Source organism: Stegodyphus dumicola, chromosome 2, assembly GCF_044657685.1.
Source record: "Stegodyphus dumicola isolate Sdum_Otavi_A_Nest chromosome 2, ASM4465768v1".
Lineage (NCBI taxonomy): Eukaryota > Metazoa > Arthropoda > Arachnida > Araneae > Eresidae > Stegodyphus > Stegodyphus dumicola.
The window spans coordinates 259,135,552-259,279,730 of record NC_140769.1 but is presented as its reverse complement, the minus strand read 5'-3'; the positions used below and the strand labels follow the sequence as shown (position 1 = coordinate 259,279,730).

Sequence of the window (144,179 nt, the reverse complement as noted above, 5' to 3'; positions counted from 1 at the left end):
TTCGGATCCCACGAACATGCTGGCTGAATGGGTATTTTCGTGGTTTAGCCCATGTGTAATGTGTATACCAGCCAGTTTCCCTTAGAAAGTCCTCCACTAAGGCAGAGACCCCTCGAGACTTTGCCATAATCAAATAAACCAAACCTAAGTCCATATACTTTTTTAAATTATGTTCAGAAATGTGCTACTAAATTATTAATTTTTGTGATTTCATAAAGTTTTATTTTTTTGAGCTGCAGCTTGTAAATTATCACCATGTATTGTTTTATGCCATGACAATATGTTATGTATATATGCATTATCACGATCTCTAATTTTTCAGCTGGGATCAAATAATAAATTTAGTTCATCAGAAAAGATGTTTTGGAATTGAACATCGCAATAGTCCTAAAGTTCTACAAACATATTTGGTAAGAATTCTTCTGCTCTTTTTATTTCAGTTTTATTCTAGATATGATTGCATGTCATAGGAAACCTAAGTATTCTGATTTCCTGCATTTTAGGAAGATTCTCATTTGGCTAAATATGTTTGGAAAACTTGTATTCAGCAGCACTGTTTTTATACAAAAAATGAAGGTCTTGTAAGGTATATATTATTTTGCCCTTTTTTGATTTATTTGATGATGTAATAAGTTTATGCAGTAGTGTAAGATTTGCATGGTCATTATTTATTCTGTGTATATACAGGTGGTGTTTACACTTTAAAATGATTTTCAGGGCTGTTTATTAATGTTTAAAATGTAAAGAATACTTTTTTAAATGTTCAATCTGATAGCCATTTTCTTTTGGTCTATAAGTAAGAATTGTGATTTGCATGATAGAATGGTTTTTCATTAAATTTTCAGGGTCTTGATTTCTATTCTTCTTCCACTACTTTTCAGAGTTCATCAATCATAGTGAGTTTGCACTTTGAACGAGCTCTTTTGAAAAAAGCAAAGTAGTCCTTAGGTGAAATGTCAGGGAACTTCGTAGAAATAGATAAGGTGAAAAGGTGCACATGCAGTCTTTCAAGGAATATAGTGTTACTTTTCAAAACATGACTTGTTGCTTTGTCTTGATGAAGTTTCACTCTTTGAAAATCATTGGAATAAAGAAATTGAATTTCTTCTCTAAATGTCAGATGTAAAACTTTCTTTTGATAGTATATTGAGTTGATTATAGCATTTTTTCCACTCTTCTGTTTCTAATTTTCCACTGTAAGAGAATTGTATAATAATCATAACCCCTTACTGAAACTTACTTTGCATTGACACAGTGAGATTTGTTTATTTTTTCTCTTTGTTTTTGATAATAAATAGACCTGTTTTTGTCGCAGTCATTCATGTAAACCTGTGTTTCATCAAGAGTCACAGTATATTTTCATTTATCTGTAGCTAAATGGTTTTCATACAGGATTCTTCAAATGGTTATGCATTGAGCCAGATGCCTTGGCAAAAAAAACATTGTTTTTTTAACTTTTTTAAGTTGTAAATATTGGTGTATTATTTTATTTATTGTTGCTGTAGATATATATAAAGACTTCACAATTGATTTCTACGTCGATGGATTTTCTCTTGTTGCCAGTGATTTAACTTTAGAAACAGCACATACCTTTTCCACGTATTCTTCTTTCCATGTAGAAGTAATGACTGTAAGTTTTTCCTTTTGCGATTAATAATGTTGCTTATGCTGAACTTCAGAATCTTAATACCATGCACTTCAAAACAGGAATAGGAATATTTCTCTTCGGAAAGCACAAGAACGTATCCTTCTATCCACAGCTTTTTTACATGCAAAATTTTGAAAGAAGAATAAATTTAAAAGTAGGAGACGATATTTCTCATTTCAACCAGGAGTTTTTATTCCAAAAACATTTTCTTTCTTTTAATTCTTTTCAAAATTGTTATAAAAATAAACACCCTCTGTTTATATATATGTGTGTGTTGTGTGAAGTTGTAGGGGGTATAATTCTGCTTCAAGTTCTCATCCAGATATTTTCATGTAACAATATATATCCCAAAAACAGTGTTATATACATATGTGTGTGTATATGATCGAAGCAAATATATTGTTTTGTTTTTCTTCTCTTCTGACACCAGTTGTTACGTTATTTTCTTCCTTCACGTTCGAACGGGGTTCGTGTGCATTTAGAGTGAATGACACCAACACTACTTGATGAAGTATCGAAACACACTTTATTGGCCAGTATTGTCAGGACAGCTCCAAAACACATTTACAGTTGTCAATGAACTACTACAAACACGCTGACACGATCAGCGACACAGCCTCCAGGCTGTCACGGTGAAGACAGTTTCACTGCAAAGCACCAGAGTACAGCTCCCAACTCTGCTCGGTTGTTCTCGAAACTTCACGTACTCTTGAGACTCTCCACGCCACAATTCACAATGCACTCGACGTCACACAGAGCACAGCTCCTGACTCTTCGGTTTAGTTGAATCCGGAGCTCAACATGCTCTCTCGACGATGCACTAACCGCAATACACTAAGAGACTCTTCGATGCACTTGACCAACTCGGCACTAGACTTCGAGACACTTGCTCAATGACTGACTGTCAGCTCGCTAGACGAGGCACCAACTAACTGACTGCAGACCAGCAGGATTTATATAGTTTTCGGCTTGTGTTCGAGAACATTCTGGGTTATACACCAAGAGACTCCGCCGTTGCATTCAACAACAGCGAGTGCCGACTACACAGTCGGCACTCGCTGCCAACTCTATCGACTCCGCAGGATTGACTCGCTAGATGAGACTCGCTAGATGATTGTTGTCAACTCGATACTAACTATCTCGCACCTTACGCGAGGCACACTCTCGTAATTCCAGACGAGGGACTTTGACTTGCCCTCTCGACGATTCACTCTCTCTGACTACGAACCAGAAGGGTTTATATAGCTTTCAGCTTGTGTTCAAGAACATTCTGGGCTAAACCGGTAAGAATTCGTTCCAGAAAGTTCTCCATCCATCCATGGGATATCGCCAAATGGGCAACCCTGCCTTCCCTTGCCATTTTATGGCAACCTTAAAACTGCTTTGCAGGGAAGCCATCGTACTGCACCTGTACATTTCGTATATTACAATATTTGGATAATTGTTAGGTAAAAATGTTTCTTTTAAATTGTTGAAAGCAAAAAAAAAAAAAAAAAAAAATCTTCCATACCCTGTAATTGCTCAAGTTTTTAACTCAAATTTTCAATATTTTTTTATAAATATTTTGAAAATTTTTTTTCTTTATATAATATTCATATGTTAGCATTAATCTTTGTCAGGGAAATCAAACAGTTTATTTGAATACTTCAGAAAATGTAGTTCAACGTGATTTGGTTATTCTAGTTATCATACAGATATGTGTTTTTCTTTTGAAAAAAAATTTGCATAAATGTACCCATTTATTAAAAAAATTTGTGGGACCCCATTATTATTGTGCAAATATGACATACGTGTTATTATATGTTATTATACACATTATTATACATGTGAGTGAAATTGCCAATTTTTCATTTGTACTGTAATATACTATTGCAGTTTTAGGTCAACAACTTTAATTTCTAATTTTAAGACATAGAACAATATGAAAATTTTAATTATACACATTATTATACATGTCCATAATATTATACATGTCCCATACCCATCTTTCCCCATACCCATCTTTACCCCATACCCATCTTTCAGGAAGTAGTTACTTCATTAAAAAAAATCAAAAAGGAAGTATTTTAACTTTATAATTTAGTATTGTGTAATTGATGCATTTGCTATAATTTATATTCATATAATCCAACTGCTAAACCCACTTTTTATATTAGTTGTTAATCGTTTTATGAATTGTATTTTGTCTAAGTATGAGGTTTAACGAATTCTTTCTCAGCTTCATCGTGTTTTTGAAAAATCAGTATAATTGGAGTATTTTTTCCTCTAAATTAATTTTACTATGAAAAAATATTTCTAATAACGTGTTTTGCTTTCTGTAAAGCAGGTTTTCTTAAACTGTGGGTCGTGACCCCCAAAGGGGTCACGGGATCTGCAGCAGGGGGTCGCCAAAAATTTTAGCAGTTTTGATATTTCTTTAACTTATTACAATAATTTTACAATTACTAAATATTTTTACACAGTTTACCTGAAAATAGATAAAGATAAGGCAATAAAGAAAGAAAACAAAAACGTTTCGACGCATTCTTTTTATAATATAAACTTTCATTTTCCGTGCTTTGCACGTGACGCTGTCATTTCGTCTGTTACTTATTTAAAATTTTCATATTGTTCTATGTCTTAAAATTAGAAATTAAAGTTGTTGACCTAAAACTGCAATAGTATATTACAGTACAAATGAAAAATTGGCAATTTCACTCACATGTATAATAATGTGTATAATAACATATAATAACACGTATGTCGTATTTGCACAATAATAATGGGGTCCCACAAATTTTTTTAAATATTATGGAGTCCTGGGGATCACAAAAAAATGTCAGTGATAAAAACGGGTTGCGAGTGAGAAAAGTTTTAAGAAACCCAGCTCTAAAGTAAAATGCAAAGCATGCTTCTTGTGCTTATATTAAGCAATGGAAATATTTCTTGTCTAAATATAACCATTTCATGTTTCAACTGAAATTAAACAATAAAAGTAGTTTTATTTTAGTGAAATTAAGTATAAATGTTTCATACTCTTAAAAAAAATTGCTACTTTTATCCCATTTGGCGGTACAGAAATACAAGTTTATGTCAGCTTTCAGGTATTAAAGTGTGATCTGAAGGATCAAATTGCAAGTTTCTTTTCTTCCTTCTCTTTTGGCTTTGACTTTTAAGAAAAGGTGAGGTAATTAGTCATTAAAATCATGGAATAGACAATATTCCTCTCTGTACCATATTTTTATCTTTTTTATGTCTTTCTTTTCTTTTTCATATTTTAATCCAAGGTGTAATATCATTTTACATATTGGGAAAATATATCTGATTCCTTATCAGGAAAATTTTGTTCAAATTTTGAGATCTCATTATGTTGCAGTTTTTTTAACTGTTATGTTGGAACATTTTATATAATATAAATATGTAAATAATAAATATATTCCAGTAAATTTGCTAAAATTAATTTTAAATATGTGTTTACAGTTCATCTTCAGAGCAGCAGTTTGATACAAGGCAGCCAAATATGTAAGAATGACTATATCATTTTTATATCAGATCTTTTATAAAAATTTGAAAACCATTTGGGTAAATGTTGGCAGTAATGTATGTTGTTTAATTTTCAGTTTAAGTTCTGCTGCTTCTGTAAGCTCCAAGCCTAGTGGAAATAATAAAGTGAGTAATTTATTTATACTGGTGGTTTAAAATAAATTTAAAAAAAAAAAAAAAAAAAAAAAACTTTTCAAACTTTGCATTTATTTACACAAATTACTATTTACTGTTTGTATATAATTTAAAAAAAAGAATGAAATTAAAGTGAAATTTAAATGGCACATTATTTTGCTTTAGTTTTTGCCAGTGGTTTTAAAAATCATTCATAAATCAGCATAAAATTACTGCTTGAAAATATCAGGAATAGAAGACATTGCTCTGCATCTATCTTTTAATATATTAGTAATATTTTGCCAGGTGTAAAGGTGTACCAATATACACACACTTAGAAGGTTCTTAAAGTCAGTGTTGAATATTGTATGATCCTCCCTGTCCTAAAAAAGGATATTTAGAATCAATAGAATTCTTTCAAGCCAATGCCTGCTTTTAAGTATAGCATTACTGCTTCAGATATTATGTGTTGGAAACTTCACATTCTTTGTACATTTTTTCAAATACCACTTCTAAAACTGTACTATTTGATTCTGGATTATCTGTACTGAGAACATGAGTTAATCTTGGAATGTAACTTTTCTTATGAGTGTGTTTCAAAATGCAGCGAGTTCACAATTTTAAATTTCCTATCTCAAAACTTGCTTGCTTTTCTTCAATTCTTATGATAAATTTCCATCAACTTTTCTTGCTGTGTGAAGCACACTAATGTGTGCGATCTTCCAAAACATTCTAAACAGTTATCTGTACTGAGAACATGAGTTAATCTTGGAATGTAACTTTTCTTATGACAGTGTTTCAAAATGCAGCGAGTTCACAATTTTAAATTTCCTATCTCAAAACTTGCTTGCTTTTCTTCAATTCTTATGATAAATTTCCATCAACTTTTCTTGCTGTGTGAGGCACACTAATGTGTGCGATCTTCCAAAACATTATAAACAGTTCCGTCTACTTTAGACTTATCTTTACTTCAAATATATTAAGTTGGATGGGCCAATCTGCTTGAAAGTTTCTCCTAAACTGTCTTTGCACTTAAATTGCATTTTGAAACTGGCAGGTGCACTTAAGCATAGATTTCCTTTGCGCAAGCCTTAGTCTAACACTATCATTTGTTTCGAATTGGCTAAACCTAAAAAGGATGAAAATTAAGATGTTTTGCAGCTAATAAAATGTATATGCATTTTTAGACAGCCTGTATATGCATTTTTAGACAGCCTGTATATGCTCATTAAATAGAGGTTGCAAATAGTAAGATTTAGATATACTTTTAAACAATCATAACTTTGTATAAATTATAAATATTTTTTTAATAATGGTGTTTAAATTTTTCACATTTGCCATTTTAACATATTTGTAAACAAAATGGTGAAGGAAGCGTAATATTTTGAGTAATGAATTTTTAAGACATTTTTAAGCTGCAATTATGACATTTTCTTGATTTATACAACATTTAGTATACTTTGCACTTCTTTATTTATCAGTCATCTTAAGTCACTGCTGTTAAAAGATAAATTTCGATTTTGTAACTACCAACAAATAGTAACATAATGGCTAAAACCATTTAATAATGTTATCTGATGTATGATTTCTGATAGAATTGGCTCATTGTATGTCAGTTTTCATGGTTTTTCTCGTATGTGATATAAAAATAATTCAGTTAGAAGAAATAGTCTTTGCTGCCCAGATAACTTTCCATTGCTTTGTTGTAATTAGCAGAGCCAAACATGTTCTAATCATTTTACTGTAGTGAATGTAAAAATATAAAAATTGTTATCTGGAAAAATAGAGATGTGAACTATGCAGTTTTCAGTAATTATTAAAAATAGGTTTTCATGCAAGAGGAGTTAAACAAATGCAAATTTTTATCAAATCCAAACATGTAATTCTGGTAGATTTTACATAAATGTCTGTTAAATAGGAGGGGAGAAGTGTCTAGAAGAAAAATTATTACAAAATATAAATTTAATTATTTAGATGTTAAAGATGAAGTGTCTTATTGAATTTTCTGCAAGTGGTGTTTTGTTTAGTAGAACACATAATTAAATTTTGAGATTTATTTTATGTACTTCATATAAAATACAGCAAGTTAAAATTGATAGGTTTCATTACTTTTATAGTGAATAGTGTTTATTGTATTGTCATTTATATTTTAATTACGTATGATTCTTTTTGCCCACTTCCAGCAGAATGAACAAACTAACAGTAGGCCACAGGTTCCAATGCAAGAAAGCCAGGAATCATTAGGTATAATTCTTTTATTTTTCTTAATGTTATTCATCTAAGGCATAAATTTGGGAACAGATTTCTGCTGCATCAGTGCAAAACTTTATGGAGCAACTTTCTCTGATTTTATTTAAAATACAAGAAATAAGCAATTTATTGTAATGAAAAATAATAACAAAAACATAAAACATTTACTTTAAACACCAACTGCTAAGAAGTAAGTAAGAAAAAGCTTATTTCAATTAAGGGACCATAATCTCAATAATTTTAATCATGTTGCTATGCAAATACTCTTTTTTGCTGTGATAGGTAGAAATATTGAATGACTTATTCAAATTACAGCTTCATTTTTATGTTTTTGGGGAGTACAAGGTGCATTAGTACACAAAATTTCTGTTTCGTGAAAAAATGATGTGGCATTTTTGCCATTTCTAAGCAAATTCCATGTTTCCATCGTAATCAAGCATATTAGAATTCTGGAAAAATACTCAAGCCTCAGCTGTAAGAAGTTCAATGCAGAGACTGATGGGAAATTGTAATATCAGTGATGATAACTAAAACAGTGTTTGATGATTTATCATGTGTATTTAACAAAATACCTTCCCCATTCCCTTTTTAAATATTTCTAACTATATTTTTAGAATAAAAAGAATTAATTAAATCCTCTATATTTAGCGTTATGTTTTTAAGCAATATAGAAAATTAATATAACAATTTTTCATAAAATTAAATATATAAATGTTGAAGAAATGTGAAAGTAACTGATTACCTATCATAATGGTTTCCATTTTAAGGAAATGTGAAATATTTTATTGAACTTAATGATTGAAAGCTTTATAAAAAAGTAATTTGTTTGCACACTTGTTAATTTATCCGTATTAGTTCAGTTTTCCTTTATATGTGTACATAAGTATCTATATATTTGTATTAAAAAGTCGGGGGAGAGAATGAAAAACATAAATACTATATATATTCTGTAGTTTCATGAAGCATAAAATATTCTAAGAAATTCTTCTAATAAAAAAAAAATGGAACTACTCTGATATGCGCCCTCAAGTCGCCAAATTTCTCTCCAAACGTTTTTGGCAAGAAACTCCACGCTGCCATATTACTATCTAAATTTTTTGTCTACGTTTTTTTGAACACACAATTTAAGCTAAAAATACGAAACAAAAACGAAAAATTTAGATAGCAAAAACGTAAAGTTTCTAACCAAAAATATTTGACAAGAATCCATGTACACAGCGATATGTTTTAACTTAAAAAAACATCTACGAATGGCACAATCTAGGCAACGAACGAATCTACGAACTACTCACACCTGGCTTTAATAAATTAACATAACAACAATAAATTTCAAAGAATACCATGTACACATTCTATTTCAACTTTAAAAAAAATCTACGAATTGCACTAATCAACTAAATAAACTAATATAACTAAAATAAATTTCAAACAATTAAAATGACAGAAATTCGTACTAAAAAAACAATGAACATAACAATTCTACAAAATAAGAACAAGAATAAAATAAAATGCACTTACCATAAATTAATGCTTTTTTGAACAGCAGAAATGCCAACTTCGTTACGCCACGTAATCACTATTGTATTTATGTGACAGCCAGGCACACTACCCAGAAAAATCATATTATGGTTCACAAATAAATAAAATCGCAAATCCCGACTTCTATCATGCACAGCCACTAAAAATAATCTCCCAGACCCTCTTTCCACACCTCCAAATACCCACTGCCCCTCAACAGGATGGCCACAATGATATTTTCCTTTTGCCGAATTTCAATTCAGCAACTTCAACCATTTTATCTTTCCCCCTATCTTCGCGAACCAACGAGCTCCAGCGAAAGATTTTTCAACGTCAACAGGGTTGCCATACAACACGCAATCGCGCAAAAAACCAGCACATATCGCCCCATTTGGTGAAATTAGGGCGTATATCAGAGTTGTACCAAAAAAATTTATATAAGTTTTATTTATGAAAGTTTATTGACAAAAGTTATTTGTGTTTATAATCTTATAATGCCTTATTCATTTGTGAAAAAATTTTAATTTCATTGTAAAAGGTTTCTGTTTGATGACATTGAAGTTGCATGTAAGATATATATACTATTTCTGAGGTATAAAGGCCTTAATTATGCCACATAATAAATAAGTTATTGGTTGCACTCGGAATTCTATGTGGAAAAATGAGGTACAGATAATGGTAGTATTATTGGTATCAAATGCATGCAAAGCAGAGCAATTAGGATTTTTGATGTTACTAATATCTTTGTAGAGTCTTTCCTCATTAGGGCTGTCATGACTTGTCATGTTACATTATGCTATCAGGTTGTTATTCCAGAGGGTTTTTGATACCTTTTGTTAAATTTGGCTTGCCAATATATCAAGTGCCCACATATTGCAGACACTATACATTTACAAACATTCATGCTTTCTCCAGAATTCAAAACCACACCCAAAGCTATAACAACCAGCATGGCTAGCCACTATACAGGTTGTGACAGTAGATCTAATATTTTCTCCAGATAAAGATATGCTGAAAATCTGTGACGGTTTTAAGTGCTGTTAACTTATCAAGTTGTGATTCTGTTGAACAGAATTTTTTATTACCATTTAATGTGAATGGTCAAAACTAACTATTCTTCAAAAGTAAAAAGAAAGTCTATTTTAACTAATATTATATTGTGTAATTTCTTTTATTCTTCTTTCAGATGGTCTAGGTATTTATCATACAGATAGTGGATGTAGTGAAATTATGCCATCATCAAATACTTACAGCCAAATATTGGAAGAAAATCGCAAAGCTGACAGAGCCTCTCCTTCAGTTACATCTTCTCAATCTAATAATGTTTCATCCCATACATCGAGTAGTACATGCCTATCAACTGTCACAAATTCTTTACAGCCTGCTTATTCTCAGCCACTGCCACAGGCTTGCAATGCAGCTTGTAATGACACGTCACAGTTGCGGCGAGTGTCACTATCAGATGTTTCAGTTCACCAGCACAGCCATATAAGCCTCCAAGAAACTAAAAGTCTTTTAGAATCAAAACCAATATGTTCAGTTTTACCTATGTATCGCCAGGCACCAGATTATGATACTGCAGTAAAGCTTAAATATGGAATTCAAAGGTATGTATTTTAAACGATTTTGAAGTGCATAATTTTGTAGTAAAAGAAGTACGGTAGTTAAATAATAAAAATTGGTAATGATTAAATTTGCTTAGATAATAAAGTACGGACTATGAACTAAAAATTTTCAAAAAATTAAATGTAATGTTTTTCATATTAAAGAGTCTGTTACAAACTCTTTCCAGTTTTGAGAGCCATTACAGTATGCCACTAGAGTATTTATAATCCAGCTAGGCAAATATTGCCATTCTAAGATATGTAAGATCTTTAGTTTATTTCAATTTCTAAAATACCTGCCAAATAGCTAATTTTAAATCAATTACCATTTGACGTCGGTGAACCAGATTTTTAAAATTTAACTGTAACTTCCCAGCAAACTGTTTTGTAAAAGCAATAAATCTAATTCTTATTACTTCATGCCATTGTTTTATGACAGTATATCTAATTTACATATTTTTTAAGCATTTACACCATTATTGCAATAACTAAAAATTTTAATGCCTTGTGTTACATATCTAGATACAGGTTAATCATTTGTTTTCATTTTGCATAATTTCTCATATGCATGAATATATGTTGTTATTTAACATATTCTCTGCTCACAAATATGTTTCATTTTTGTAGTTGCAGCACAAGTGACATGTCATCTAGTCATTCAGTTCAGCCTCGCATCATTTCAAGTGGAAGTCAGGTTGATGTCTCTCATCTTTATACAGAACAAAATATCACACCTGTTCAGTCGTACAGTCAGTATAAACACTATGCTGATTTATCTCATTTGGACATAAATGAACTTAGTAAAAATATAAATGTGGCTGATTCTAATGTTTTAATCAGGTATGTAAATGTATGTTTATTAAAAATAGTTTTTGTCTGCATACTTTCATTGATAAATACGTAGCGTATTCGGAAACTAAGTACCATTTCATTCTAGCGCCGTTGCAGCGCTGTGGTAGGCGTCCCGCGCATGCGCACTAGTCTTTCTTGTTCACTGACTTTCAATTGTCGCCATTTTGGTTGCTCTATGTTGTGTTTTCAGTTTGCTGTGCACATTCAAAATGTTTAAGGCAATTAGTTCTCCCGCTGACTGTGAGGTTCGTGCTGTGATTAAATTTTTGAACGCGAGGAATGTTAAACCGGCTGAAATTCATCGTCAAGTGACAGAAGTTTATGGTGAATACGCGATAAGTGATGGAATGGTGAGAAAGTGGGTAAGAATGTTTAATGCAGGTCGAACAAATATCCACGCCGAAGCTCGGAGTGGTCGGCCTTCTGTTGTCACCGATGATTTGGTAAGGAAAATTGATGAAGCAATTCATGAGAACAGACGCTTCACAATGACAACTCTTTCAGAGGCATTTCCACAAATTTCACGTACTGTTTTGTTCGAAATTGTGTCTGACCGCTTGAATTATCGCAAACTGTATTCCCAATGGGTTCCAAAAATGCTCACTGATGTTCACAAAACAAAGCGACTTGGTAGTGGCCTGACATTTCTCACGCGGTACAGTGATGAGGGAGAAAACTTTTTAAACCAAATTGTGACAGGTGATGAAACTTGGGTGTGTCATTTCACATCAGAATCGAAACAACAATCGATGGAGTGAAGACGCACTCATTCTCCGAAAAAACAAAAGTTCAAAGTGACAATGTCATCACAAAAAATCATGTGCACTGTCTTCTGGGATAGGAAAGGCGTTTTGCTTACTGAATTACTTCCCAGAGGTGAAACCATTAATGTGGCACAATATTGTGAGACTTTAACAAAACTAAGGCGTGCCATTCAAAACAAGCGAAGAGGAATGCTCAGTAAAGGAATTGTGTTGCTCCATGACAATGCTCGGCCCTATACTGCTGGTGTCACTCAATCGTTAATTCGACAGTTTCATTGGGAGCAGTTCAATCACCCGCCATACAGCCTGGACATGGCGCCGTCCGACTATCACTTGTTCCTGCACATAAAGCGTGAGCTTGATGGGAAGCGCTTTGGATCTGACGATGACACGAAAAATGCTGTGGAGTCATGGTTATCGAAACTGGCGGGAAGTTTCTTTGACGATGGTATACAAAAACTGGTCACCCGCTATGACAAGGGTTTGATCATTGGCGGAAACTATGTTGAAAAATAGTTAAGACATGTATTTTCATGTAAAAATAAAATTGGATTCGAAAAAATTGTTTAACTATTTTTCTTTTTTTTTTTCAAAATGGTACTTAGTTTCCGAATACGCCTCGTATGTTTTGTTATGCAAAAGCATATTTTTGATTAATTAGTATACATACCAGACATACCTCCAGATATTGCATATTTGGTTCCTGCTGTCCTTCTGAGTGAGTAAGACTGTTGACAGTAGTAGTTTGACTGAGTTCTGCATTGGACATTTTCATTGTTTTCTGTATGTATAATGTGAAAGCGAGCCAGTTTCCCTTTGAAAGTAGCCCACAAAGACATCTCTTCTATTAAGCAGATATCCCTGACATGTTTTGCTCAAAACAAATAAACTTTAAAAAAATGATGTGCTTTCCTTAATAAAGTAAATGTTCTGGTAAAGTAAATCGCATATTTTGTTTTCTAATGTATGTAAAGTTGTTTTTACACTATACGTAATAAGGTCGAAAAAAGGCAAGTTTTATTTTGCTTTTTTATCATTTTTGCATTTGCTTGAATAGGACGTTTTCATTTCTTTTTAGAACTTCGCATTTAAAAACCCAGCTTACCATATGATTAGGTTTTTTGCTTTATTTTCAGCCTTAGTGTTCAATCTGTTTTTCCTGGGGTTAATCACATTCAGCTTTAAATCTTAAAATTATTAAAGTTAGATTTAATAATTTTTATAAAATTTTTTTATTTATTTACTTAGAAATGCCAAAATGTGAGCATTTGCATTATTTAAAAATTTTTGTATCTGGAAAATATATGTCTGCAGCTAATAGATGTGAAAGTAAAAGCTGGGTAAAGACTTTTATGAACGTGGTATATTACAATTATATGAAATTTATGAAATCATTGTTATTGTAAGGAAAAATTCATCAAATTGGATACTTTTGGTAATGGAGAATTTTAAATACTAGTCTTTTTTTAAAAAAAATAACATGGTGTTAGTCACTGAATACCTTAGAGTGATCCTACAACTGTCTGTTCACCTTATATTAATATATAATAGAACCTTGATCTACCATTCTTACAGATTAGTTTGCCACATGCATCACTTTTTTTTACCCTAAAGGAATATCCATATGAATAACATAATGTATTCTCGTGTTCATTTTCTCCCAGCTATCATTTGACCACATTCATCCATTGTAAGCCCACCAGCGGCCAAGTGGTAAAGTCGCTGAATACTGGTAGTTTAGTGTGAAGTTCAAATCTTGTCAATGGGCTGGCTGCACAGGCGTTATCTTTGTTTTCCCCATGTGTAACGTGTATAAGAGTCAGTTTCCCTTTAAAAAGTCCTTCACAAAGACATCCCTTCCCTTAGGTAGATAGCCCTCAAGACTTTGCAAACCAGACCAAGTCAAATGCCAAGAGCAGCATTTCATACACGGGTAATTATGCAGAAAAAATTTGAAGCAAAGTACATATTTGCCTTACTGTCTGTCTGGAGTTTTAAATATGACAGCACAATAATGCTTCACATGTGGTCTTCAGTTCTTGGCGGTATTAGTATCATTTCCAAATCTTCTTTTATTGATAATTGCAATAAATTTATTCCTGCTAGTTTTCTGAGGTTTTAGTTTTCAGTTTAGATTTACAATGAATATGAAGAAAATTGAAGAGCATCATTTTCAAGGGATATTTTGTTGTAGATTGCAATCAGTTTATCCATGTTAGTTTTTGGTTTATATCTACAGCAATGATGAGGAAAAATGAAAAAAATAAAAAGGGATATAAATGAAATATGGGAATGAAAGATAAAAAGGATCAAAAACTAATTCTGAACTTTACTAAGACTTAATTGTTTTTTTATGTACCAAGTAGAAAAGATGTGGTTAAGACATCTGAAAAAAACTCATGCTCTCATTTAAGGCAAAGTTCAACTGTATGTGCAGGATTTATTGAAAAGATTTTTTTAAACTGTAATATATTCATATTAAAAATTTGAAAAGTTATTCATTTATAATATATTATGTATTTGAACAGTATAGTAATGTATAATACTTTTGCAGTGTAATCATTTTATTGCATTCACTAGTTTCTTCTGTTATCTTGCTGAAGGGGAAAAAAGACAGGTTAAAGTTAATAATGTAATAATAGTGAAAAAGTGTTACATTAATTACCAGAATGTTATGCAAAGTAATTGAATGTTGTTTGGTTTGATGCTGAATTGCTGCAGAACTTTTTATTTGTAAGGGAGAAAAACTTAATAAAATGAGGTTTACCTGCATACTTTTAGGATATGTATTATAAATTGATTCATATTGGCAGGTGTTATGTTTTAACTTTGTAATTTTTTTTAAAAAAAAAATTATTAATCAAGTAAAAGTTTTAAAAGGTATTGCCCATTTTCTCAAAACTCTTCCTAATTTAAAAATGGAACAAGTGAAGTATAAACTTAAAAAAAAAAAAACATTATAAAATATTAATATATGCTATTAGCATCCCCAACAGCACTGCACATCGCTGCAACATTGCAAACGTGTCGCAGTAACATTGTAGGAATGGCTTAATGTCCACTTTTTGCGAAGTCACATTATGACATAGTTATCAAGTCACACTGTGACATGGATGCATAGTCGCGCTGCAACGTTGTTGTGAAATTACACTATGATATTGTTGTGAGGTCACACTGTGACATTCATGTAACTACTCATTTTGTCTTTAATATAAAGCCATAGAGTGACATGAATACAGCATAATAAAGTACCATGAATATAATGTCACTAAAGATGTAAATGGATGTCATGCAACACTGGATTACTTTTTAAATTTTTAGAGTGATGAACTCCTATTTTAGAGAGCAGGTAACTACAACAATGTTTTAATGATACAGTAAGGTAAACTTTTCAGGGTATTAAAATACTTCCATAATATTCAAAATTTTTAAATAATTGAAAATATTGTATATAATCATTTGAAATTTTCTCATCTTACTGAGGTTGTATCTCACCCTATTAAAGTTACATAACTGTAAACTAAAGTGTACAGAAAATGCAGAACGTATTACAATATATATGATGCAAAAGTGATCATATGGTCATTTTCTAACTGTAATACATTGCTAAATACTTTTGAGTATAAGCTGTCCAGAAACTACATAATTTTGTTTTCATTCTTTAGAATTTAATATTTAAAGACAGTTAATTTTTTTTCCCAAAAATTTTTAATTGTATTAAAAATATGAATTCTTATTACAGTCAAAAGTCGTTAATTCGGACACCCATAATTCGGAATGATCTATAATCCGGACCTCAAAACTAAAAACTTTCTGCGTATGCGCCGCGTTGACACATGCGCATAGGCTTTTGCGCGTGCGCGTAAGACCTTTTACGACTGCGCATATGAGTGTGCGCAAGTGCAGAATACGTTTTCGCGTGCACGTTTTATGTATAATGGACGTATAAGCTAAAATTATCTAATTATCTATTTCAGTTAATGTTGATGATTGCGTTGTTCCTTAATTTTCGAATTGGATCCGGCTTATTATTTTTTGCAGACTGTAAGAGCAATTTTATAAAAGTAAGCTTAAACTTTCGATTATATCAAATAGAATTTCCGATGTATATTTGTTAATATGTAAAGGATCTAAAGCGAAAGTATGTTTTGAAATCCGAAATCTGTTTATCAATTTCACGCTGCTCGGCGGGGGGAACGCCGGGACGTAATGAATTGGAAGTTGATCTGTCAACACTATCCTTATCTTCAGCGCAGATGTTTTTATTTTATTTGGCTTATAATTTCTTTACCAAATGTAGTATTTCATCTCGATATGCTCCGTCTTTGATATGATTTAAAACAAGTTCCTCGTCATTATAATTCACTTCCGATAGCGAAGAAAAGTGACAGAGGTTATTGAAAACGAAAAAATTTCGATTGACAAGTTAGTCGGTGTTCTCGACACAGCAATTATAGGACTTGAACAGCGGAACTTTGTAACTGAACAAGAAATTATGTCTGTTTAATAGAATTAAAGAGAAAGTATTATCACATGAAACGAAGCAAAACTTAAACAACTTACATTGAAAGAAATGTTTAATAAAGTAAACAAATAAATATTAAGCTTTTTCTTTTTGCAAATTTTGATACCCTTTAGTTAATAATTGTTCTTTATTTCATAAATTACGGTTTCATATTTTTAATTTTAGAATTTCTGCATGCCATCTTACGAGATTTAAGCTGATGATCTATAATCCGGAAAAATCGATAATCCGGAATCTCCAAAGTCCCGACGAGTCCGGATTAACGACTTTTGACTGTATATCTTATTAAAAATTTAATTTTATTTCTTAATTTAGCACCACCTCCCCCCTCTTTCAAAATAGAAATATTTCAAAAAATATTCTTTGGCTTGCAATGTTTATAATAACTATATTTCTTAATACTTTTTTCCCCCTCATTTGTTGAATTTCGCAAGTTCCTTTATTTAATCAACACATTTAGAGAGTAAAAACTTATTGTATACTGACTTGAATGCTAGCAGTAATAATTAATATATAATAACTGAAAAAATAAATTTTAAAATTATTATTAAGAATGAAGCGATTATCTTCGAGAAAAATACCAGAGATGTATGAACTTTATAGAAGCGCGAGGAAAATCAATGAAGATTTTTTTGCTATCTACAAATTTCTGCAAACATACAATGAAAGAGGCATTTGGAATTATTTTAATACAATTTTTCAGAGCAAAGATGAGGATTCGTAAAATGTGTTTTGATGTAAATATGAGGTAACATGAGGTATAGTCACTCTTGCTGTCTTTCTCCTTTAATATAAACACAAATCAGTTTTTTATTTAATTTAAATAATATGAAGATACCATATTTTACAATGCATACTTTCAAAAAGTTATTAATATAATCTAAATGAATCTGTACAACACAGAGCCATACCGTTTTGGGGTAAATCAGGCATTTGAAAGTAATGGGGCACATATACTGTATAAATAAGAATTTGGAACATAATAAAAATGTTTAGGAGAAGCAATTATGAGATTAGTTTCAGATATTAAAATCTGATGATAAGGCCCTGATGCTTTACATTCTTTAAAGTACTTCATTTTTCTTTAAACTGGACTTTTCATTTGTTTTCAAGTTTTCATTTGATTTCTTTATTGAAATCAGAAATGATTTCTAACTGTTAAGATGTCAGAAACCATCAATACATGTTGTAGCAATGATGTTATAGGTTTTTTACTAGATGGGAAATAAAGAAACAGTTTCCTTAGTATATTTTTAACTGAAGAGAAATAGATTATTTGATTTCTTTAATATAATAAAATGAAAACACAATGTGAAATGAAATATGAAAACACGTTTATGCCTTTCATTTTAGAAACTATGCAATTAAAACTGAATTTCAGTTATTTACTTAAGTTCAACTTGAAATTGGCTGTATTTATGAAAATAAAAATAATTCCACTACTTAACTTTGTAGGAATAACTTTACAACTTTTGTTAAAATTAAAAAATAACAAAAATAAAGAACATAATTAATCTGAAAGTGTTTTTTTTTTTTTTTTTTTTTTTTTTTTTTTTTTTGTTTGTTTGTTTGTTTGTTTTATTTCCTGCAGTGTCTTTAGTGATAGACAGAAATAAGGTCTTTTCTCAATGTCATATTATTTATGAGCAATTCATAATAAGTAAACCATACAGCAGAAGCCAAACTCAACAAGGTACCTAAATTTTCTTGAGCATAGGCATATTGTGCTCTAGAAAAACTAGGCACCTTGTTGAATCATTGAATTTAAAATTGCATTGAAGCATATTTTGCTAAATTTGGCTTATTTTTCAATTTTTTGTTTGTTTTCAATATATTCATCTTCTAATGTTTATAAAAGTCTTATGTTAGAATAATATTCGTACCTTCTTATGTTTAGGAACCAAGAGCACTTTTCTGCACCTAATTTACACCCACCTGTTCATACGTACAGTTCACCAGATTTAGCATCCCAAGCAGTAGCTGGAGACTTTAGTGCAGAACGAATCTTGAATGCCCATGTGATGTATCAATTCAAACCTCCACCTCCATATCCATACAAGCAGAGGTCAAGTTCAAGTACACCTGACCTTACAAGAAACAATCCAGTATGCTTATCTTTTAAACATATACTTTATTCTAATGATTATTTTTATTAATGTCATCATACATTGATTTTTTTTATTATTTAGTTTCTTAATAAAGTTCTAATATTGGATTTCAATGTGCATTGTTTTGGCTTTGAAAATTATTAAGGTTAACCTTTAACTTAATAATACATGTATTATTAAGGCTAACCTTTCACTTAATAATACATGTATAGTTGTGCTTTGTTTGCAGTATAATAAAAAATACTTGGGTATTATACCATCGACCTTGAAACTGTTGCCAAACAGCATGATTTAGCACCAAATATGGAAAAGCATAATGACTAATAACATCTATTCATTTGATGTAACCCCAATTGATTTTCGATAAGTCTTTTTTTTTAATTTAAAAAGATATAAATTAACTTTTACTCCTGTATTTTTCCCCCTTGCATTTTTGAAAAAATAATAATAAAATTTGGAAAGTGCCTTCTGCGAAACAACAAGCAATGCATTGTTTTCAAATTTATAGGATCCTACTATTCAAAATGTATATTAATGGGCATAATATAATCAGCTAAATAGAACCAATGAAACAGTAATAGATTGAAACAGTTACCTGCAGGAAGTTTATCCTCATAAAGTTTCTAAACAGGGCTTCTGGTAAAATCGAAGGGCCTAATAAATAGCAGAAATCAATGAAAATCAGTTTTTATGAAGCAGATTGAATACTGATGACTTACAAAGGAAGCATCAGCTCCTTCAGGAATTCTATATTAAAGATTAGCAGGGTTTCCACCAGCTTTTATGGTCAACTGGATAATACATAAGTGCCTGATAAAATATTTATCTGCACTGCAATTAGTAGATAATACTTATTTTCCCAGTAAACTAGATTTTCAAAGATTTCAATTTTTCTCTCTAAATTGTAAGCAACAGGTATTAGTTTGGTTCCTGAAGGCAGCGTCAAAACTGATTATTGGAGCAAATGCTGCCAGATTGTTTTTACTTAAATAAATCCAAAATAAGTTTTTATGTGAATTTTCTTGTTAGGTAAATTATACAAAAATGTCTGTCTAATAAACTATGCAGAAGTCTAGCTATCCATGAGACAATGTAAATTCATTGTGAAGATTTATATTTGTGATCAGTATTTTCATAAATTTTGTATATACAGTCAAAAGTCGTTAATCCGGACTCGTCGGGACTTCGGCGATTCCGGATTATCGATTTTTCCGGATTATAGATCATCAGTTTAAATCTCGTAAGATGGCATGCAGAAATTCTAAAATTAAAAATATGAAACCGTAATTTATGAAATAAAGAACAATTATTAACTAAAGGGTATCAAAATTTGCAAAAAGAAAAAGCTTAATATTTATTTGTTTACTTTATTAAACATTTCTTTCAATGTAAGTTGTTTAAGTTTTGCTTCGTTTCATGTGATAATACTTTCTCTTTAATTCTATTAAACAGACATAATTTCTTGTTCAGTTACAAAGTTCCGCTGTTCAAGTCCTATAATTGCTGTGTCGAGAACACCGACTAACTTGTCAATCGAAATTTTTTCGTTTTCAATAACCTCTGTCACTTTTCTTCGCTATCGGAAGCGAATTATAATGACGAGGAACTTGTTTTAAATCATATCAAAGACGGAGCATATCGAGATGAAATACTACATTTGGTAAAGAAATTATAAGCCAAATAAAATAAAAACATCTGCGCTGAAGATAAGGATAGTGTTGACAGATCAACTTCCAATTCATTACGTCCCGGCGTTCCCCCCGCCGAGCAGCGTGAAATTGATAAACAGATTTCGGATTTCAAAACATACTTTCGCTTTAGATCCTTTACATATTAACAAATATATATCGGAAATTCTATTTGATATAATCGAAAGTTTAAGCTTACTGTTATAAAATTGCTCTTACAGTCTGCAAAAAATAATAAGCCGGATCCAATTCGAAAATTAAGGAACAACGCAATCATCAACATTAACTGAAATAGATAATTAGATAATTTTAGCTTATACGTCCATTATACATAAAACGCGCACGCGAAAACGTATTCTGCACTTGCGCACACTCATATGCGCAGTCGTAAAAGGTCTTACGCGCACGCGCAAAAGCCTATGCGCATGTGTCAACGCGGCGCATGCGCAGAAAGTTTTTAGTTTTGAGGTCTGGATTATAGATCATTCCGAATTATGGGTGTCCGAATTAACGACTTTTGACTGTACTAATAAATATTGCTAGTAAAATTTCCACTAAGACTTCACATTCATGATTTTTTGCTGACCGAGGAATCTCTTCAGCTCTTTCCTATATATGTAATTTGACATAATCATCACCTGACAATCACACATTCCTGATTAGTCAGAGAACTTTTTTTAGCTTACTCACAGGTCCAGAATATGATGCATATATCATGGGTGTGCCGCTTACAATTCTAGTTGTTTGGAGGAATTCATTTCTCTGTGATGAAAAATTCTATTGCTCAATGCCAAGACTTCATTTTCTTCACATGACCTGGGCTTCATTTTATTTACTTTTTTCCATGCATTTCTTCAACTTTAGATCTTCGTTTAGGGTTCTGTATACATGGTTTCACTAGTGGAACTTTATTAAGGGATTAGGAATAATTTATAAAACTATTCCGTTACTAATACTGCATAAAATTTTATTAGTATGCTGAAACTACCATATTAACAAAGCATCAAAGAGATAGTATATATTTTTTAAATTTTACTTAAAAATTTTTGGTATTTATGAAATTGAATTATATCTATAAAATAATGTTAGATAATGTTTTTGACCAAAGCAATTTTTTTTTCTAAAAAGCAGATTTTTTAATAATATATATATATGTGTGTGTGTGTGTGTGTATGGAAAATTGAGTATGTCTCTCGCTAAATAATAAGGAATCTTCTTTTCCACACCACAGAACATTTAGTGTAACAGATTAATGTTAAGATCTAGTAGTTGTTTAGCACCTCCTTGCTCTAGTTACAGACAAAAGAAGTTTTGCCTTACTTGACATTTTTACAGTCACATGGCATCTTCTCTCACTCATGGAGTCAAAACAAAATATGCTGGAGAAAATTAAAACAAAATTAATGTCTTAATGCTTACCAGATTCAGAGTTTTTTTTAATTCTCTTCATTTTTAGTCCAAAGGGGCTTTGTCTCTAAAGGACTATTTTTTTTCATTTTGCGATTTTGCTTTGAAAACTTAAAAGCTGTTTCACTTTTCAAATCGTTGCCACCAAATACTATCACTCTGTATTATATTTGAAGAAATTAAATAATGAAGTATCTGCATAAATGTATGTATGTTTCTCGCATTGTGATAAAACAATGGTACCTAGAGCCATCCAAATTTTGAATGATGTAATCCTATTGCAAATATGGGCATCTGAAAGCCCAAATTTGGAATTTGTTTTATAATCGTTTTCATATTTTATAAAACTTTTAACAAATTTTTTATTAAAAAACTCAACGATTTAAAAGCGAGCAATGTCAACACTCTACCAGGGAGGTGGGAACCTTTTTATCTCCAGCACATGGAACTGTGAATCGAAAATTTTAAAGATATGCTCATTTTAAAATTATTTTCTGACATTGCTGTTGAACTGAATGTTATGGTTTAAGTGCAAAGAACATGATATTTAATCAATAAAGGTAACACACAAAACGTTAAAAAATTACCCTTTGGACATAATTTAAAATACATATATTAAAAATATTCTTTCATATTTTAACTTTGGAAACTTCTTATTGTGCATTATTTTTATGTGTTTATTTTTGCTTTGATAAGCTTTTTAATTTATGTTTTAAGATTTTTCTAAACTTTGCAGGTGTTACCTCCCCCATCTAGTCCTGATGTTATACTTCACAAGAATGTGGGTTTTGGATCCAATCCTATGTCTCAAAATCAAAATTTGAATCCCAAATTTCAAATAGTTACCTCTTATCCAGTAAATTTCAACCAGCAAAATTTAGCAGAATCAATTCGAGCTAAGCTTTATGAACCAACATCTGTTGGATGTGCTAAAATAGTCACTTCAAGTGCTGTTCCTCATCAAACTATTGCTTCCTCACACAAAGTTGGTACTCGAAACAGCTTACCTATTCATACATATCAAAATTATAATCCTCAGCCAACCATGATTGATAGTACTGTAAGCCAATTGACTGAATCAACACATCAAGTATCCACCAGTCATGAATCTGCATATATTTCAAGCCGGTCTTCTCCTCCAAGAAGTTCAGTTCTCACCGATGTGCAGGCTAATTTTATGTCTCCTAGAACTTTAGAATTAACAAAAAATGATGATGCACAAGCAATGGGTCCTATGCTTATTGCTGCCATGAATGGACTTAGTCTGTCAAGACCAGATATGCTGATTCCTCATATAGAAGAAACAAGAATTCCAAATGATACTCGTGTAAGTAAATTCGTATTTATTTTCATAGTTCAGTTTCTTTGGAATCTCTATAGGTCAGTGTTAGTGTTTTACATTAAAAGGCAAAATTTCCTTTTGGGATACTAGTATGTGTATAAGGGAGAAATTGCATCAGAATTTTGTCAGTACTGAAGGTTTATGCATTATTCAAACTACTGTTTATATTATGCCTTTCATCTTACATTTATGAATTGTATCTTCAACTATCTATGATACTGTGAAAGACCGAAATTGGAGAATGTCGACATTCACCGGTGAATGTCAGCACATACCAAATACGTCGGTGAAAGACCGAATATTTGATTATATTCTTGTACATTCAGACCATCACTGGTGTATGTCAACAATCACAGATATACTGTGGTGGAGGTCAAAAAGAGAAGTCGAGTTCAACAGAGGGGCGACTGTCAGTTGCCAAATCCTTTGCTCTGCTGCAATTGAAGTTATGTAGCATGTATTTGTTATATTCTGGAACACTGTTTGTCAGTTTTATGCTAGGTTTGATGGTATGTGCAGTGTTTTCTTAAATTTATTTTTTATCCAATACCCTAATTTATGTTGGATGCGAAGAACACTACATACCACGAAGGAATACGCCAAAGTCCTTATGAAGCCATGTTTGGCAAAAAGAGGCATAGCATCGTCTTTTTTGCATAGCGAACAAATCGCAAATATCGAAACCGAAAAACAACTCGAAAAAATTGCCACTACTTTTGAAACTGAAGAAAAGCATGAATAAACTGGTAATACTTCTGAAAAAAATTTGAACGGTGGCCGAAAACCATATTCCAAAGAAAAATATTGCAGAGGACTTGTAATCTACCATGTCTTCACATCAAGTTCTGACTGAAAAACGCAAGTTAATTTCTATAAAAAGAGTAGCCGCGAAAGAGAACCTTCTACTGCAAGCAACAAAAATGTTATGAACCTCACAAAAACAATTTCCTCCTGCTGAAATTAGTGATACTGTACGAATACAAGTCCCTGTTATTGACCGTGGTTGTACAGATAACCAAAATGTGTTAGCAGTTGTTGTTGGAGTAGAAGACTTCGACTTCTATAAACTTGCAAACGAAAATGGTACCCTTAACCCTCTGACTGCTCAATTTGTGGACCGAAATCGCTTCAAAAATTGTGTAATTTTTTTTTTTTTTTTTTTTAATTTTAAATCTCTATATATTGGAGAATTGAAAAATGCATTTTTTCTTTCTAGAAAATATTTTTTATATAGATTTTTATCATGAGAAACTAAGTTGCCAGAAATAACAATTTTTAAATGTTATCACCAAAAAAATTTTTTTAAAATAAATTTCAGTCGAACTGCAGTTAATTTCTATTTATTGCATAATATAAAAAGTAGAATTATAAAATTTAAGAAAATATAAAGCACTGAGGAAAAAATACAATAAAAATGCAGTTTAGTATGATAGATTTCAAAATGGGGTTCAAGGCAAAGTCCAACTTCACAGTTTTTGCACGAGATTCAATAAATCTAATTAATAATCAATTTACTTATTAATCTAATCAAAAATCTAATTAATAATTCAATAATTTAATTAAATAATCAAGATAATTGCTGAATGTTTTCGAGCAGCCATTTCTGTAAGAAAAAAGCGGCAAAATGTCGTGTTTGAGCGGTAATACCACGTGCCTTCAAACGCCCCAATTTAGTAGACAACTAACGATATTTGTTGTCCAAAACATAAACTAACGTCTAATACTTTGTATATAATTTATTTCAGTGGTCAAATGGGGAAAAAACAGGATGCGCTCATCAATAAAGGAAGAAAAACACATACCCGTGGAAATCGCGGGATGAGCAGATTTTGCTACATTTGAGTTGCCCGTGGAAATCGCGGGATGAGCAGATTTTGCTACATTTGAGTTGCCCGTCGAAATCGCGGGATAAGCAGCCAGAGGGTTAAGCAGCTTTATATGCGTAATCAGTTTGTAATTTGTAAAGAAAAGTTACTTTTCATAGATGAGATTTATTTTCAAGAATGTCGCTGAGAGAAGCAGCTGCAGCTAATTCAAGAAGCGGTGGGGAAGGCTATACACGCTATCATTGCAAAAAGCAGTGTTCCACAAATAAATGCAGTTCTAAAAGCAAGGGCCTTTTGTGCAAGTGTCATAATAGTTTAAGTTGTAATAAATAAGATTTGAATTATATAATGTTGTAAGTTTTCATTACTATTATTTTATTTTCTCATTTAGAACATATTGTATAATTAAGTAAGTTTTTAACTTCTATTATTTTCCTTTCTCATTTTGAATGTACCGTGTGTTTTAAGTTTTTATGTTCTTAAGTTCTTATTTTAAGTCTCAAGTACGTTTTTTCATGACTGAATTATGAAGAAGAAAATATAATATTCTTATATGTTCAACATTAGTTCATGGTGAATGTCGACATTTACCAGTGTAAGTCAGAAATATTTCGGAAAATATTTCGGACATACACCAAGCAACTATGTGAATGTTGACATTCGCCGGTGAAAGTTGACATTCTCTACATTTTGGTGTTTCACAGTGACATCTGTACATTTGTTTTTTAATGTAATCTGGCTGTAATTTTTTTTATTATAATAATAAGCTATTAAATATATTGAATCTTAAAGTAACATCAAAGCTGAGTTAGATATTTATTACTTCGTTTTCATTGTGTTTTATAGTTTTTTTTTAATTTGTTATTTTAGATTCAAGCACTTGAGAGTAGATTAGCTGAAGGTCAAGTGTTTTTAGAATTTGAACGTATCATCAAGAAAAAACCAAATGCGGATTTTAGCACAGCTATTCTCCCAGAAAATATGTCAAGAAACCGTTTTAAAGATGTTTTCCCATATGAAGAGAATAGAGTGCGTCTTACCCCTACAACAGAAAATAAAACTGGTTATATTAATGCTTCTCACCTTAGTGTATGTGATTTTCTTTTTAATAATAACTTTTATGATAATTCTGGTGTTTTAATTTAATTATTTTATTGAATGTCATTTTCCTATTATTGTTTTTTGGTCTTTTGTATTCAAAATAACTTTAATACTTAAATGTAAAAATTTGTATGCAAACATATATATTAATAATTGGTAACATTCAGCCGTTATTTGTCGTTGATATTAATCGAAGATTAGGTGCATTTACAAAGACAAAGCAGTGATTTCTGTGTTCAGGAACAAAATTGTGTCATATAGACAAGTTAATTCTCTTAGGATTAAAAAAAAAAAAAAAAAATCTATTGTTATGAATAATTTTGCTTCTATAAAGGGAAGACTGTTATTTTGTTTTCCAATAAGATTAAAGTCCTATCATATAATGCAATTATAACATATTTTGTCAAGATCTGTGAAAAGAATTAATGATTAATTCAAATATAAGTGAGGCAAAATGGTATTTTAATTCTGCTCTGTGTGATACACTTTAATATTCTACTCTTTGCTATCTCGTTTTACATAAACTGCTATATTTTTCACTTATAGATTGACACAACAGACTAACTGAACATGATGCATAAGAGTGTGTTTTTGCTAAGTCAGTATATTGGAGTACAAATTAAGTTTGAAATTAGTAATAGCAGGAAACTAACATGTAGAAAAATGTATAGCAGTTTAAAGTATAGTAAAATTTAAGGTTTCTACTCTTGCCTTTAGTTAAATTATATGAGAATAACACACAGGTGATTTTTTTCCTCATTGGCTTGTTGAAAAAAGAACATGTAACATTAAATATGTCAGAAATGAATAATTTTCAAAATTTCTATTGCTTCTACAAAAGTCAAGGTATTTTTTATTGAATCGCTTTGATTATCTGTTTCTCCATTGTTATCATCTGAAATATCAATTTATCTGTTAATATCAACTATTCCTACATTTTCATTTGACTACAAGCTCTTCAAAATTAATTCATCTATCTGGAATAACTGTCCATTAATAACAGTTTTCAGTTTCTTCATCAGACAGTTTGTCAGTTTAGTTCAGCGAAGAAAGTAAAGCTTGCTTTATTAAAATTCCTAACAATTCATGACAATTTTCAGTTTCTTCATCAGGCAGTTCTTCAGTTTAATTCTGTGAAGAAAATATAGCTTGCTTTATTGAAATTCTTAGAGAAGACTGAGTGGTACCCTCTGATGGGAAAAGCAGATGAATGTAGTATTCGATTACTTCATTCGATTAGGGCTGCTATCTGCTTGGAAACATTACATAGCATGTTAGAGGTAATCTGCTTTTATGGTGGATTTTCTATAAGAAACTTGATTAATTTTTATATTATATATGAGAAAACATAAAAAAAGACCTCACTTAATAGAATGTAATAGAATACTGCCAGAAATAGAATATCGGATGAACTAGTTATGTCTTCTCAAGTTCAGAAATAGTGTTAAACTGGAGTATCATAACCTTTTTCAGTTGATATTCCAGTCCGACAAAGGGATGCTTACTTTTAGTACCTCCCCCCCTTTTGAATCTTTGAAACATTAAATGCTTCTAAATCATACTTATATTATTTACAGTAAATGTTAAATACACTATAATTTTGTTATAAAGTTCTGTTATTTACAGTATTTCATCAGTATAAATGACTGTAATTTAATTATTCTAATTCTTTTATTTTTATTTGAAGATTTTAATTAATTTTATCATTGCATTGTTTAGCATATAAAAATATAAAAATATTTTATTTTTTATATACAACAAAACGTTTTTAAAGGTAATTGTGTGATATATTGCATTAAAACCTCCTATCAAGCCCATCTTAAGCTGATTTTAAAATATGTTCAAAATTCAGCACATATTCAATTTGGAATAAATCACATGGGGGAGAAGCACAGCAGCAAACTGCAAGTAATGGGGAGGGCAAAATATGCTAAAAACAAAATAAGAAATATAAAATTTGCGTCTTTTGCTGCATCATTATCAGGGAGTTGGTCCAATGAAAGAAGTAAATATATAATAGCATTTTTCTGAAGGTGTCAAAATGTAAATTTCATATTTTTACTTCCTTGTACGAAGTAATTGTTGTAATCACAAAAGGTTCCAGGTACCATATTTCAATGAAAACATCCATTTTGACCGCTATTGAATGAAATTTAACGATGTTTTTACATGGCATCTGTATATAAGAAGAGATTAAAGGACTTTCCCCCCCCCCAACAAATTATAAAGTTGATTTAAAATAGATTCAGAAAAGATTTTTTTTTTTTTTTTTTTTTTTTTTTTTTTTGTAGTGTCTGTATGTGCATATGTATCTTACATAACTCAAAAACAAGTGGCCTCGGAACATTGAAATTGTATATATAGGACTGCTATAATGTGTAACTGTGCACCTGCCTTTTTGGTTGTAATCATGCGCACCAGAAGTATATGTTGGTAAATTGTACATTTTTTGCTTCAAAAATGATTGAATTATATTCTTATCTTCTTGTTAAGGTTTTTATGCCTTCAGTTAGTCTGCATGCAATAGTTGTAGAATTATCAACAATTTAAAAGCTAAGCCTAATTTCTTTTTACTGTAGCAGCCGTATTTGTGTATATTTGAAACTTAGCAAAATAGTGAATTAAGTGTTTCTGTACCTTCAGTGTCTTTTTGCCAAGTGGGACCAAAAAGAAACTTTTATAGTTTTTTCCACCGAAAAATCTGCCTTCTTGCCTGCCATCCGAATTGCTTGTTTTTGCTTACAAACTAATTTTAATTTTTTCCCTTTGTTTTAACTTGTTTGGTGTTTTGTATTTTTCTATATTTTTACATTTTTAATAAAGATATTTTGAAGTTTTACGTATTGTTGCCTTGCTGTGAAGTGAGAACTGAATTCATTGAATGAGAAATATATCTCTAATGAAATTTAAGGAAATAAAATGAAATGAGCAAAAAATGCATATAATTTAATATTCCTTACGAGGAAGTTGTGTGGTGTATTTTATTTTGCATTACTATCACCATTTTTTGTTGTTATATGCGTGCAATTGGATTATATTTTGAGCTGCTTTTTACTTTGCATTTATTCATTATAAATATTATGTCAGCCTAATTAAAAAAAGAAAAATACTTGAGACTTTAGCTATAAAATATATATGATATTTTGCATTCTCATTTGTATTAGATATTTTTATAAAAAAGTGTTTTTAACATATATATATATTTAAATCTAAAAAATAAAAGGCTAGATACATTTAAGTCTGTAAATATAAAAGGTAAAGAGTCCAAGAAAGATAAATGAGTATAGTTGCTACTTCTGGAACATTAGTCTTACAACCATTTTATGTCTATCAATAAAATTTTCAAAGATGGAGTTCAAGTATTTTATGCAAAAGAGTTAGCTGGAATTTACTATAATTTGATAGAGGTTAAATACAAGGCTGAGAAAGATGAACAAATAGATCTTGCTGGTGAAGAAATAAGTTTTGCCAAAAAATAATTAACAAATATTTTAAGAAAATTATTTCCAACACCCGGAATGTTTTTGTTAATGATTTAAAATCTAGCAAGATACTAAAAATGATGAAGTTTGTGAATATTGTACTTATGATTGGGGCGCAGTATCTGTGAATACAATGCTGGCATTGGGCAGCAGAAAAAATAGGGCCGCAGAATAAGAAAATTAATAATGCATTGATATTTTGGTTTAACTGGTATAATTAACAGGAGGGTTAATAATTCTAGTTGGTGATTTCAGATTGATTTTTATTTTACTTTTAATTTTTAAGAGAACTTATGTAAGAACCTATTTAAGAGAACCTTAACAAAAGTTGACTACTTTTTTGACATACATAGTTTACATAGTACATAATTTTTGACTGAAGAAAATTTTAAATTATCTAGAATTCATCTCTCTTATTAAAACATAATTTCTGTTGTTAGTAATGTTATCTTGTAAGAATAAATATCATAATAGATTTTCTTAAAAATTTAATATGCTTTTTTGTATGTTGATTCTTAAGTAAAATATTACCCAAAAAGTGGATAAAATGTGCATGGAAATATTGTAATTTACTTCCTAATTTAATTTACAGTTTTAAAAACAGGAAATAATATCCTTCTAAAAAAGATCAGCATTGCATAATATTATGAATAACATAACTCTAAAATGTTTTGAAATATTGTGTTGTTTCAAATGAAAGAAGGCTTCATTGCATAATGTGATTCTGCTCTTTTGAAGGCTTTCACAAAAAAAATAGAAGTTACCATGAAGTAATCTTACTTATCTGAGATATGCAACTTGAATCATTGAAATAACCTTACATATTTGAGATTGAAATATTGAAAAGATATGCAGATCATTTTATCTAAGAATGGGAAAATAACTTTTATGTAATAACTTGAATATATTTTTTAAGATTTTTTATTATTATTATTTACTTATTTATTTATTTATTTCTAGATTTCTCTTGGTACTACTCAAAGGTTCTATATTGCAGCTCAAGGACCTCTTCCAAATACATTGTACAGTTTTTGGCAAATGATATGGGAACATCATGTTTCTGTTATAGTCATGTTAACTGAGGTCCAGGTTAGTTAGTTATATATATCATGAGTTCACCCTTCATTTTACCTTTCTTTGTATTTCCATCATAACTATAATTTTTTGTGTGAAAGCTCTTTCTGATTTATTGCACTAATCTAAAGTTTCAAACGTCTTCTTTTTTATATCAGCCTATTCTCAAGCACATTGTCACATTTTTACAAGACTTCTAGTTCATTTAGTGCATGAAAAGGAGCATTAAGTTTCTATGATAACATTTTACCAATGACAGGGTGATTAGCATTCATTTCCTACTCCTTAACCGGCCTGTTCTTCCGATCTCGCTCCTTTTGATTTTTGGTTACGGGCCCATTTAAACAGCATGGTTTATTGGGGGAATATTGCAACTTTGGCGGTCGTGAAGGACCATATAACATTACATGTATGAAAGATCACTGGTGATCAGTTACTATGAGCTGTTGAACACACTGTTCATCGCATACACATTTCATACTTTAATGAGGGAGTCTATATTGAACAATATGCTTTGCATCATTAAGCGGTTTGTAACTTTAAACTATGTTTGTACTTGAATTTGTAGCTTGTCGATATTTTGATGTTATGTGCACCCCCTAGTGGAAGTTTTTTAACTTTTTTTCCTCCCTTTCTGAAATCTTCAGAAGAAATTCTTTGAATTGTTTGTCTACAAATTTGTGAATCAATTCACATTTTAGTGAGAGCTACAGAGTACTCTGAAGAGGCCAAGTTTAATTACAAACACTTTGTATATACAGTGGAACTGTGGTTCACAAACAAATTTTTCAAACAAAAAAGTGTCTTGGATAAGTGAACAATGTCTCAAGATACAAGCAAGTAAGCTAACAACAAATTGTACTTCAAAGTGCAGTTAATGCAGGAAAGAAAATGTCTTAAGAAGAAGAAGACCGAAAGGTGGATGTTCCTAGTTGTACGACTCACAAAATGGGGTAAATGTGCAAAGAATCATTGAGCCTTATCACCGTGGTAAAGCAGTAGTATACTATAGCATATATATTTGCAGTGACAATGCTATACCTTGCTTAGAGACATTTTAAAACATAAACAGAAAGATATCACAATGCATTGTTAATGTGACAACTAGCAATAATTAAGCAAAGAAATGAGTGATTTTAAAAGAAGGAGAAAAACAGAAAGACAGCAGCTGCCCGGTATTTTTATAGAATAGGATTTTGCTTTCAAACAATAGCATTTTGCACCTTTGGCGTTTTCATTTTCTGTGTATCTCGTGAACTTTCATCTTTCTTAGGTCCCAAATGTTTCAGCTATGTGGAACTTGACGTCGAAAGGGACAATTCTCAGAACCCGCACAATTCCAGGAAACACACATAGCTAAGTTACCATTCTCACTTACTACAAAGACTTAAACGCCAAACAGTAATTGATTATCGCTCAAATCGGGGTCACATGATCCTTCAGAAGCAGAACTTTCGTTTGATTGGTTGTCTCTGCCCAGGATCTGAGACATTTTTGATGAGTTTTGAAAAAAATCCTGCGTAGCCGCAACATTGCTTCCATAGCTAAGCAGGGCTCTTTTTTCTAGGAATCCTCCCATTTAAACCAGTGCTACCAGAATCTTGTTTCTCAGAAAAGTCCCATCTAGCAGGGACTGTAGCCATGTGTGATAACCTCTTTAGAGCGATGGTAAAATTTAAATTTTCCTACTTTTTATATGTTTAGTAGTATTGAATAACATTTGCTTGTTAGATTTAAATAATTCCATTTGTTTTGCTTTACAAACTTGCATACTGAGTACTCTTTCCTAAGAAATTATTTCGGATCTGGTAGCAGATTAATTCATTTTACATTAATTCCTATGTAAAAAAATTGTTTAGCTTGTGATGCTTGTGATGGCAGTTTATTATTAGTAATGAATTAAGTTCATTAACCAAGGTTTCACTGTATCTATATCACTATTAAATCAAATCCAACTTAATGAAATGTTTTAAATATGAATGATAAAAATATCATGCCATCCTAATAGTAATCGTTCTGTTTTTTAGGAACAAGGCAGAGATAAATGTTTCCCATACTGGCCACAAGAAGATTTAAATAAATTGCAAATAGGAGAAGTATGATTTTTAAAAATATTTAGTAATCATAAGGGCATAATATGTATTACTTTGATATTAAATATTTTGAAAGACATGGAATTTCCTTGATTTTTGTTTAAACTGATTTATTATATTTCCTTTCAGTTTCAGATAGTAAGGAATTTTAGTATGTCTTCTTCAACATATGTAACATGTTCATTGTCTCTTTGTCACATCACATCCCACCAACGAAGGTCTGTGTGGCACATCCAATACACAGATTGGCCAGATCATAGTTGTCCTCAAGATGTTCGAGGTTTCATTGGTACGTTTAGCTGTAAAACTTTTTTTAAGGTTTTTCTCATTAATCAAATTCCTTGTAGTAATCTTAAAATTTTATTCAGCTTTAGTATCAATAAAATCCATAAAATAAATTAATGTGTGTAAGGTTTTATACACTACATTATGCTTGTAATACCTGGGTCTTTCTTTGCTTTTAAGTAAACCATTCAGTTTTTGACAAATTTCTTAACTGATTTTTTTAAATGTGAATTCTATTGTTTGTATATTAAAATATCTGTATTATAAATTAAGCATATATTAATGTAAGAAATTAAATCCAACATTATGAAAATTTGAAATGCAAGTGATAAAAATATTTTGCTTTTTTTTAGTATTAATTATTTTGTTGCTTTGTTTGTAAACAAATAATTTGCATGAAAAATTATTCCTGAAATATTAAAGTTTTGAAACTGCAACATAATGTGTAAATAAAGCATAGTAAAATAAGTAGGTAAAGATATTATTAATTAAAAAAGTAAAGAAAATGAATAACTTTAAAGTAATTTGCTTTAAAGTGAAATATCCAGCAAGTGTTTATTATTGTAAAATAGTGAGTTATATCAATTTTAAAAATCCATTTTTTACTTCCTTGTACGAAGTAAAAAGGAAGTAATTTAATCGCGAAAAGTTTCAGGCAGCATATTTCAAAGAAAATATCCATTCTGACCACTATTGAATGCAATTTAACGATGTTTTTGCATGACATCTGTACCTAAGGACAGCATAAAAGCCACTTATCCTCCAAAAACATTATAAAACTGCTTTAAAATGAATTCTGAAGAGAATTTTTCGTGATGTCTGTACCTACGTACGTATGTATCTCGCATAACTCAAAAACGAGTAGCCTCTGAACATTGAAATTTTGTATATAGCACTGCTATAACAAGTAGATGTGCACCTCGTATTTTGGTTGCAATCGGCCACACCAAACATTAAATATATTTATATATATATCCACTCTGTTACCCGGCTCAGTGATCTCAGTTTCTTTACTCTTATATGTTTGTAAATTGTGCATTTTTTGCTTTAAAAATGATTGAATTATGTTGTTCTCATCTTCTGTTTAAGGTTTTTATGCCTTGCAAGCAATATTTGTAGAATTATCAACAATTTAAAAGCTGTTTAGGTGCGGTTAAGACTAATTTTTAAATAACATGGCAGACATGTTTGTTTACATTTGAAACAGCAGAATAGTATATTTGTTGCCAATCTAGAGAGACTATTAAGCTTTGCAAGAACAAAGATAATGCCTTCATTTATTATTGTGAATTAAATAATGCTTAATCCTTTCGGGAATTTTATTGAGGCAGTAAGTGTTTAAGATTTACTTCGTAATTTTTAATATAGATATTTTGAGTTTTTATATATTTTTGCCTTGTTGGGAAGTGAGAACTGAACGAATTGAATGAGAAATACTGAATCATCTGTGAAAAACAAAGACTGTTTCTTTTTGTTTTGTTTACTTAATTTCTTTTATACATTGTTCTAGATTTATTATAATATTTGAATAGAACATGTGGCGACGATTAGATAATTCTTCAAATGATCTAAATTTTGTGCATTCTGAGTTACAATATGAATGGAATATAACGCTGTTAAGTGAACTTTGTGCCAGAGTGTCGCCATGTAAACAGATATAGTGAATTTTAAAGAATGCATTTATTCTATTGTGGTTTATGCGCTATCGGAAAAGTAATTTTGATTCAATCCAATGAGTTTAAATGAAATGCAAGTAAAAATGTGTATAATTTAATATTCCATACAAGGAAGTCATGTGGTGTATACATCAGATTTTTTATATTTAAAATTATTGGAATAATAAAGATGAAAAAATCAATAAATTTAGGAAAAAAATCAGTAGATTTAGGAAAAGCTTCATGAATAAGATTATTTACAAATCTATTATGTAGTGTAAATATTGAGATTCTGCATTAATAGTTTTATCCTAAACTAAAATGTGTGAAAAGTAATATTATACAAAAAATTAATAAAATTTTGAAAAAAATTCTTCAAACTGCATGCTTACCAGGTTTCTGTGTTTGTAGTTCTAAACTTTTCAATATTTGTGCTTAATACTTTCAAACTCTTATTTTTAATCTTGAATTTTAGGGTGAAACAAACTATGAGCTTCCTCTCTACTATTACAACTAACATTCTTTTTTATATTATTAATATCTATTACAAATTTGAACTCTTTAAAATGCACCTATAAATAATTTTAAATAAATTTTACAATTTTAAATAGTTGAAAACAAATTTATGGTTTGAGGGTATCATTTAGGAAATTGTGTAAAGCAAATCAGTCTTACATATGTCGAAGGGATTTTTTAGTTTTTTAATAGAAAGTTTCACTTTTTCAATCACAGAATATATTTTCTTTATTAGTACCAACATTTATAAGTGATATTTTTTTTATCTATGATTATTTCATTCTGAAGAGTCCTTTTAATATATAATATAGAATTAAAATGCTCACAAAGTGAAAATAAATCTTAGTAAATTGATTAAGAAAATTATTTCAAACCTTTTGTCTATTAAAAATTTCAAATGCAATAATGTATTACAAAATTTGTATTAATTGTGTTTTTCCCTAGCATTTATGGGTGAAGTAGATGCAGTTCGACGACATGCCACCGCCAATCAAGGCTCAGTAGAATCTACATCACCTGTTGTAGTTCATTGTAGTGCTGGAGTTGGACGTTCTGGTGCTGTCATATTGTGTGATATAATGCTGCATTTTTTGGATCATAATCAAGTAAGTATTTTAATACTTTTATGAGAAAGAATTTACTTATAACTGCTAAATCATTAATTATTCATTAGTTTTTATTAGAATTTCTAAAATTTACTGGAAATTATGTTCTTAAAATCAGAACCTAGCTTTTATTTAATAAAATTTCACTTTACTTATCACTCAGTTACTTCCAAAACTGAATTTCATTTGTAGTTTTGAGTTGTTCGACTAACTTTTCTCTTGTCTTTGTGAGAGGGTAGGGTGGCTCACTTCTTCTTGTTCTTTTTTTTTTTTTTTTTGTATTTTGTTAAATCTTCTGTACATCATTTTTTCATTACCTTGTTAAGATTAATAAACTACAGTGAATTTAACTCCCTGAGTGTTGCAGATTTTTGGATCTGTCATGAAAACCTGTATTTAAACAGCCTTTAGTAGCTAAATTTCTATATTTACTTATTTTATTATTTTAATCTCTATTTTCATAAAGTTAAATTTATTAAGATGGCATGTATATTAATTATTAAAGAAAGTAAGAAAGCAAAATATCTTAAATTATAAGCTAATATATATCAAATGGCAAAAAACCTCATGGCTGGATAAAGCCGGTCATGACACTCAGGTTAATTAATGGAATTTAATAATCAGAAATAGCCTGATAATTTTTGACAGAATTCAAATCAGTCAATTTAGTATCAGTTTGATTTTTTTGGGGGGGGTGAGAAATAAGTTTTAAATCATTTAAGTTACTTCAGTTTGCATGCATCATATAATTTGCTGTATAAACCAGCGGTTCTCAACCTTTTGATTAACGCATACCATCTAAACAGAAGCGATTTTCAGGGCTATATGGTGGATGTGACAAAAGATCCCATTCAAGTCTATACAAGACCCAGCCAGTGAATAGAGACACATGCGGTCTTGCATTATCTTGATGGAACCTTATTTTATTGCACTGGAACTCGCAGTTCAACATTTTTCCTTGATAGCAATGCCAACATAGACTAGCATCTCGCTCTACACCTTACTTTTGAGAGATTTACCTTTTTCCAGATATTCTTTGTGGATAAAACCACGGCAATCCCACTAGATACAAAGTATGATGCATCAAGTTTATGTGATGCATAGTGAGACTAATGGACATGGCTCTGACGTCTGACTACTTAACAAGCTCTTGAGTAGTTGCATACTGATTTTCTTCCACTAGGTTTAGCAGGCGAGCCTTTTCAACATCAGTAGGCCGACCAGAGCACTCTGCTTCTTGAATGTCATGGTCCTCATTTTTGGACTTTCAATACTAAACCTTCACAATGTCATATGATACTACATTAGTACCTAAAGCTGTGTAAATGATTTGGTGGCATTCTGTAGCTGACTTTTTGCAACAGAACTGGAAGTAAATAATGATTCTAATCTCGTAGCATGATATTTCCATTTCAAACACCTGGTACTTAATGATGACGATGTTTTACAAATTTTACAAAACAGTGTTCTCAAGTCTCTTTATTTCAAACGCCAGAAATCATTTGACTAAATATGATTAAAAAATATGCCAACGGGAACTGTTTGTACAGTCAAAATTTGCGGTGGCAAAAAAACGTTCGTTTAAACCCGATAGAATAGAATACATGAAGTGTTCTACTCGACAGAGAAAATGCATCACAAAAAAAAAAAAAAAAAAATTCACAGCATTTTGCAAATTACAGGCTGTGTTTAAAGATGCAATTTAAGCAAATTTTTGCAAATTTCCTATCAGTGACATCATTTGAAAGTGTAAAGAAAGGATATTAATTTTTGATCATTTCTAAAGGCCATAAAAATCAGCAGTTTGTAATATTTTTACATTAGTTAAATTCTATGTAGTAAACCACCAACAGTTTTATTTAAGAGATTTAATTATAGGACTAAATACAGCAGATTGTTCTTTGTACCATATTGTAGTGTCACAGTACACAACCGTACTGTCAGATTGGGAGACTGTGGTCTAAAGAATTAAATTTAAATTATAAAAGTGGATCAGAGCACATGAAAATGCATCAGCATACATAAATGTCATATTTGTTATGCAGTCCACATGATGATATGTTGTGAGATGTAACAGTTATATTCAGTACACTGGTATCAACATCAACGACAGTTCTTTATAATCAGGCTTGCAGATGGGACATTCTTTGCAAAGAATGCCACATCATTCTCATGGATTATACCTAAATACCACATCATTCTTATGGAGGCATACAATAATAACATTATGCTAGAGTTTCCTGGTATGACGAAAGCATAATCTTAGCTATGATTAGGTGAATCTCACTTGAAGTATTATTTAAAAAAATAGTATTATTTTTTTCACAGTGTTGCACTTTCTTTGCAGAGCAAATATCTTGTGAATAATTTAAGAAATATTATTAACTAAGTTTTGTCACTTATAAGAAGATCAAGAGATTTTTCCTTTCAGTATTGAAAGAAATCTTTGTTATAAGGTAATAAATAAGAAACCAGCAGAAATTATTTGAAAAAACACTTAGAAGTGGAAATGCTTGAAAAGAAAATAGTTAGAAATAAATTAAAGAGAACTAAAATGTATCTAATTTTTCAAAAACAACTAACTATTTTAGCTCTTAAAATCTCAGATTCGTGATTTTCTGATCAATGTGAAAAGTGAAAAGGGTTTAACTCAGTATAAAATGGTTATTATTATGAAAACAAAAATTTAAAACACTGAAAAATTTTAAAATGCATGCAGAAATGTTTTTTTTAGAATTGGTGAGTATTGCCTGAAAATTCATTATTAACATGCGAGAGGTTCTGAGAATCATGTTCATTGAATACTGGGTATTTCTTTATTTATTATCTTGCATTAAATAAGTAATCAAAAAAAAGGGGAAAAAATAATAACCTGAACATGATTGTTTTAATTGCTCCCAAGTATGCCTGTTTAGAAAAGTGAAAATCGATTTCTTGCATTTTTAATTAATATAGATTCAATAAATTTTCGTGTTTGGGAATATCCAAGCAGTCTTTCGGCCATTTGCGCTTATTTCATTTCTGATTTCCAAGATTTTGTAAATAATGATATATATATATATATCATTGGATTTTAGCACTGTGACCCAAAGGTTTATCTCAATAGAACATATATTTGAAGGCTGCAGTTATTCAAGTTGCTTAAACTTTTTAAAATAGCATCATGGATATTTCTTATTTATATATGTTAAGTGAAATGATGTTAAGATTTTAATAAATGAGCTCGGGAATAGCTGATATTTGGATTAAGATATATTCTGTTGAATTCTTATTAAATACTTAGTTATAACTTATTTATCTAAATTTATCATAAAATGAAGTTAATAGTAGATGTAATTATCAAATAATAGTAAAAGTATTAAATGAATTTTTTATGTATAATAATTTTGTTTCTAAAGCTTCAAAGGTATAAATATAGTGGTTTTTTTTTTTTTTTTTTTTTTACAAAAACAGTTCTCACATGGGTGATAGAAGGATTCAGTAAATATTATTATTATTATTATTATTATTATTATTTCAATTTAACTTTTTATATGATTTCTGTAGAGCAAGAGCACATTGTTAAAATGTTTATTATGCTTATGTGGTAAACAGAAAAGCTTTTACCTTTGTGTGCAAATTTTGCATACGTATTAGTAATTACTATTTTCATAAAGCCAGCTACAAAGATAATAAAAAATGCTGCTCTGCAGAATATTGAACTGTAATTACCAAAATGAACAACTGTTATTTCATAATTCTCTGAAAAATTTGCTCAACTGCTTAGTAATAGGCACTAAATGAAGATCTAGGTCAATAAATTCATTCTGTCATATCTTTGGAAATTTTGCATATAAAGAGGTTTGTTTATATTTAATTTATTGAAACATACTCAGCATTCAAATAGCTGAGCATAATTTTTTTTTCAAATCCTTCAATTTAGAATTGTTGAAAGTGTTATCATATTATCTTATATTGTATTTTTAGAAACTTCATTTTTGTAAGTATGTGTGTGGAATCAATATATAAGCAAAAATAAAACCTATAGTCCCCCCCCTCCCCAAAAAATTTTTTTGGGATACTGTAGAAAGTGTAAGGTGTTTGTTATGTGAAGTATTGAAACATATTTTATTTAGCTTAAATTCTCGTTATCTGTCAAGTTATTTGTTTGTGTGTAAATTGTCAGTTAAAAGATTTTTGCGATATTAAGCTAAACAGTTATGATCTTCTTTAACTTGTAGCATTTGACATTTTTTTTTTTTTTTTTTTTTTTTTTCCTTTTTTCAGCCCATTGATTTACCAAAAGTACTAACACATCTTCGGCTGCAACGCATGTTAACTGTACAGACATTAGCACAGTACAAATTTGTATACATTGTTCTCATACAGTATCTAAAGAATTCTCGTCTTATTTAAAGTGTAATATTATATTTTGGTCTTTTAGCCTTGTACAGACTGCTAACATTTTTGTAAATATTGTAAATCTTGAGCTTATTTGTATGGAAAGTTTCTGTGGTAGCTTGTGCCTTAGCGAACTGAATAAAACACTGCTGTCTTTTTGCAGTATATATTTTAAGTAATTTATTTTAAGAAATTTTAATGTGTTTAAATTATTTTAAATTCATGCTTGTCTTGTGAAATATTTTTGTTGCCAAATGAATTTTGAATGCATTTTTAATGCCTTTACTGTTTTAAATACTCCTTGTTAATGTGATTAATTAAAATAACTTCTCAAATTGCAGCTAATAATAACAAAATGTAGAGTATTTTTTAAACTTATTGTAATATTCTGAAAATAAAATTACTGTATTTTATTAAATAATTACAAAACTGATAAATAAAAATACCTTGATCTTTCAAATTATTTTTACTATGCCATTCAAAGAACTACTTGTAATTATTTATGTAGTTTAAAAAAATATTGAATGTTTATTATTAGTAGATTAAGTGAAAAAACTAATAAATGAAACTGCTGCAAAATACTCAATTATATTATTTTACTTGTACTTCGTTTCACTATGTCATCAAAAACAGTTCTGTTTACTTTTCTTACCCCTTTTTAGTATTATTTCATGTGAGCTGTAATTAAAGTTTTTTAAATTGATGATATATTATGATTTTTAAGGAATAATAGTCATGTCATTTGGAAAAAAAAGTGATTATTGCTGTCATAGTAGCTGAGAATTAATCATTTTTTATATTGTGAAATATTTATATTCTTGTTGATAAATAAGTAATAGTTCCATTCTTAAAAGTAATAAGATATTTGAAATTAAGCAAAACTGCTGTATTGTTGATAAATTTTCAAAGTTTTGAAAATAGTTTTGTAATGCAAATTATGCATTCTCAGCTTTTGAAATGTATTTAATAAAACCTGAATGTCTAGAAAAATAAATTATTTATTCTTTAAATTAATTTTTCTGAGTGTTTTAATTGATAGGAGTATCATATTTTACTTTTGCATTCAATGAGAAGCAACTCTTTGACATCAAAGTTGTTCAAAACGCCCAAACATTCAGACTTCAGCAGATCGCCTGAATCTTTTTTTACCTGGTCGGAGTTGTTAATGATGTGCAAATCATTCTTTTGAAGTGACTAAAAGTAGTTCTGTTATTTGAATGCACCTTCATTTTCCTTTGTTTAGCATCAATGTGTAGCTATTGATGCCCAAAATTGCAATCGTGTCCTAAGGAGAAACTGCAGACAATGGTGAAAGCACATTAAGATCCCAAGAGAGAAGTTGTTGCTTCACTTAAGTAGATTATTGTTAGTGCTGTAGCTACTTGGCGTGGGGGAAAGAAATTTATTCCAACAAAATTACATATATATGGGCATTTCATATGTTGAGTGAAACAGATTTTGGCCTCTACCAATGTGAAAAAGTTAACACTTGTGAAATTAGATGAGGCCAGCATACTGAAAATTTTGCATTCATTAGAATTTAAACTTCTGGTCACATTATGTCAGAACTATGTTAGAGCAACTAATTAAAAATTGTTTTTTATCTTGTATTTAAATAGAAGAAAATTCTAGAATTACCTTCAATTACTGTTTTCTGACATTTCTTCCCAGTATTAGAATTAAAATAAAAATTATTGAGAAATGTCATAAATGTAACTTCAGTGTAAAAAGGAACTGCATGTGCCTAGGCCAACAGTGTACATATGCTAATTATTATGATCTAGAACATTTAATTTCTATTATTATGCATTAAAATAAATTTTATGTATCTACTGTTTCATGTTTTGGTATTTGCTAAAATTTACCCCCCCCCGGCTTAAATGAAATTATCAAAATATCATTCCTAAATTTGCACAGTTTAATTGTAGGCTTAAATCTTTTGTTCATGTTCCTGAAATTAATGCTTAAATTCAAACTGGCACTTCATTGTCACCTTTTGTGGAATACTGAGTGCGTATGTACCATTTTCATTTGAAAAGTTTCTAATTTTTCATCTGTTCATCAGACAACTTTTTCTAGAATTCAAATTGCCTGTTAAATTCCAAATACTTACAGCCAACTCATTTAGTTTTACTAATTACCTTCTAACTATTAATACTAATTCACTAATTAATAATATCTAATATTAGTCTCTTAGAGGATCTGACAAACATACTAAAATATAATTTACACTTTTCATAAACTTTTTGTAAACCATTAGTTTCTCAATTTTTTTTTTCCCGTGAAGAAAAGCTTTAAAGTTAAACAAAAAATTCAAAAGCACAGAAAGATGCAAGTCACCTCATAATTACTCACAACATTAATTTTGATGATAAATTATCAATTTATAACCTTATAATATAAAATAATTATAATCTTATAATGTTAAAAAAAAAAAGAAGAGAAAGCAGTGCATCCCAACTCAGTCATCATTATTTCCAAAGCTGATGAATATGATCAGATCATAGTTTTACAAAAAAAAAAAGAAAAAGAAAAAGAAATGCATACATAGTTGAAATCCCAAAATTGATTACTAAAGGCCCATGTTTCTGTATCCATAAAGATTTTCCAACTTCTGTCTTCTTAGAAAGATAAAACTGTGATTAAGTCACCCTCATATATTTCCATTTAAATTTAAAAAATCACTCAATCCCCAGCTATTGCTAACTGTTGTAGGTTTTAATGCTTTTCCCAAAGGGCACAAAATCAAAATTTCTTTTTTCCTTACATTTTCTAAATTAGGAATGACATCATACCTTTCAGTCAAATATCTGTTTTCTAGATTTTGATTAATTTATAACCATAATTGCATTATAAAATATTCTTTTGAAATCATCAATAAGCTTGAGTATATTTCTCCCTAGCATTAATTTGTGCTTTCTTTTTATGTTAAATCATTTTACAAGCGTTCCAGTTGAGAAAGCATTAAAATGTCTTGAAACCAAACGTTTAGAATTCTGTTTTGCACTTACTAAAACTGAGGAATTAATTTCTGTGACTGAAATTTGACTCTCATTTTCCAAAATAACTACAGTACAAAGTCCATAATCCGGACTCGTCGGGAGATCTGCGATTTTGGATTATAGATTATCAGTTTAAATCTGGTAAGATGGCATGCAGAAATTATACAATTAAAAATATGGAGCCGTAATTTATGAAATAAAGAGCAATTATGATCTAAAGGGTATCAAAATTTACAAAAAAAAAAAAAGCTTAATATTTGTTGGTTTACTTTATTAAACATTTCTTTCAATCTAAGTTGTATAAGTTGCTTCGTTTTTTTTTTTGTTTTAATACTTTTTCTTTAGTTCTCTCTTCTATAAACAGACATAATTTCTTGTTCAGTTACAAAGTTTCACTCTTCAAGTCCTATAATTTCTGTGTCGAGAATACCAACTAACTTCTCAATTGAAATTTTTTCATTTTCAATAACCTCTCTGTCACTTTCTTCATTATTGGAAGTGCGCATGGGTAAACGCATGTGTAGCGGACGCCCGCATTAAAAGCACATGCGTAAATGCTTCACACGCATGCGTAAGTTTTTGGCTTTGAGGTCCGGATTATAGATCATTCCGAATAATGGACATCCAGATTACGGACTTTGTACTGTACTATAACCATATTGAAAGATTAGCTATGGGTTGTACCATCAGTCCAATACTTGCTGACAGTTGTTTGCTATATTTTTTAGGACGGATTATTTGAAAAACTGTCATTTAAATTCATAAAATTTAAATTTGCCCTTTTTTAGCCTAAAGAGCTATTAGTTTCAAAATGGCATTTTGCATCGTTTCACTTTCTTCATTGATTCACTTTTCAAACTGTTGCCACCAAATATTATCGCAGTGTATTATATTTCAAGAAAGTAAATGGTGAAGAATCTGCATGAATGTTTCTCGCATTGTGAAAAAACAAGGGTACCTAGAGCCATGAAATTTTGAATAGTGTAGTCCTCTAACCGAACATTGGCACTTGGGCACCCGAATTTTGAATTTCGAATTTGTTTTATCATCTATTTCAATTTTTGTAAAAGAAACGAAGTTTCGATTGACATCCTTAACATTTCAAAGTGAGCAATGGCAACACTGTACAGAAACTCTAAAGATATGCTGTTTTTAAATATTTTATGGTATTGCTGTTGAATTCAATTTTATGTGGTTTAAGCGCGAAGAACATGGTATTTAATAAATAAAGGTAACACACAAACTGTTAAAAAAACGCCCTTCTGGGCGTAATATAAAATCTAAAAGCTTTCAGTTCTCTCTCTCTCTCTTTTTTTTTTTTTTTTTTTTTTTTTTTTTTAACTTTAATAGGGTGATAAAGATTTTAACAAAGATTTTATTAGATATGAATTCAGTTGTTTCAACCAATCCAGTTTGCTTTCAAAATTGAATCTGATAATTTGCTTTCCTTCCTTGGAATTCTAAACATTTATCTGTTTATTTACATCCCATGAAAAATTATGACACCATGCTAAATAAATTTATTTCGTACTGCTCATATTATTACTTTTTACTACTGTATATCATGCTATGACAGTTTATTCTTCAGAATTTTCTCTTTCTCAAGAAATCGATTCCTATTGGTAGGGTAGTTTCTCCCATGGTCATTGATAAAATCTTTAAAAGTGTTTTATAGTGCTATCATAAAAGATATTCCGCTATTAGAAATACGAGGTAACCACAGTCAGAAAAAGTCATAAAACAAATAATAATCACCGCTAATCTTCAAAGGAATCGCAATTGGCATTCAGTGCCTTTTGCCAACGAGTCTAGCTGTTCTATGCAAGGAGGTTAGAATACATGGAGATGGCGTCTCTGCTGTCGCAATACGAGGAGAGTGAAGCCGGGGGAAGCAAATAATCCACGCCTCGTGAGGGCAAGAAAACGCCTCCCTTACTATGTGAAGTGAGGTTAAACGTCAGCTTGTTTGAAGTTTTGAGTGTGTTTTCTGATTTCTTATGTGAAGACGTGAGAGGGTTATAAGGTACTGAATGGTTACATTGAAATAATGTCTACATTTCGGATTTCATTTCCATATAAAAGAATGTTTTTTTAACATGCATAAATAAGTAGAATAATTGAAATGTGCGTTTGAAAAGCCGTCAGAAAAGAGTTTGAGCATTTTCTCGGTGTGACGTGCACGAAGAAACATCTATAATTCTCAGATTTTCTTCAATTAATGGTTTGAGTATTATACTCGTAATTAACTGAGTTGTAAAAGCAAAACGGTAAGTAAACAAGGGAAGGGGGAGTGGTCAGCTCATCGGGGAAGAGAAAACGCGTTATTTTAAAGGTGTGATCATATTACATTACAAGTCATATTTTATGTATTTAATTTTATTTTCTGTTCAAGTAAATATTTAATAACAGGATTTAATTTGGGGTGAAATTTGTGGGAGTTTTAAAAATAACAATGCAGGATTTAAATATTATTTTTTATCATGAATTTCTAACATGGAAAATTGAGAATTATACCTGTATATATTTAGAATAACTAAAATATAATCAATTAATGGTATGAGTATTTATTTATTTATTTTCACAATACCTTTATTGCTAGCATTCATTAATGACAGCATGTAATTACATAATGCATTTCTCATTTAACTCATTTTAATGGAATCAGTCCCTTTGTACATATATTTTCCCTCTGCATATCCTGATAATCATTAGAATTGATACAATTATCAGCACTTGCAGCCGTTTCCTTGGATATGTTTTAAACATGCACAGCAAATTTTTATCTAACTTTGAGCAAAGTATAATTAAATAAATGATAGTATATATGTTAAAAGAATATTTACCTGTGAAATGTAATACCGGATCCTGCTATTCTTCTATTTGTACAGCCGAAAGCGACGCAGGAATTTACCATTTTGGCAGGAATAAAAATTGCTTCTCGGAACAATATTGCAGCCGTCTACAAGATGATAGAAAATGTAGAAATAAAATGAAATGGCGGGAAAAAGTGAAGGAAAAAGCGCGCGAAGAATCCACAGTCTTTAATTTACGAAACTGGGTGTGGCTAGGTTCTGCCTCATTGGCTGAAGAGCTCGTCAATCTTTCTAAAGCCACGACTACTAAGGGCATGCTTTCCCCCACTTTTTGGCTTCACTTGGACTGCGCGCAGGGCATCTCCATGTATTCTAACCTCCTTGGTTCTTATGTCATCGCAGTTAAAACTCAGGAGTCTTGAACGCAAAGAAGTCCGTAAGAGCCTTTTCGAGATCTGGCCGGTTGTTGAAAGATTTCCCACGAAGATGGTTGTCCAGGGAATGGAAAAGGTGGTAGTCTGTTCCAATACCTTATTAGGGCGGGCGGTCTTCCTCGAAGAAGTAAATCCCGTCCGTGTAAATGTTTTTGGTGGATTCACCTCGTTATTTGGGTTTACTTTTCCTTACTTTTATATATCATCAGTGTTACTGGGAGGTTTAACTAATTTTCCTATATTTTTATTAATTTTAACAACGTCGAAATATAAGGCATCAGAAATAGAACTTGTATGTTTACTACTGAGCATCAGGAACAACATTAGAGTTACCATTATCAATTTTGATAGAAAAATCACTAACCTTAGAATTACTAACTTTCGCATGTTTACGTTCAGCACCTCAATTTGCACACTAGCTGTTTACAACAGATCACTGGAGATAACAGGATTAGGGAATATTAGGTAAGACAATACGAATTTTTTCAACGTAGGTTTATTCACGCTCCATTAAGAAGTATTATTAATGGCTAATTATATTTTCATCTTCTGTATCTGTCTCAGGCTCATTTCTTAATTGTTTGTCCTTTTGCTTAGTCTTGCTTATTCACTTCCATCTGGCCTTTAAATTTGATATCGAAGTCTTCATACAATTTGACTTTTCTCCCCGCAGGCACAAAGACTTAATGGCTGCAAAACAACATGTCCATCAATTTTGTCTGTCTGTCTAATACAAATTGATGGGACACGTTATTAACCGGACCTCTTCTCGCTCCTCCCACTAAATGGCACCCTCTCATTGGTTGTAATTAATGTCAATCACGCATGACGTTCAGATGAAGAGTGTTGTCTCCGGGTTACTAGAAGAAGTACTTTATGTTTATTATTGTAACGAAGAGCAACTCAAATGTCGCCAATTTGTCGTGATTTTGGGATCTTCGTGCATTTCTTTCTTCATATCGTTACTGAAATATTTTGTTTGTCGTAAATTTTCCATAAGCTAATCACTAATTTTAATCCTTTTACGTATTAAACGCTATTTTATAAGGAGAAGCTTTTATAGTATACTCTGAAATATTTTTTATTCACTTAATACTGTAATTCGTAGCACTGAAATAATTTTTCAGTATTTACTGAATTAAGTTTTTATCAGGACCATCAAAAGTCTTTCGATATGAAGCATGGTTTATTAATCTTTGAACAAATGTAGTTTCAAAATATTAGTCCTAATTTTATTTTCTAACATAGTTAGATTGTTACTTTTACAATTTTGAACTTACGTTATCTTTTCTCTAATAAAATTCGTAAATTGTGAAAACTGAATGATCAGAATAGCTATTACTCTACACCAATTTTAGCAGGTGTTTTATAACACAAAACAAGTATAATAATAAATGTTTAATATATTTAAATTAATTTAATCCTGTTTTTATATTGCAATAACAAAATATCCTTGATTCAAATTACTTATGTAAACTTGTCCATTGTGATATATAAATTATACTTTATAATTGAGATTTTCATCAAATTTCTATGCACCTCTTACAATTAGTTAATAATAAATAACTGGTATATCATGTTATATATGGTTAAACTTTGTAAAGAATTAAGAAATCATATTGCATGGTTTCAAATTTTAAATAAAATGTTTAAATCTCCTTTAATTAGCAAATTAAAATGGTTTGGATCAATTTATGTTACTTTTATTTTGGATAATTATCGTTTCTTTTATAATTTTCTGTTCAATAGCTCGTTCTAATAATTAAACATATTTTTGATTTGGATCCCATCAGTGGCCAAGCAGTAGAGTTACTGAATACTAGTAGTTTGACTTGAGTTGGATTCTAATCGAAAGGGTTGGCTACATGAGCATTTTTGTAAATTTTCCAATGTATAACTTGGATACCAGCCAGTTTCCTTTAGAAAGTCCTCCACGAAAGTACTCCTCCCTTTTGACAAATAGCACTCGCATGCTTTGCTGAAGAGTTTTCTGTTGAATAGCTAGCTTCATTTATAAAGCAAACTAAACTATGTTTGATTTAAGATTAATTTAAAAAATGAAAGGCAACTAAAAGCTAATTATCATTTATTTTAATTTTTCTCTTCAAGTTAAACAGCAAAATACAACTAATAAGTTAACATAGTATAGAAACTAATACATAATTATCATACTGGATATTTTCTGGGCACTTGATATAAGAAATACAAAAATAAACTGTTGATCGACTCCATAAAAATAAACAGATTTAAAGATTTTATTCCAGTTATTGCAAAATTAGTATATATATTGATTAAATCTGTGGAAATTAAAGATTAAAACTTTAATGTGCAACTGATTTAATAACAGAGTAGGTAATACTGTGATTTCTTGAATTTATGGCTTCCTGTGTTAGGCGAGGAAATGCTGACATCCTTAGCTATTTCTAATTCATTCTAAGGAAGCATTAGATCTCTGTACAGTTAATTTTCTTTTTCAAAAATATACATTTAAGATGGTAAATAATGATTTAATGTTTCTACTGGGTTACTAGAACTAGTATTTTAAGGTTATTTTAGTAATGAAGATCAACTCAAATATTACCAGTTTGTCCTGATATATTCTTTGTAGATGAATTCTGTTCCTTTCAAAATGTTTGTTGATCATTTACTTGTAAGATAGTTATAAAGTATTTTCTTCTGTCCTTCCGCATGTCTTCATGGTGTAATTGAAAACATCCTCGTTGCATATTCGAGAGGTCCAGAGTTCCTGTGAGAACATTGCACATTTTTCATACCTCCTGCTTCAAAATAATCTAATGATGCCACATAGTACTTAATTTTTCAAAAGCTAGTCAATAATTTTAATGTTTTTGCCATTTTGTAGGGAGAAACATTTATATTATAATGTGAAATATTTTTATAATCACGTTAAATTATTGAAAAATTATTAATTATATCTGTTATTTAATAGCTGATTTAATAACAGAATTATTAGTGCTGTGGTTTCGTTAATTTTGGTTCCATTTCCAGCTGAGGAGATGCCAATGTCCTTAATTATTTATAATTCATTCTAAAAAAGCATTAGATCTGTGTATAAAAAAATGTTCATTAAAATGCTAAATAATGATTTAATGTTTCCGAGTTACATTATAAAAATAAACCAATCTCTTTGTGATGATCTTGCATTTCATTGTTAGCTTAAAATGTATTATGACATGGATACGTATTAGTTTACTACTCATACATTTAAAAAATAAATACCTTAAAACTTCCAAAGACTTTGATATAATTTAAAGCTCAAGATAGTGCGGTATCTTGATATTGTGCTTACATCAAAGATAGTGTGGTATTTTGATATTGTGCTTACATCAAAATTTTAACTAAGCTTTACACATTTGAGCAATATAATCACAAATTAATTAACTGACCTAAATTTCTGTAACATAAGATTTAATGATTATGAAAAAGCGCAAGACGACTTAACTACCTAAAGATAAAAATTACCTTTATGGCTAGTATTCTATTTAGGATTCAGAAAAACCACAAAAGCACCTGTATGGCTAGTCCATTTCTAATGATTTCAATGTGCTTTAAACTGTGTGTGGATGGAGAACCCCAACATACTGTTTTTTTTTACCCAAAAGGCTTCTCCTTATCTAAGAAATTAAAATTTTTCTAAAAGACATATATTTCATACATAAAATACCAATAAATGAAACATTTAATTTTTTTTAATATTAGATTTACCTAAAATATTTTAATGAACACTATCATAGAAGTCATAGAATTTCTAAATATTAATTCTGATTATTGATTTAGTCCCACATGTAGCTGAGTAGTTAAGACTGCTGAATGCTGGAAGTTTGATCATAGGTGAAGGTCCTGCTGTATGGTTTTTCCTGTGTGTAACATAAAAGTGAGCCATTTTTCCTTAGGGAGGCAGATAGCTCTTGTGTTCTTCGCTGTCTTCAAATATCCTAACCTAAACTTTTATTCATTTTTTCCATTTAGTGAATATGGCAGAGATAGTTATAATTCTTATGTATTACAGAGCAAGGATAAATTGTTGGCAATGAAAATAAACTTTACAAATAAGTTTCATCTCCCCCCCATATGTGTGTATGTGTAAAATTTTGATTTTTCCATCTAAATTTATTATTGTGTTTAATTATTAAACTTGAAATGTCAGTTTAATGCCACATATGTAACTCAAGTGCATTTTTATCCAAATACAACTTTTTTTTTTTAACTGCAGTGTGTGTACAAAATTTATTTCATGTTACTTTGGATACACTAAAATTTTTAATTCGATACTACCATTTTACCTCTGCAAGATGATTGTTTTCAGAGATAATAAAATCTTGAGCTTATGAGAAAACAAAATCACTCACAGAAGTTTTAAATTTTTTTAGCTTAAGAAACAATGTAATAAAAAACATAAGCATTTCTTAATCTTTGTCTTTCTTGAACCTTCATTGGGTTACATTTTGTTATTCCATTGAAGTATTTATCATCCTTGCTGCATTACAATTGCCAGTTTTCAGAAATATTATAATTCAGTGTAGTGTAATATTTAATTATCACATTAAAACTTCAAAAATAATGAGCATCCTTTTTTTTATATCTATTTCATTTTGATAATAATTAAGAGATAGATGTCTTCAAAGGAATATAACTGCAATTTGTTTTAAAATTTATTAAGATCTATAAAGAAGGCAATACAAGAACATGTCATATATGTATAGGAATTTTGGTCCTTGTTTCAGTAGCAAGAAGTTTAAACAAGGAAGAGCACGTTCTGACTGACTTCCCAATGTAATCTATGTATCTTCAAGATTTTGCCATCAAGTAACTTCCTGAATTCTAAAAATTATGCCACCTGTACTTCACCAGGTGATTAGTCCTGTGTTTTAGACACCATACACTGACAATACTGAAAGAGAATTGTCATTTCATTTACCTCCAGACTTTATGAATGCTGTTTTCAACTTTGAATTAACAATTTATTTTATTAATTTGATCTGAAGTGTATGAAATCGGGAAAATTTATCTTATATTAAGATAAAAAACGAAAAACAATATTTTTATTTGCATGCATAAAAGACTGGGCAATTTGGAAACATACACTAAAGTTTTAGCATTTTCCTAAAATATGATTAAGTAAAAATAACCTTGACAATATCCTAATTTAATGAAAAATTTCACGAATTATGTCGCACTTTGATTACTATTAATTGTTTGGAATGATATTTTTGCATCCTTAATTAACAAACTTAATGACTAAGTAGCACAGGGAATTAAAAAATTACTGAATTTAATTCAATGAACTTTTCATTAAGTCTGTTATACACTCGTGGGAAAAAATTAAGAGAATTTGCAAATTATGTCTATTTTTAAGAAAAGTTTTGAATCTAAGGTACTAATTATGCCGCCAAAAAATTATGCAAACGTTCAGAGTCGAATACGTAATCGTACATGTGCGTATCTGCGGAGCTATGATCGTGAAAAGAATGTAAGCGCACGAAGGGTGGTTTTCAACAATTTATTACAATACTGCATATTAATCTGCATTGTGATTGCACCTGTATATATTTGTGTATATTTGATATCTCCTTTTTTTAATATCTAAATTGTATTATACTTCATTTGTATTCTTATTTCATTTCCCCTTTGCTGTGTATCTTAGAGACTTCGAGAATTTTTTTCATCTCTCAATTTCATGTGTTCTACAGCCACTAGTGGCACCACATTATCGTAATTCACCTATCTGCATGTTGGAAAATTTTTATCACCAGTTCGGACTAGCGTCCACTTCTGCGATGGAATCAAACAGTTAAATGCAGTGGTAGCCACAGTAATTTGCTATACAGTTTCGCCGATTACGGTGTATATGTATAAAGCCAATGGCCTAAAGAATTCTCCCAGATTCGCGTAAAAACCAGTTAGTTACATGCCTGTTTCAAAGCCACGCTCGGCGATTAACGGTAGATTGTCACCAGATTAATCAGAAGCGCAGGTAGTTAAAGACCTCAATGTGACACCCAGTGTTGTCAGCAATTTATGGAAACAGTTTCAGAACATTGAAAAGTTCGACCAAGATCCACAACCAAGTTCACAAGCCGACCAAGATCCACAACGACGATTGAAGATCACTATTTGCCTCTTTCAGCGCTGCGACACAGAACTGCTACAGATTCACAACTCTCACGTGAGCTGTATGCTGCCGCTGAAATCCGAAGTTTCACGGTTTACAGTTGTCTGAAGGCTTCATGAGATAGGGCTGTATGCCAAAAGACCTGCTATTTGCGTCCAGCTCACTTCAACACACAGACTTCAGTGCGTGCTTTTTACACGAGCCGAGATAAGCCTGTCCATTGATACTTATTGTGTCTGTAACTGGAAAGAGCCTGGAACACGATACCATCCCTCCCTTCATCATAGAAAAGGATCATTACGATAGTGGAGGTGTAATGGTTGGGTAGGTACAGGCTCGCGCCGACAATAGGTGCAGGGGCGCACGACGGCGAGTCAAAAAGGCGCCGGGCAATAACAAGCAGTCCGTCTCGGAGCCTGTCTCAACAAGAAAATTCTTTTCTTATTTGAACGCCCCTACCCAGAGGTCGACTCAGATAAAACCTGGGAAGCTACTGATTAAGATATCTGTACCTAGGCAGTCTCGGACATGGGTGTTTAAAATCAGTCTTCACAGGACTGGAATCATCGGTGGCGATAGCTGGTTTAGACTCGACAGGGACTATATGGTACTGTTTTGTCCATTCCTTTGGTTCTGTTGAAGCTATGTACGCAGATATTCATGGTTATCCGAGACGAAACACCCCCGTCGGTGGAGTTGGCGAATTCAGCGAGCCTTTAAACTGCGAAATTTTCAGTGGGCGCTAGGAGCTTCAAAACTGCATATTCATATCCTTCCTTGGTTTTCCCCTGGGGGCTCCTAAAGCCGAAGTCTGTATACCATGACGTAGTGTTAGCAGGTCAGATTGGTGGCCCATTCTCAGTGGCGTAGCTAGGATTCCAGCGCCCGAGGACAACTGAAGAATTTGCGCCCCTTTCTATGTGCCAAGAATGCAAAACATTCATTAAAAAATTTCGTAGCATTAATTTGGCGCCCCCTGGATGCTGCGCCCGGGGACAAATGTCCCCTTTTGCCCCACCTTAGTTACGCCACTGCCCATTCTGTCTGGAGAGTTCAAGTGACCTTCGTTCTGCTGTCCGAAATTGGGGCCCCTGTTGATGGCAGATGCCCAGGATGGGGCGTGGAATGTGAGTTGCTGACTATTCCTGTCGACTCAGTTTAGTGTTAGCTCGTCGGCTCGACCAATAGGTTAGCCGCCTTTTGGATCGCCTCTAGGGGTTGGTGAGTTTAACTGTGTTAAGGCAGCCTCAAGCTTGCCAGATTTGAGTTCCCCTTACTGTTTTATTTGACCGAAAGGTTATAACCAGGGCAGGAGATATCTCAAACATGAGAGATAAACAGTTTTCGAGTAATTATGCTGAAATCGCTGTTCCCAATTTCCCAATTAAAAAGTTAACGTATGATTAACATAATACGTAGCTGTACTTACCTTTTTTATGTAGGATAACAATAACAACAAGCAATCACCAAAAAGATAAATGTTGCACAAATTACTACGATTGCAACAGTAGACACAAAATAAGGAGTAAGCAATTTGTCGAACGCGTCCCTTACATACGCATCGGTATCACGTATTTTCGTTCACATATATCTACAAGATCTGCTCAGCTTATGTCAAAAACTGGAGGACAGCAGTTATTGCAAACGTTTGGAGGAAATGTACCATCACCGGTTGAAACTCCAAGCTATGTCGTTGCCAACAACATAGCGGTGTGCAGAAAAGAATTTTGGATATATCTCTGGATATCAGACCTGAAGTATTTTTTGTGCCCTGTTGTAATCACAGTTTGGACCTTGTCGCAAACAACGCTAACAACAATAATTTATAAATCATTCAATTGTTCTGAAATTTTAATCATTTTCTATTCTTTACCTAATCCTCCTAGCCACCAATTTTTGTCTCCATCGGATGACTCCTTCTAGGTGCGTCGATTTTTTTGTTGTGGTGTATTTGGTATTTAATGCGTGTGGTGTATTATTTCGCTTCGCTTGTAATGTTACTGTTTTATAACATACATGTTACTGTTTTATGTTACTGTTTTATAACATAATGTATAATTCTTCAATAAATATGTTTGAGTGTGGGTTTTAACAAAGCACAAAATGTTTGCACATTTAGACAAACTGAAACATAAAATGTAATTTTTTGTTGTTTCTCATATTATTGTGTTAGTAATACTTCATTTTAAGTGTTAACCATAAGCAGTTTCTCTTTTAATATCATCACTGAGTAAAGGCGCTCGCTAGACATTTGCACGACGGCGCCAGTTAGGCTCGACGCGGGTCTGGATAGGTATTATGCTGAACGGCCACACACACCCTGCATGTGTTTGACAAAGGCTTTCTGATTACTATGTGGTATGGAGAGGCAATCTTAGATCGTATGTTTTTCAGGAGTGCAGTTGGTCCGGGGTTCCTGTTAATAGATGACAAAGCTCGTCCACATTGGGCTCAGCTGGTCAATAATAACCTGGAAAGTGAGAATATTCGCCACCTGGATTGGCCAGCCAGATCTCATGACCTTAACCCTATATAGCATATCTGGAACGCTCTTAAGAGGGCAACTTTATCTCCCCATCCCCCCTCCAAGAACCATCCTGGAATTGAAAACTGTCTTGTTGCAGGAATGAGATCGACTGCCATAGGGGCTCTTCATCTGCGGCCTATGTAGTATGCCGTCACGCTACACGAATTGTCTGGCTGTGGAAAAGCCAATACCTCATATTAGATCTTATAGAGATGTGAATTTATTTTACCGATGTTTATTTACAGCTTTATTGATAATCATGAGACATAAAATGACTTGGAATGTCACATTCCTTTCTCTGTTATAAATGTATATTCATAGCGTAATTTTAACATATTTGGTATTCAGTAATTTTAAGTGATTTATAATAAATTTGACAGATGAACACCTGTGTAAATAGAAAGTTTAAGAAACATTAATCAAGTTCTCCTATATTTATGTCTTTATTCTAAACAACGCAACACCTAACTGAAATAATACTATATCGTTAGTTTCGCTTTCAGTTTCATTATAGTTCTCAAAAATTAAGTTATTTCAACTTTTTAAAAGTTAACAGTGCTCAGGCTCTTACCTGATTTTGAGGTGATCCTCTCTACTTCTCAAGGTTCCATATGATTTCGATCTTGTGCGAAAGTGATTTTCAGTACCGATATTAGTCTTAGAAATATTTCAGTTCTTTTCAGAGATGGACGCAACAAGAGAGTTTACTGCATTTTGTTTTATTCCGTCACAAATAAGATGAACGATTTCATCACGTTTGAATATTTGTGAATGATTTCATGTTATGACCTGTTAATTAAATAAAGGGAAACTTTTTTTTTTTTAATTATTTCTTGCGATATTTGAATATGATGCAAAGGTTATGCCATTTTTTTAATCAAATTTAACGACAATATCCAAATTTTTTTTTTAAAGCTAACTTTTAACAGTTTTAACTTTTAACTTTTAACTAAGAATTTCAAGAAACTATGCATTTTCGTCTCACAAATATAATAAATAATGTAACTGTTCAATAAAAGACTGACAATGCCAAGTTCGTAAGTACTTTTAACCAAGTTTGACTATGTTGAATAATTCGTACATTTATCAGTTAACCAGATTTTTAAATTGCTATAATTTAAACACTTTTTTTTTTTTAAATGCTTGCCACTTTTTTCATTTTTCGCATTACGAACTTAGTATATAACATTATTCGAACTATCGAAAACAGTTTAAAAAAATTACATCTGAGAATGCAAGTCATGATATAAAGAATTATCGCATCTGGCCTTTGCCTGTTCGAAGGACTAGCACGCAGTCCCGGATCCATGGAGGTAGGAAGTAAGAAGGAGTCGCCCTAAACAAGTTTCTCCGTACCCTGCTCTGAAGCACCGGCGATCCCTACGTGGTGACCAAAACATTGGGTGATTTACCATTGAGTTCTATGGGATTTGACGCGTTCGGGTGTAAATATTTTGTAATTACGTCGCAAATATACATATAAATGTATATATTTTCTTTTTCTACAACACTTCAGAGTTCTAAGTATGTGAAAACAACATATTTTTAAACAACATTTCATTCTGAACGGAATTAAATGCTATACTTTTCACAGGACAGTTTTCTCAGAATGGTTTAATTTGAATGAAATATTTTCACAAGTTTTCGTTAATTACATTAGAAAAAAAAATTAAGGTAATTCGATTTTATTCGGTTAAGGTATAAAAATTAAGATCAAAGTTTATTGTATTATTAATATTAAAATTATGCATTATTTCTTTTCTATTTATAGAGCTTCTTCCTAAAATACTTTCTTAAATATGACATGATTTTTTGGCTTCTTTTAAATCGAAAAATGTAAGTCAATTTATAATTAATGCTCTATTCGGTTCATTTTAAATTAGAGAATTATTAGGAAAATAGTATTTGACTTTCTCTGAACATTTCTGAAAGGGAATAAAATAAGTTTTTTTTTTTTTTTTTTTTAAGTATTATTTAAAACTTGTAACTGAGTTATTATAAAATGTAAAGGGAATAATTCTTTTAATTATACTTATCAGATTTTTTTTTTACCCCTCATTTCAACAATACATATTCCAAAACTCTTTATTACGTTCTTAAGTGCGCATCTCATAGCATTTGCTTTACAATACCTTTTAACAGATTGCTTTCCAATACGAACAATTCTTGCTTAAATAGTTTTATAACGTATTTGTCAACAGGATTTCAATTTATGTTTACAATTAAGTATTAAGGTTATTATATATTTAGATAACATTTATAATCATTATAAATTAGATACATTTAATCATTAGATTTCTTCACAGTACTATCACAGTTGTTTATAAGTGAATAAATTCTTCATTTCAAATACATTTATAAATAATTTAATGAATATTTAAGTATTTTGTCAAAGGCAGATACATGCTTTTTGCAAGCACATGCATAAATACACATGCATACATATTTCCTATTTATCATTTCCGGCATGTGCAAATCTTTAATTTCTGTGCATTCACTATATTTTTCGTGTAAAGTAATTTACACTAAGTTAGCATACACCCGAAAGTTTTACATAAAAAATATATATGAATATAATTTGAATGAAAATTATAAGTATTATTTTTAATACCCACTCAAAGGTCAGTTTTTCTTCAAAATTCCTCCACGATGGCATCTCTCTCTTTAGGCAGATAGCCCTTGCATGCGTTACTCTATTTAATAAAAACTTAATCTGACCTATGTGCCTAATTACAAATATTTTAACATACATAATTTTATATTTACATTTAGCCATCAAGTTTCAAACTTTTCAAATCTTCTAGATAATAAATTTTGGCAGATCTCTTTTAGCAATCAATTTTCTTAAAATCTATATTTTTGTAGTGCAACAGTTTAGAATTTTATAAAACAAATTCATAATCAAAATCGCTGTTGTTAGTTATCGAAAAATAACCAAGATGTGATTTTTGCGTAAATGTCAGTAAACTATACAAATTGCTATTATCCATCACACTATGAATGTTTCTTTCATGCGAGAGTGTCCCTTTTTCGATTTCTATGGAACTGTCGTGTGTCGAAATACTATCAGAATTTTGTCAAGCGAGCTTCTGAATGTAAACAAAAAGCACCCAGTCTGGTGACCCAAGCTTCAAAGCAGTGCTTCACTTCTAGCGCGGAATGGCCCCTCCTCCCTTTCCTACCTCCATGGCCCGGATCTCATGGAGGTAGGAAGTAAGAAGGAGTCGCCCTAAACAAGTTTCTCCGTACCCTGCTCTGAAGCACCGGCGATCCCTACGTGGTGACCAAAACATTGGGTGATTTACCATTGAGTTCTATGGGATTTGACGCGTTCGGGTGTAAATATTTTGTAATTACGTCGCAAATATACATATAAATGTATATATTTTCTTTTTCTACAACACTTCAGAGTTCTAAGTATGTGAAAACAACATATTTTTAAACAACATTTCATTCCGAACGGAATTAAATGCTATACTTTTCACAGGACAGTTTTCTCAGAATGGTTTAATTTGAATGAAATATTTTCACAAGTTTTCGTTAATTACATTAGAAAAAAAAATTAAGGTAATTCGATTTTATTCGGTTAAGGTACAAAAATTAAGATCAAAGTTTATTGTATTATTAATATTAAAATTATGCATTATTTCTTTTCTATTTATAGAGCTTCTTCCTAAAATACTTTCTTAAATATGACATGATTTTTTGGCTTCTTTTAAATCGAAAAATGTAAGTCAATTTATAATTAATGCTCTATTCGGTTCATTTTAAATTAGAGAATTATTAGGAATTAGCGAAATACTTTAAATAAGTATTTCGCTAATTCCTAATAATTAAATAGGTATTAAATAGTATTTGACTTTCTCTGAACATTTCTGAAAGGGAATAAAATAAGTTTTTTTTTTTTAAAGTATTATTTAAAACTTGTAACTGAGTTATTATAAAATGTAAAGGGAATAATTCTTTTAATTATACTTATCAGATTTTTTTTTTACCCTTCATTTCAACAATACATATTCCAAAACTCTTTATTACGTTCTTAAGTGCGCATCTTATAGCATTTGCTTTACAATACCTTTTAACAGATTGGTTTCCAATACGACCAATTCTTGCTTAAATAGTTTTATAACGTATTTGTCAACAGGATTTCAATTTATGTTTACAATTCAATATTAAGGTTATTATATATTTAGATAACATTTATAATCATTATAAATTAGATATATTTAATCATTAGATTTCTTCACAGTACTTTCACAGTTGTTTATAAGTGAATAAATTCTTCATTTCAAATACATTTATAAATAATTTAATGAATATTTAAGTATTTTGTCAAAGGCAGATACATGCTTTTTGCAAGCACATGCATAAATACCCGTACATATTTCCTATTTATCATTTCCGGCATGTGCAAATCTTTAATTTCTGTGCATTCACTATATTTTTCGTGTAAAGTAATTTACACTAATTTAGCATACACCCGAAAGTTTTACATAAAAAATATATATGAATATAATTGGAATGAAAATTATAGGTATTATTTTTAATACCCACTCAAAGGTCAGTTTTTCTTCAAAATTCCTCCACGATGGCATCTCTCTCTTTAGGCAGATAGCTCTTGCATGCGTTACTCTATTTAATAAAAACTTAATCTGACCTATGTGCCTAATTACAAATATTTTAACATACATAATTTTATATTTACATTTAGCCATCAAGTTTCAAACTTTTCAAATCTTCTAGAAAATAAATTTTGGCAGATCTCTTTTAGCAATCAATTTTCTTAAAATCTATATTTTTGTAGTGCAACAGCTTAGAATTTTATAAAACAAATTCATAATCAAAATCGCTGTTGTTAGTTATCGAAAAATAACCAAGATGTGATTTTTGCGTAAATGTCAGTAAACTATACAAATTGCTATTATCCATCACACTATGAATGTTTCTTTCATGCGAGAGAGTCCCTTTTTCGATTTCTATGGAATTGTCGTGTGTCGAAATACTATCAGAATCTTGTCAAGCGAGCTTCTGAATGTAAACAAAGAACACCCCGTCTGGTGACCCAAGCTTCAAAGCAGTGCTTCACTTCTAGCGCGGAATGGCCACTCCTCCCTTTCCTACCTCCATGCCCGGATCTAGAGGGGGGCAAGCCGGAGTCTGTGCCCCGTGCGGCAAATTCAAGCGTGTTACTGGATCGTATTTGGAATGTTGTCTAATTTTTGATACAATATTTGTAATTTTAAAGACCACTTTTAAGAATATTTATAATTAATTACTAAGAAACATTTTAATGAAACAAGTAGTTAAAAGAAAGCTAAGTACATCCGAATGCGACTGTAAAGATAAGATCAGAGAGAGGACAATCGAGGAACTGCAGGCGTCACTGACAAGGTCAGATGACCCTGTCCTCGAGGCTCGCGCCTCTGCCAACTCAACACAGCCTAAATGTAATAGATCTGGGGGGGGGGGATGTTGACCAACCTCATTTGATTTTTCACTGCCATTCGCTTGCCTTCCCAAAAAGGGATTATTGCCCCTTTTATGCAATCAAAATGTCTTGCCCGATCGTATACCAACTTCGCGGAATTAATTGAAGCCCTCCTCAATTCTCTAAGGAGGTAAGAAAGGAGGTTATTTCCTACCTCCATGCAATTCTCCTCCACAACTAACAATGGTCAACTTTTCAGTCCCTCACTTTAATGTACAAAGGGTGACACACAAAGAAGAAACTATGAATTACGAACGAATTACTTTCTTTTATACTCATATTATATTTTTATTATAAAGAATGATGAGTCAGAACTTGTTTATGCTCCACAGGAATTAAAAAATTTTCAAGTTGCAACATTTAGCTGCTATATGTTATTTTTGACAATTATTATATAAAGAAGAAGTTTGGGACTTAAGTAGTTAAAATTTTGCAAAGCGATAATTAATCTTCTAAAATATTATCTCCCAATTCTTGAAATTAAAAGTGGTCAATTAATGTCAAAAACTAAATAGGAAAAAATTAAAATTAAACTGAGTTATCGTGTTTTTTAAAATTACCATCCATATTTACTGATGTAATTTTAAGAAGTGTAATAAGAGTTTAATTTGAATTTTCTCCTGTTTAGTTTTAACATTACTTGTCCACTTTTAACTTCACTTTGGAGGTAATGTTTAATATACCAGTTTTGACGTATGTAAACCAGATAAATTAATGAACCTACAAGAAATTGATATATATATTAAATCAACCTATCAAATATCGGATTTAAGAGAAGATACTACAGTTCTAATATTAATTTGTATCACAGTTTAAAAAAAATTTTTTTTTTTTTTTTTAGATAAATATTTATGAATTTTCTTAGATCTTAAATTTCAAATTCAGCATTTTAGGTAAATAGTTCTAATCTAATTTTAAAATTCTTTTCATTGAATCCCAAAATTGGGCTTGTTAAACGATTCTAAATTCATACAAATATTGTTATAATATATGTCATATTAACCCGTTATTTACTTTTCCAATTTTTAATCACTGAACTTGAAGTTATTTAACTTTCTTACAGGCTCCATATTATAAGAAATATAAGAAATGTTAAAAACTTTATTTTGTTTTCCAATACTTCTCTCACCGATATGCAATGAAACACATTTAATTTAATTAAACACATACACGTTTAATTAATCATTATGAATTTATGAAACATGTTCATAATTATTCAAAAAATTTCTACCTTCCTTCTATTCATCGCTTAAAATTTTTAATGTCCTGTTCACCCATTTCTTTTAAAACTTGCGTTATATATTTCTTTTTGCTATACATTAGAATTTGTATATTGTTGTATTGTATTCATCCAATTTGTATTTAAATGATAATTTTTAGAAAGTTCTGCATCATAACTCTAGTTAATAGAAGATGTTTCTAACGTCTTCGTGTTGATGAATCGTTAGTATGCATCTTATTTTTCAGTTTAGGTTTAGGTTTCAATAAAACTATTTTTAAAGAGACATGATGCTGAGTTATGCTAATAATATCTCTAACTGTCGCTATTTATAATACAAGTTAACGTGATTAATAGTATAGTTCATTTACAATTTTTATAAAAATTTCCAGCCGTACCGGAAATAATAGCAAATGCTCCTAATATTTTGATTACATTTTCTTTTTCCTTTATATTTTTGTGATATAATGTTTCAGGATTGCATAGAGATAAATGTAATTCATTTACCAGGATATGTAAATCTATAATTCAGCGCACTTTTGCGTTTACTAATATTGTACCTTCTATCTTCTTTAATATATTGTTCAACACACAGCATCTCATAAGACTAATTTCAAGAGCTGTGCGTTCACCGGCGATCAAGCGGTAAAGTCATTAAACATTGGTAATTCGACCGAAGTTTCAAATTCAAGAGAATGATTTGGCTGCATGACAGTTTTCGTGGCTTTTTCTCATATGTAACGTGAGTACGAGCCAGTTTATCTTAAAAATTTGCTCCTACTAATGACCGAATTGAAAATCGCTGTACGCTAGGTTCAATCGCAGGCGAACAAGTTGGCTGAGGCAGATATCCTTCGGGTACTTTGCCATAACATACAAACCAAGAGCTCTTTCTTTTGTGTGAATATGTAAATATTTATACTGTTATCGTGTTGTGTGAGGACGATAGTAGAGTTCTTGAGTAGTCTACATAAAAGGCATTTTAGTGAAATGAAATTTTAAAGTGCTAGGTTAAAATCACTGTTAATTTCGAGAAATTGGTGTGTTAATTACTGAATCCATTGCATTCGTGATTTGTAACTTGTATATATTTGTTTCAGATATTAATTAGTAATGTGTCATTCCTATTTTTTGTACTATTCTGAACTGCTTTAGTATTTAGGACTGAATCATTTTCCATTAGTTTGGCTAGTTATTGTTGCAAATATTTCAAAACTGCATATTTCAGAGAATTTCTATGTAAATTTGATTATTACAGTGCAAAAATAGTGTGAATATGTAAATATTTTGAATATATAAATATATGGTATCGAGCTGGTTTATTATGTTATCGAGCTGTGTGAGGACGATAATAGAGTTCTTGAGTAGTTTACATAAAGGCGTTATTGCGAATTTTAACGTGCTAGGTTAAAGTTACTGTTAGTATAGAGAAATTGGTATAAAATTATTAAATCCATTGCATCAGTGATTTGTAATTTGCTTATATTTGTTTACATGAAATTTTTAATTATTTAATAATGTGTGATTCCCATTTTTGTACTGTGCTGAACTATTTTAGTGTTTTGTATTGAATCGTTTTCTATTAGTATCATTTATTAGTATGAGTAACTATTTCTGCAAATATTGAAAAAATGCCTATTTCAGGGAAAATGCAAATTTGATTATTTCATTGCACAGGAGAGACAGCTGCATTAGGAGGGTTCGCGAGGTTTTTATCCGTGTAACTTTTGATATGTATGTGGGGCCTCCGCCCACCAGCGACCGAGCGTAAAGTCGCTGAACACTGGTAGTTCGGTCCGAGGTTCGAATCCCACGAACGGGCTGGCTGCATGGGTGTTTTCGTGGTTTTTCCCATTTGTAACGTGTATACGAGCCAGTTTGCCTTAGAAAGTCCTCCACGAAGGCATCTCTCCCCTTAGGCAGATAGCCCTAGTGTGCTTTGCCATAATTAAATACGCCGTACGTCGGGCCTCCAGTGGCTGAGCGGTGAACTCTAAACACTCGTAGTTCGGTCAGGGGTTAGAATCCCGGCGAATTTGCTGGCTCCATGGGCGTTTCCGTCGTTTCACTCATGTGTTATTTGCATACAAGCCAATTACTCTTAGAAAGCCCTCAGCGAAGGCATCTCTCTTCTTAGGCACATAGCCCTCTTATGCTTTGCCGTAAGTAAAGAAACTAAACAATTTGTTATGTATATTTCTTTTATTACAAAAATGGCACATAAAGAATTTCTTTCTATAAAATGGATTTTACATTTTATCTCAAACCTTACCTATTTCTATGTTTATTAAAAAAAAAATTGAAATTTGTTAGAGAAACTTAAAGGAAGATAAGTGAGGGCGGCAGTTTTAAATTTTTGCTCCGCCTAGGAAAAATGCTAAGTCCGGCGCTGCTAGCACGTCCAGCTGTCATGAAGACCAAACAGTAGCTTATTCTTGCTGATTTTTATGGCAGTTTATGTATGATCGATGTGCATAGTAAAAAACTAGCCATGAATTTATTTATAAGTCAAATGAAAGAGTTTACACAATTCTTTTTAAGCTGTACAGTTATTAAACTATGTACGATTAGCTAAAAAATTATTTTATTTTAGTAATTGAGTTTGTACATGCACTTTAACACATTGACTGCCATGTGCGTCATCAATGATTCACAGCGGCCTTACTTTTCGGAGCCATGCTCATCGAATGTGACTCAAATTTTGTATTTTTTGAAGCTGTGCTTCATCGGTGCTTCACCAATGCACCAATTTATATGGTTAAAATTATTTCTACGGGTTCAGGAAGTATTCTTGGTACTACGGATATTCTTGGCTTCCGGCTTCTGGAAGCTTTTTTTCATAGATTCTTATCTGAATTTAATATAGATTTTGCTGCAATTAAGTAATCATTATTTAGGAAATAAAACAACGAAGTTATAATTAAATGGGATTGTGTTGTTTATTGAAAGAATACAAGACTAGTGGTATATTTTAAGATGTTTACACATTCACTGAGTTATTTATTTTTGGTAATGTATTATGTTTTATTATTTGTATTGTAATACACTATTTGTCTTAATTTTACCAATTTTTCATATTGAGACATAGAACTCTTGTGTTAATTTACAATAAACTGAAATGTAATCTATTTATTGTTTAAAATATAAATAGGATTTATATTTATAAATAGGATTTATATTTTAAACCTGTTATTTGTTTATCTATTTATTAAATATTCATAAAAATATATTCAGATTAGGTACTGAACTGATTTTTAGGATAAAGGGGACACGAAACCACTAGAATTAAAAAAAAGGATCCGACGGAATATTTTACCAGATTTTGCTGTGGCAGTCAACGTGTTAAATAAAGATTCTTTCCAAGTACCCTAAAAAACTTTGATTTTAGAAAACATCAATTATGTCCGGGATGTATTAGAAAATTTGTTATATTTATAATACCGATTAAATCTTCAGCCATGGCATGTGAGTCCCCAAGAGCGACATAATGATATATTTCATTATGTCGCTCTTTACTATCCATTAAAATGGGGGTATCGCCTCAGCCAGAGGTTCATTGTAGCCCACTTTAGGCCAAAGATTTAAATATACATAAAATATTAATATGCAATTTAAATAATGAACGTCTATAATGAAAATAATGAATGTCTATTCAACATGCATACTTATTGAATAACAGGCTGCGCAAAACCATTCTTGAGCCTCTTCCAAACCGCAAGTTATGTTCGCACAGCTCCAGTGAAACCATTTCTCGCATTTATCGCACTGTATCATATTAGTGCTTGCACTTGATAATTCACATGAAAAACATTTCCACATTTCTTTTTTTTCTTTTATAATTAGTTGAATTCTGTTCCACGCATCTTCACTGAATAAATTTCTAATACATGATATTGAGCAATCAATAATAGAATCATCAATAGCTTCCGTAGCTAAAATATGTTCTATTCCTAGCGGGCAGCCATCCTCAAATAGAGACTTCGTAATTTTTCTGTTTATTAGCATATTTAATAATTTCTGCTGATGGTTGCTAACAATAAAAACTTTTGAAAGTGGAATTTTTCTTTGTGTTGTTACAGAAGGTGCAGTTTGCTCTGCAGGTACCAAGCTCTTACAATAAGCGTCATGGTCGCTTACTGTTTTTACTGTTTCTTTAAGCAAAGTATTCCTTATATCTTCTTTTTCTTCAACTGAGGGTTTCCCAAAGCGAACTGAACTTTTTCTCTTTTTCTTTGTCGAAAAAAATGACTGTTGAGTTTGGATGTTCTTTGAAACTGAAGCAGGTTGTAAATCTAAGTCCTCGTTTTCAATATTTAAAAAAATTACTATATTGTGTAACATTTTATTGACTTCAATTATTTTTGAGCTATCTCGAATATGATTCAAAGAATTAACCTTTGACTGAATTTGAAGTAATAATTTGTCAGTAGTGGCTGTTGTGTTTATATTATTTACAGGAAGTTTCAAGAGCTTTTGTGCAACCGAAATATCTGCACGTGCACCTTGCGACTCCTCACTACAATGTGTATCATTCCGGTAAAGTCTACAAATTAAATGAATGTGTTTGCAGATATTACCTCGCAAAATGCTATCAGTGCAAGAACATTTTGCTTGGTGAATACAAATTTTGTACTTCGAGCATTTGACACTACATGCATCAGGGCATGCTTCATTTAAAATTTCAACGTTATAATTCATTTTTTCCCTTGAATAATATAGGAATTTTCAGTTTCTTTAATGACAGTGTTAACATCCATCTCATTACTCTTCTTATGACTATCGGCAATAATTTTGTTTTTCGAGGTTATTTTTCCTCTTTCTAGTTTCATAATACGTTGCCACCCTTTATGTCTTACATATTCCAACAACTGATGAATGCAGTTATCAAGTCTCCGATTTGATTTTCCACCTAGAAACGTATATTTGAAATTTTTGTGGAAAGATTCTAAATGGTTGTTTGTATGAACTTCAGCCTCAGTTCTATAGCACATGGCTATTTCTTTCATTCTCTTTCCATATGTATTAAAAAAATATGAAGCAAATTTGTTTGTTTCCTGATGTTCTACGAGATCAAGTTTCACTTTTGCAAACATTTCTGTGAAGGTGTTCTCATCCTTTTCTTGGAACACCACAGTTAAAGTTTTGTAAACCTCGGCAGCAATTATCTTCTCATTTATTAAATGTTCAATTTTACTCCTTATTGCTCTGTCAAAGTGCCAGGAACAAAGTAGCTTCTTTGCATTGCAGCCGAATACATCGTTCCATGCTTTGTAGTAAGAGGGTGCGTCATCCGACATAAAAAAATTGGAAGATATATTGCAATTTAAATTAGCTTTAACTAGCTGAAAAAATTTTTTAAGAGAAGTGAAATCTTCTCTGTTGCACATGCACCAAGCAACTGGGAATCCCTCATTAAAATCATCAATTACCAGTATAGTGATAAGTTTGAAATCGTACGCATTCGTACCATGAGTAGAATCTACGCATATTACTTTGTGACCAAATTTAATCATCATTTCCTTCTGCAATGGGTGTTGAAGCGCAAGAAAAAAATCTTCTGCTTCAAATTCACAGAATTCAGTTTTTACTGATCCTTGAAATTTAACATTTAGCAATGGAGAGTGTTCTGGCTCAAGAGATTTCATATCTTCAAGCATCAACATAACGCTAATTGCGTCATCAGGATGCCGCTGTGTTTTTAGTCCAAAGCTTTCCTTTATATTTACAATATCTTGCCTAGAAGTCAAATGATACCTCGATATGACATCTGAAGATATATCGTTTCTTATATCGCGCAAAATGTTGTATGTGCTAATATTTTGTTTTATTTTTTGAGAAATTTTGTTTTTTTCTCCTTCAGATAATCTCATAAGACCTACAATTTTACTATGTCCGTAATGTTGTTCAAAAAAGTAAACGAGTACATGACCCGTATCTTTAATTATTGATAGTATTTCTGATGTGCATAAACACCCGCTTCTAACAGTCTTTGTGAAATTTCTATTATTACTTTTAAACTCATGCATTCCACTGCGAAAACAAAAAAAATAAGTATATTTACCATTCTTATAAATATGACTGCCATAATGTTTCACATAATTAACCTTTTGGTCCTTTTCAAATTCTTCTTTCCAAGCATCAAATTCCTGTATATCAGTAAACACTTTTTCTTTTTTTTTCAAACTGCAGGTTATGGGAAGCTGTTAGATGGTTCCTTAATTCTCGAGCTGTATTCACATAATGACTGCAACCTTCTTCTTGGCATTTATATTTACCTGTAGCCCCTATATAGGAATAAAATATTTTTTTTTAGAATGACTGTATTTATAAAACTCAGATTATATATTTAACAGAATATCATCGAATATTCCAGCAACACGTAATTTGCGTTAAATCATGCAGCACAAAAAAAAAAAAAAAAAAGTAAATTTAGCATTGCAGCAAAAAAAGGAATATATATAAGTTATAAATTAAATTAAAAAGAAATTTAAATAAATTAATTAGAAAAGGTGTACTCTTCTGTTATCGGGTGAATTAAAAATAATTAATAAGAAAAGGGGTGCTTTTCTGTTATCGGGACCGGGTTCAAAAGTGTGTGTATGTATGCACATGTGTATGTGCGTACACATATACATACGTACATTAACACATTCATCCATTCATCTATACATGCATTGCATATATACATTTCTGGCTCACCAGCGGACGAGCGGTAAAGACGCTGAACACTGCTAATTCGGTCCGAGGTTCGAATCCCGCGAACGGGTGCAAAGGCGTTTTCGTGGTTTTCCTCTCAGAAAGTCCTCCACGAAGGCATCCCTACCTTTAGGCAGATAACCCTCGTGTGCTTTGCCATAATTAAATAATCCAATCCAATCCAATATACATTTCTGAATCCGGTGCCGATAAGAGAAGAATACCAGAAAAGGTTCTGCCTTGCCTTAATGACTAAAAACAATGATATTACATTATTGAATAAAAAGTTATAGTTCTGAATGTGTATATCCTTGTTTTAGTTAATATTCTCTTTTAATAAATGTAAAAATATCAATTGCTAATATTTTTTGTATAGATAATATAGCATTGATATTTACTCAGAATGTTAAAAGTTTCCGGTATGACATCATTCTTGAACAGAGCTTCATCTGACAGCTCAATTAATTAAAAAACATAATATTCAAATTATAGTTTTTTACAAATATTTTTATACTTACCAATAGTTAATAATCAATATATTTTGGTATATTTATAGACAAGTAAATGAATGTATAGAATGGTCTGCTTTCATAACTAAATTACAATTGTCATTTCATTCCATTTGTCCTGCTTTGTCCCAATGAAAATGTGGTCACTTTACTATAGGGATAATATTCATGTCGATGATTTAGGAAATAGACACGAAGACTAAATATTAAGGATTTAAACATAAAACAACAATGAATTCAAACATAGCCAAGTTAAAAAAAAATTGTTAAAGGGGTCGTAGTCATAATATCCATTAAACGTATTAACAGACGCTTAATATCTGCGATTAATACCAAACAACTATTGAATCTTGTGTTTTAGATTTCTTCAATAAGAAAAAGAAAATAATTTAAAGCTTTTTTATAAATTGATATTAATACATTTCATTTTCAACCATTTATTATAAAAGAGTAAAATTTTTATGTAATATAATGAATATTATTCTCTGTGTTATAAAAAAATCTTTCTAACAATATATCATTTTCACAAAGTTTCGCTGCTTTAATGATGAGAAAAAGGAAGATATAATGGATATACAACACTAAAAAAATATTATGCAATAGGTAATTTTTACTGCAATAAAATGTGATGATAATTTAAATGCCTCATTAATACTTTCACTTTAGTCTCACTCTACAATAAGTGTGCTATATTTAATACTATCATACATATATACATTTTTTTTTCTTTTGTATATTTCTTGGGAATAGAGCTGAAGCAATCGCTTATCCACTCGTAAAATTTCGAGTCGATCCTAGACAAACTTTCATTTTCAAATATCAGTAGGATATTCCTTCTTGAACAAAATTTTAACATTTAGTGAATTCATAAACTCGTTAAGCATTTAATTCTGGACTTAAATTCTAAAATTGTAAGTATCGGAGCTCTTAGCCATTAGGAATGGTGTAAAAAAAATGAAGAAATAATGCATAATGAAAAATTAAGTGAAGTCTGGAGAAGCTAATAAAACCATTGGTAAATTGAAATAAAAAGAGAAAAAAATAAATTCACATGCACATGTATCATAAAAAAGCAAATGAAGAAAAATTCTCAAAGTGGAAATTTTAGATTGCAATCTAACATACATACATACAATGTTAGATACAATTAAAAAAAGATACAAAAAAGAGTTTACAATTAAAATGCATAAACAATTTTTTAAAAATGGTCTTCAAGATGTTTAATACTAAACCAAATGAAAGCTGAATAAGTTAATGATAACAAAAGGCATGGTGCTACAGATGAACGCATTAAGGGACTCTGGGAGGGTGGTGGTATCTGAATGGGTCCAGATTATAAGGACTGCCCGAAAGAGCTCTTTTAAAGTTTAATATACTTTATCAGTAGACATTATCCATACAGATAGCTCAAGTAGAACAGCGAAATACTTTATACGGTATTAGATAAAGATTTTTAGATTAACACTGGAATTTTATATATCTTCTGTATATTTAAAAAATGAAAAAAAATATGTATTGTAATTCTCTAAAAATAATTAATACTTTTAATAAGAAATATCATGAATTAAATGCATTTTTATTTAAATCAATAAGATTAAAAAGTAAAATATATATACTTAAAGAACTGCATCTATTGCTTTTAAATAGTTTAGTTTGCTAATTAATAACAGGCAAATTACATATAAAAGAATAATATTTTCGTTTTTCCGATAAACAAACAACAATCTTAAATGAAAGTTGTCAATAAACTGAAATGAAAAGTGAAGCAAAGCAAAATCGTGTTTCGAGACTAATAAGCCCTTTTGGGCTAAAAACCGCTGAATTGGCCACCCTCATTATTCATATCAGATTTTCTAAAACAATGTTACAATGAATAATACAGTTTTCTCCTACTATTTCAATTCTTTTCACGGAAGTGCTGCTACTCATCACATTGCAAAATTTAGATGCGAAAGAGCTAAACTCCACCTGAATCTAATCACTGATTTAGATCATGAATTTGAAAACTTTTCTCTTCAAATTAAATCAAGGCCTTTTACATGTTTTACACACTAGCATTATATTATCCTACGCTTATTTGCAAAGGCTCAAAATTTTAAAATATATTAGTAGCGGTATTAAAAAGGATTGAAGTTGAACAAAGCCTAATCTATCTTTTATTTGTTAATACTGTAAATAAATAAAGCTGATTCTAAACTTCGAAAATATCTAAATAAACATTTCTGGATAACTATACTGAAACTCTATTTTGATGACAACAGAGCTTTAGGACCAAAAACTATGATATAAAAAGTATCTGAAAAAGTTACTATGATCTGAAAAAGTTTATATTTTTAAAAGCATAGTGAATTTCTCTTCTTGATAAAACTCAAACAAATGGAACAGATAATCCTCCCCTCCCTTTTGAAGTAACCTTTTCTATCTACTTATACATGTTATGCAAGGGGAAAACCACGAAAGTGCCCATGCAATCAGCCTTTCCATCGGGATTTGAACCTCGGACCGAGCTACCAGTGTTCAACGTTTTTACCGCTGGTGAGCCTTGTGCCTTACATGAAAAGCTTAAGAATTGGATGTCTGAGGCTTTCTTAACGTACAGCTTTTAGTCCACTTTTTATTCCTCTAACTAATTATTTTTTCCGATATTTGATCTTTTTCTCAGATTTATTTTCAAAGGAACAATGTCTAGAAAGTTTTGCTATTGAAAATAAATGATTAAGTCTTAGATGAGATATGTTCTACCAATCAAAAAAATGTTTTCATGTTAAGAATGTAATATATGTAAGTTGCCATGCATACTGCTTATCTCAACACATGCTTAAATTTTTTCTCTCTTTTGAAATCAACAGACATTTTTTTATGAAACTAACCCCAGTAAAACGTAGAATTTTATTTAATTTTATGCTTGAATGTCAGCTTCAAGAATAGACCTAACAAAGAAATTATAAGGTCTAATCGTTCACGGAAGCATGCAAATTGTCAAATGACCTTCTGTAAGATTGCTGGTGACTTCTCACTAGTCAACGGAGTCTGCCGAGCTGTAAAATCTCGGGACACTAGTAGTTCAGTCCGAGTTTTGAATCCCGTGGACGGGCTGGCTCCATGGGTGTTTTCGTAGTTTTCTCCATTTGTAATTTGTATACAAGACAGTTTTTCTTAGAAAGTCTTCCATGAAGGCATCCCTCTACTAAGGCAGATAGCCCTCGAGGCTTTGCCATGCTCACATACACCAAACCAAACCAAACTCACTAATCAACTTGATGTTCAGTAGCAACAGAATAAGGATAAATATTGAAACCTTTTATCCAAGAGAACTATTTACAAGAGTACACCTTGTGCTTAACATAGAGACCACTGCTTGTCTTGTGGTGCTATGTTACATAGAAGTGGAGGGGTCACCCAATATTTACCTAAAGTAAGTAGACATTAGATCTACACACTGACTAGAAAAACAACAACCTTCCGGTGTCTTTGAGTTATGATGAAATTGTGAGTTTAGCCAACACTGCAAGTTCTGCCACCACTGGGTGTTAAATTAGATCAAGTAAAATACATTATATTACATGACATATATAGTGATACATAGTTGTACAAGTGCATGTTTTATGGCATTATTTATTGCAATGGGTACAGGCATCATGTTTCAGGGCATTACATATTGCAGTAGATAAAGGCGTGATGTAGATGATGTTCTTTTAGGGCGTCGTTGCAAACATGATCTGTTTACATCAGTGTTTACTATCAAAATTAAGTTAGCAATATAAAATTGTTTACAAAGCTTACTTCATTCTGCATATTTCAATATTGCTGTATAGATGTGCTAATACATTAGCTACTGAGTATTGACGAATGAGTTGCTAAAGTATCAGTACAACCATACAACAATACTTAAATTGTTGTGTTAATACTTTTGAACTCATTCAATAAGGGAAAAAATTATTCAAAATGTAGCTCAATAATTAAGCATTTTTTTCTACTTGATCGCCAACGCATGAGGTTTATAAGAAATATCTCCTACAAGTTATGTGGCCACTATTTCTGTGTTGTCATAATACGAAATTCGTATAGGTTAAACCATGCATTTCGAGGTGAAGAAAGTGACCTTAATTTGATAGTTTTTCTACAAAATAAATTTTTACATGTTGTGTGTTTGTTTTTCTTAATCTAGACGAAATAATATTCAACATGTAAATAACAGCATAAAATCCACAAAAGAAGATTTCCAGTGAAATTCAGTTTCTAAATGCTGTTTAAATTTGCTTCGTTGAAAGTTTTCGTATATAAATAATTACGGTATATTAAAATGAACTGTTTTTTAAGCGTTTACAGTAAATCGAGTAACATAATATTTTTTATTCAAATAAAAATTATTTTTAATGTGCAAGATTACTTTTCTTACAACGCTGGGCTCAAAGTTCTTAAATCCTCTTGTTCTTGAGTTCAGAAACCTTCGTTATTAAAATTATTCAAATAGTTTAACTTTTATATGGTTTCATATTTTTCATTTTAACTAACTAACCTGATTTTTGAGTGTCAAAGGTTGGAAAGTATGCATATCATATGTTTTTAAAAATTCTTATGCCTTATGTAACTGCCAGCAGTTAGACATATATACTTGCAATTACAAACATGTTTTGAATAAGACAAAAATTCATGTTTTTGTATTTTTAAATTTAAAATATCAATTTTAACTCATGAAAATATAAAGCCTATGAAATTAATTTTGTAACACTTGCATTCTTTGATTTTATTTCCAAATATCAGTTAATAATAATCAGTAAAATGACTTTTCTTTTGGAAAAAATATTCAAAGTGTTTTTGGTTAAAAGAAGATATTCAAAATGTTTTGAAAATGAACTCATATAAGTATTCAGATACTTTGAAGAAAGAGTCAAATAAATAAATAAATAAAATAAATTAATAAAATAACGGGACATTAAATACTCATAATAGATATCTTTTAGCTAAAATTACACTTTTCACACACATTTATCTATGTTTCTTGAGTAACTGTTCCATTCTTACACAAGAATAGCTTTAAATAGAACTTTTGAAGAAATGTCACATTTACTTATTCTTTTCTCCAACTCACTCAATACATGTTCAATTTGATTTAAGCCTGAAGACTAAATGAAGGAAGAAGTTGTGATAACTTCTGGACAGTTGTATAAGAACCACAAGCGAACATTTAGGGCTGCATGTTTAGAATCATTATCTTGATAAAATTTGAATGTATTTTGCATTCCAATTTTCTTGCAGATGATTTCAAATTTTCATAATAGTTATATACTGATATATACAATTTTTCACTATAAATGATATAAGATTCTAGTAAAATTAGTTGCTTTGTGCAGCGACTATTCATTGACTTCTAAAGGGCTAGAGTGACAAGTCCAAAGAAGGGTTTAAATATCCTTTTATTTAGCTTGAGACTATTTACAGTTGGCCAATCTTGGGCTTATGTGAAGTTTCCACTTAAGATAGAAAATAAGAAACTAATGCTAACTAACTAAAAACTAGCCGAAGCTGTACAGAAATAACTAACAGAGTTGGCCCTTAATTAAACCTCACTGGCAAATACTAACAGGCACGTAACAATACGGCTGAAAATAATACGATTTAGCTTAAAGCAATGACGTGGCCAGAAGGGAAAACATGCATTATTAAAAAATTGACGTGGTCATTATTTTTTCCCGAGACTTCTTATTAAATACTGGTGCCACCTCGTTCATAAAAAATGGGATTCTGAAAATTCATTTAGGTAGGGAGTTGTAGGTGGGAAAGAGGAAAATACAGGAAGGCTGTTTAAAATTAAAAATATTTATTAGGAAACTAAAATAAACCCTACAAAGTTAAATTTCCGATTCCAGGAGCAGTGACAAATAGACAAACCATTTTGCTTCCAACTTCGTGCTTAACAGTATGCAGAACCAGATTTAAACTTAATAAGGTCTTACGCTATTTGAGATATAGGGCCCTTTATAAGTCTGCTATAATATATTTTAATATTATTTATACTATATCTTAATTTTTGGAGCCCTCAGCTATAGCTTATACATAAATCCAACCCTGACAGTATGCAGTAAGATTTTAAGCTAAAAAATTTAAATTAGGAAACACTTCTACAGAACAGCAAGCAGCAGATTGCTTTCAAAGTTAGTAAATCCGACATAAAAAAGTGTAGATTAATCTATAAAATATGTTCAACAAAACGGTAATAGATTGGAACATTTACCTGCAGAAAGTTTGCACTCGTAGCATTCTAAACAGAGCTTCATGTAAAATCAGGAAAGAAAAATAAACTAATAAAAATTGATGAAAGCTTTTTTACAAAGCAGGTTGAACACTGATTTTTTTGTTAAATAAAGATGTGTCAGCTTTTCAGAGTTCCACAAGAACAACTAACAGAAATTTGGTAGCATCTCCCTAACTGTCACAGTCGATGAGATAATACATAAGTACTGCAGAATGTTTTAGAGAAGAAATTGAATAGCCACAAAATATAATAAATACTACTGAAATATTAATGAACTTTTATCTATGAAAAATAAACCTTTATATATTCCTTTTTTTTTAAGCCTCAGGTTCTTAATATACCATTTGAACTTCACCTACAACCAAGAACTAGCAAGTCTGCTCTAGGAACAGGATTTAAAAATTTAAAAACCTTGCTCCACAGAACATCCCAGCTGTTTTTTTTTTCCTCCTTGAAATAAAATACCAAGTATTTTCCTGATTAACAGATCATCAAAACATTCATTAAAATAACTCTGATTTTTCTCTATTATGTCATTCACATTTAATGATTTGAGCTCAACTTAATTGCAAAACAAATATTAGATGCTTATGTTTCATAAAAACTGAGTATCTAAGCCTGAATTTAAACCAGTTTTTCCCAGAACAGCTACACTGATTTAAAAAATACTGATAATTCTTATTTAAATTTAAGAATGTATAAAATGGAAAATTTATTGGAATACTGAATGCATAATTCAATACAGAATTTAGCTTCTTTTAATATGTAACATTATTCCAAAAATTCATATATAGTTTCATTTTTTAAAAATATGTACTTGACTTACGAAAGAACTGTCAAATGATGTTGAATTTTAACGTTGGCTGTTACAATTTTTCAGTCAGTTGTACACTTCTATCAGAAGCAAAAACGTTTTATTCACTACATTCCACCCTTTTGTAATTCTTTGAATACTGTATATACAGTCAAAAGTCGTTAATTCGGACACCCATAATCTGGAATGATCTATAATCCGGACCTCAAAGCTACAAACTTTCTGCGCATGCGTCGCGTTCACGCATGCGCACAGGCGTTTACGAGAGCGCGTAAGACCCTTACGGCTGCGAATATGTTTGTGCGCATGCGCGTTTAATGTGTAACGGAGTTATACGCTAAGCTAAAGTTATCTAATTCAGTTAATGTTGCAGATTGCGTTGTTCCTTAATCTTCGAAATGGATCCGGCTTATTATTTTTTGCAGACTGTTAGAGCAATTTTATAAAAGTAAGCTTGAACTTTCGATTATGTCAAATAGAATTTCCGATATATATTTACTACAAAGCGAAAGTATGTTTTGAAATTCGAAATCTGTTTATCAATTTCACGCTGCTCTGCGGCAGAGGGGGGGGGGGCAGAAACGTCATTATTTGATTATGATAGATTAGAAAGATTATGTCAAATAGAATTTCCGATATATATTTACTAATATGTAATTTGTATCTACAAAGCGAAAGTATGTTTTGAAATCCGAAATCTGTTTATCAATTTCACGCCGCGGATTGGAAGTTGATCTATCAGCACTATCCTTATCTTCAGGGCAGATGTTTTTATTTTATTTGGTTTATAATTCCGTACTAAGTGTAGTATTTCATTTCGATGTACTCCGTCTTTGATATGATTTAAATCAAGTTCCTCGTCATTATAATTCGCTTCCGATAGTGAAGAAAGTGACCCAGAGGTTATTGAAAACGAAAAAATTTTGATTGACAAATTAGTCGGTATTCTCAACACAGCAATTATAGGACTTCAACAGCGGAACTTTATAACTAAACAAGAAATTATGTCTGTTTAATAGAATTAAAGAGAAAGTATTATCACATGAAACGAAGCAACTTACATTGAAAGAAATGTTTAATAAAGTAAACAAGTAAATATTAAGCTTTTTCTTTTTGTAAATTTTGATACCCTTTAGATCATAATTGTTCTTTATTTCATAAATTACGGTTTCATATCTTTAATTTTGTAATTTCTGCATGCCATCTTACCAGATTTAAACTGATGATCTATAATCCGGAAAAATCGATAGTCCGGAATCGCCGAAGTCCCGACGAGTCCGGATTAACGACTTTTGACTGTATTATATTATACTTTGAATACTGTATATATTATATTATACTTTGAACACTGTATATATATATATATATTAACAAAACAAGTTGAATGATCAAACTCCATAGATATCCTGTAACAGTTAATATGCATGTATGATACAAGCTCTTGATTATCCAAGGTGACCTTGGTGTATATTACCTTGAATAATCAGTCTTATCATATAAAAAAACTGAAATTTATTAATTCTTGAAACTATTCTTAGCATAAAGAATATCAATTTTTTTTTCAGTATCTTGCACAGATCACCCACCTGTGAAATTCCTAAACAAATACAAAGTTAACTGAATAATATTAATACAAACTGAACATAAATTTCAGAAGTTTTTTCATACCAAAATATACTGAGGAATGGGTATTTGCCATTTTATTTACCATGTTCAGATTCTAGGCACCTAATTAAATGTAATGAATTAATAGAAAAATCAAATTAAAATTCAGTTCACATTTGCATGGACTAGATTATTGAACTATTTGAAATTCAATTCTGTTGTAAAATATATTAACATTTGATTCTTATATTCTTTAGCTAATTTCATTTTTTAATTTTCACACACTTTTTAAATCTTCATATAAAAATCTGGAAATGTTTACAGATTAAGACAAGTCAGATCAAGTGAAATTTAATAAGATTAATAAAATGTAACAAGGAAAAAACTACAATTCAAATTAAATAGAATTTAAAAATTCTGAAAATCATTAGAGATTGAGGGAATGGAATTTCCCTAATTTAAGTTTAATTAATTAAATAAATACATTTCAGTTATTTCTGAGAAAAATTTTCTGGTACTCTTCTGTTTTTAGGGCCGTAAAAAAATTGCAGCGAAAATGTATGCGCAAAAGCGCCAAATCTAGCGTACGTACTGGTTTCAGATTGCATAAGTTTATATAGTTCTATATTTCTTAAGATGCCATTGAAATACTAGTTTAATTTTTAAATTCTTTTTTGATATCCTATGGATTTAACAATTTGGGAATTGGCGATGATGAAAAGTCAGCAATATAATTTTGGGTAAAGTGCAGAATCACTCACTGCTTGATGCGCTTTTAAAAATTGCACACACTCGGTATCCATATGCACATCGACCTATTTTCACCCCAGAATTGCACAAAAATGGCACTGTGCACCCTCTTGACTTTATCTATGTACACATTGACCTATTTTCATTTAAAAAGTAAAATAAAACTGACAAAAATCCAATTGTGTTTTACCCTTGTAAACAGCGGCAAACAAATAAGTGAGCGATTCTGCACTTCTGAATATTTTCAAAGAAAAGGCATCATTCATTATAGAAAATTACGTTTGAACAACCAACGAGATGAAATTATGCTTTAGCGATAAGTCGGTAGCGAAATAGCGATGCAGGCATCCATTCAGTTATGTTAAGCCTTTTTCATATAAATTATAATAAAAAAGTATTATATCAAATTAACCTTTCATCTAAATTAAAACATCAATCTTAGATAGTTATTTACTATTATACTTCCTTTCTTGCCGCAATTATTTTTGGCAGCATTGGCATCAACTATAGTTTGGCAATTTTTTACAGCCCTCGAAACCGAATAGTACCCATTTTCCTTCGTTAAGACTAAAAAATAAAAACCAGGACAGTTGGCAGCAATGAATTATTCTTCAATATCAAAATGTCCTAATTTCTATACTGGCTTTAGTTATCCATTAAATAAAACTCCACAGGAGACAGATAATTTTCTAAACTTACTATTCTTATAACAGAAAAGGGGTGGTCACTGTATGCCGCAGAAAAGCTCTCGAACAGAAAGTTGATGATAAAGGAAAACTAAGATATTTTATGAACTTGAGCATATTCTCTATAGCCACCCTTGGGAATTTTCATTTTTGGGGAGTTAAAAAATCTATTATCACCTTTGCCACTAAAATGAAAAGTTCAATAGGAAAATTTTTCACAGATACCAGTTAATGAATTAATCAAATAAAAGAAAATTCAGAATGACTCAAAATTTACACACATGCTCAACGATTCACATGTAGAATTAAAAAAAAAAAAAAAAAAACCACCATTTTTTTTTTGTGTTAATAATTAAATTCTGAATTTAGTTTCAGTAATGCATGATAATAAAACCAACACTTAAATGTCACTAACATATTTAATGAAATTTTGTCATTATGCAGAATGATATCGGCACAGCTATCAAACAGACGGATTTTTACTTGAAAGAAATGCATTAGTTTTCATACTAAAAAAATGCTGGACAAATAGCTCAACCACCATACTCAAACAAATATTGCTATCCATTGGAAATTTCTCTTTACTAGAAAATTCATGAGCATAGCCTTTATAATTTAATATCATAAATTACATAAAACAAAAAAAACTATTCAAAGCTAAATTCCATACTTATTCAAATTAGTAGGACCATCTGCTACTATTTTTTTAATCCGAAAAACAAATAATTGTTAAATGATATGCATGGCTGGAAATTTATGAATACAGCAAATGACATACTCTTTAATAAATTCATTTCACATTTTGTTCCAACTGATTGATTTACTAGGAGAAAATTTAAATTAGGGACATATCCCATATAATTAGCAGAATTCAGTAGTTAAGGTCAAACATTTCACCAATCTGTTTAAGTCTTGAAGTTACCAATAATGGTTTTGTTTATAATGATACTATAATTAAAGCGTTTTACGAAAAGTAAACTTCTATGCAATCAAATAAAACATGTTGACCTGCAAAAACAAGGCACAGAAGTCAACCTTGAAATCTGAAAAATAGGAAGACTTCTGCGAGAAAGTTGAGATGCTTTCATGCTGCACGGCAACATTAAAAATATACTGACTTATACGGAAAACAAGAAGGCCATCGACAGTTCAATTATTAGCTGTGTAAGACGATTCTCAGCATCTCGTTTGCAAAGGTGCACTGCGATATTTTTTTAAGTTTAGAAATGAAAAGGCAGATGTTATTTATGTCTGGATAAAAGGTAGAGAATTAAAGACTGCAAGTAAAAAGTAAAATTAGCTTCTGTAATTAACAAACATTCGAAAGTGAATTGTTGGGACACACATGTAAGAATAAATTTTCAAACTGATACTTATTCAAAAGAACTGCATGATGAACAGTAACAACGGACTAGCTACACACAGAAATGGCATTTTTCTTGAATCATTAAATTCAGCAAATAATCAGAGATAAAATAAAAATTTTCATATCTAAAAAGCAGACTTTTATCCTAGAATATAATAAAAAATTCAGTAATTAAGATCAGAAAATCTTTTACCAATCTGTTAGGCCAAGAACTTACCTGTATCAGTTTTGATGAATATTCTCAACAAATCGTATCTCAATCTGTCAAATAAATTGTGTTAATATGCAAAACAAGATATTAAATAATACAAACAAGAATTAATTGACATATTTATTCAAAAGAGGCATAAAGAAGAGCAACTTCTACGCAAACTAAGTAAAATTGGCACATTTATTTGAGATTTTCTCAAAAATTTACTAGCAAAGCCTTTATATACGCATAAGAATAAATTTTCATGGTTCTTAAAAAACTTGATGAATCTCTACATGAGCTAAATGAAAATACCACATTCAACTTGAAATGAGTTCAGTCAGAAATTTACCAGCCTAATAAAAAGAGACATGGAGGGGAAAAAAAAAAAGAAAAGACAAGAATTTTTATATCTACTAAAAAAAAATGCAGAATGAACAGCAGCAGTACACAACAAAGTAGACAATTAAAAATAGTATTTTTAATGAATCGAACATTAATAATGAAATTCTGGGCATATACCACATAATCAGAGATAAAGTAAAAATCTTCATACATAAACAGCAGATTTTATCCTACAATATGATTACTGAAGGTGATAAAGAAAAACTAAGCTATTTTATGAACTTGAGCATACTCTCTACAGCCACACTTGGAAATTTTCATTTTTGGGGGGTTAAAAATCTATTATCACATGTGCCACTAAAATGAAAGGTAAAGTTCAATAGGAAAATTTTTCACAGATAACAGCAAGTTTAACGAATTAATCAAATGAAAGAAACGAATTTAACAAATTAATTTCATTTCTTAGGACTTAAAATTTACACACATGCTCAGACATTCATACCCAGAATTAAAAAAAAAAAAATTTTGTCAATAATGAGATTCTGAATTTAGTTTCAGTATTGCATGATAATCAAAACCAACACTTAAATGTCACTAACATATTTAATGAACTTTTGTCATTATGCAGAATGATATTGGCACAGCTATAACATACTAATTTTTACTTGAAAAAAGTGCTCAAATTTTTTTAGTATGATTAGTCTTCATAGTAAAAAAATGCTGGATACATAGCTCAACCACTAAAAACTGCTATTGATTGGAAACTTGTGTTATGTAGAGAAATTATCTGATAGCGTTATAAAAATTAGGTGAATGATTTTATGATTTATGGAAATCTTAATTTTTATTTGATTATGAATTATTTATTTTAAGGCTTTAATTTTGGGGAAAAACAGATGCTTCTGGAAATATTATTTAGTTTAAATGAATATTATTTATTTTCTTTTATTTGCAAATCTTGTACAAACTTTTATTCATTGTGAAAGAAGCAGGGAAAGGGAGGCAATTTTCGCCAAGTCATGATTTCGCGCGCTTTGTCCTTTAGAATGTTCGAGAAAGAATTTTCATTGTTAGTTGACCTTAAGAGAGGAAAGTACGTGACCAAAAAGGTCAAAGGTTGCTACTTGTGTTTCAATGTAAGTCATTCAGGTTTGGCGATTGAGGGTCCGGTTGTTGGCTAAGTGAAGAAAGGCGCGCATGCGCGATCACCCTTATTTCCGCATTCTGGAGTTGAAAACGAAGATTTTGCCATAATTAAGGGGGCGATAAGTGAAGCCATAGTGGGAGCCCGGGTTGTGAAGGAGACGAAGGAAAATTCGAGTTGGATTCACTTTTTGGCTGACTCTCTGATTTTCGGGCTTGCTGGACAAAATGTAAGTACGAAGAAAAATGTTTTCCCAGCGGGGAGCGGCAAATATGCTCCCCGGCCGCGTTTTGGTTAAGAGGCGAGACACACTTACTCTTGACTCACTCACTCTTGGACTCGCTGATTTTCGGGCCGGCTGGACTAGTGGACGTTGCTCTTGAAAACTGGCTTGAAGGAAATTCGAGTTGGATTCTCTCTCTTACTGACTGGCGGGTGGAACTTACTTGGGACGTTACTCGTGAAGCTTGCTCTTGGGATGAGTAAGAACAGGCGAGCCGTAATTGCCTAGAAAATGCGTTTCTGACCTGAAGCTGAAAACCCTCTTCCTTGCGGAGTGCTGGTAAAGAGGCGAAATTTGAACGAGTTACCTGTGTGTTGACATAGGACTTTCAGGACCAAGCGGATAGCCGTCCTGGGCAGCAGTGCTCCTGTTTCTGTTCTACAGTGAAAAAAAAATAAAGTACCAGTGTCAAGATGAGCCCGGCCGACATCAACGCTTGATAAGATACGAGTCTTCCACTTCAAGATGTCCCCTCAAGATAAGTTTTATTTTTTTTTTGGTGTGTTTGAACTTTAGGCAAGCTTTTCAAAAACGTCCTTAGCAGTAAAAAACAACGTCGAATCTAAAATTTAACTCTCAGGCCTTAAATTGTTTCCCTTTCCTTTCTTTTAAATCACCAGACAAACCTTAAGTTTTTTTATGAATTTAAATGAACAGACTCTCAGATGAGGTTAAGATTTTTCTTATTGTGTTGTAATTGAATAAACTGATATTTAATCTGGAACCTCTTACAGTATGTTTTCTTTATATATTTAATATGAACTTTTCCTTTATATCTTGTATATGTTTTATGTTTTCGATCCTCTCACGGCGCGGTCCCGGAATGCATTTTTTTTCACAACGCAAAAAATGCTGTACACGTTTCACTATACGATCACTACCTTTCACGGCAAGTAGTTTCATATTTAACATTTAACCTATAGGAATTTCAGATATAACCTGGTACCTTGAAGTAAAGCTATTTAACCTTGGTGTCGAAACTTTTAGATATAACACTTGCCTTTACTAGAAAACCCACGAGCATAGCCTTTATACTTTAATATAATAAATTACGTGAAATAAATAAAACTATTAAAAACTAAATTCCATATTTATTCAAATTGGTAGGACCATCTGCTACTACTTTTTTTTATCCTAAAAATAAATAATTATTAAATGATATGCATGGCTGGAAATTTATGAATACAGCAAATGCATACTCTTTAATAAATTCATTTCACATTTTGTTCCAACTGATCGATTTACTAGGAGAAAATTTAAATTATGGACATATCCCATATAATTAGCAGAATTCAGTAGTTAAGGTCAAACATTTCACCAATCTGTTTAAGCATTGAATTTACCAATAATGATACTATAATTAAGGCTTTTTTACGAAAAGTTAAATTCTATGCAATCAAAAAAAGCATGTTAATCTGCAAAACAAGGCACAGAAGTCAACCTTGAAATCTGAAAAATAGCAAGACTTCTGGGAGAAAGTAGAGATGCTTTTACGCTGCACGGCAACATTAAAAATATACTGATTTATAGGGAAATATTTTAATTAATGCCTTTATTTTTTAAATTGCTTCCAAATGAATTCGTTCTTAATTATATCCAAAAAATTAAAGATTAAAATTGCGATTTAAAAGGTCTACTAGACTTTTCGAGAAAACAAATACTCAGCAGAGAATGCACAGCTTATGTTAATTATAATTCTGAAGAGAAATTCTTGCAATTAAAAAAGCCACTACTTTTCAAATTTAAACCTTTTCCCGACTGCGATATTTTAAGTTTAGAAAAGAAAAGGCAGATGTTATTAATGTCTGGATAAAAGGTAGAGAGTTAAAAACTGCAAGCAGAAAGTAAAATTAGCTTCTATAATTAACAAACATTCGAAAGTGAATTGTTGGGCATTAAAATAACACAAACAAGAACTAATTATCATACTTATTCAAAAAATACAAAGAGGAAATTCTATATAGACTAAATAAAAATAATATTCACAGGAAAAGTGTACAGCAAAAATGGATGAGAAAAATACACATGTATGAATAAATTTTCAAACTGATACATATTCAAAAGAACTGCATGATGAACAGCAACAACGAACTAGCTACACACAGAAATGGCATTTTTCTTGAATCATCAAATTTGGCACATAATCAGATAAAATAAAAATTTTCACACGTAAAAAGCAGACTTTTATCCTAGAATATAATAAAATTCAGTAATTAAGATCAAAAAATCTTTTACCAATCTGTTAGGCCAAGAACTTACCCGCATTAGTTTTAATGAATATTCTTGCATCTCAATGTGTTAAATAAACTGTGTTAATATGCAAAACAAGATATTAAATAATACAAACAAGAATTGACATATTTATTCAAAAGAGGCATAAAGAAGAACAAATTTTATGCAAACTAAGTAAAAACGGCACATTTACTCGAAATTTTCTCAAAAATTTACCAGCAAAAACTTGATGAATCTCTACATGAGCTAAAGAAAATACCACATTCAACTTGAAATGAGTTCAGTCAGAAATTTACTAGCACAATAAAAAGAGAAATGGCGGGAAAAAAAAGAAAAAACAAGAATTAATTTTTATATCTACTCCCCCCCCAAAAAAAAATGCAGAATGAAGAGCAGCAACACAAAACAGAGTAGACAATTAAAAATAATTTTAATGAATCGATCATTAATAATGAAATTCTGGGCATATACCACATAATCAGAGATAAAGTACAAATTTTCATACATAAACAGCAGATTTTATCCTACAATATGATTCAGTAATTAAGAGCAGGTAATATTTTACCAATTTGCTAGGCCAAGCTCTTACCATCATTGGTTCTAATGCATTTTTCAACAAACAGCATTACACATCTGTCAAATAAACTGCACTAATCTGCAAAACAACACATTAAAATAATACAACTAATTAAAATATTGGCTCAAAAAAGGCATAACGAAGAGCAACTTCTACACAAATTCAGTAAAAATGGCACATTTCCTTGAAATATCCTCAATCAAAAGTTTACTAGTAAAGCTTTTACATGTGTTAGAATTTTCGTGGTTACTTAAAAAAAATGGAAACAGTAATCTCTACACGACCTAAATGAAAATGGCGCATTTATCTAAAAACACGGTAATCGGCCAGAAATCTACCAGCACATAAAACAGAAAATGAGTATGAAAAAATATACGCATGCAAAAATTACTTTTCATATTTAATAATAAATATAAGATATAAAGCAAACACTTACCAGAGAAATAGAAACCTTGGGTATTTGACGAATAACCTGAAATTTGCCATTGCGCACATCTATAAACAAACAACTTCAAATTAATCAAGCAAAATGTGTAAATTTGGAAAACAAGGTATTAAAAATTTACGATAGAATTTTAGCATACTTACGGATCAAAAACATACCACTCTTCAACTACAGTTCCAGAAATAAGAATGAGCCAATGACGCCAAATTACTTGGCGAGAAAGTTATTAGTAGATCTTCATGCAACCCAGAGAATCTCGTAACTCCTCCCATTTTCCCCCTTTTTTCTCGTGAAGATAACCTGTCAACAACGAATTCCCAAATTGACCATGCTGTGATGTTTAGCTTTTTCGTATAATTTGGAAGTTAATTTTAATCAGTTTTCGTGGCTTTAGGAGAAGTGTGCTTAAATAAAGGTAAATTACATAAATGTTACTAAGTTTATGTGAGCAGTATTTGCATTTTAAATGTTTATTACTCGTAAATGGGTTTTCATTAGCTCATAATTAATATTTTGTACGTGTGTTTCCTGAATTTATATCTTCATAGAAGGTATGAAAATGTAATTTTTTTATATTTTCCGATTAGCAGTATAACCTTTAATGCGAAATTACAAAATATTTTTAAGTGCTATTATGAATTTATACGAAAAGTCGATATCTCCTGTGTTAAGGAGTGATTACCAAATGTACTGTTTCGCAGAACATTTTGACACCTTTCTAATTTTTATGGTTCGTAAGCATTTATAACAAAACCCATCGTTAACGGCTACGTTTAGTGTGATATTTTGTTTTAGACATACATAAAAATGTAATTGTTATATGCGTCCATAAAGTATTAGAAATGTAATAACATCAGTCTACACGTAATATATCAGAATGCAAACAGTCAGTGAGGAAAATGCGCCTGCATATTTCTATACTGGTCTATACTATATAATATCTCTATACTAGTCTATACTATTATCATATCTGTATACTGGTTATTTTAATGAGTTTAAGAGTTTACTGGATAACTTCTGCTGCATGTATTCCACCAGCTAAAATGAAGAATTTTCTATATAAAGGTACCTTGATAAATAAAGAGTCATTGTTCCATTTAATAACCTAACTTTTTCTTTGCAGTCAACAAATTGAGCTGTGTACCAGAGCATTAAAGTGCTGATCATTTGATGTGAATTTGAATTTTGTTGAACGGGTTGACTGCTTGTATATTTTAATAGCTTTCCTCATATGTGATGTAAATATGAGTTGGTTTTGCTTAAGAAGCCCTTTCCTATTATGTAGACTTGTGCTTTGCTAAAATCTGTTAATCGTATAATTAAAGGGTAAAAATATATTTTCTGTTGCCCCTTGGCGAAGATTGGCACTTTTTGGCGGTACATGGAAACCAAATTTGTAAAATTCTTTGACTTGTTATTTTGACTCTTTGTAGCAGCTACACAAAGACAAAATAACAAGTCAAAGAATTGCACAAACTCGGTATCCATGTGCACACTGACTTATTTTCACTTGAAAAAAAAAAAAAAAAACAGAGAATTGCACAAACTTGGCATTACGCCCTCCCTTGACTTTATCCATGTACACATCAACCTATTTTCACTTAAAAAAAATCAGAGAATTGCACAGAGTTGTCATTACGCACTCCCTTGACTTTGTCCATGTACACATTGATCTATTTTCACTTGAAAAGTCAAAGTAGCACACAGTTCTACAGTAGAGCCAAACAAAATATACATAATCTCAATAAGCTACATTTTTAATTAAACAATAAAATAACATTAAAAAAGGAAATTCATCTTAAGCAGTACAAGAAAGCAAATATCCGCTTACCTTATTTAGAAATTTCTGTGTCTTCAGTCTGTGGCACACAAAATTCCTTAACAGCATTCAAAATCTTCCTAAAATTATCTGAACCAGAATCTGTATATCGATGTTGCCACATAAATTCACAAAAATAAGAGTAAAAAAATATCTTCCGACATTCAACTGTACGCATTTTCTTCCTACAAATGGGACACTTATAAAAGCTACTAAGTAAACCTTCATTTACACACCAGTCAATTAATGCCGTTTTTCCTTTTATTCCAAATCGTACAAAAACTTCAAATTAATCTTACCATATTCAGCCATTCTATCGTCTAAACCACAAAACAAGCAATGTATGGCTAATCTTTGGAATATGGTAACAGGTAGTTTGGCGACATTCTGATAAGGCGATCAAGGTTAATAACTAGGACTTTAGCAGTGTACAAGCCACAAGTGTGCACAATGCCATTTTTGTGCAGTTCTGGGATTTTTTTTTTAAGTGAAAATAGGTCGACGTGTACATGGATACCGTGTATGTGCAGTTCTTAAAAAAGCGACAAGCAGTGGGCGATTCTGCACTTTCTCCCAATTTCGCACTTAATCTTCGTCATGATTAAGCACTTTTGTTCCATAAAAGTTCTAGCATAAGCGTAATTCGGCTAGCAAATTGTTGGAAAAAAATGTTGAGTTAAAAAAAAAAAAAAAAAAAACTAGCAGGGTTGGTCGTCAAAAAATCGTCAAGTTACCATAATCCAAAGATTAATCCAATGTACTTCCTAACTGACAGATGCCACAAGCCCTTACAAATCATTTCCCATCATTCAAAATTTACCAGAATTGCACAACCGATTATGTCATAATAGGGTTTCCATAACATTCAACTACTCAGGTTACCATAAATGAAACAACAACTCTGTGATAATACAAGGGACACCCCTCAATCTACTCTAATCAAATAAAGAGCTTTTATGTGATAAAAATCTGCTTTGTTTGAAATAATCTGAAATGTTCTTTCTTTATTAACTCATTGCTGTCTTTTAAATAAATGTTCATATATTCAAATTTGTCACTTACGTATAGTACATTTCTGTAACATTCAGTATTATGCTCCGTCTTAAAATACTTTAAGATTAGAAGAATATTCATTTTTAACATCTTCATCATTTCTGAGGCACGTGTATTTTAGATTTTCTATTTGTGCATAACTTAGCACCATTAAATCTTAACCAGTCATGATTCTAGGTAATTTTACCTTTTATGGAAGTAATTGAGATGCAAAATAATGATGTTAACCATTGTTATTTTAAATACTCAGAAATATTTCCCTTTCAGAGGTGATTCACTTTATTGTGTATAGCTGATGTTAAATATACTCAGATCAGTATAATAATTATGCATGCAATAAAGGCTACAGTTTTTATTTATTATTATTATATTTCATGTATGTACTTAACTCTTATTTTTGTATAAATACAATTTTAAATTTATGTAGCTTAAAATTTTCTGAAGTCAGACTTCACGTCCTTTAAGCTATTATTACATGTCAAGAAAATATGGAACAGATCATACTTTGGTACAAATTTTATATGTCATTGCTGTATACAAAAAAAGCTGTTCTGGATGACGACAATAATGAAAAACTGGATGCTGTTATTCAATAGGTAACAAAATGCATTAATGCCCTTGTATGTGGGAGAAAAAAAGACACACATCTTTCATTTAGTGGTAAATTTGGTAGAAAAGGTGTTTTAAACGGTTGATTATCCTTAATAATGTGTGTGTTATAGTTGCTATGTGAGTAGACTCATAAAAATGCTTTCTTAGCTCTGTTAAATTATACTGTAAAGAAAATCTAGTTTAAAGTAAGTAATTATTAATTAATTTAAAATAAAGAATTTATTTATTAATTCAATTTAAAGTAAGGAATATTTATTAACCCTTCAAGTGACTGAGGGTTCGACCCCAAACTCCTAAATTTCCCAAAAAGACAACGAATAAGAGATATCTTATTGATTATAATTCCAAAATAACTCTCCCAGTATGTACCTTGACATTTTTTCTTCTAATATGTATGATATTTTAATTGTCTGGACACATTTCAAAATGTACGTCTATGTACTTTAAAATATCAAAACTAATATTTTTGAACTTATATATATGGATGAAGGGAGTGCTTAAAGTTTAAATTAAGTAGGTCCTTAAGTTGAACAAAGTTGCTGATAAATCTTAGGTTGAAAGTAAGAACTGTATTAAGGTATGAAATAAAAATTCATTCATATTAAGCTATAAGATGTGAATTTATAATTAACTTATTTTTATAATAGCATTTAAATAAAGTTCATTAACTGCCTTTCTGTAGAAAAATTTAGATTGTTATGTAATGTACTGAAGTAAAAATTATACTGAAAAAAATTTTGGGCTAATCTTTGGAATATGGTAACAGGTAGTTTGGCGACATTTTATTAAGGCGATAAAGGTTACTAGCTAGGACTTATTATTAAATAAAAAGTAAGGTTACTAGCTAGCTATAATCTGAGAAGTACACAGTTCCAATCACAGATTATTTTGTAGTGACTTTTATAATGGATAATTTAGAGGGAAAAGAAAATTAATGTAATTTCTTGCATATTTGATTTATTGGTACTATTCGGTTTTGAGGGCCATAAAAAATCGCCAAACTATTGTTGATGCCAATGCTGCCAAAAATAATTGCGGCAACCCTAATAATTGCAGCAAGAAAGGAAGTATAATAGTAAATAACTATCTAAGACTGATGTTTTAATTTAGATGAAAGGTTAATTTCATATAATACTTTTTTATTATTATAATTAATATAAAAATTGCTAAACATAACTGAATGGATGCCTGCATCGCTATTTCGCTAAAGAATAATTTCATCTCGTTGGTTGTTCAAACGTAATTTTCGATAATGAATGATGCCTTTTCTTTGAAAATATTCTAGGTAAAGTGCAGAATCGCTCACTTATTCGTTTGCCGCTTTTTACAAGGGTAAAAACAATTGGATTTTTGTCCATTTTTCTTTTACTTTTTAAGTGAAAATAGGTCGATGTGTACATAAAGTCAAGGGTGTGCGCAGTGCCATTTTTGTGCAATTCTAGGATTTTTTTTAAGTGAAAATAAGTCGATGTGCACATGGATACAGAGTATGTGCAACAACGCATCAAGCAGTGGGTGATTCTGCACTTTACTCAACATAGTATTGCCGACTTTTCGCCATGGGCAATTCCCAAATTGTTAAATCCATAGGATAACAAAAAAAGGATTTAATATCAAAAAAGGATTTAAAAATTAAACTAGTATTTCAATGGCGTCTTAAGAAGTATAGAACTATATAAACTTAACGCAATCTGAAATTAGCGCGTACGCTAGATTTGGCGCGCTGTTAAGTGGGCGCTTTTGCGCGTACATTTTCGCTGCAATCTTTTTACGGCCCTCGAAACCGAATAGTACCGATTTATTTTATACGTGCAAATGTTCATCCTTGGAAAGGGTATGTGCAAGCTGAACATATAAAAGCTTGCATAATGTACATACTTTTTAGTGATCAGGTAATTTCATATATGTCCTTTTTACCGACTTCAAAGATTCACAAAATTTTCCTGCATTTTCGTGCAAATTTTTCTAATTTATGAGAAAAATTATTTACATGTTTCATATATAAATTTGCCCTGTAAAAACAAATTTCTGTGCACATTTGTTCCACTACTTTCCGGAAAATTCCGATCGTGATTTCAGCTAATAAGCACATAGAAACAATTTCGCACTTAATCTTCGTCATGATTAAGCACTTTTGTTCCATAAAAGTTCTAGCATAAGCGTAATTTGGCTATCAGATTGTTGGAAAAAATGTTGAGTAAAAAAAAACATTGAAAACAAAAAGGCGTCAAAAAAAAAAAAAAAAAAAAAAAAAAAAAAACTAGCAAACTTGTAGCAGGGTTGTTCGCCAAAAAATCGCCAAGTTACCATAATCCGAAGATTCACCAAATTTTGTTGTACTTTATGAGTGCCTCTCAAAGTTGCTTCTAAACAGAACTAACAAGGTATGACAGATTAAAATTATTGAAATGCAATTATATTATTAATGGAAAATCAAAATTAAATTTTTTAACCATAAACAAATTAATTTCTTATGCATGTAATATATTTCTATTACTTTTCCAATTTATGTTTTGCTATTTTTTATTTGTTTAAATTTAAAAGTGAGTTACTTTAAAAGGGAAAATGTACAGGACAAAGTCGGAGATCTGGTCTCGTCAGGACCTTGGCGATCCCAGATTTGGGATTCTTCCGGAAATTAGAGCATCAGTTTAAATCTAGTAAGATGGCAAAATATGAAATAATGAATCATTTATGATTTAAAGGGTATTTAAAAAAGGCTTAATATTTCTTTCAATGTAAGTTGTTTAAGTTGCTTCATTTTTTTTTTTTTTTTTTTTTTTTTTTTTTTTTTTTTTGTGCTAATACCTTCTCTTTAATCCTATAAACAGAAATAGTTTCTTATTTGGTTAAGAAGTTCCATTGTTCAAGTGCTGTAATGGCTGTGTTGAGAATTCCGACTAACTTATCAGTTAATATTTTCATTTTCAATAACCTCTCTGTCACTTTCTTCATTGTTGGTAGCGATATTTTCTGGATCTAGAACCATACTACAGATTTGGCCATCCGTTAATCGATTAATAATTTGGGGCTTGTCATCACAATAAAATTCTTCTGTTATATAACCTTCATTTCATCGCTTCTCCACATTTCTTTACAAAATCCGTTAATTGGAAAATTTTACCTTCAGTTTGCGATATTCGAAAACCTTCAAATTTTGCTGCTGTCGTCTTCCTCATCTTCACCATGAAATGTAGTAGCTGGCCATAAGTCATTCCAAGCATTTTTTAAAGTATCTGGGGACACATCCTCCCAAAGTCTTGTGATGCTCCATACAGCAGATTTTATGCTAAAATATTTCAAATCAAGAAATTTAACACGGATTTTAAAAATGCTACTTTATATTTGCATTTCAGCATGTGCACTCTTCCGATATCCATAGGCTGAATGATAGATGGACAATTTGGAATAATGCAGATATATTATCTTTCATTAAAACTTTTAAATATGAGCCAAACAATTATCTACAATCAATACAATTTTTGAGTCATCGGGTAAACCAACTGAGTTCAAATGTTGCTGAGCTTCGGGTGTGAAATGATTTTCAAACCAATTGTTTGTTAACTTTTGTGTCATCCGTGCTGTTTTACTTGCATGAAATATAACTGGGAAAGTCTTTATCCCTTTAAATCTCGAGGTCATGTATTTTTTCTGATTATGAAAAGTTTTTTACACTTGTGTGTCCCTGCAGCATTTGTACATCCCAAAATTGTTAGGCTCGCTTTGGAATCTTTGACACCAGTTGCAGCCTTTTCTGTAAAATTTACCAAGGTATTTTGCAATATGTATTGCCAGAAAAGACCAGTTTCATCAGCATTGTAAATTTGTTCTGGAGATAACTTTTCACTTTTAGTGAGTTCATTGAATTCATCTGCAAATAGTTAAGTGGTGTGATGCTTTGAAATGATATTTTCTCTAGTTCTTATAAAAGAGCTTTGAGTTAAGTCACCTTTAACCTAAAGGTGAGGAACCACAAAAGAATCCTTTTAGGTCAAGACTTTCTAGAATAAAGATGAACTGATACATTTGGAAGAACTGCACCTTAAGCTGTTGTGTGCTTTAAGGGTTACACAAGTGAGACCCAGCTAATGGGTAGGGATTCTGACAGCGATGACGAGTTATATACAGAATAAGTATTGATTTCAGTAACTTTATGTAGTATTTTTAATAATAAATGTTTATTATTAACTACTAAACTGTAATCCAGCAGGCTAATTAAAAACTAATTCATAAACCAAACAATTCTTTATTTTTTCAATTTTAGGGTACCAAAATCAAGGTTATGTCTCATACAAGAAAAAATAAAGTAATTCTACAACATTAACAAAATGTCTTTTTTCAGCTTTTGTGTAGTTAATGCCTTTATTTGCAATTCAAATAATTATGTATAATGAAGAATAGGGTGAAAACTTTTTTCTTACATTAATTTTATAATACTAAAAAAACTGTCATAAATAGATTATTCAACAAGTGTTTTGCATTTCAAAAAGTAGAAGGAATCTCAAATTCAATTATTGTTTAGATATATTGTAACATTCAAATATGTGTACTAGTTATTTTTACTCTATACTCCGAAAACTTGGTAGAACATTGTAAAAAGAGATGATGAAGACACCAAATATAACTTACATGAATGGTAAAGCAAATATCTGAGGAAGGCTACAGCTCATTTAAAACTAGGTATGACATAAAATGTAATAAATCACCACTCATAATCTGAAAGTTAAATTTGAATCAAATTTCATTTTATCTTTAATTTTATTGAAAGTTGTAGCCAAAAAAAAAATTATTTTCTTAACTTATGGCATTCAGTTTCTGTAATACAGTATGAAGTCTGAAATCTGGACCTCAAAATGATCTAAAATCCGGACCTCAAAATCGACAACTTTTTTTTTTTTCTTTAAATGCTTTACACATGCAAATTTAATTTTTTCCCTACATAAATAAAACGTGGAGTCCCAGCTCTTAATTTCCCTTCAGCACTAAATAAATACCTCACTATTAAAGAAACAATAATTTAGCATAAATTTGTGTGATCAATAATTTGTCTCCGTTGTTGTGTATCTGCTTGGTGTACATCTCAAACTGAAACATTCTAGATAGAAAAATAATCGTTTATTTTACATTTACTAATATTTTATACCCTTGATGCCAAACTGGCAAAATATTACTTTTATTATATTTTGCATTCTTCACCGCATGTTTATCAACACATGACAACTTGAGTAATGACTTGCACACCAATGCACAAACAATTTTTTTTATATTAGTAATTTAATAACAAAAAATATGTTAACCTTTTATGTTGACGTTACACTTGGCAATGATTAAAGTTAAATGCACTAAGAAAAATTTAACAAAATTCTTTCCATATGCTAAAAATAAATTATGTTAATAATACTCATAAACCAAATGATTACCTTTAGTGCTATTTAAATTAAGAATAACTGATTTGTTTCTCAAATAAATCCAGAACTAGCACCAGAGCTCATATGGCCGCACTGGGCGGCAGAATTTAGGGAAGACAAGATTTTTGAAAATTTTTATGAATTTTGAGAAGCACCGAGCAACAAAAATGAAGGGATCAAAATATTTTTAGAATTTAGGAAGGCACTGGGATCGAAAATTTAGGTGCTACAAAAATTTAGAACTTAGGGAGGCAGTTGATAGCAAAATTTAGGACCCACAGTAAGATATTTAGGGCCAGCCCTCGATAAGCCTGAAGTACGTGTGGCAGTTTATTTATTCAGGACTCATATAAGCCGTAAACATATGCAAGAAATAGACGTAAGTACAAGGGGTGATCAAATGAAAAGGTACGAAACAACGTAGAAACGTAACAGTTAAATATTTGCATATTCCGCCATGGGAGAACGTAGCGAGACATCTCGGGATGTGATTGGAGTCTCTGACTGGGATTGGAGCATACGCGGGCACCCGCACGCACAGGAGAGAGCAGAGGCCCTTATCAAAAGCGCCGCTCAAATGATGCGGCTGTCCGTATGAGGACAGCACGACGTTCGCGTTGCAAAATTCGACGACTGAGGAGCAGCAAGGTGTTATCCGATTTCTGACAGCAGAAGGTGAGAAACTGGCAACTATTCATCGCCAGATGGTGACAGTTGACGGGGAGAAATGCGTCTCTGACAAGTCTGTCAGAAAATGGAGTGCCTGTGAGAGTGTGGGTGATGACCCGAGACCAGGCCAGGCAAACACTGTCATCACGAGCAATTTCATTGACAAGGTAGACGAGTGAGATCATCGACTAGTGAGAAGTGATCGACATGTCACATTGCGAATGTTGGCAGTGAAGGTGGATGTCAGCTATGGAACCATGTGGACAATTGTTCACGACAGGTTGCGATATCGGAAGGTGTGTGTGCCACTTGGGTTCCAAAGCAGCTCCCCGACCAGCAAAAGAAACTGTGTATGGGGCTAGCACTGCAACATCTGTTTCGGGATCAGGAAGACCCTGCTTTCATGGAGCGAATTGTCGCAGGTGATAAGACCTGGTGCCATCACAACGAGCCAGAGACAAAGCGGAACAGCATGCAGTGGAAGCATGCGTCGTCACCTTCTTCAAAAAAGTTCAAAGCCGTGCCGTCAGCAGGCAAGGTGTTGCTCACTATCTTTTTCGACGTTCAAGGTCAGCTACTTGTGGATTTCCTCAAGCACAGAAAACCATTAGCTCTGATGTGTACTGTGAGACATTCCGACGCCTACGCAGGTCCATCAAGAACAAAAGACTGGGGCTGCTCATGGAGGGTGTGGTTCTGCTCCATGATAACACGCATCCTTACGTCTCCAGAGTCACACACATTGAACTAGCCAAGTTCAAGTGGGAGACCTTGGACCATCCGCCCTACAGTCCGGACATGGCACCCTGCGATTTCCATGTGTTTGGTCCGCTGAAGAAACACCTGAAAGGGAAGTGCTTCAACTCGGACACTGGGAAGGACTGGGTCTCGTCACGGCCACAGGAATTCTAGGAACAAGGAATCTTGTGGTTTGTTCATCAGTGGGATCATTGTGCTCAGGCCTATGGTGTATATTTTGAATAAAGTCTATTTTTGTACCCACCATGTCGTTTCATACCTTTTCATTTGATCACCCCTTGTATAATAAATAACTAAACTAATACAGTCAGGCTTAATTGTCTCAGTGTACAATAGAAGCAAGACAAAATTTAGCAGAATAACTTGTCTTTTGTCGCTAATCTCATGAAACATAGCCAAATAATGTATAGTGGACACTATTAAGCTATGCTAAAATGATACTTTACTGATTCCAAGGAATTTCAGTCAATATATCAGATTTTGCTTTAACTTACTTTATTTCTTTACCGACAATGAAGAAAGTGACAGAGGTTATTGAAATGAAAAAAATTTCGATTGACAAGTTAATCGGAATTCTCGACACAATGATTACAAGACTTGAACAATGAAACTTTGTAACTGAATAAGAAATTATGTATGTCTACAGAATTAAATAGAAAATAATTAGCTCAAAAAAGCAACTTACATGATTTACATTGAAAGAAATCTATAATAATAAAAGCAAGTGTAATATGTCTGTCTGTCTGACCGAGCTCTCCAGCCAAATCTATCGCACGCAGGGACCTGGAATTTTTTATACGGAAGCACAAAGGGGCTGGCCACCAGACCTCGAAGCCCGATTTTCGATTTTTGAATTAGAAAAATTTTAAAAAAATTATTTATAATTTATTAATCACGGTTTTTTTGACTCACTGATATTATTATTTGTTTTCAAATAACGTTCGATTGTAACAATTGATTTCTTTATTCTAGCGTTAGTTTGCTGTTTTGACGATACATTAAATCGATTAATTACAATTCATTTCTTTTTTGTAGCTTGTGGGGGGGGGAAGAGAGAGAGACAGTCTACATGTCCTACACTACTATTCCTGCGCTATTCACTTATCTGCATTTTCTAAATGCACGGGCAATGCCGGGCGGGTACACCTAGTGTTTAATAAAGTAAACAAATAAATATTAAGCTTTTTTGGTAAATTTTGTTACCCTTTAAATCATAAATACTTCATTATTTCATAAATTATGATTTCATATTTTTAATTTTAAAATTTCTACATGAAATCTTAAATGTTTTAAACTGATGATCTAATATCTGGAAAAATTCGGAATCACCAAAGTCCCGAGGAATCCGGATTTCAGACTGTATCTCATAAGTAATCCTTTTTTTTTTTTATTGTAATAAGAAGCTCTAGTTATGTATTCTAAAGTTTGGCTTTACTTTTAGATGTCTGATAATAAGGTTGGGGTTGTTGCTGCAACATTTCCAAAATCTGTAGCATCTAAATCTGAATCTGGAAAGAAACTGCAATCTTTGTTTGAGGAGTTTTATGCCAAAAATAAATTTAAAGAAGGTGATAAATCTAATGAGGTATGTCTTTTTAAAAGCTATTAATTAGTATATGTAGTTTAAATGTCAAAGTAAGTGCTTAAAAGTATGCTTGTGTATTTACAAATATGATCAAGGTTCGTACGGTCCTTACAAGTCCTTAGATTTTTTTGTCCTTAAAAGTCCTTAATTTTGGCCAAAATCAGCAGAAGGTCCTTAATTTTAATCATCTGAAATTTCTGTCTGTTTTTACGACTGCCATTTTCAGTGTGAATTAGCATTTTGGAGGAATATTTTTGGCGATTCACTGATATATATGGTTATCTTTTGGAATGGGTTCATTAGTTATAATTTGTTTCTATTTCTAATATAAATGATGGTATACTCGTGTTTCTAAGCAAGAAGTGAGACATAAGCATATTGAAATTCATTTTTTCTAATAAAGAGCTCTTAAACAACTTTTTGCTTTTGGGGATGTGAATTCTTTTATTAAACGGTTCTAAATTTGGCGATTTTAAGATCAATTTCTATAGAAACTTTTTAATTCCAAGATCTGAGAATTTTTCGATGATTTTTTTTTTAACTTCTATTTTTAATTGGCCTCTATTATTTTTTATTTAATTTGGGGACTTTTTATCTTAGATATAGCACTACAAGTCTAAACAGCATAATTTAAATTAATCATGGGATCTTACGTAATGCTTAATGCAGATACCTCTTGCCCAATCAAATAATTGTAAACCTAAACTAGGAACTGAAACTTTTAACTGTCCCCTTCTTCCTCTGAAATAATGCGTCCTTTTTTGCTTCAGCTTCTCTCTGTGCACTGCTTGGATGTAATTTCGCTGTGCTTGCTTCCTCTCTCAATAATTATCAAAAATGTAAATATTCTTTAATAGATATGAGTAGAGTGCCAAGTGCATTGTGGCCACAAATGTGAATCTAAATGAAAAAAGGAATTAAAATGATGTCAACTGCCAAGTTCTTAGTCTTTACGAATTCTGTACTTTAAGCATCAAGTATCTATGCCAGGGGTTCTCAACCAATGGTACGCATACCACACAAGAGAAAAATAGGTGGTATGCAAAGAAGCAAAATATTTTTAACTATTAAATTCAAAAATTAAAACCCCAACATTCTGATTGAGTTTTTATCTCTGACACTCATTTATGTGATCTAAGCTTTGTTCAAGAGTGGTGTGGTAGTAGTAGTACTTTGTAGTGGTGGTACTAAAGATTTTAAATTTTTGTTTAGATGGTACATGTTAGTCAAAAGGTTGAGAACCGTTGATCCTATGCCATCAATATTTCCTTGCATCTACATCTCAGTGTTCTTACATTAGCACTTTCAAAATTGTGCTATCGTTACATGTATATATGTGTATATACACATACATTCATGCTTATATATATATATATATATATACATACATACGTAAACACATACATCCATTCATACATGTATACATACATACATTTCTAAATCCAGTCCCGATAACAGAACAGTACCCTTTTATCACATAATTCTGAAATGCATAAAGCATTGGTCTGAAATTAACTCCTGTCTAAAGTTCAGTTTTTCATGATTATTAGCAATTTATAGTTGACTCATTCTGATTTGCATTAAGAAATTTCTTGTTGAAGTTATTGGCATAATAATTAAATAAGTATAATATTTAAGTCATTAATTTTGTGATATTTTTCGTCAAAACTTAAGTTGTAACATTTCAAAGTTTTACATTTATTCACATTTTATATTTCATTTCTGTGCACTAATGTCTATACTTTATTTTTATATCGTAGGTAGCAAACAAATTTCAGAAAAATAAGAAATTTAATGATTCTAAAGTTCAGTTTGTCAATGAAGGGTATGTAATATATTAAAAATTTGGTGCAATTTTTATTTTTTAATTTAGTATTTTATTTCTATTGCCTGCATTTTAAAAGTAAGAACTAAATATGTTATTCCAAAATAAGTATGTATAATAAAACGAATAACTGTAGAATATATTTTAATCATTAAGAAAGTGTGTATATAAATTCTAAAACAATGTGATATTTTTAGTTTTTTGGTTAACTGTTTCATTGTCTGCAGTGAACTACAGAAATCTGAAGAATTTGTTCTTAAGCAAATTTGCTGCTTTCTCAGCAACCTCTTTGTGTTGCATACCAACACAGCACTTCTTTAATTTCTTGTATGATGTTTACTTTCGTGTGTGTATATGTACACTTACAGTACAAAGTCTCAAATCTGGACTCGTCAGGAATTTGGCAATTCCAGATTTAGGATTTTTTTGGATATTAGATAATCAGTTTAAAATTAAAAATATGAAATAGTGGTTTATGAAACAATGAAGGATTTATGACCTTAAGGGAATCAGAATATACAAAAACAAACAAACAAAACAAAACAAAAGCTCAATATTTATTTGTTTGGCTTTCTTTCAATATAAGTGTTTAATTTTTTTTTTTTTTTTTTTTTTTTTTTTTTGTTCAAATACTTCCTTTTTAATTTTATAGACAGAGATCATTTCTTTTTCAGATACTAAGTTCTGTTACTCAAGGTCTGTAGTTGTTTTCTCAAAAATTTGCACTTAATTGTCAATCAAATTTTTTTCATTCACAACAATTTCTCTATCATTTTCTTCTATTGGTAGCAGAATTTTCTGGATTTATAACCATACTACAGATTTTGCTGTCAGTTGTTTATAGTTGTCACTGAAATGAAAAGTTTGCCATATCTTCATTTATTACCACATTTCTCAGAAATTCCATTAATTTCATTTATCCACATTTCTCAGAAATTCCATGGCCCAAAATAAGCTTAGCTAGCATCCGCTATATTGATGATATATCATAAGATTGGCAACTAAAAACATGTTTTTCCTACTAAATTTTGTCTTGCTTCTGTCACACATTAAGAAAGTTAAGCCTGAATTATATTAGTTTATATATTTATGCCTGTTTGCCACACATGGTGATCCAATTCTCAAATGTATTCCCACATATACTTAAGGCCATTGTTAGACAGTTTGCAGCCCAGTGCAGTCTCTGTATCCATCCTAAATTATGCTGCCAAGCTCTTCCCTAAATTCTGAAAATTTTGCCGCCTCTAAATTTTTTCTCCCAGTGTCTTTTTTAAATTCGGTACTTACGTATTATCGCAACCAGGTTGGCGCTATTTGTAAGTTTGAGTAAAAAAGTATGAATAGAAAGAAAATGTACATTTATTAATTACAGAAAATTTTTAATACAGTTTTTTATATTTTGTTTTAAAATATAAAATAGCATTTAAACCCTTCCGGTTTTGAATTTGAATAAGTTGCAGAATTATTTTTTCGGCGGAAATCTTTTGGCTATTGCTTTTAGCACTGATTGAAAACCGTATTCGCCATAACCATGTACACATCGACTTATTTTTACTTAAAAAAACATCCCAGAATTGCACAAAAATGGCATTGTGCACACTCTTGACTTTATCCATGTACACTGCTATTTTCTCATAAATTACAAAAATTTGCACAAAAATGCAGGAAAATTTTGTGAATCTCCAAATGCTCTTTTTACAAAACTTCGTATAACACGTAGGGTTGCCGTAAGTAGGGTCGCCAAATTTCACAATTTATGCGAATTTTGGCCTGGTTGCGTTAATACGTAAGTACCCTAAATTCTAAAGATTTTGCCATCCTTTAATTGGTCGCTGCTTCCATAAAAATCTAAAACTTTTACCTTCCCTAAATTCTGCCACGTGATAAAGCCACACCAGCTCTTCCACTAGTCCTGGGCTTGCCTGAATAGCAAACCATTTATTCTCAATTCAGACAGCACTAAATGTATTCTTTTGGCCTGTGTGTATCATTTACAAAATCTATTTTTTGCATGTAGAAAGAAATTTTTGTTAAATTTCTCCTAGTCAACACATGCAACACTTCGTGTTAATGTAAAAGATTACCATTTTGTTTTTGGTATTCAAATACATATATATATATATATATGTATATAAGACCACTGTGTAAGTCATTTCTCAAGCTGCCATGTGTTGATAGTTGTGCGGTGATGAAAGCAAAAGACAATAAAATAAAATAATGATTTGCCAGGTTGGCATCAGGGATATAATTTATTCAATATATGCAAAATCAACGATGTTTCAATGTTCACACATGCTTCACATCTTTCACTATGAAAAGATATCAAATGCATATGCATAAAGCGTACAAAGAAAAACATTTTATAAAGGAAAAGAAGTAGGTTGTTGTTGGCTGGAGGTGTGAAATTTAGGTCATTCCTGATATTGGACATCTGGATTTTGGACTTGGTACTACACTTATGTCCATAAATTAAGGATAACTCGGAGTCACACGGAAATCAAACTCTAAAATAAATATATTACCTGTAAAATCACTACACACATCTTCAAGATTCATATGCAAATTTCAGGAAGTAACCAGATGACACCGATGGTACACCACAATGACGAGAGTGTAAGAGAGTGATATATAAGGAATACAGGCAAAGAAGTAAAATTGTTCGCAGGCGCTTTATAAGCATTTCAGTGCAATAACCGAATAGTTATGACACAAAAAACGCATTTGGATGATTTTTTATGTGGTAGAATTATCGGCAGTCTGGAATGTGGGCGTACCCAACTGGAAGTGTCAGATGAACTTGGAATTCCCCAGAGTGTCATCTCCAGGCTTTGGCAACGATTCCAAGATGATGGTAATGTGAGTAGACGTTACAGCACAGGTCGCCCCAGAGTTACAACGCCGAATGAGGACCGGTATTTGGCAGTTACTGCCAAAAGAACCAGGTGGAGCACAGCCTCAGACCTGTCTCGTCAGCTCTCTTCAGCCACTTGTACAACAATTTCAAGGCAGACCGTGTACAGACGCTTAGGGCAGATTGGTCTATATGCTCGTAGACTTGTCAGATGCGTTCCACTTACTGCAACTCATTGTCGCCTGCAGTTAGCCTGAAGTAGAGAGCATGCATTGTGGACACGGCAACAGTGGGCTTGTGTGATGTTTTCCGACGAGTCCAGGTTTAGCTTGCAGTCTGATTCTCGCCGGACTTTCATATGGAGAGCTCCAGGTACCCGTTACCACCAAGAAAACATCATTGAACGACAGCGTTATGGTGGTGCAGGAGCGCTCGTTTGGGGTGGAATTATTCTGGGTTCCGGAACTGACCTGCATGTTCAAATTGGAACCATGACAAGCCAAATCTATCGGGACGTAATTCAGGAACAACTTGTACGTTTGTTTCGGGGCGCCATGCACAATTTATATTTATGGATGACAACGCCCGCCCTCACCATGCAAACATCGTAAGTGAATGCCTTCAATCGGAAGATATCACCCGTATGGACTAGCCAGCATTCTCACCGGACTTGAATCAAGTAGAGCACGTGTGAGACATACTTGGCCGATGAGTTGCAGCCCGTCAACCTCTTCCTACATGTCTACCGGAACTTCGGAGAGCATTGCTTTTTGAGTGGTGTAATATCCCCCAAGATCAGATCGATAATTTGATACTCAGCATGCCTAGGCATTGTACGGACTGTATTGCATCGTCTGGGAGACATACAATGTATTAACAATCATGCCAACCATGTAATATTGGTTTTTTGTAAATAGGTGTTTTTTGTAATTTGCTCCAGGGAGAAAAAATTGCTAATTTTTTTAATAATATCAAATATATAGCATCTTTTTTTGCTCTTTACCTTTTGTTTAATAAATAAGCTTTACAAATAAATCAAATTTGTTTTGCTTCTAACTCTCCCTTTGCCTGAGTTTGCGTTATCCTTAATTTATGGACATGAGTGTATGTGTGTATGTATAAAGCATGTAATACTTATGTGGTATATATAGTGGTATATATATATATATATATTAGGGGGTGTTCAAATGAAAAGGTATAAAATGACACTATAGATATACTGAAGTCTATTCACAAGAAATCACCAAAGGCCTGAGCACAACTATCCCACTGTTTCATGAGCCGAAGGATTCCCATTTCCCAGAATTCCTGTAGCTGTGACAGGAGCCAATCCTCCACTGTGTCCTTCAGCTCATCCTCCGAGTTGAAGCGCTTCCTTTTGAGATGTCACTTCTCACCAAGTTGTTCCCCTTGTCGATGAGTTTGGCATGGAAAAAAATTTGAAATCTCTATAAAACAGTTTACTGAAAAGCAAACGCATATGCTACCCAAGAATTCTCCTACATTATGCTAATCAATATTCTAATTCAGTTAAATTTAATAAATGCAAAAATCAATAGAAAAATTTTTCAGGTACCCAATAATAAATTCAAGATATACAAACATGTATATAAATGCTGTCAAAAGAGAAAAATACTCTACATTACAAAAATATTCAATTTAATGAATAGTGTCATATATTAATTAATCAAATAAAACTAGAAATTTTTTTTAGAAATATTTCTTTAACTTACTTCTCTACAATGAACAGAACTATTTACTAGCAGGTTTTTTTTTTTTTTTTTTTTTTCCCCTTGAATTCCAAGGGCAAGCATGTTTTTATCAGTACATACCAGATTAAAGTTTGGTTGTAAAATTAGTAAGAAGGCAAAATGAATTTAATGAATAGTGTCATATATTAATTAATCAAATAAAACTAGAAATTTTTTTTAGAAATATTTCTTTAACTTACTTCTCTACAATGAACAGAACTATTTACTAGCAGGTTTTTTTTTTTTTTTTTTTTTTCCCTTGAATTCCAAGGGCAAGCATGTTTTTATCAGTACATACCAGATTAAAGTTTGGTTGTAAAATTAGTAAGAAAGCAAAAAACTGGTTGGGAGCTATGAAATGACTAGACCAGGGATAGTCAACCTTAGCCCATCCACTATTGGGTGGTTTAAATTTTGATGGTGGGCGGTTGAGCCTTTTGTCCATCCGATGAAGAAAGTCCATTCTCCTGTGATAAGCTATCTCCTGTTTCCATATATTTTTAAGTCTCTGCCACTTCTCTTAGGTGTTATTCTGTGATTATAGCACACATACTAGGATTATCACATCTTAAGCACGAGGCTAGGGAAATTTTTCCGAGAAACGACCTCTTTTTTCTACCCATTAAAAGTTTTTTAGCTGAAACAGTTTCACTGGAACCGATGTCCTGGCTAGCTTCTATCCATCTAATATGCATCCTATTTGTTTGCCAGCAGCATCTCTCTAAAACATCTTGGCCGTTTGCGATCATCAGTTTAACTGATTGCACCAGTTCTTACATTTTTTCATTTTACGAAAAAATGTAAGAACTGGTGTAAGAAGCTAGATTAACATCTCAGTGCTTAAAAATGTTTTTCACCTTCAATTTATAGACTCAGTTTATTAGCCCTAAAAACAATATTTTCGTAGATAGGATAATCTGTTAAAAAATAATGAAAATAATTTCTTCTTGAACATAAACTTTGTGTGTGTGTCTAATAGATATAATAAATAGATAAATAGATATATGTATACACACATAATTTATCATGTTTAATTATTTTATATACCTATAAATAACTTGTAGAATTTCTTTTATTTATTTATTATTATTATTATTTTTTTTTTTAATTAACCTCTCGAGTACACTTTGAGTATGTTTCCAATTACACCACGAAGGCATGCAGAAAGGAGGGAGAAAATACCTTTATGTACTCCCCCTTTTAAACTGTAACTGGGAATTTGGGGGCCCAATTGCCAAATAGTGGTGATGAATTATCGTTCACCACCTTTTAGTCCAGGTGCTACTGTAGAGTCATTAAGACATTTTTTAAGCTGGAGATGTCAAAAGTGTACATTGCACTTGATGTGTATTAGAGACGTGTATTGCAGAGTTCGATGCCCGGCAAAGGCTTTGCACATTTTTCACATCTCCAGCATAAAAAAATCCTAATGACTGTACAGTGGTTTCTTGGCAGCTTATTTCGAAGAAAGCAAAAATAATGTAGGCAAAATTATCAAATACCAACTATAAAAAGTTAACCTATCAGTTAACATTGAATGTTTTCCTTCAAAATTATTGTGTGGCTTGATTCTGAGAGTGAGTTGGTGTAGCTAAACCTTTTGATTTATACTTTAATACTGAACAATACATCAAGAAAATATGGTATTAACAAAATTAATGTAAAATTTAAAATGTATCCTCGATAATAATAATAATTTTATGAGTAATAATAAAATTAAGAAAAGTAACTGTAAAAGGCCAGAAATTTGCTCCTTGGCAAATAATTCTAAAGTGCTGATCATATTGATATATCTTAAAATGAAGTGTGGCAAACAGCTGAGCACTTATAAAATAGCAACCCTGTCATCTTGGGAAGTAATTTTTTATAGCAAGAGAAAAGTGTGAATGAAAAAATGCGAGATGCCATATAATATTGCCAGAATATGTCACGCTTGGAAAAAGTTACCAGGTATAGATAATGTGGTTTTAACACAGAATGATTATTTTTCCTCTGTTTAAAATCACAATGACAAAAATATGTTAAAAATTGCCTCAAGAGTAGTTTTTGACAATTTTTGATTTCTTGGTTTTAAAAGAGTGGAGAATTTTCTACTGCCTAAAATCATTTCAAAATTTTGTAAGAGGCACATTTTTGGATATCAATATTTCAAACAAGAAATATAGGTATATTAAAAATATAGCATTTTTCAAAAATCTCCCAAAAATCAATTAATTAATTTTTCATAAATTTAATTTCAAAAAATTTTCTCTACTTTATTTGCTGATGCAAATAGTAAAATTCTGAGATTATTAGTTTGTTCGTTAAGCTATGTTTGAAAAATGCTCCCAAAGCATTGCATCATAAATTTTTAAAAAAATCACACTCATTTTCTTTTGTCAAGATGTGGATTTTCTTTGCATGATGAAAGTATTAATGCCTTCAGTTATTAATTTTAAATAAAATGGTTGTGATATTATTTATTGAAAGTTTTGATCAAATCTAATTCATGTATTTATCAAGCTTTTTTTTTTCCCCCCCCCCATGGTTTGTTCCTGTAAAGTTTTAAAGCTATCTTAATTTGACCAGTTTGTGTTAAACAACATTAATGCGAGGTATTGTACATCCCTCCCAGAATTAAAATTTAGTACCCCCCAAAATAAAACTTTTGAAGTCCAAAATATAGTTTGTAATAACTACTTGTCTATCTTCTGATGTGACAGCTGAAGTACGTGTAGAAAGCACACAGGAAAAGGGTAAAAAGAACCCTTTATTAACTCTTTAAAATTCACAATACATTGACTTGACACTAACACACTATGCCTCATTTGAGCGATAACTCAAATAACAAGAACTAAACTAAAAATTTGAGGATATTAACAAGTAGTAGAATTACTCTACAGGGCTCAGATAATCCTGTTACCTAAAACCATGTCGAAATCTAGTGGCATCAAAGTAATAGCTGTTACACCACTTTAACCAGCAATAAATGCAGAATCAGAAGCTCATGCTTCAAAAATACAAAGCTTTCCCACATTTTCTAACTTTCCCTTCTAGGACTCACTATTTAAACTTTTTCTTCTCAAGGTAGAATTAACATTACTTCATGCGTGCTACCAAATTTAAATATTCTGGCATTGACAATTAAGGGAATGAATGCTTATAGGAAAACTTAAAATCCTTTCAAGTTTATTAGAAAAGAACTTGGGAATTAAACTTTTAGAGATTTCAACAAATTTCATAACTGATAAGAGAAAAATGTAATAATATCAACTAAAGTGATAGAATAAGTCAGAATTAGAAACTATTACAGTAGATACTAATAAAGTATTTTTTTAAATTTATACCACTATAAAATTTAGTTATGCATAATATTAAAGTTGGTACGATTTTCTGAAATTTTTTTAACATTTTGAATAATCAAAATCATAAAAACAACCGTGTATTTAGCATAGGTATAATGAAACACTCAATCGATTTCGAGGGCAGCTAAAGGTCCCTCCTCATCAGGAGAAAGAAATACCTAGAAAGAAGAAAATAAAGGAGAAGGAGTCACAGAAACACGTGGTCGTTATCAGCACTGCACGTGGTTATAACTAAATTTTTAATCAGAGTTGCACTGGCCGCCTACTTTTACGGAGCCAGGCTATCTGATCGAGCATGAAAAAATTAGCGAAGTTAAAATAGGGAGCGAGGGGCAAATGCACATTACGCTCAAAATCTGAACTTCAAATAATGGAAAGCAACCACTGAACAGATTTTTTTGAATAATCTTGCATATATTTTTCAAGATACATTTAAATGTTATAATCCAAATTAAATAATTATTATATTTTTTTAAATTATTGCAAATCTTCAACCTGATGGCTGTGCTGATCTACTTACTGTTTGCTTTGCCCTCCCCACCAAAAAAAAAAAAAAAAAAAAAAAAAAAAAGACTTTAGATTGACATAGATTTTGAATAAAATTGAAGGAGAATCAAACCTAGGTAGGTCCCTCTGTTTCAGGGGCAAAACTCCTTTTTTTTTTTTTTTTTTTTTTTTTTTTTACAAAGTTGGGAGGAGTGACAGCCATTATAAATGGAAAGAAATAGGTGGAAATCCTTGAATGAAATAATGAAAAAAAATTATCAGTATCGCAATAATGAAAAAAATTTAAATCCTTCCAAGCTTTTTTAATTCTACTATCTTAGCTTTTTGACATTTCATTACTGTTTTCTCGATAGTTTCATTTTCACTCATTGTTTTTCATATAAAATCACTTCTCTCAACTTTTCAAAAGTTTTTTTTGGGGGGGGGAGAAGAAGAGGGATCTACATCCAACTGCTTCAATAGAGCTTCGTTCAAAATTTAGTTCAAACTAAGGTTGCTTTTTTGTCTAATTTTACATTAATGTATTTCTCAGTTTGACTAAAGATTTTGGTATTGGGAAACATCTTTGTTCTAGACATGTTTTTACTAATTGTCGTCTGGTTTACTGTATGAATTTTATTTTATGTGTGTATTAACAAAAGAGTCAAAACCTTCAGAATAACCATCTGCATTTGATATGCTAGGCAGCAGCTATAATGAGGCATTTTATCATCTGCCGAATAGAATTTTTCTATTAAATATCTATGCATATAGCTGTTAAGGGGGAAAATATTAAAAGATTTAATATCATGTAAAAAAGGAATAACATTTCATGTTATGAATATTAAAAACTGCATTTTTAAATATACATTTATTCCATTTCTTATGTATTTTTTTTTTTTTTTTTTTTTTTTGTAAATTTTAGATTGAACAGAATTGGGAAAGGTAAGAAGAGAAAGTTTGCCAATTTAAGCAGTTCTTCTAATGACATTGATGGGGATGGTTCAATGCAACATGAAAAGAAAAAAGTAAAAAATCTGGATGTAAATTATGAAAATCTTCAGACTGCTACTGATAAAATTAAGAAAAATGAAGCAGGTATTACAAATTCATTAACTTCAGAGGGAAAATGTTTCCCAAGGAATAACAAACAGAAGAGTGACTTTGTAAAAAAGCCAATTTCATTCTTGAGTAATACTGTAAAGAAAAAACAACCATCGATCACTGGAAAAGCAGAGGATGAAGAAAAATTTAATAAGGCTTATGATTTCAGTAGTGCTAAATTGAAATTCAGTCCATTTAAATTGGTGAACAAAAATAAGAATGACTTGCAAGATAATATTTTTAATGAGTCAAATGAGTCAGGTAATGAAAATTTTGAAAATGATAGAACAGATGATAAAAAATCAAAAAAAGATTCAAACTTATCTAGAAAGAAATTTCAGAACTTAGACAGTGTTCCTGCCAAGAGCAAAAAGAGGAAAGAAATTAAAGAACAAGAGGTCGGTGAGTCAGATGGGTCAAATAATGCGGAAGAAGAATGTGAAATGTATATAAAAGATAATAAAAAATCAAAAATGCCTTCAAACTTGTCTAAAACAAAATTTCAAAACTTGGACAGTGTTCCAGGTAAAAGCAAAAAAAAGAAAGAGATTAAAAAACAAAAGGTGTTCAATGTTTATGATGTGTCAGATGATGAAAAAAAAGAATGTGAAACATTTGTAAAAAATGAGAACTTATCTAAGAAAAAATTTCAGAATATAAATGGTATGAAAAGTTCAGAGAAAGATAAAAATGTAGACCAAAATGAGTCTGATGATAAAAAATCAAAAAACGATTCAAACATGTCTAAAACAAAATTTCAAAACTTGGACAGTGTTCCAGGTAAAAGCAAAAAAAAGAAAGAGATTAAAAAACAAAAGGTGTTCAATGTTTATGATGTATCAGATGATGAAAAAAAAGAATGTGAAACATTTGTAAAAAATGAGAAGTTATCTAAGAAAAAATTTCAAAATATAGATGACCATGCTTTTAATGGTATGAAGAGTTCAGAGAAAGATAAAAATGTAGACCAAAATGAGTCTGATGATAAAAAATCAAAAAAAGATTCAAACATGTCTAAAACAAAATTTCAAAACTTGGACAGTGTTCCAGGTAAAAGCAAAAAAAAGAAAGAGATTAAAAAACAAAAGGTGTTCAATGTTTATTATGTGTCAGATGATGAAAAAAAAGAATGTGAAACATTTGTAAAAAATGAGAAGTTATCTAAGAAAAATTTTCAGGATATAGATGACGATGCTTTTAATAGTATGAAGAGTCCAAAGAAAGATAAAAATGTAAACCAAAATGGGTCTGAGAGTGAATCAAATTCATCAGATGAGGAGGGTTTCAAAGACAGTGTTGAAGCTCATAAGGGGAAGAAAAATAAGAAGTTATCAAAGAAGAAAAATAAAATTTCTAAGAAAGTAGATAATGTTGATAAAAGCATGGAATTCCAGAGTGAAAGTGCTGCATCTGATTCAGAGCATGACACTTTTAATAAACTTCGTGAAAAAAAGGTAAAAAATACTAGTAGCCCTGTAAATATGCTTAACAAAAAAGAAAGTGAAAATTTTATCAGTCCTTCAGCTAATGATGAACCTGAAGAAGGTCGTACTGTATCAGTTGGCAATTTACCAATATTGTCTGCTAAAAAAGTATGTAGTTTTTACTAAATAATTTGAATTATACTGAATATGTTATTGTATATGAATGAATGTAATTTATCATAATATATGCTTATTTTCATTTAATAATATGTATCATACATGTATCATATTCTTACTGCCAACAAATTTCATCTTATGATTAAATGACATAACTAAAAATAATTTAGATTAACTAGTAATGAGAAATTTATATCTTAGGTAAAAAAAAAACATTTGAGGAATTTTTTACATTATTTTTGTTTCAGTATGCTATGCTCATAGATGCTACAGGAAATCAAAATGTTAATTTTTGAAACAAAACATGCTCCAAAATGCAGCTGATTTTGTACTGAAACAGAAATTCTGCACCAAATTTCTTCAACAATCAGCTTTAGGCAATTTATGTGCATCCTGCATCAAACTGGAGCATCAAGCCTTGCAATCAAATATGTGTAAATGGCCGCGAAATAGAAATACAGTCAAAAGTCTCTAATCCGGACTCGTCGGGACTTCGACAATTCCGAATTATTGGTTTTTCCGGATTATAGATCATCAGTGTAAATCTGGTAAGAAGGCATGCAGAAATTATAAAATTAAAAATATGAAACCATAATTTATGAATAAAATTAGATATTATTACTTTTCCATTATGCGTTATTTCCTTATAATTTTAATTAATATTCATTTAAAGTCATCCACTACGAAAGTTACATATGGAAAGTTATGTATGTACAGAGAAAACAGCATTACACTCTGCGAAAAACAAAGGGCCGCTGGGGAGAAATTTTCGCAGACAGGAGAGGGCGGCGAAAGGGTTAATAAACTACTTTTTTTCCCACATATAGTGCACATTAAATTCAGTTATATTAATTTTTTTAATTATCTGAGACGAAAATCGAAACAGCAGGATCAATTCGTAATAATTTTATTTAGAATATGTTACGAAATTACTTTCGAACACTGGCATATTCATTACTTTGACAAGTAAACAAAAATTCTATTCCATAACAGAAACAATAATTCAATTTTAGTAATTCTAAAATAATTTTCATCCAAATAATTATTATTGCTTAAATATATGGGAGCATGCATTTACAGAATAAATTGAGCTCTCACCTGGGTTATTTTGGTTCGACATGGTTTTAGGTTGCGCCAGTAGAACTTTCTTCTTCCCGAGGTATGGCTAATGGAAAAATTCTATCACCTACACTTATAATTCCAGCCATTTGGCTTTTAATTTACCAGACATCTTTAACACAACAACATAATTAAAAATGATTGAAGGAAATGACTACAGATACGGTAAGCAGCGTTCATTTCTGCTTCTGTTCCTTGACACTAATGTGTCTCTATTTTTTTTTTTAAATCATGATCATTTCTCATTCTAATGTTGCCATTCCTGAAAAGCCCGACTTTCTTTTATTTGTAATTTATGATCCTTACACTAAGCTTAAAAAAATAATGATTAGCACCCCTAATTAAAAGTTACATAGTAAATTGAATGGTGTAGCTGAATTTGAAACATGATTTTAATGAATGAAATTAATTTGACTACACAACAATCTCAGTCCTGTAAAATATCTTTCATGTGTGTTAAAGAACTAGTTGTGAGCCTGATCTGAGTATTTCAAAATTGTCACAGAACCAAGGTGTGTCACAGGAGGAATGGAAGAAAGTATCTGCTGAAATGTAAGGAAAGTCTTCTCTGTAAGATAATGCCATAATAATGGCAAACTAACATCACACTGATATCATATTAGTTTCAGCTAAACAATTTCCTGCAGTTACTCAGTCATTAATTTCAACATAATTTGTATCTATTGTGCTGATCAAAGTATCCTTAAAACAGAAATTTTCTGCTGACATCGTAAACTTTTTGAGGTAAAAAAAAAAAATAAATAAAATAAAAAAATAAGGGATTTACTATGCTCTTGCTGCAGTATACTAATATTTAAATAGAACCATTTAAATTTTATGCATTGGTTACTGATTAGCAAGGACTGTCTAGAAATACATCAGTTTCAATTTTATCATTTTTACGGTCTTTGATTGTTGTCTTAATATCTCCATTTGCTACTTAGTGATTATTATGTTTATAATCTGTTAAAAATCTGTGAAGTAAGTACTAGGCAAATGCTTAAAATAGTTTAAAATCTGAAGGAAGAAAACAAAAGGAGATGTTAAAAAATATTTTGAAGCAACACACGCAAAAAAAAAAAAGGCCTGTAAGGAGGGGGGGGGAATTCAAATGTGACCCACTTTTGAACAAACATTTACATAAGTAGCTTTTTATAGAATTTATTATTATTATTATTTATTTAAGAATAAGGCAAAAGTGATAAAAGAAATTTTGTTTCATTCTGTTTAGACTGAAAGTTTTCCATAGTTTCACAATGAAGCCCTAGTTTTTGTGACCACTTCATATATATATATATATTTAATTTTTTTCCCCAGTACTTATCAGTCTATTATATGATGTAAATAATAACCTGATATATTTTTATAGGCATATCAGGTTATTTATTATATTATTTATAGGCATATAAAGAAAGTGAATTACTTTATGTATTAATTTTTTAACCTTTCTTGCACAGATCTTGTTCAAGCTTTTCTCACCATTTGGACCCATAGAAACAATTAGACTTCGAGGAGCTGTAAGTATTGTACTAAGTCTTACATTTTTAGCATTTATGCATTTGTTGATACTTGCCATTTTCTCAGTGTGAAAGGCATTCTGGAAAAGGACACAAAGAGGTGTATTGATAAATAGTGAGTAAGCAAAACTTAGATTTAAATGCAAGACATGTTCTAACACAGTAAAAATTGTTTCAGGTTGTGTCTACATGTATATTTGATAGTTTGCAGCTGAGTGGAAATGAAATGTAGCACAAGAACCTGAGAACATTTTGATAAATGTTTTTATGCATAGATGGGTAGATTTACTTATTGAATAGTTTCTTTTACTTTACAGACAATAAATTCTAAATTAAGGAATTTATTAAAAAGTTTACAAACTGCATTCATATTTCTTACTAAAAAAATGCTCGTTCGTTTTAGAGTACTAAGAAGAAAAGTACTTTAGAGAAGAAAATATTTGCGAAAACACATGGCAGGGTTGCCACGCTACCTGGAGAACCGGGAAAAGTCAGGGAATTCGAAAATTGACCAAAATATTCAGGGAAAAGTCAGGGAATTTAAGTATTTTTGTCAAAATCTGGAAAAGTCAGGGAAGTTCATACAACGATCCAGCCAAAAAAAGCGATTTTTGCGCCGACGTCGGAAGAGGTAACTTTTTTGGCGAATTATGTATCACGTGAGTGTCATTCGGGTAGCTGGCATAGAGCCAATTTTCGCAGCTCCAATTTGATTGTCTTTTAGAGAGGCAAACCAACTTTTGGTTTCCAATATTCTCGAGAATCGCATGTGCAGTGCATGAACTAAAGAAAGTACCTGTTCTCGTATAAAACAAAATGGGTTTAATCCTAGTATACGGTACCATGGAGGTTAGAATCAAAGAATATGTATTGTAAAGAAGGAAAACCTCTCTGCAACAGACGTGGCTGTGGCTCCGTTCCATCATAGAGGGAAAACAGCTGTGCATGTCTGATATATCTGTTGCCAAAGCTCGAAACCGGTGTCGAAGTTCGAAGGTCACGTTATCAAGAGTTCATAAAATGAATATCGTTTAAAATTTCTTTAACCACTTGCGCTAAAAAGACGTGCCACGCACGTCAAGATGCTTTTGTCTCAAACCGCGAGCGACGTGAACACGTCGATAAGCATTTATAGCAAAAATGAAAATAACGTGGTGCACACGTCGCCTAACAACGAAATTGTTTATTTCTCGAATTACAGCTCTGGATTGCACTCGCAGATGCGGAGCGGCGTAAATGAGACACTTTACCGCTTGTTATATTGTAGCGCACGGCACCGCAACCGTGAAGTTTAGTCTTAGCGCAAGTGGTTAAACTCTAAAGGAAAAGAAAATATTTTTTGGCGCAAGTAAATTAATTCATGAATTAGTTATTTTCAGGGAAAAAAAAAAAAAAAAACTACGAAAATCCGTTTTTAAAATTATTGCGAAAAATCCAAGAAGAAACGTCCTTTGATAAAACGTTTTCTAGCGGCGTAATAGCATTTTACTTGTATGGAACCTTTTCTTCTTTACATAGACTTTCTTTGGTTAGAATAATATTGAGATTTGGCGACATCTTGATGCGCAGTAAACGGGTCATTTTGGTCTTGGCGACAATTTTCAAAATCGTGCCAAAGCCTTACCGTATACTAGAATTTTACCGCAAAATCTTTTTAAACCTTTTTTTTTTTTTTTCTTTTTAATAAATACCTTGCCATTTTTCAGTAAAATAAAAAAATAGTAATCAGTCATCTAGGCTAGCCATGTAATATAACTATATTCGCTAAAATATCGTTGATTATTCTAATTCAATTTTTAAGTAATTATTTTTATGTCATTCATATAATTTAATGTCGCTTCTTCCCTCTAAATTTATTTATTATTAGTAAATAATATTTCCAAATTTCAGGAAATTTTCTCTGGCATAATCCTGAAATTAATTATAGCAGTATGATGACATACCAAATTTAATGCACATATTTTTTCCTTATGTATGCTGCGAAATAAATATAAAATGCCTCAATTTATTAAAATAGATTTCTTTCTTTCGTTTAGCTGCAGAATGTCTGCAAAAAAAGCCTTATTTTATTCCAGATTGGGAAGATTCTAATTTCAATCTTCAGTGGAGAAAACAACAACTATTATAATTATATTTGTGTTTTCAAGTGTTAAGGTGCCTTTTAAGAACATACCTCACGCAAATTAAATTTACCTAAAATCTAACCTAACTATTTAGCATTGCATTGTGATTTATAAGGACCGGATTAGCCTTGTGTTGAACTGGTGATGATCATGAGTAATAATTAAATAAAACATACATTTGTTATCCAATATATATATCAAAATTATCAAACAAAGTATACCAAGAATAATTAAGAATAAATGTCCTCTGGGATTTATTAAATAATTAAGTGAATTTGCTACACAATACAAGTAATACCACAATTAATTTACCTCTTAGTACAGCCAACGTACATTACGCGAATAGACTGGAATTTTCTTGAAACACACCTGGAAAACCTGGAAAAGTCAGGGAATTTCATTCTCCTGTTTGAGTGGCAACCCTGACATGGAGTTTGGAAAATTCCACACAATTTGAAGAAAAGAATTAATATTGAGATAGAAAATCATCAAATCAAAAGGGGGAAATTCTTTTTATTGTGCTGTGATAAAATAGGTAACATTATCATGCTTGATAGTCAAGAGAAGCCATGGCATTTATTAAGGGATAAAATGTCATTAGGCAGGATTTGAACCCTTGTAATTGCTCTTTATTTAAAGGGTGTATAATCAGTGAACTTTTTACTGTCAGACTGCTTTTTTTTATCTATACCATGATTTTAAAGTGTTTTATTCTAATGCACTGCTGCAGGATGCATTTATTTTAGTTGAGTATCAATACAGCACTCAGATGCATAAAATTATAAAGTAATATACAGTACAAAGCACGAAATCCGGACTGGTTGGGACTTCGGCGATTCCGCATTTTGGATTTTTACGGATAATGGATCATGAATTTAAATCTGGTAAGATGGCATGCAGAAATTATACAAACAAAAATATTAAATCATAATTTATGAAATAAAGAGCAATTATGATCTAAAGGGTATCAAAATTTACAAAAAAAAAGCTTAATATTTATTCAGGGTTAGTAGCGGTCCTTATATTTGAAAATAAAATATAAAAGTCCTTATAGGTGCTTACTTTTTCTCTAAAGCACTTAATTTTTTTTTTTTTTTTCAGTGCTTATTTGTTGCTTTTAGTTCTTTTTTTTTTTAAATGAACGTACATTTTTTCCCCATTCCAAAGCCAAAACTAAATAAACAACTTTTCTTCCTTATATGGAATGTCAGATGGTGAATCATACTCTTCGAAATAGCTTTTCACCCTTTTTCTGCATTAACGTAACTTTTGGTGTGTGTGAGTACAAACAGGTGCATGTCGTTCTATTTGTCAAAGAATTGCGAAAGCGGTAGAAAATTCCTGTAAATTCCGTTTCTTTTGCTCCCACCCAAGTCTACACATGTTTGATTTTTCTATCAAGATTTTAATCATTTACATTCTTGTTCCACGTGGTCAGGTCATATTCGCATTTATTATGATCGATATGCTTGTATTATGAGCAAATGTATGATTATTTATAATAATATATTTGCAGTAACTGCTGAAGTATAGATAAACTTCAAAAATAGGTAAGTCTGTTTTAACACAGATTAGTTTTCTAAGGAATAATATTCGGAATGGCATAAATAAAGTAATCGAATAGTCAAAATATTTTTTTTCCAATGCATTATACAGTACAGAAGTTATGAGTTCTCCCCTTTCTCTGCAAAATCTTGAATATTAAAACTGTTACAGTTCGCAGCAAAGCAAGCAATGGATTTTTTTGGGGGGGTCACTTTTCAACCTGGATTGAATGGTACTGAAAGTTCTGCAGTCTACCAACCCAAGGGAAGAATGATTATATTCCGGAAATTTAACGCAGTCTGTTCAAAATTAGAATGAAAAACCCTCCCAGACTGTAAATCTCGCGTGACGCGTCCTGCTCAACGATAAATATGCCACGTTGGTGCGTGCCAGTGAAAAAAACGGACGAAGCTAAGGGGCGTTTTCCTTTATTTAGTTATTTATTCTTCGAATACTGGCAGCTGTTGATTCCGAGTGCGTAATATCACATGCAGAAGAATTAAGGCGTGCATATTGTGTAATAACGTTTGCGATATTTCGCAGAGTAAAAGAGTTTTACTGTGCTTGTTAAGCAGATTATTTTTATTATTTTTATATTATATTATTATTATTTTTCAGTTCCATTGGGCTATTTTTTATATGATGCACATATCGAAATGTATAAAGCATTGTTTAGCTGAAAAATCTAAAGAACAGCTGCAATCTTCCCCCTTCCTCTTTTACCAGTTACATTCGACTATCCGGAATTTTCGGATATTCGGCAATTTCCAAGTATGCCGGTTATTTAAGCTTTGACTGTGTGAAGCAGTTTCCTGTCTTCTGATTTCAGAAAAGTTTATTTTTACTTAAATTACTTTGCTTGAAATATCTGTTAAGGGAAAACTGTTTTTAAGTTAAATTATTTAAATATTAATATAAGTGGGAAAATAAATTGTTTTTTATGTGCCAAGCGAATATAATAGATATGGCTTATTATTATTTATTTTCTCTGTTTTGAACTGAAATTTCATCATTAAGTCTTGTAATATTATTTTAGTTCTGCATAGTTTTTTATTTTTCCCTCTCATTTTAAACTAGTTCTGTAAATTGAACTGTTATTTAAAATTAATATATATATATATATATATATATATATATATAATTGTTTTTCATGGTTGAGTAAAGCTCATTCTCTCTTAATAAATACTCAATTTCTCATATTTTAAATTACAAGTCTAATTTTTTTTAAGGTTATGCAGTTGTGTATAATGTAATTAGACAGGTACTTATTTTTTTCTTGAAAAGTGCTTATAGGTGCTTATTTTTGTAACTAAAATGTGGCTACGAACCCTGTTTATTTGTTTACTTTATTAAAAATTTCTTTCAATGTAAGTTGTTTAAGATGCTTCCACAAAAAATTCAAAAAGTTCCTTTTTCTTTTGTAACATACAGTGGACTTTCCAGTGCCATACTCCTCGCGTAATTTTGAGACGGATATGCCTTTATCCATTTTTTGCAACAATTCCAATTATTTTTTAATGGACATCAAAATATGGTTTCACTTTGTAGATCCTTTGTAACTCCAGAATTGGAAACTCTTTTTGACATAATCGAAAATTCAAGCTTAGTTTTTATAAAATTGCCTTAATAATAACAGTCTGCAAAAAATAATAAGCTGGATCAAATTAGAAGATTGGGGAGCAGCACAGTCTGCTACATTAATTGAAATGCCTTAGCATCATTAAAGATAATTTTAGCATAGCTGTTTCGAAGCGAAGTTGTTTCGCTAAATTTTGCCTTGTTCCTATTGTGTACTGAATTAAGCCTGAATTGTATTAGTTTAGTTATTTACTATACCTATGTTTAATTCTTGCACATGCTTCAAACTAATCAGATCCTGAATAAATAAACTCCTACATATACTTAAGGCTTTATCTAGGGCCAGCGCTCGATACCGCCTGGTGCAGTCTCTACGAGGTCCTAAATTCTGCTACAAAGCGCTTTCCTAAGTTTTAAATTTTCACCATACCTAAACTTTGGATCCCAGTGCTTTCTCTAAATCACAAAAACTTCTCAGCCCTTAATTTTCCCGCTTGGTGCTTCCCCAAATTCCAAAAATTTCGTTTTCCTTAAATTCTGCTGTCTGGTGCTGACATATTCTGCCACCTTTTCTGGGTTTATGGGGAATAACATATCAGTTATTCTTAATTAAAATAGCACTAAATGTAATCTTTTGGCCTATGAGTTTCATTAACAAAATCTATTTTTAGCATACGAAAAGAAATTTTTGTTGAATTTTCCCTCGTCAACATTTCTTAAAAGCATTTAAAAATCTATAATCATCGCCAAGCATAATGTTAGCATAAAAAGTTGCCATACTCTTGTTATTCAGTTACTAATGTAAAAAAAGTTTAGACATCCCAGCATGAGTTATTACTGAAGCTGTCGTGTATTGATAAACATGTGCTGATGGAAGCAAAATATAATAAATAATGACTTGCCAGATCGACGTCAAGGATATAAAATAGGTGAACGTTTCGGTTTGAGATGTATGCGAAGTAGATACTCAGCTACGGAGCCAAATTATTAATCTCACAAATTTATGCTTACATGATTGTTTTTCCATAATGAAGTATTTTATTTAGTGCCTAAGTGAAATTAAGAATCGGAATTTTTAATTGAAAAGCTCCACATGTTTTATTATGGAAGGAAAAATAAAATGTGCATGCTTAAAGCATTAATTTAAAAAAAAAAAAAATGTTTGCGGCTTTGAGGTCTGAATTTTAGATCATTCCGAATAACGGATGTCCGGATTTCGGACTTTGTACTGTATTAGCAAAAATATTTTATATAATTGCCTAATACTACTTTTGGGGGGGGGGGAAGGAGGCAAAAAATTTTCATAATCTGCAAAAGTTCAAAACATTATAAATGATAGACTTTCCACTTAAAAAGTGTTGGATATGTGATGATACTCCTTGCCCCAAAAATTATTTGGGGAAAATCACCAAAAATCAGTAAACTAGGTTAAAGATTAAAATTAATTTCATTTCAAAGATTAGTGTCTGATCTATCTGATGGTGCAAGGATTCAAATTCTGTGATTATTTCAATCACAAAGCAAGGTTATGTATGAACAATCCATAAAATTTGCTTCAATATTAAATTTTTAAAAAAATCAGATTTTTTCAAAGTTGTTTTGATGTGTGTCCTTTCTGGAGAATCTTGTCATAAATTTTGTAGGTCTGGGCCTTTCTATTTCTGTGCTTATTCCGTGTTGTACAAATACAGGTTTTTTTTTTTTTTTTTTATTTTTTTTTTTTTATAATTATTGTAGACTTCATCAATTTTGTTTCCTTTATTATTATTTATATATGGTTAACTTAAAAAATACATGTTAATGTATATATTGATATTTTTTAGATACCTGTAAAACCTAATATGCCTATGAAAGTTGCCGAAATTACGTAAGTTAATGCTTTGTTTGTATTCATTAACTGTATATATTTATTCTCAGCTCTAAGAGAAACAAAAGGAAGATTTTGGGTTTATTAACAATATTATTCTAGTTCTTTTAACAAAATGTAGAATTTATATTTTTTCCCCTCTGGTTTTACATATATGAGCCGCCCAGATGGTACAGTAGTTAGGGGAGCTGACTGCGATACCGAAGGGCCCAGGTTCGAATCCCGGAGAAAGCATGGTTGTAATTGTCCATTCCTTCATAGAAGGTAACGTTGGCTGCCTGTGAAGTGCCTCCACAATAAAATGGTCACTGCTTCCAGCCTTAGGAGTGGCCAGTGTCGAAAAAAGATAAAATAGTGCCCGCCAAATGAAAAAAAAATTATATATATGTTAAATTTTATAATAAATAGGCATCTAAACAGCATTCAGGAGTTCAGTTCCTTGGAAATAAAGCTTTTAATTCTGAAAACTGTTTATTAGGCTCATATGTAGGTAATTCTGAAATGCTTGAGACAGGGGCAGACAATTTGTGTTTTTTTTTTTTTTTTTTTTCCTTTCCTATTGTTAGATGTGTAAATTTGAAATCTTTTGTGTCTCCAGATGATGATTTGTAGCAGGCATTGCATAAATTTTGAAAAATTGAGAGTGAAGCTGACCTTAGAGCATTTTTGCACTTTAAAATCAAAGTGGAACTGCATCATGAAGAATGTCTTCATTGTCTACGATTAGCATATGAAAATGAAGCTACCTCTAATGCCACTGAATCCAGGTGGCTTACAGAATTTTATAGAGTACAAAATTCATGCATGAATGAAGAATACAGAGGAAGACCTTTGTCAACTGCAATCCCATAAAATGTGTCGACCACATGAAAAATGTTTGTCATTGATAATCGCTATACCTATCAAATGATACAGAAAGAACTTAGCATTGGATCTGCAGCTGTACGTAAAATTACTCTTAAAGAATTGCATACGAAAAAAATAATTTATTGTTGGGTCCTCTATAAATTAACAGGATATCAGAATGTGAAGCATCTCAGAATCAGTAACAAAACCCTTAATTTGCTTAATGATGATAAACATTACATTATTTCTAAAATCATACCAATATGTGATGACTAATATTTCTTAGCATTACAAAAATCTTTGAAAATAATCTCAAATCAACAACTCTGAAAAGGCATTGAGGAATGAAAAAAGTAATATGTTCTATTTTCCTGAGAAGTACAAGCATCGGTCAAAATTATCAAGTTCGAGAAAACAAAAGAAATTGGTTTATCATTTAGTGTCTGTCAGAATTTTTTCATCGTGCTTCACCATGATAATGCATCTTCATAATCAGCAAAACTGACATTGGAGATTTTTGAATAGAAGCACATTAAAGTGATTGAACATCCACTCTATTCTCCTGTTTGTGTGTACTTTGGGCTATTTCTTAATCAAAAACAAATTTTACACAGCTGTTGTTTTCATTCCAAAGAGGAGACTGATGAGGCTGAAGAAGCTTATTTTTGATCAGTTCCAAGAAATGGATGGCTTGAATCATTTTGCCTATAAAATGCATTGATTTTGGCATACTTTGAAAAATAATTTTAGATTGATCCATTTGAAACAATGTAATAATACTGGTATTATTAAGTTATCATTAGGGTATTTATCATGGTGAAAAGGGGACAGGTATCTTAAGGCAAATATATATTTAAACTAGGAAGTTTTATGGCTTGATATGTATATTAAAACTATCATGAAAAATTTACTTCTTAGCATTACATTAAGAATTGAAAAAAAATATAAAACTGCTTTGTTTAAACTAGGTAGAAAGTAATAACATAAACATCTAGCATAAGATTAAACAACCATAATATTTATTATATGTTTTATACATGATATTTATATATTGGATTCATCGGAATCACCTGCAGTGCTTATTCTGCATTCTTACCTTGCATGTAATTAGGAATGCTTGGAATATGTAATAGAGGAACTAAATCGTGTTCTATAATGATTAATAGTTTTTACTTGGTTCAAATGACTTGAGAAGTGTTTAGGGAGGCCTGAGTAATCCTGCTTACTCCATGTCATTGTGTATAGCATATTCTATTGAAGAATGATCCTTCTCGACACTAGCCTAGTGATACATTGTTGACATGATGCAATTCGTTATGCTGTCAATGATGTCATGTTTTTTGAAAGCCATCTTTCAGCAAAATATAACAAACATGATGAACATCTCCAGGGAATATCTTATGCAATATTGTGATTGTGTCTTGGCTCTGCCTGTTCTCTAAACCTTTTTTGCTTAGTCAAACTGTATGGGATATCATAGACTGCTGGTTACAGAGCAGTATTTTATAAAGTGCAGGAGTTCACTGAACTTGTAGAACATGTGGCAGAATGTTCTGCAGGATGACATGTAGTATTTATGAGTTCATGCTAAGCTAAATATTTTCATGCCTTGTTGCTAGAAGCAGTAGTTCATATTAATATGTAATGGTTCTTGGTCTGCATATGTTCAATAATGTAAATGGATTCCTTGTTATCCAATTGTTATCACTTTTGTCTCAGTCTACTCATTCTCGTATCAGGTTCCGTCATGATATAAAAATTGGTGTTGAGATTTCATTGATGTAGTGTTTATTAGTATCTTGTATTTGCTTTCCTTCAGACTTTGTAATCTGTTATATTGCCTTCAAGTGTCTTGACTGTTTGATGTACTGAAAGCAAAAAATCTGTGTTCATAGTTTTTTGTCTGAAAAATGTGTATTTAAAATATGCTATTTCAAAATTTTTACTTAATCTTATCTTTTAGGGAAAGTTTTCATAGTAAGCTGCATAATCTCCGTGGATTTGTGACATTTAAAGAAAGAAGTAGTGCTGTGGAAAGCTTAATTTTGTAAGCTTTAATCATTTTCCTTTAATTTTTTAATACTCTCATTAAATATTTTATGTGAATATTAATTTTATTTAAATTTTATTATGTGAATATTTTATTACTATCCTAATCAATTAGGATTTAACATGTTGATCACTGCATTGTTAAAGCATGATTCTAAGAATTACCAGGGTAGTATTCAGGGGGGACAAAATTTAATACGGTTAAATACATAGACTTCAACCTACAGCAAAACTTGTCAGTAGTCAAGGTGCAAACAGCATTTTTACAGCTTTGAAAATGCATGAGTAAGGCATATTTTTTAATTAATGGTTAATTGTGATCAATTTAATTTCATTTAACTTAAAGCCCATACATATAATGGGCGCCCGCATGTGCTGTTTTGTGAAAGAGCCACAGTTTGCCAACCACTGCACTAAGCTATGAGCTAAGTAAAGTTTTGTGTTTATTTGCAGGTTAATTATATGCAAATTAATATTTACGTCATTGAACATTTTAATTGCAGCATATTCTTTCGAACTACCTTCTAATTTTGACTAATAGTGTAAAGTGCTTCAGTTTATCCAAGTTTCAAAACTAGTCTGGGATTAGTGTTATATATGTAAATTTTTAAAAAAAAGTAAAAGAGAAAATGTAACTATTTTAATATAAAGTTATGTTTGAGAAACTCTTATTTCTTTTGACGTGTTAAAACTTATTTTATGTATCATTCATATAAAATAACAGGGGGACCGGAAAATAATATAACAGTTGCGACCAAAACATTTGTGATGTTTATCCACATGCATTAGACATTCGTAAATGCCAAAGATATACCATCAAAGATGGTATATCTTTGGCATCAAGTTCAAATTCGTTAATTTTGATCTCTTTGACTCCTATCGATCAGGAAGAGTAACAACATTAGACAATGAACATGCTAAGGGCAGAAGTGAAAGCAAATCCATGTCAAACAATCGAGGAACAGTCAAACACCTTTAGCCAAGTTTGGTCGACCATCCAAAAGCACTTAAAGCAGATTGGAAAAGTAAGCAGAGCAGGTGTTTGAGTGCTCCATAATCTGTCCGAATAGAACAAAGCCATCCGATCCATCACTTGCAATGTATTGTTTCAACATTGCCATACAGAATAATTTTTTTTGATCGTTTGATTACTAAAGATGAAAAATGGGTCCTATATGATAATCCAAAATGCATAAGGCAGTTTTAATAAGGATTGCAAAGGGTTCACATCCCAATAATGCGCTTATGTGTGTTTGGTGGAGTATTCGCGGAATTGTTTATTTTGAATTGCTGAGACCTGGACAAACTGTTAATGCAGACCTTTATTGTGAACAATTCGATTGAGTGAACCAGTCTTTAATCGAAAAATATCTGGCGTTTGTCAACAGAAAAGGCGTCATTCTGCTAAACGACGAGACCGCACTGTGCAAGACAAACACTGGGGAAAATTGATGAATTGGGGTGGAAGGTACTGCCTCACCCATCATACTCGCCCGATATCGCACCCTTGGATTTCCATGTATTCTGATCCCTACAACATATTCTTAGTGGCAAAAAATGTCAAAATTAGGATTATGTCCAAAATACCATCTTGAGATATTTTACTCAAAAACCAATTGATTTTTATTGGTCTGGGATTGAACATCTGCACACTAGATGGCAAAAGGCTGTTGATAACAAGGGTGATAAAATAATTGATTAAAAATAAAAATTGTTAAAAATTTATTCATTTGAATTTAATGTAAGAAAGAGACATTATTTTCCGGTCCCCCTATTAGATAAAATTTTAATTCTTTTTATTTATTTATTGCATGTAGAATGTGAAACTACATGCTAAATGTAGAAATTTACCAGCAAAATTAAAGTTAAAAACCTTTCTTTTTTATAACCAAAATAAAAACATTTTTAATGCTTTCACATAATTATATCAGATAATAGCATTCAACTAAAAAAGTTAACAGTCTGAATTTTAATTTTTTAAAGGCATATAAAAATTTTTTAAATTAAAAGAAACTTGCATTTTCATAACATGCTACTGTTTGTAAATTGTAAAATGCTGCTTATTGCTGTGAGTTTTAGAATAAGCAGAAACACTAGCTGTTCTAAAAATATTTAATAAATTTAAAAAAGTAATTGTGATTGATAGTATAAATAATAGAAGTTATTGTTTTATATTATCACAGGAGCAATTTCCTTTGACATTGTCTTGCCATACATCTAATTTCTCATTTTTATTCAGATATCACATGGGAGCAAAAGAGCATCCCCTTATTCAGATAAAGTTGTGTGAAACTAAATGAATGAGGGATATCCTAACAATATATTTGGTAGATGATCCAGTTTCAAGATTTTTTACTTTCTTTATATGATTGGTTAGATGCCCTTTAATTTCTTCTTGTGGATCATATTTCAAAGAAAATATATTAGGATCATAAATACTGAATAATCAAGAAATCGAGACTTAGTTTTATGAATCAGTTTTGGTGTATACTTGAACTGAAAATGAGTTCATGTACACACCAAAACTGAAAAATATACTTTGAGCAACAAAAATTTTACATATTGAAGTTTATTAATAATATGATAAAAAATTTATTAATTTCTCAAGGAGTATCTGTAAATTTTGTTATTTGTGTACCCCCATCCCAAAGTAATTTTTGTAAATTCATCAAGAATGTTTGGACTACCAACTATGCACCTACTATTCTTTTGAAACAAACTACTGCATGTTTACGAATTTCTTTCTCTATAAGATAAGCAAGACGTAGTTTTTGTAGTCACTTGACTGTTGAATAGAATTCTAATACAGTACAAAGTCTCTAATCCGGATGTCCATTATCCAGAATGATCTATAATCCGGACCTCAAAGCCACAAACTTACGCATGCGCGTAAAGTCAGTAAAGTGTTTACCCATGCACACTTCCGATAGTGAAGAAAGTAACAGAGAACGTTATTGAAAACGAAAAAATTTCGATAGACAAGTTAGTCGGTATTCTCGACACAGCAATTACAGGACTTGAGCAGTGGAACTTTGTAACTGAACAAGAAATTATGTCTGTTTATAGAATTAAAGAGAAAGTATTAGCACAAAAAACAAAGCAACTTAAACAACTTACATTGATAGAAATGTTTACTAAAGTAAACAAATAAATATTAAGCTCTTTTTATTAAATTTTGATACCCTTTAGATCATGATTGCTCTTTATTTCATAAATTAATGTTTCATATTTTTAATTGTATTATTTCTGCATTCCATCTTACCAGATTTAAATCGATGATCTATAACCTGGAAAAAACCCTAATCCAGAATCGCCAAAGTCCCGATGAGTCCGGATTACGGACTTTGTACTGTATTCTGCTGTATAGAGAAGAAATGTTGTAACAGATATTTCACAGTTATTAGATTGAATATTTCGTGCATAAATTTGTAAAAAGGTACAAGTGCTGATGAAGAGAACCTGTGAAATTGTCCAGTGGAGTTTATCACATACATGAATATACATTATTTTGTAAGATACTCTATCATGCAATTTTAATATACTCTTTTCAGAAATGGAACTCTTGTTGATGATCGACATATATTTGTGGATCTTGCTGGTGCCCCTGGCGAAAAGAGAGCTTATGATGATAAGCGAACAATTTTTGTTGGAAATTTGCCATTTGGTAATGTATCTATTTCAATTTCTTTCTTTTTTATTTGTTGATATTTTATAAGTAGCGTGTTTTTTCTCCCTGTCTCATCCAAAATTTGTATTATTTACTTAATGTGAGTAAAAGATGATCTCATATATTTCAGGCCTTTTTAACTTTCTGTCCAACCCCTTTTCAGACACTGCTGAATGTGTTTAATGTTAATAAAGTTCTACTTCATTACTTCTTTAATTTGAAACTTTCAATTTTTCATGCTATTCTAAGAATTTTGTAGTTTCATGTTAAAGTTATTGGTTCTCCTCAAAAATAATGCTTTTCCTTGTTAAGAGAGCAAAATCAGTTTAATCATAGAAAATCTTTGTAAGTCCAGTAAACTCATTTAATAGTTCTTCAAAATTTAACAGTAGTTAAAATAAATAAATAAATAAAAAACCTAAACTGACCAGTCCGCACTGGAAGAGATTTAAAATGTTAATTCGAAATAACTCCCCTCCCCCTTTCTGGATTAGAAAAATATCATTTCTCATTCAAACAGTCTCTGTGCGAAATTGCAAACTTAAGACAGTTGCATATAAAAGACAATTAAAAAGACTAAGACAGTTACATATAAGAAACAATTGAAAACACAACACCAATTGTAATTCCAAAAAAAGAGACTTTCACCCAAAGAAGATAATGCTATATATATATTGGAATATGGATAGAATTATCTATCATGAGTTGCTTCCTGAAGATCTGATATTATCACTAATCAGTGGTATTGAGGACTAGTGACATGACTAAAGCATTTTTTTCTGATGAAAAAAAATGTGCACTAGCTAACAGAAATGTTTACTTTTCATCATGATATTGTGCTCAACTTAATACAACATGAGAAGCATTGTAAAAATTAAGGCAGTTTGAATGGAAAATTAGGACTTACCTATCATATTCATTTGGCTGAGTGTGAATAGTTTACCATCTTTTTTCATAACCTTTTTGAAATATTGTACCTGTAGGGAACTCAGTTCATTGTACTAAAGCACACAAAATTATATCACCAGGATTAAAATTCTGATGGGCACAAATTGTAAATAATAGTGATGAATGTATCTTAAAATTTAATATGAATTTTTCAAAAATTTAAAATTTATTATTAAAAAAATTGCATTTACTTATGAGATAATATTTTGGAAATTCTAAAATTCAGTAGTACTAACCACTATATTTTGGTATATTCAAAGAACAGAGGGAGTTCCCCCCCCTTCATAAATGTTTTTAAGTTTGTTTTGTTTAATCTTTTAATACTCCATTGACTATTTTCAGATTAAAGTTTTTTAAGCAAAATTACCTCTATTTAATTCCTTTGAAATTTTATTTAAATTCCTGGAGTAGTTTGTAAATAATTATAATAGATTATTTGCAAACGAAATGCATTACTAAATATTAGAAGAAAATTTAATTTGCTGTTGAAAACTCATATGCAAAATATAATTTTAAAAATGAGTATGTGTTCATTGTTGTTCTCAAAGAACTTTGATTTGCACGTGGGAAATAATCAGTAATAAATTTTCAGTTGAATTTTGGTTTATTGGGTTTCCAATCATATCCTGAAAAGTATGTCTTTTATCTAAGTACATGAAATAGGTTTGCAAAATACACTCACTTCCAAAAGTTAAGCACGGAGAGGAAAATGCTAATTTCCAGAAGTCAATCAGAATTGAAGAGGATGCAATTCGTTGCAGAGGTATATGGAAGTATGCAAATATGTTAGGCAACAACCAATTGTGCTTTCATGTCAAGAAATATGCAAAAAAGCCAGTCTTATAAGAAGCCAGCTTTATGAAGGCTTACAGAAGTTGATTGTAAGTGCTGATAGAAGGTGTTTAAAAATTTCATACAATTTGTTTTCAAGACATACGTGTTTCTATGACTTCCAGAAGACGAATGGAAGATTCTGAGCGCTGGCGCGTTGTGGGGCGCAATGAAGCAAGACGGTCGATCACAGATGTTACTCTTTTCTTCGGTGTTCATCATTCTGTAATTTCACGTTTATGGAAACAATTTCAAACCACAGACAGTTGTCCGAAGTCCCATAGCCGGTCACCCAAGAGTTACAACCCCCACTGAAGATCGATATATTGCTATTGCAGCCAAGCGGAATCACAGAGCGACCTCCACACGTGTGACATCTATAGTTACAGTGTCCATTGGTAAGGCGATATCTGCAGCTACTGTACGCCGACGATTACATACGAGTGGACTGTACGCCCGGGTACCTCGAGTTTGTGTTCCTCTATTCGTCCAATCAAGAGGGGGGGCACGATTACAGTGGTGCCGGGAACATGTCAATTGGAATGTGTCCGACTGGGGCAATGTCATGTTTACTGATGAGTCAAGATTTTCTCTGGAGCCAGATGACAAGTGTATAAGAATATGGTGTTAACAATGAACGCTCAATCAGTCCCAAAACATCACCGAACATCACGCATTCCGAGGCGGAAGCATTATGGTGTGAGCAGGGATTTCATTAGGATACTGACCTGCACATCTTTAAATGGGGTTCTTTGACAGCTGTCCGGTATCGAGATGAAGTCCTAGAACCCATTGTGAGATTTTATGCTGCAGCAGTTGGCCCTACTTTTGTTTTAATGAACGATAATGCACGTCTCCATCATCGATGACTACCTGGAGAGTGAAGAGATTGCACGGTTGGCATGGCCAGCATATTCGCCCGACCTTAATCCCATTGAAAATCTTTGGGATGCTTTCGGCCGTGCTGTATCTTCATGTTTCCCACCTCCAGCCACTCTTATTGAGCTGGAAACTGCTCTACAAAAAGAATGGCGATTGCTTAATTCTGTGGTGGTTGACCAACTAATTGAAAGCATGGTCACAGGGTGTAAACTTTGTATACAGATGAGGGCAGGAGATCACATACCCTATTAATGTCCTTTTTTTTTTTTTTTTTTTTTTTCATTTTATGCTGTTTATTTTTACTTTATGCATAATTCTGTTTAAGTCTCCAGTATGTCATTATCTGATAACTTACAAAATTTAATATTTCTGTATATAATTATTGATTGTGTTTTATGCATAAATATATATGCTACTTTTCTGCCGAATTTTGTATCAATCAAAGCAGTTTTTTTTTTTTTTTTTTTTTTTTTTTTTCTCCTTCCATTTTACATCTTTGTGCTTAACTTTTGGAAGTAAGTGTACCTTTTCACAGCTTTCTTGAAAAAATAAGAGTTTCAGCTAATAAAAAAGGTGCTTCATTTTAGAATATCAGGCAAACTAATCAAACAGGAATGTTAATTTAAGCAGTGCAATTAAACTTCATTAAGCGATAGCTCTTGAGATAGGAAAAATAGAGCTATTATCTGAAGGATTTGTTACTGGAAGTTGTAATCTTTAGCTGTGCAAGTGATCAAAATAATTAAATACATAAAATGAAACTGATTTAATATTTTGCAATATACATTTTAAAGCATTTATACAAAGGAATAAATTAACAGATAATGCATACTATTAATGTAGTAAAGAAAAATATTTTGAAATTAATGTTTGATTCTTCAGAAGCTAATGATAATTCTAAACTCAGTTTTATGTAAATCATCCTAATCTTTCTTTTCCTTTTTTTTTTTTTTAAAAACTCACCCATTTGAGGAGATTTCTTCATGGCCATTGTGGATTCTAAATAGCTGTAACATCCATTCAGATTTGCCATTTGTTCTTTCAATGTACTATAGACCTAACACTTTTGGTGATGAAGTACAAGACAACATTTGATCGTACGATTTTTCTATGCTTACCCTCTTCCAGGAAAAACTCTGCTATGCATCTATCTCATCCTCAGTTCTTTTAACAACAAAAAATCTCTGACATATTTTAAAAAATTTTCAATGTTTTTTCTAAAAATTGTGAAAAGTATTTGAATGGCATTAAGAATCAAAAGACAGGAATTTAGTTGTCATTAGTAACTTTGATCCAGTCTTTGAGTAGAAGCCTTTGATAATTATACTTGAAAATCCGAATAATTATTTTGCTTAATGACTTCAGAACGCATGTGCGATGATTTAAGATTTTGGATATGATCTCATTTGCTGACTGTCGCTTGATAATTTTATGAGCGATACAATAATCTCCAATGAGAACGGCTTTTTGTTTCTCATGTTGAAATTTTTATCCATTATCTTTGATTACTTTCTACACAAAGTTCAAAAGACATCCTCACTTAGAGTTAATATTGTGTTTGACAGACAGGAATTTCACATTAATATTTTTAAAGCACCTTGGTGTCAAATATTTGTTTGCATCAAGTGACTTCAGTTGTTTAATAATAATCATGTCTACAAACTAAAACACAATCATTTGTTTGATGTAACATTTTCAGTGATCAAGAGCAAAGTGTAAACCATGCTTCGAGTTCAAATATTTTGATATCTGTGTCCTTAAGGCAAGCAAACTGCTGCACATTTAAGAGCACAGTCTTTGCTTCCCCCCTTTCACTCACAGTGTGTTTTAGAGTGAATGCCGTATTTTTTAGTTAAAAAAACATTTCAATGTTGATACCAACGTAAAACATCTTTCAAAACTCACTTTTATCACTCTTCTATGGAAATAATGCACACTAGGCTTGTCTGACAAATAGCCAGCGAGCCACATTCTGCCTCACTTATTACCATTAGAAACTTTTTTAAGTTAATTTTAAGCATTCATAATAGTATGCAACTCCTACCTGCCTAGAAAGGGATGCTTTCATGGAGATTTTTCTGAGGCTCATATTCGTGTTACACTGGGGAGAACTATGTTTATGTTCCTGTATTCACTAAGATAAGGAAATATTCTATAACTTCTGTAAAAAGTGTTTTTTATGCAATGAAGGTGGACAGTTTGTTTTATACCAGTACCAGTTTTCTAAACACTTTGATACTCTCTCTGCCTGTGAATTGTTCTGTTCATCCATTAAAAATTAAGGATTTCCATTTCATTAATTATTTTTCCTCATATTTCAAGTATCATTTTAAGATGATTTTCAATATGAGCATATTTTGATTCCTGTCATTGCTAAATATTTTGAGTAATATATGTAAGGATTCTCAGCGTCTTGAAAATTCGAATTTTTGAAGCCTTTTGCTCTTCTTTTCATTGATCTTGTATAATCAGTAATTGAGTTTGTCTTTTGATGCAATAGTGTAATTAAAAGATGTTTTTGAAATTTTATGCTTTTTGATAAATTTTGTGTTTTTCAAATAATATAACTTTTAGATTTGACATGCACAAATACATTTTTGCTACTATTTTTGTAAAGAAACAAAGTATGTTTTATCTGTGTAATTCTGTTTCTCCAAAATTCATGAAAGAGAACTTTTGCTCTAAAATTTGTCTTCTTTGGAAAAGAAGAAGGAAAAATTAGCATAAAGCTTGAAATTTGCTCTTTTGGAGAGTAGGAAACATGATGGCTTCATTACAATGGGTATTCTCTTCTCCAAACGATGACATACTAATCTTTCTTTGTTACCTAACTGAGAAATTGGTTGACAGGCTGTTAAAATCTGAGAACAACAACTTTCCCTGCTTGGAGATGAAAAACAGAACTACAGTAGGAGTTACAGTGGAACTTGAAAAGTAATCAGTTTAATATAAACCTTCTGTGATAGAGGTTAGCATACCATAGTTTGCCTTCTTGATAGAGATTCAGGCTATATGCTAATTTGTTGGAGCACTAAAGTATACTGTATTTTGCAAGTTAATAGCTGCCAGTGCTTATGTATGCACTTTCAAGTTATTATTGAATGCATTCGTGTTGTTTGAGATCATGCTGCAGGTGCTGGTGAAAGAATTGCTACATTATATTTTGTGTGTGTATTTTATTCATAACATAAAAATACCATGCACTAAAATTATAAATTGCATTTTTTATATTTATTCTTTTGAATCTATTTCTTTCTTTTATATCATTTTATAGCATCTTATTTCCTTACTTTTGCATCTAATTTTAAGGTTGGGGGGGGGAGAAATTCTGTGGTGTTTTAGCCAGTGGTTATTTTATGAATGCTGCATTTTGCTTGAGCATATTGAAGTATTATTTAAATATTGCTAATTGTTGACCTATACTTTGAATAATGTCTTAACGATAATATGTCTTTTAATACTTTCAACAAATTTGTGTGTAATAAACAAGTGCCAAATATGTGTGTGATAAATAAATGCCAGTTTTTTATACTTGTCAAATTATTATTAGAATTTAATAGGATATTGTTACAGTTTAAAAAACTTAATTTTGCTCTATATAGCATTATGCAAATGAATATTAGTATATTTGCTGAAGCTGAAATTATTCCCTAGATTTATGGCTTATTTTGCTCTATTTGTTCCATAGCCTAAGAATACGAGTCTGTTGTAGATAAATGCAAAAAAAGGGGCTAGGGGAAAGAAAATTTAAAATTTAATATTTGCTGTTTGAATTGTTGCTACAAAGTGCATTTTTATAGTTATGAAAAATATTTAATAAAAGTTCTGTAAAGAGATATTTTATTTATACATAGCCAATGAAATGTCCATCTTTTGTGTATAAAATTCTGTTGATTTACATTCTTTTGCTTAGAAGCATTACATTATTTACATTTTTTAGATAGATATTTCTACCATATTGAACTATTTTCATTAACATAATTTAAATAGGTCTTAGTATATAACAGGTAAAGGAGATTTTTATGTGAGACAGCAAGATCAGAAAGGAAATAAAAAAAGGTTACAATAAATCTATTTTTAATTTAATTTATTTATTTTTAAGTTTGTTTAAGTAGATCATTGGGATCATTCATCCAGATTTGATTTAAAATTTTTAAACTTATGAAAAAAACGAGAAATTAACTTCAAGACTTTCTCCTATGTGTTTTAGGAGGTGGGCAGAAATTATTTTTTAAAGTTGTTCTCTAATTCATACTCTATAAATTATTGTTAAAAAAATGTCTGTAGGAGAAGTACCTTTTGTGTGAAACACTAAAGTGTAATAGAAGTATTGTCTTCAGTAAGGGTACCCATCATTGGCTGAAGATCATGAACAGTGTAGGTTCAACTAAAATTCAAATCCTGGCAAATGGATTGTTTGAATTGGGGTTTTAATGGTTTTTCTTCTCATGTGTGATGGAGTTTGAGTCAGTTTCCCTTAAAATGTTTCCCTTGAAGACATCCAAGTAGGTAGATAAGTCGAATTACTTTGCCTTCATCAACTAATGTAACCTAAATCTTCTGTAAAGAAAAGAATATATATATATATATATAATTTAACATTTTAATTTAACTAGAAGAGTATTGAAAAATATTTTCTATTTAAAAGACTATCAATAATTATTTTAAAATTATTGTATTCCTTTAATTTAATTTAATTAAAATTATTTAATTCTGTATAACTAAATTCTAGTGTACTGATAATTATAATAATAGTTACATTAAAATTCTTTAAGAGTAATTTTCAGCACTAATTTTTGTTTGTGAGAAAAAGCTTTAAAATATTGATTAACGTTTAATGTTCTTCTGCAGAGCTTGAAGTGAAGGAAGACTTTATTTCTAGTAATAATAAAATATTTGGCATGGACTTTTCTAAGTGAATTTTATTGAACATATGTGTATTTCTCTTATATTAATAAATGTTAATATCTTATATTAAATAGATGTTGAAGAAGAAACTATTTGGTCTACTTTTTCTCAGTGTGGGCTTATTGAACGCATTCGGGTTGTTCGAGACCGTATTACAGGTGCTGGTAAAGGAATTGCTTATGTTTTGTTTCACGTATGTATTTTATTCGTATCATAAAAGTACTATACACTAAAATTGTCAATTGAATTTTTTGTATTTTATTTCTTGAAACTTATTTCTTCCTTTTGTATCATTTTATAGTATCATATTTATTTCCTTACTTTTGTATCTAATTTTAAGGAGAGAAAAATTCTGTGAGGTTTAGACCAATGGGTATTTTATGAATGCTGCATTTCACATGAGCCTTTTGGAGCATTATTTAAATATTGCTAATGCTGACATATACTGTTGAACCATGTCTTAGTGATAATAAGTCTTTTAATACTTTCAATGCCAGGAACACAAATTTGTATTTTTCGTAACCAGTAGTTTCAAAGTCATGTTCATATACAAAAATTCATGTATGTTAGCACTTTCCATTATTCCATTTCTTTCATTTTTATCTCAGGATGTAAGAAGAAAAGGAGGATGAATGTGCAGTTTATTTTGCAGAATTCCAATTGTAGTTACTGAATATTATTTTTAATTTTGTTTGTTTTTGTAGTGTGAGGCATATTAATATAATCTTCAGATCACTAACTGCTATCTCAGAATGAAAAAACATTTATTTATTTATCTCTTTTTTTATGTTGAACCCTGAATTTACCTGTTATTTTCCCTGAATAGTACTCTAGCTTGTTATTTACCATTTCATTACCTCAAAGGAATATTGTTTGAAAGAAAGAGCCATAAAAATGATGAGTGAACTGTAATATATAATATTATAACTGTATTTATTAACAAGCAGAATTGGCTACAGAGGCCATAACAAATGAGAGCCACATACTGTCCACAGCAGTGGCTAATTTACAAAAGGGCTAGTGCTGAGGCCAAAAATGAATTAACACTGTGCATGTAATTTAGAGAAGTTCTGAAGCTTAGGAGGAAATTTAGGGAGTGTCCTTGTGACCTCTTGACTGTTACAAGAGTGGATAGGATTGAACATCCTGACCCACTTTGAAATAGCACTACAAAATAATTGCATAACTATAAAAATTGCCGAGATACACTCATGACCAAAATTATCTGTTCATGCATGAAATCATGGAATTCTCAGAAACTGTGAACTATAATTTTATGAATTTATGTGGAATGATAACATAATACATAACAGCAGAAAAATTTAAGAGCATATAACAGTCATATAAAGTAGTTAAAATGTTAATAATATGTTTCAAGAGTTCGGAAAAAAAAAATTAATGCTTACGAATTTAATATGGAATGTGATCTACCTTTGTACACACATTTTGCAGTGTTTTCATGCTGGCAATAGCATTGTTGAACTTAGTATCTAGATTAGTCACTGTTTAGAAAATTGAGTTTCATTCCTCCACCAATGTAGTCTTCAGGACATTTACACCTCTAGTAAGGATGGTATCTTTGTATAAGTGTTTATCCAAAGAAGTCCCTAAGTTGTATATCAGATTGAGATCAGGAGATTCAGTTGGCCGTGATACAAGGTTGTTCAATAAGTTCGCAGAGCTCCATTTATTCATCAATGTTAGACCTAAAACTTCAACGCCATTTTCATATTTGTTCTTTCTTAGGAACACGTCAAAAGTTTCATTTCGATCTGTTAATTTATTCATTGTTTAACCGCCCCTTATATCTAACGTGTTGTGCCTTTTTTCAGGTATGGATAAAATTGAGCAACGTGCAGTTATCAAATTCTTTGTAAAGAAAGGTTCATACCGAAATGGTGAGTGTGTTAGGTGAATCTGCTCCTTCAAAAACAATGGCTTGCAAGTGGGCTAGTTTATTCAAAAGTGGTTGTACCAGCCTGAAGACGATCCACAAGAGGGACATCCAAAAACTGCATCAACACTGGAAATCATCGGAAAAATACAAGATATGGTATTGGAAGACCGTCGATTGACTGAAAGAGATTTTACAGAGGCTTTAGGCATTTCATTGGACACAGTGAGCAATATTTTTAGTGTTAATTTGGGTTTCAAAAAACTGTGCAAAATGGGTGCTGCATGCTCTAACGATGGAGCAAGAGCACATTCGGATTCGACTTTGCCAGCAACGTTTGCAGCGTTTTAAGAAGAATAAAAGTGACTTTATCCGTCGATTTATCACAATGGATGAGACTTGGGTGTACCATCATGATCCTGAATCAAATTTGGAGCATTTTAAGAAGAATAAAAGTGACTTTATCCATCGATTTATCACAACGAATGAGATCCTGAATCAAAACAGGAGGCTAAGGAGTGGTGTGAACCTGGCTCTTCGGCGCCAAAGCGAGTTCGTGTGCAAAAACAGCCAAGAGGGTGTTAGCATCAGTTTTTTGGGATGCGAAAGGAATTTTGTTTATAGATTACCTTCAAACTGGCAAAAGAATTAATTTGGATTATTATTGTAACCTTTTGAATCAATTAGACGAAAAAATTCGTGAAAGAAGACCCAGATTACAGAAGAAGAAAATCATTTTCCGCCACAGCTAAAAAAACCATTGCTAAAATAACTGAATTGAAGTACGAATTGTTGCAACATCCAGCCTATTTGCCAGATTTAGCTCCCTCCGACTTCTGGCTCTTCCCACACCTCAAACAATATCTCCGTGGAAACTATTTTCTTCAAACAAAGAGGTAATAGCTGCCGTGGAGGGATATTTTGCAGAGCTGCAAAAAAACCACTACAGTCAAGGGATCCATAAATTAGAAGACTGTTGGAATAAGTGTATTGAAGTTGAGGGAAACTATGTTGAAAAATAGTCATTTTTACAAATAAAAATTTGTTTCTTCATTTCCGTTCCACGAACTTATTGAACAACCTGGTATTTGCTTAGTCTCTTCAATTTCAAGAAATTCGTCAACAGGTTTCTTCAATGTGGACTACCACTAACATCCATAAATAAAAGTCAGATCCATATGCACCTCTGAAGAGTCTTATATAAGGTAGTTGGACCTTATTCCTCTATCTCTGGCTGGTCACACATTCCGTGTTAAAATTGTGTAGAGGCATAAGTCTATCCATCATTATTCCTTCCCATATCATCACACCTGCATTACTGAAATAATCATGTTTTAAAAGAAGATTTTATGTTCCAGATTCCTTACAGATGTAAACATGTTTAGAAACAGGTGTTAAATTAAACTTTAACGTATTAGTAAAGAGAATATATGAGCATTGGTGTTCACTCTATTTTTGATATTCTTTGTACCAATTAAAATTATCCTTTTTTTGTTATAAAGACTGTAAAACACCTACCCTTGACTTATACAGAAGAAACTGTATACTGAAGTTCTTTTCAATTAAGCCTTCTGCATACAGTTTGCAGTTAAGCCTTCTGTATACAGTTTGCAGTGATACAACAGCGCTTGGTGTAATTGCTGGCTCATAGACCTACTGTTATTATGACAGGCAATTATTGCCAGATGTCAATCTTGAGAAGCAGTTGTTTGTTTGTAACCTCATCTAGGCCTCCTTCCAACAGTTACAGAATTCTGAAATTTTTTTCTGTAGCATAGAGACTGTTTATCTGAAAATATTCACACTTCTTGCTGCTTCCATGATTATGTGTCCTGCTTTTAAATGGCTGATGATTCACCACTTGACAGACTCTTCCAAATAATACTTCAAAACCATAGCAAACTGTTTTGAGTCATTACATTAAAATTAAATTTGTATTGCAAAAATTCATTCAGATATTCACTTTGCACTTCACACTTTATTCACTGTCAAATGATGTTGATTATCAGAGGTCGTTTAATCACCTTTGATTCGATAATGTTAACTTCACTTATCTTTCATATATTCCCTGTAAGAATGGCTTACAGTGATTTTATATTTCATAGAATATCTATAGTTTTGGGTATGTAAAGATAAATTTTGACATGAGTGTACTAAAATATATATCTGTTATGAAATTTATTCTTGAATATGCTATAGAATAAAATAGCATAAAACATTAACAAGCTGGTAATAGCGAGATACCATATAATGTGATTACATCAATAATATTATTCAGCAGGTAAGAGGCATATTTTTAGATAAACATCTTTTAAATATATCTGCAGAATATTTAACAGTTGCTACCTACTCTGTCCTTTTTACCAGCACCAGTTACAATTGTTATGCAATTTATTTACTGGTTTTCCTTAAGAAAGAGGCACAGCAAAATTATTATTTTTTTTAATTCTCTGAGGTGTAATGCTGTTAATTAAGGTTTTCCAGATGCAAGTTTTTTTTTTTTTTTTTTCCTCTCTCTCTCATTTTTTCTTTGTTGAGGGATCTGTCTGTGCAGTTGCATGCATAAGAAAGAGAGATAAATAGATGGATGCTGGAACTAAGGCTATTGGATAACTTTTCCAAAATGAAAGTATAAGAAAGCATTTTGTTGTAGCAGTCATGGTGCGTATTAGGACTGTATATTTTCATTAAAAACATGTGAAAAATAAACTGATAAATTATACTTTTATATGAACATTTTCGTTTAAACAATTTTTCTTCTCTGTTTTGCATAATACCACAGTATCACAGAATTTACTGGATATATATGAATTTAGAGTAAACTGCACTTAGCCCCAGACTGGTTTTAAAATTTTCAAAATAGCTTTGTAAATCTTGAAACATACTATTTGTTTTTTCGGTCATTAAATAATTTTTTTTATTATTATTTTGCTTACATGCTTGAGATTGTAATGGATTAAAAAATATGTTTACTTGTGTATTTTCCCCCAACTTTTAACACAAGGCTGTGATTTTTATTTTTATTTTTATTTATTTATTTATTTATTTATTTTTTTTAATTCATGTAACTTTTCCTTTTCTCAAGTCAGTCAGAAAACAAGCGTCTCAAAATTTTACAATGAGTTTATCCTTGTAGTGATTATTTTAGTAATTATTTGCTGATGGATTTTGGGTGTATGAGCTCTGACTAATGAAGCAGTTCTAGTGAAGAGGAATATCTAATGCTATTCTCAAAATCATTGCATGTGGGAAGATAAACTGTGCAATATTGACAGTGGCAGCAACTTGCAGTCTGTAGCAGACAACACATGTAGCAGTTCCAGCAACAGTGAATGATTTGAGTAGCAGTCAACAAAAAGTGTAGCCGAGGTTCAAGATAGAGAAAAGCATAAATGGAGATATTTGTATATTCTTATTTGGAATGTAAATTTCTTTCAAATAATCGTGATAGTTACTGTTAGTTTATCCATGATTACTTTTCATTTGTTATGTTCTTATTTTAAGTGCATCCTTCAGATATTAAATTATTCACATAATGTTCCCTTCTTGATTTTTGTTCAATAGTAAAAATGGAAGGAGCATGCATGAGTAAATGCCTTATTCATGAAACGTTTGCTGTGCTGCAAATGGTGCCATTTAATAATATGAATTATGATTTAACACAGTTACTGGTATAAAATAATTACTTTTGTGTGGTATTAAAATTTATTTGATGAGGTAACTATTTCCAAGAAAGCAATCTTTCATGACAAGTTCAAGAAGTGGTTTTCATTTGCATTATGTAAAGAAAAAATGAAGTCAGTTCCTCTCAGCCATTTATCTGAGGGGCAATATTTTGGATAAAACTAAGTGTAGTCACTGATATTTTATATACTTGCTGTTTTATTTGTAACAACAATATTATCTGCTTCTTTTATTAGCACTTCTCTTTTTTTAAATAGTCACAGCTTCTGTTGTAGAAGAAATATCTTATTGTAGTCCACAGGATTTTATCTTTTCTTTCGGTTCTAGTTAAACTGCGTGAAAACAAATTTTGAAATCAAGTACTTTAATCATTTTTAGTATTTTTTCTATGTGTTTAAAAAAAGTATTTTATATACACTGAAGTGACAAAAGTCATGGGATAGCAATATGCAAATATATAGATGGCAGTAGTATCGCGTAGAAAATGTATAAATGCGAAGTGCTTTGGCAGGGCTTTCATTTGTGTTCAAGTTATTCATGTGAAGAGGCTTTGACGTGATTATGGCTGCAAGACGAGAATTAACAGACTTTGAACACGGAATGGTAGTTGGAGCTAAATGCATGGGTCATTCCATTTCGGATATCGTTAGGGAATTCAACATTCCGAGATCCACAGTGTCAAGAGTGTGCCGAGAGTATCTTATTTCAGGCATAAAATCCCACCGTGGACAGCACAGTGGCCGACCACCTGCACTTAACGACCAAGACCAGCGACGTCTGCGTAGAGTTGTCAATGTTCACAGAAAGCAACACTGCGTCAAATAACTGCAGAAATCAATGTGGGACATACGAGGGACGTGTCCGATAATACAGTGCGGCGAAATTTGTCTTCCTTGAGCTATGCCAGCAGAAGACCGACTCGAGTGTCTTTACTGACAGCACGACATCGCCTGCAGCGACTCTCGTGGACTCGTGAGCATATCGGTTGGTCCTGAAACGAATGGGAAAACCGTGGCTTGGTCAGATGAGTCACGATTTCAGTTGGTAAGAGCTGATGGTAGAGTTCGAGTGAGGCGCAGACCCCACAAAGCCATGGACCCAAGTTGTCAACAAGGCACAGTTCAAGCTGGTGGTGGTTCCATAATGGTCTGGGATGTTTTTACATGGCATGGACTGGGTCCTGTGGTGCAACTGAACCGATCATTGACTGGAAATGGATATCTTCAGCTACTTCACTTACAGCCATTCATGGACTCAAACAACGATGGGATTTTTATGGATGACAATGCGCCATGTCACCGGACCACAAATGTTCGCGAATCGTTAGAAGAACATTCTGGACAATTCCAGCGAATGATCTGGCCACCTAGATTGCCCAACATGAATCCCATCGAACATTTATGGGACATCATTGAGAGGTCAGTTGGTGCCCAAAACCCTGCACCATCAACACTTTTACAATTATGGACGTCTATAGATGCAGCATGGCTCAATATTCCTGCAGGGGACTTCCAACAACTTGTTAAGTCCATGCCATGTCGAGTTGCTGCACTTCGCCGGGCAAAAGGAGGACCGACAAAATATTAGGAGGTATCCCATGACTTTTGTCACTTTAGTGTACTTGATTAAACTCTTCCCGAAGACAAATATTATATCAAGCTTTGATTATATTTTTAATGTAATATTTATTGAAATTGTAACAATGCAGCTGGGTTTATTTTTATTTATTTATTTATTTTTAGAAAACTGAAGCAAAAGAGAAAGCTCTGACTTTAAAAGATGTTGAAATTGGCAACAGAAATTTAAGGATTCAACCTGTAGAAAGATCTAACCACAAAAAGGAGGAAAATGCTCACAATTCCAAATCTTCCTTGAATTCTTTGTAATGAAATTTTTAGTTGTTTTTTTAATTCCATATGATAGTTTGCTTGTTTGTTTTTTACTTTGCTAATTAAAAATATTATTTTCTCAGCAAAAGCAAGGCTATAAGAATGAAGAGAAATCTGCAAAGGCCAAATAGTAGGAAGACAATAAAAAAGATGGAGAAGAAAATAAAGAAGATGCATAAAAAGAAAAAGATTGCTTCCCAGTTTAAAAATATGATTTAGCAAAATAAATTTGTATGATTTTTTAATCTGAAAAGTGTGCTCATTTTTTTTTTAAACAGATGCTAGGAATCTGTGCATATATGAAGTCTGATAATTGATTGTTCAAAAATAATGTAATATAATCAAATTAAGACTTAATAGTTGTAAGGTTTACGGAAAATAATTAAGTCAGAGTTACTATTAAAGCATTCTAGTTTTATCTTAAACCTGATATACAGTGTTCCCTCGCCACTTCTCGTTTCATGTTTTGTGGCTTCAGTGCTTCATGGGTTTTTCTACAATATTCATCAAAAAACAAAAATTTAAAAATACAACCAAACAAAGGGATGAGTTGACTCAGTGTACGAGTGGATTTATCCCTGTGAGTTTGATTGTTTGTGCATCATCGCAGCCTCACCTAGCATATTCTCTTGTTGTATCTCGCCAATCTTGTCCATGATGTTGACTGTCTCACATACTTATTTTAGTGTTGTCTTGGTAATAACTTTTTTTTGTTAAAGCGATAAATTTTTTTATTACTTAAGCCCTTATAATGCCTCCTAAGTGCTGTGCCCCTGCAAAAGCTTCCTCTGGGGTGCCCAAGAGGAAGAAGATGATGACCATCAGCGAAAAAGTGAAACTTTTAGATATGATCAAAGAGGGCAGAAGTTGTGCATCTGTGGCATGTCATTATGGGGTGAATGAATCTACAGTGCGGTACATCAAGAAAGAGGAAGCAAACATCCGCAAAACTGCTTCAATAACCTTCAATAAAGAAGCAAAACGTGTGGTAACTCCGCCTAATAACAGAATTGTGAAAATGGAAGCTGCACTGGCATTGTTGATTGCTGATTGCAGGAAAACGACAGATTGGACACTGATATGATCAGGACAAAGGCCAAAGCTCTCTACGACCAAATCTTGTCCGATGACAACAATGAAGAGGCTGAAGAAGGTGCTGACGAATCTCAAGCTAGTAATAGCGCTGACAGGAGTGATTCATCTGCTCAAGGGCGAAGCTTTTCAGCCAGCAAAGGCTGGTTTCAAATATTTCATAAAAGATACAGCCTCAGAAACCTGCTTCTGTATGGTGAGGCTTCCTCTGCTGACAACAATGCTGCTTGTTGTTACGTGGAGGAAGAGTTTCCTAACCTCATCAGTAAGGGAGGGTACCTCCCTGAACAAGTTTTCAACATGAATGAAACATGCCATTTTTGGAAGAGGATGTCTTTCTCTTCAAGGATGAAGTGAAAAGGCCAGGCGTCAAGGCTCACAAAGACTGTGTGCTTGTCATCATGGCTGGCAATGCTGCAGGTTTTATGCTTAAGCCAGGCCTTATTTATAAAAACAAAAATCCACAGGCATTAAAAAAAAATACAGTTCTGTGGTTTGTGTTCTGGATGCATAACTTCAAGGACTGGATAATGAAAGCTCTGACCCTTTAATGGTTCCTCAATTGCTTCATTCCCCAGGTAAAGCTGTATCTGGCTGAAAAGGGCCTCCCTTTTAAGGTCCTTCTCCTGATGGACTGTGCAGGAGGCCATGCAACGGACATGCAATACGGCGATGTGCAGATAGAGTTTCTGCCCCCTGAACACTACATCTCTAATTCAGCCGATTGATCAAGGTGTCATTCGTGCCTTTAAGGCACTCTACACTCACTCCACGATGGAGGGCCTTATCTCAGCAGTTGACGATGCCAATAACAAATTCACCTTGAAAACATATTGGCGAAATTAGGATATTGTCTCATGTTTGTCTAATATTCAGCGAGCACTAAAGGACATAAAGAGTGAGACCATAAATTCTAGCTGGAAGAAATTGTGGCCAAACGTGGTGCACAACTATCCAGGCTTCACTTCTGATGAAGTTCATCACTCAGCAGGGGCAGAAG

At 31.4% G+C, this 144,179-nt stretch overlaps 2 protein-coding genes across 6 annotated transcripts in view; both read left to right on the top strand.

Moving 5' to 3' along the window:
* Positions 1-41,387, top strand: part of Pez (protein tyrosine phosphatase non-receptor pez) — a 61,283-nt gene extending 19,896 nt beyond the window's left edge. For 3 of the 4 annotated variants that reach the window (XM_035352356.2, XM_035352357.2, XM_035352358.2), the window contains exons 8-22: positions 323-410; positions 504-586; positions 5,108-5,149; positions 5,248-5,296; positions 7,468-7,528; positions 10,239-10,659; positions 11,284-11,496; positions 18,695-18,902; positions 22,737-23,327; positions 26,039-26,257; positions 30,712-30,840; positions 32,853-32,921; positions 33,048-33,207; positions 35,819-35,979; positions 40,246-41,387. In XM_035352356.2, the coding sequence (XP_035208247.1) occupies positions 323-410; positions 504-586; positions 5,108-5,149; positions 5,248-5,296; positions 7,468-7,528; positions 10,239-10,659; positions 11,284-11,496; positions 18,695-18,902; positions 22,737-23,327; positions 26,039-26,257; positions 30,712-30,840; positions 32,853-32,921; positions 33,048-33,207; positions 35,819-35,979; positions 40,246-40,374 (2,623 nt within the window). In that variant the 3' untranslated portion in view covers positions 40,375-41,387. The remainder of the gene's footprint in view (positions 1-322; positions 411-503; positions 587-5,107; positions 5,150-5,247; positions 5,297-7,467; positions 7,529-10,238; positions 10,660-11,283; positions 11,497-18,694; positions 18,903-22,736; positions 23,328-26,038; positions 26,258-30,711; positions 30,841-32,852; positions 32,922-33,047; positions 33,208-35,818; positions 35,980-40,245) is intronic. The other variant, XM_035352359.2, reaches the window with a different exon arrangement.
* A 23,549-nt stretch (positions 41,388-64,936) lies between these two features.
* Positions 64,937-142,340, top strand: LOC118182966 (uncharacterized). Of its 2 annotated transcripts, none has more exons than XM_035352354.2 (11): positions 64,937-64,984; positions 97,635-97,778; positions 99,539-99,603; positions 108,961-110,731; positions 113,317-113,376; positions 120,446-120,489; positions 123,299-123,382; positions 126,936-127,048; positions 134,695-134,813; positions 141,941-142,080; positions 142,171-142,340. In XM_035352354.2, the coding sequence occupies exons 1-11, from the start codon at positions 64,952-64,954 to the stop codon at positions 142,304-142,306; spliced, it is 2,709 nt and encodes a 902-aa protein (XP_035208245.1). In that variant the 5' UTR covers positions 64,937-64,951; the 3' UTR covers positions 142,307-142,340. The 2 variants fall into 2 exon arrangements, with proteins under 2 accessions (XP_035208245.1, XP_035208246.1); XM_035352355.2 differs by lacking the exon at positions 64,937-64,984 and adding an exon at positions 86,131-86,288.
* Positions 142,341-144,179: the final 1,839 nt, after the last annotated feature.

Excerpts from the sequence above, each read along its gene's own strand:
- LOC118182966 (XM_035352354.2), top strand. The coding sequence starts at position 64,952 with ATGTTTACACATTCACTGAGTTATTTATTTTTG. Across the intron at positions 134,814-141,940 it reads TTGCTTATGTTTTGTTTCAC|AAAACTGAAGCAAAAGAGAA; the intron begins GTATGTATTTTA and ends ATTTATTTTTAG. Across the intron at positions 142,081-142,170 it reads AAATCTTCCTTGAATTCTTT|CAAAAGCAAGGCTATAAGAA; the intron begins GTAATGAAATTT and ends TTATTTTCTCAG.